The sequence below is a fragment of the Magallana gigas genome, chromosome 3 (assembly GCF_963853765.1).
Source record: "Magallana gigas chromosome 3, xbMagGiga1.1, whole genome shotgun sequence".
Classification (NCBI taxonomy): Eukaryota; Metazoa; Mollusca; class Bivalvia; order Ostreida; family Ostreidae; genus Magallana; species Magallana gigas.
Window position 1 is genome coordinate 11,480,109 of NC_088855.1, and position 124,977 is coordinate 11,605,085.

Consider the following 124,977-nt stretch of genomic DNA (forward strand, 5'->3'; position numbering starts at 1 on the left):
AATAAGCCAGCTTTTCTAAATTCATATTATTCATTACTGAATGTAATATGACACCGCAGAATCATTCTTAGGCGTGATCGGAAATCTTATGCAACCGGAAGTGTTGAAGACCTACCATAAAGGCCAAAAACGTCATGTAACGACACGTCAACATAACGGCTACGTTAGGGTAACTAACCTTTATAAAAGACACCACACAGCACGCGCAACTGTAGGGAACATATTCAAACACATTACGCAGGTATGATAAGGCAACTCTTAGTGTTAAAATTCCTAAGAACTAGTGTGCGCGGGGGTGAAAGAACGAGCTACACCTACAGTTCATCAAACAAAATTGTTTGTCTACGTCCCATATAATGCTCTCTAATGGTTTCACCCGTGGTGCTATGCCAATAATGGCCGACTTTTAGTAATTTTTTACTAATCTTAATGATACACACAGCGCAACCCCCTACCCCCGGAGAGAGAGAGAGGTCCCTGTGTGTAGGTTTGTAATTTCCCACTTTTAAATTTAATGGTCTGACTATATGCAATATCTACATAATGTTTAACTGTTTATTTTTTCATATTATTCCTTTTTATTTAGTTCAAAATGTCCTTTTGTTTATTTCCTCCCTACTCATATACTTACCTGCCTTCTGTACATTCATGCACAATTAGCTTAAAAATGGATCGATATGACCGTAAAGTATGGCTCTTGTTAGTTATAATATACAGTCGCGTGCCATAAATGAGTTCGCAAAATGGCCGCCGTAACATACTTTTTTTTGTAAGGTAGATTTAAAAAAGAATATAAAGCCTATTTTCTACGATAACCAGAATCAAAAATTCGTCCGGTGATTCTCCGACTTTTTTACTGCTTTCGCCGATGTTATTTTTTGAGTTATCCCCCTTTGGTAAACAATTATCGTCTGCAAACCGACATGGCACCCAACCGGAGAAAAAATTGGGGAAGGCAGAAACAAATCGTCATACAAATGTCAGATGTTGGATTTTTTATTGTTTTAAACTGGAAGGATGATCGGAATATACAGCAAAAACTGTGAGGTAAAGTTTTTAAATACTTAAGACCGGAGTAAGGCTAAAATTGTACCTCGAAGTAAAAGTTGTAGAAAAAGGGCACCGCTAGATGACCGAATGCCGTTTTAGAATCCCAAGAAATAACAGAAAATATGCTTTTAAGAATTGAAAAGCTTGATTTACTGCAAGATCAGAGTCTATGGTGTTGAATAAAACCGTAATCAGACTGCTTCTCACCAGTCGTTGTTCGGCACTTTACAAATCGCCGATAGTTTGTCAAAAAAAGATAACACGAATTCTATGTCCAATTAATTAGATCGTAAAGGAACACAATATCATTACAATTTTGGGCATACATAACGTTCAGACATTAATATCATTAAACCATAGGAAAAATATTGATTACACAACTACAAAGGTCAAAAAATGAAACCCGAATTTTTCGTGACCTAGGAAGAGTTGTTGTTTACATTTCGAGTAGTCTCCCGTTTTATTCAATACAAAGCCTGTACATCGCTAAACCTAGAAAATTCTATGATTATTTCACTCCCAGGGATATAATACACAGTAACATATATGTATGCTAAGTCATTTTTACTTTGTTGTTATAAACAATTGGTCCAAAAAATTCAGGTGATTACGAGACCTATGTAAACGTCGGCCATTTTGCGAACTCATTTATGGCCAACTACTGTACATGTATTTCTATAATCTCTATAAAAATTTTTTTAAAAACATACCATATGTCAATGAGGCAGGTATCGCAGTCTATACACTCATTACAGATGTTTGATCCACCTCTAAATTTATCGCGGGAAATATAGCGCGAGAGCACCGTGACGTCATCAATGACTTTGTTCGTCTTTGTTCACGTATCTCGACTCAATACGGAGGTATGGCAGCATGTAACAAATCTCTTGAGTCTCGCCAAACAATATGCGGTACACAAAACGTGTCTTCAAACCTTATGACACCCTTAATTACCAGTTAAAAGTCGGCCATTATTGGCATAGCACCACGGGTGAAAACATTAGAGAAGCATTATGGGACGTAGCCAAATCATTTTGTTTGATGAACTGTAGGTTATGTTCGTTCTTTTTCCCGCGCACACTGGTTCTTAGAGCTCGCTTCGCTCGCCGGCTGGGCTCGCTATAGTTATCATTGATGACGTCACATACATGTTTAATAGAGAAGATCATATACGTATCCCCTGTCCCGAGATTTTGCTTCCACCACTTTCCGCTTGATATTTCGATAATAATAAATTATACCTTTGTGCCCAAACTACGTTCATCCTTAAAAATGAAATGAAAAAATATGAAAAGATTATCTGTTTTGAAACGCCCCCTCTACCGCTTCAGGTTTCAATACACATTACAAAATAGAAAGTCTACTGAAATTTTGAATTGTATCGGCCTTTAATAAGCCCGGATGATAACGTTGAAAAATTGCGCGAGGTGTCCCGAGTACTTCCGAATGTAGAAAAGATGTTAGTCTGGTACCCTTCCCACAATTCCGTTCGCGCACTCTCTACATTGAGGTCAGGCACCGGTTAATTTGAACACATGTAATTGCGCAATTCAAAATGGCGGACAAAGTAAGTGTGCGACTCGCATAAAGAACGTGTCTCTTCTCTCTAGTGAAATGGTTTTAGTATTATTTATTTGCCTTATTGTTTTCCTATGTTGATTTTATTATGTTTCCTTTTATTATTTTGCCGTGTCACGCATCTAGAATCGCCGAAACACCTAGAATTCATAATGTAAACAAATTGAGTGTACCAACGGTGGTAAACTTTGGCAGTTATTATTCTTTAACCCAGAGACCGACATCTAAATTGTGGTACAGCATCAGTTACAAGAGGGATCAAACTTTTCGTTGACGCATGGGTCATTTATTGTCGCGTTGTTTTTAATCCATTAATTTGCTCTGATTGTAGGTAATCATTCCTTTACAGTATGCATCGCTTTTTTCTATATAAAAATACATTTTAATCCCTTAAAAATATGAATGTAAATGTAAAAACGTAGTGTCACTCAATTCTTTGAATCTGTTTTACTCAGGAGACTTGTGGGTTCGAATCCCACACTGCTTAAATATAATTTAAAGCAGTTATAATGGTTTAGTCTCCTTTTCTTCCCTCAGCTCTCACATCAGACAATATTTTTGTTCACTTAGCAGTATTAAATGATAATTCGTGATAGAGTGTTTAATAGGCCCCGTACTGCCATGTTCCTGACTACAGATTAATGGTTAATGGTTAATGGACCCCGGTTCGAATCCTAGTCTGGTTCTTTTAAGTGATTTATTCCACGCTGTTACATTATGTGCCATGTTTTGATAGCCAGGACCAGATAGCTCTGCCAGTAGAGCACCTAAATAGTAATTCAGGGGGTTCACGTTCAAATCCTGGTTTGGCCAATCATTAAATCTCCCATCTTGTTCCTTCATACTAAATGCTATGTTGGTTATTTAATAAGCCGTCTTTTAATTTCATGTGTCCTCTTTATTTTGATTTTGATTTACATGCGTCTTTTTTATTTATAACTGAGTTATCATGTGTCCTCTCTGGGTTTTCATGTGTCTTTTTGATTTTTAATTGGTTTTTCATTTGTCTTTTTCATTTTTCTCTCTTTATAGATATTGAGGATATACTGCATTCTGCTCTAACCAATGTATTTAGCACCACAAACTCGTACAAATTGTGTAGATTAAATTTAAATATATTTCTATAAACATGTCAAGAGTCACAACTTTCAATTAATTTTGCATTTTGTTTTGTATTTGATAATGAATTGTTTCATTTTACTGGAAGAGCTCTTGAACTTAAATGCTAAATATTGTTGCAGGAATATCCTTCCTTTATATCCTTTCACAACTATTCATTGTGCAAGTCCCCAGTGAGAACACGCCAGTCAAAAAGACCCAGAGGTACCCCTACAGGAGCAACTCCAATGCAGCCCCATAAGGTTTTTCAGAAATAAAATCTTTATCTTACAATCTAATTCATTTGAAATAATACACTTATAATGTTGATTTGAGCTGCAATTATATGAACCAATCAACTTTGCATTAACTGTTATATATGAATAATTCTAATAATTTATGACAGTTTGCCAAGGAAAATGCACGGAATCAACAGTGGACTCAGGAAGAAAGAGGCACTCTAAGGACTTATGTAACTAAGAACTGTGGAGTGCCTCTTTCTAACTCTGAGGAGTTCTGGCAGAACTGTGCCACACACCTCTCTGAAGTGCATGGTTGGTTAAGAGCCGGTATGTTGTTCAGAATTATTGACATATAAGATTACAGTGTATGTGTCAACTCCTTTTTTTCCACAGGCACTGGTGTACTTATTGAATATAACTGTAATTTAATGCAAAAATGCTATTGAAAAAGGATAAATATCTTTTGACATCTTTCTGAACATGATACACTGTTTATCAAATTGTATTTGATCTTTTTGCGTCAAGTTATGAAAAATAATGTTTTCAATATTCATAAATTTTATATTCTGCTTAATTCAAAGGAGACTCATGTAGACAACAATACAAGAGGAACAAGTCCTTGTTTTTGGAGCTATCAGATCCACCTTCTATAACATCTGTTTTCACACAGACACCACCTATTTGTAGCCACAGCAAATCAACTTTTACAGAACCTGAAGTTCCAGTTGTGATGTATTTAATTCAATATCTGATTTTCTATTATATATACTTATGCATATCATAATACATTTGTTAGTATCATATTATCACATAAATGATCATACTGAGTAGGATGTATATATTGCCTCTGATTGATGAAACTAATTATTTGACCAACCCCATATCTATTATAAAAAAGAGGGTGAAATTACATTTTGAAAAATATAATTTTTGATAAATTTGACACTTATATAGGAGTTCAACATATACCATACAACAAGCAGACCGAAGCATAAGCCTTCAAGACAGAGCAGATCTTTTAAGCACAGTTACTCATGGTAATGCCAATGACATTGCAGCGAAAGTTATGGCAATCAAACAAACGCGAAAGGAAGTAGAAAAAATCGTCAAAGATGGTATCAATTCAGACGCTGCCTTAATTACAAATAATAAGTCTGTTTTGTATAACAAGTCTTTTGAAGATTTGCAGTCGTTTCAGTGGGCTGATGTTGTTGGTGAAATGGTTGTTTGCCAGCCTACTTTAGCAAATATATTGCTTACTGTTATGTCAAGAAATAAGGTGACGACAGACAGTCTCTCAGAAAACTTGGTGCCAAAACTTGGACTGATCTACAGCATATTAATGCAGGAACGGTACCATAAGCTGAGTTTGGTTCAGAGAGTTCTGGCTATTGTGCTGAAAGATGAACAGACTCATGAAAAGGTAAAAAGCCTAGTCATAATTGCTAGTTATGAATGTCATGGTGCTATATTGTTAGCTCTGATAATTTCTTAAATGTGCTGGTACATTTTTAACTATGGGTTAACAGAAAACAATATTACTTGAAAATCATTAAATATACCCTGACATTTTTTGTATTTTCATCATTATGCATGTTCCTGTTGGTAAATCAGAATCTGTGATCTGACCTAGATATTAGAACTTCCATCTAAACTTACTCAGTACCTACCCTTCCCTTGTTGTCTGTGTTGCAATATCTCTTGTATGTAATAAATTGCATGTGCTACTTGATATAGATGTATGTCTGCTTTACTGTGAGCATCAACTAACAGTCTTATGGAAACTTGTGGGTTCAAATCCCACCACTGCTTATTTGAATGGTTAAAAGTAGTGTATATTACTTGGCAAAGTCTCCATTCTTTATTTAATCTCTTTCTTATTCCTTTTCTTTTTTATAATTTTTTTCTCTCTTAAAACTTATTCTTTTTGTATTTTTTTTCATTTTATCATTATTATTTTTGCATTTCATAGATTATCTTGACATCTAATGACTCTCATATGATTTTAATTGAGTTTGTTTTGTTTTTCAATAGCTTCTTAAGTTGGTGTCTTCCTGGAGCATACCAAGTAAATCAATGACAATACAGTGACATTTATTGAATAAACGTCAATTTTTATGAATGGTCCTTTTAAGTTTGAATGCCTGTCTTTCAAATATTGCCTTATATGATCATACGTCTATATATTTATTCATTCAAAAAAACAACTAAACATTATACATATGCTTTTCAGTAAATGATAATAATTTTTTCAAAAATTATTTAAGGTATTTGATCGATTGGAACCCATCGGCATAACAAGCTCATACTCCACATTACTGAGGGTCATAGAGGAAGTTGGTGATAGCTGTTATGAAAACATTCTTAACGAACTAAAGAATGGAAAAAAGTACCGTCTCATAGGTGACAATGTGAATTTTCGTGTTGGAAAAAAGTTTCAACGTAGCAATGAAAAGCAAAGTCAACAGTACCACTGGTTTGCATCGTGTGCTATTATTCAAAATTGTGAATTTTCTCAATACTCTGATGTCCCTCAAGGACCAGTTAGAGGTCTTGATCTGACACATATATTACCATCTGAATCTGATATTGCTGCTCTGAAGACTAATTATACCTGTCACATTGCCAAAGTAGCTAAAGAACTTATTCCAGCATTGTCCTTTCTTGCTACAACTGATATTAGGCCTGAATACCCAGACATTATTCAAAAGAAAAATGGATCCATTCTCCTTCCTGTCCAACCTTTAAATGAGCAATGCTACAGCGATGTAGTCAAAATTTTGGACTCTTATCAGGAATTTGTTACAGAAATAAATGAAAAATCAGAAACCAGTTTCGACTCTATCCAAATTGGTAGTGATCAGTTAACACGGGAAAGATTTTCAGGTGCAAAAACTCTTAGAGGTGGTGCATACACAGCCAAGGAAAGATTTGAGAATCTATATCCCATCAGTTTTGAACTATTCCATACATCAATGAACTTTCTTGAATTGATGTTTAAAGTACTTTTTAAGAAGAAAACATTTGATAAAGGGACATTAAATGGAGAAAAAGTCAAGTTAAACAGATCCTCTGTACATGAAGATGTAAAAAATCATTATGATGATGACAAGGACTTTGTTGTGAGTTTTGTAAAATCCTACATAGCTGCCGCTCTAATGGAGTTTTTTGGCATTAAAGACAGGGCTTCAACATTGACCAAAAACAAACCTCCATCCGACCCGTCAGAACTGAAAAAATGGCAGGAAGAAGTCCTTGAAACTTTCCTTGATGAATATATATTCAAGAGAGATCAGCAAATTACCTGCACACACAAAACTTTAAATTTGATGTTACCAGATGGGACACAGATTCAGATTCACATCCCATTATCAAATCCCCAAAATCCAAGTACTACAAATCAAAATACAAAAGATGATGTATATAAGTATGGAGTGTTAGTGATGGAATTGGGATTAATGTTCCTAGAATTTCAGGATGTTTGCAAATCCCCCGATAGAGCTAGACTGATGACTGTTATGAAATGTATGATGATGATGTTTAAAACAGTGAACAATAACTCAAAATATGCTTTGGAAATTTTGCGTTTCCTTTGCTTTCACCAGGCATCATATAGCCTTCAGACTTCATATCAGTCAATTCATGGTCTGTTTGTGAATACACAGGGGAAACTAGACTCATCTATCCCTGCAGATCTGCATATGGAGCATATGGTCAAAAAGACCAAAAGTATGCTTAAAAGCCTAGGATCAAACAAAACACCTGAAATTATTGTTAAAAGATCAAAAGCGTTAGCTGGAATGGATGCCATCTCTCATCATTATGACACAGACACTAATGTAATTTTGAGATCTCATCACCACAAATTGAAAAATGCAAATGACGATGAAATAAAAATGATACAAGATATAATGGAAGTCAATCCATTTGTCTATACACCAGGAAGGAGTTTTGAATTTTTCAAAGGACTAACTAGTCCTCTTGACTGTTCTCTATCAATGACAATAAATACAAGGCCTGGGTGGAACATCATAAAAGTATACTGGACTATGACTCTGGAAAGTAGGCTGCATGAAACATATGTAAGTACATGTTCTTTATATAGACAGATTTACACCTTACATATACATGCATATACTTGTAAATGGGTTAAATATAGCAGTCATCATATTATACCTCCTTTCATTTGCTGTTTAAGTACAGGCAAATGGGTTTTGAAGTTAAATATATATAGATTCTGAAGCTTCTGTCAAAATACAACAATCTGTGAATTTACAATTGATTTTACTATTATGAATATAACTTGCCAATTGAAAAAAAAATGCTAAGGATAGAATTCTTCATTAATAAGTCCTTAAATATGAATTTCAATGTGACAGTCATCATAATGTGCTCATATACTAATCATACTTATTATTCTAGTTTAGTATATCCTGGTTTCATTAATATTCATGCATATTAAGCAAGAATCACAGTTTAAAGGATACATATAAACATTTGTGGCAAATCAATGTGTTATTAGAACTTGGAATTGCAAAATGAAGAAAGAAAATAAGTTAACTGACATAAAGCAATATAAACATACACAATGTATCCATCCATTTACAGCATGTACTGTACAGTGTTCAGTCATTTTGAAATGATGATAAGATAGCAAAAAGTGAACTAGAAACTGACTCAGGAACACTTGAATTTAGAAATTTAGAAAGATATGATTCATCTTTAATGAATTCAAAACAATCAACAATAATCTGGACTTTTTCTTCAGACATAATAAATCCTAACTCTCCTGAAGGGTCGGCATTTATGTATGTCTGAAGAGAAAGTCTAACATAATGCCTTTGTTCCAGCAAAGGAACCTTAAAACCAATAACATTTGCTCCTTCCTTACAACAAACATCGCAACAGTTATCCACACTTTCAAAGGGTGCATCAAAATATGCAGATAGATGCTGTCTCCTGCATGACTTTGATCTAATGAACTCTATAATACTGTTATCAATAGGCTTCTCTGCTAAATCAGAGTTATTGAAATATAACTTGGCTTCTGCTGCCTGGCCATCTCTTCCAGCTCGTCCAACCTCTTGTACATAGACTGTTCAAAAATAGAGTGAACATGGTAAAGGTATTAATCATTGAAATACTGTTATTTAATGAATCAGAAGGTTATGCAAACTAGGACCTGATTTGATTAACTCTTCTTCTTAAGATTACCTTCTGGACTGGTTGGTGGGCCAGCATGAATCACATGCTTCACATTTCGAAGGTCGGCACCCATTCCCAGAGCAACAGTGGCCAACACAACTTTAACCTTCTTGTTGCTTTTTAAGTCCTCAATAATTTGTGAATTTACCTATTAGGTATTGATAATAATTCAACAGAAATTCTTACACAAAGCCATCAAATTGTTGTACATAATTTTGATTATGTAGAGGTAGACTATTTATTATGGTATTCATTGATATAATATCTAGTTCTGAAGAAAATTAAGACACAAATAAGGATAGATATCTAAGCATGCATTGGGTAAATTTTCATCAAAGTACTTTGTAAATTATTTCAACACTTTAAATATTTCTTGGTCCTGAATTTTTAGCTTAATGTACCAGTACACGTACAAGATGCATGAAGGTACCTAGTACATTACCGGTACACAATTGACTGATTATGCATGTATAATTTCAAGTAGCAACCAGCAATTCATGTTGCACAGCTCTCTAGCTTGTTAAGCTGAGATTTTGGAATATCAATAAGCTCGATAATCTACCTTTCTATATTCATCAAGTGTTTATTGTTGGAAACTATGAATTAAAATTACAATTTTTTCCTCATTTTGTTATACACAGAAATAAAGCACACTGGTAATTACATCATAAAGAAATTGTAAATCTTAGAGTAAAACATACATTTTCGGGTTGCGTTGAGTGATACTGTACGACACAGCTGTTTTCTGGACAAGGAGTACCATTATACATCTCCTCTTTCAGTATGCGTTTTGCTAGATCATACCCATAAGCACACCATTTAAGCTTGGAATAGATTATTGTCAGAGGGAAAGAATTCATATTCATAAGAAGATTAATAAATACAGGTTTGAAAATGTAGTCATATGCAGACTGGACTCTGTTATTTCCACCAGTTGAAGAAGGACGCTCTTGAATAGTCATCTTAATGTTGCTGTTAAGAACAGGTAATGATCTGAGAAAAACTGGCTTCTTCATGGTGAGATGTGAAGCTATAGATTTCTGAACTTTAACGGAAGCAGTGGCTGTAAGGTCTAAGATAGATGTAAGATGTGAGTTAATGGACTTCAAATTGCAGATGTTTTTAAACATTGGTCTGAATTCTTCCCCCCACTGAGGCACCAAGTGAGCTTCGTCCACAACAATGAATGTCCGTCTGTTAAGTCGAGAAACTTCTTCTAAAATAGATGGCTGTGTGATATCTTCTGGATGGCCAACAATGTACAATATTGGTGTCAAGTCTTTACTCTCATCCTTATAAAGGAGGTCTGATGCTCTTATGGACTTGGCCCCAAGTTTTGCAATTTCTTGCTCAATGATAACATTCAATGGGCATATCAACAGAACTAAACACTGTCGATCATAGAATGAAAAGTCCACAAAGGGAAGAATTTCAAATATCAGTGATTTCCCATATCCAGTTGGTAACACTGATATGCAATCATTTTTTAAGGCTTGCTTTATCGTTACAACTTGCTTTGGTTTCAGATAGTTAATGTCTGTACCACAATGTAAATTCAGTAACTGCAATCCTCTTTTAAACTTAATGTTCTCCTCGATGATGCAAATACCAGCCTAAAGAAAGATGGAGAAAAGATGACCTTTATTGAGCATCTTTGTTCATGCTGTTTAAGACAGGATAGTTCAATATTGATGAGAAGCAAGAAGAATAAGAGAAATTTATAAAGAATGAAAAAGACAAATGAAAAACCAATTAAAAATCAAAAAGACACATGAAAACCCAGAGAGGACACATGATAACTCAGTTATAAATAAAAAAGACGCATGTAAATCAAAATCAAAATAAAGAGGACACATGAAATTAAAAGACGGCTTATTAAATAACCAACATAGCATTTAGTATGAAGGAACAAGATGGGAGATTTAATGATTGGCCAAACCAGGATTTGAACGTGAACCCCCTGAATTACTATTTAGGTGCTCTACTGGCAGAGCTATCTGGTCCTGGCTATCAAAACATGGCACATAATGTAACAGCGTGGAATAAATCACTTAAAAGAACCAGACTAGGATTCGAACCGGGGTCCATTAACCATTAACCATTAATCTGTAGTCAGGAACATGGCAGTACGGGGCCTATTAAACACTCTATCACGAATTATCATTTAATACTGCTAAGTGAACAAAAATATTGTCTGATGTGAGAGCTGAGGGAAGAAAAGGAGACTAAACCATTATAACTGCTTTAAATTATATTTAAGCAGTGTGGGATTCGAACCCACAAGTCTCCTGAGTAAAAGAGATTCAAAGAATTGAGTGACACTACGTTTTTACATTTACATTCATATTTTTAAGGGATTAAAATGTATTTATACCCCCGCAAACGAAGTTTAGGGGGGTATATTGGTTTCACCCTGTCCGTCCGTCCGTCTGTCTGTCCGTCCGTCTGTCCGTCTGTCTGTAGACGCAACTTTGTCCCCCCTATAGAATTTTTTATTACTGCATGGAACAGTTTGAAAATTTGTACATATGTTGAACACCATCTGAAGATGTGCACCTGGAATTTTTTTTAAGATCAGACAAGATTTAATGATTTTATGACAGTTTTCATTTTCCTTATTCTATATATTGTACACTAATGTTGAAAAGTAAGGGAGGTAATCCTTACAGATTTTATTAATTAATTAATAGAAAACACTCTAAAATATATTTATATAAATACATCCAGATGGAGTTTTTTGTCTTTATGTCTTAATTAATAAAAAAGAAATTATTTTTTATAAGTGTTCTATCAACTGACAATGCAAAGTTTTTGTTTGTCAATGATAAATTCTTAGGAGCTAATAAGAACATCAAAGACAAGTGTGGCTGAATTCATTTGTCCCAAGGGAGCCATTATCTGAGCCATGGTTCAGATGGAGCATGTGTTTAGGGGAAATTGATAATCTGTAAAGTGGGTGATGGTTTTGGGGCTATTTTAAAACTGTTTCATGTAAACCAAAAGGTCTATCATTATAAGGAAATAAATAATATAATTATTAATAAAGAAGTTAAACTATTTTTAGAGGTTGTTTAAATTTATTTGTCAAGTAAATTGATGAAGTGACCCTATTGGGCATTAATTTTAATGAAATTCAAAATTACTGATATGATTGTAGTGTTTTGGCAATTTTAAAATTGTTTGTAATATTAAATTTTCTTTTTTTACATATTTTTACATAGTATGGTAATTATGGTAATGTTTTGGGAGTTTATTAAATTTAACAAGTTCATCAAAGAAAATCATAGTCCTATGGGATCAATTTTCTGATATGGAGTTCCATTGTGCCATAGGAGAAAGTGAGGAAAATTTGAAACAACTAATTGCATCTGTCAAGACTCTTATTAGAAAGATATTGAAAGTTTTATCAACAGAAGAGCATTGCTTGGCTACTGGTATTTCTATTCACTGCAAAGGGAGGGATTATTGTCATTTTGTTGGTTTTTCTTTAAATCAATTAAATTAAAAAAATATATCATCAAATACATACATTTGTAAAAGTATTACTGTTATAGATATGTATTTACAGTGAAATTCTGACAATTTTGATTTTAATTTTTCTTTGTTAACTATTTTTTTTTTTTTACAATTCTAGAAATTTTTTTTTGTATGTGTTCCAAACCTTTATTATTCAATTCAATTATTTGTCCCATTTGAAATTAGCCTAGCGGGGGTATTAGTCCCATTAGGACAGTTCTAGTTTTATATAGAAAAAAGCGATGCATACTGTAAAGGAATGATTACCTACAATCAGAGCAAATTAATGGATTAAAAACAACGCGACAATAAATGACCCATGCGTCAACGAAAAGTTTGATCCCTCTTGTAACTGATGCTGTACCACAATTTAGATGTCGGTCTCTGGGTTAAAGAATAATAACTGCCAAAGTTTACCACCGTTGGTACACTCAATTTGTTTACATTATGAATTCTAGGTGTTTCGGCGATTCTAGATGCGTGACACGGCAAAATAATAAAAGGAAACATAATAAAATCAACATAGGAAAACAATAAGGCAAATAAATAATACTAAAACCATTTCACTAGAGAGAAGAGACACGTTCTTTATGCGAGTCGCACACTTACTTTGTCCGCCATTTTGAATTGCGCAATTACATGTGTTCAAATTAACCGGTGCCTGACCTCAATGTAGAGAGTGCGCGAACGGAATTGTGGGAAGGGTACCAGACTAGAAAAGATGTAAACATTTCCCATTATAAATCTCCGTAAGAATTTTGTTTTCGTTCCTAAAAACTTTCATGAGTGAAAATGGATAATTTGTCAATGAAGATATCTTGGATATTTCATCAATTTCAACTGTACTTCTTTATCTTCTTTTTATTAAAAATCATCAAAAAGTGATGGAAGCAATAACTTGGGACAAACTTTAGAGACAAATCATCGGAATGCATGTAAACAAGGTCGAAATCATACTTATTTCATACTGATACAGAAGATTTAGATGAATGTCAGTTTGGATATAATCAGGATAATACGGGCATGGATATTTGTTTTATTAGCGATAGTTATAAGGTAAGCAGATAGACATGTATGTGGCTTGACCGGCCTTTCCTCTGTCAGTGTGTCGAAAAAAGGCAAAAGTGTAACACTACCCCGAATATAATGAATGTTGAATTTGGCAAATATCAAAAGCATATGAACTAAACTTCTTGAAAAGTGCTGCTAGAATCATGTGCGCCGTTGTTTTCAGTAAGAAATACAGTACTGTAGTATTTTTAATAAAATTAAAGAAGTGGAAGGGGTTTCCGATAAATAATGATAATATTTATTTTATGCAAATAACGATAGGATTCTAGCAGTAATACTAATAAACATGAACGAATTGCCGATCTAATTAATGTATAATACATACGATTGAACTTCGGGGTAGTGTTACACTTTTTGATTTTTATTAAGGTAAAAAAGTGACCTATTTTTAACTGTCACGTGATACCATGGCACGGCAGCTTTAAAGATTGACTACCTTTCGAAGTAGAAAAATAATATCATTGCGAACACATTCACTTGATATTGTAAGCTCCCCACGGATGGCCATCTAAAAATCGGGGCTACAAAATACATGTAGTTTTATTTCAGGATCGACACTGCTTTCAAGTATTTGCAATACTTTGATTAAAGAACAAGGCTTGGTAAAATGACAATGGTTTATTAAATCATTGGTAACAGCACAGTACAGTCATGGCAAAACATATTCAAGTCAAAGCACTAATTGTATTGTATTAATTTTGGTCTAGGCGTCAACCGTACTTTCAAGGGCAAAAAGGGGGCGTGGCAGGATACTATAAATTTACTACGAAATAATATATTCAGGTGTCCAGTGTGTTGGGAGATAACTGTGTGGTGCGCAAATCTCGCCTATAGCTGGTGGTGTCGGTAACACTTGATAGGGAGGCTTGGGTTATTGATTTGAATATTTGGCGCTCGTGAACTCGTCACAAATTATCTGCCATATAATAGCAAAGCACTCATATATATAACCTTTGGATCTGATCATGTGATCTCAATTAACTAATAAAATAACTGTACGGTGACGCTTGACCAATCAGAACGATGTACGGTACTGCACACACTGAGCTATGTCGAACAGTGTCGTACAAAACTACCGTACACTGCGCAAAGTAAACCTTAAAAAGAAATATGACATGAAAATAAACATCGGAATAACTTAAAACATTTGTGATGGATGTTTTTATAACCTGTAAGTAACACTATCTTGTAAATCCTTTGCTTTATTCAACAAAGAAACGAGAGATCGTCTAGCAGACGATGTCCTATATATTAACCTCGCCATTATTGAGGGAATACTTATAAAATAACGTACGACGTCTAGTTATTGACTAAGTAAAATGGATATGAATTATGAAAACATGAATTTAACGGGGGTATATAAACTATAAACACATCGCTAGTAACAAAATAATCTTAATATATCAAAATACGAAACAGTGGCTATCCCAATACACTCGAGGAAAAGCTGGCAGCGGGATGTAAACAATCAAACCAGCTTCAGGAATCCAGTGCTCTTACAGGTGTAGTAGACAATGAATAGCAAGAAATAAAGATGCATATGTACAATCAACATGCATAGTTTCCTATATATTATTAAATTCACTATGTTAAGAATAAATATGCAAACTGCATGGTAAATGTGCTTATAATAGATTTTAGCAGATACGGTAAATATTCAAGAGAATAAAACCCTGGATAAACCGTATAAGGTATATAGTGATGTAAAATTCATAAAATCCACCCACTTAACCCCTTATTAATAAGACCAATAATCAAATAGTGTAAAAATGATAAATTTATAATTAATCCTATCTCAGGTCATTACAATATTAATATTCAGCACTGTTTTCATAAAAATAAACAATTTTTAAATTGATCATTATATCGACGCTCATTAAACTCGGAGTTGCCTTAACCTACCCGCGTAATTTATTACCTTTATGGATGAGACGAGTGTAACGAACCGAGGGTACGGGTAAACGCTTAGACTTAATTATGGGTCGCTGTTTAATTATTATCTTGCGTCAAGGTTAAAAAAGAATTAACATTGGTCACAGTTTATAGAAATCGTTGATTCACTTATTATATTCAATTTGTCGAAACTAATATAAATACCCCGTATAAAGTTTTTACCATTTATTGCAACGAACGAATGGTTCCATATAAAACACGTATAATTATATTATTATACATTACGGTTGGTACAACGTTATTGCGTGGACCCTGAGGTAAACCTAAAGCTATGGGGAAAATTCAGCCTGCGCATGAGCTAGCCTGGTTCCTGTGCGTAATGGGTAGCTCAGTGAACCAGGCTAACACACGTTTATCTGAATCAGGATCGGGATTCCGTGCCATATGCACACACATAAGTTCAAAGGCGCTACGCGCTATGATTGTAAAGTTATCGGTAAACAGTACAGAAACAATTGATTCTTTTTAAGATCGGCATGTGATATGAACTGTCAGTATTATGAAAAAAGTTATGCCGAAACTGCAATCAATGCATCAGATAGCATAATTTGCAATGTTTGGTTGTTTCCGAATACATTTGTAACTTAACTTTACTTTATAGTAGGCGAAGCTAGAGTAATTCCCGATAATTTTTTTTAAAGCATTTAAGTATGACTGAATAATTATGTCACTGTATAAAAGTTTAAATCTCAAGAAAAATGCATCAAAATATGAAATTTTAAATTTACACAAAGCTATCACTGCATAGTGAACAAAGTAGGGCGAATCGTAATGTGTGCGCAAATAGTAGAATTCACCAAATGCCTGATACTATACATGCAATCTTCATTCATAGATAGATCATAATTATCTTAGAAGTATGAACTCTTTAAATTCTGAGATAAAAAGTCAGGGCTACACATACATGTATACGTAATACAACGTACAAATTTAGTGGTTAAAAGCAGGGGGGGGGGGGGGGCTAGAGTGGATGGAATCTCTAATAATCTTAAGACGTTTTCGTTGGAAACACATGCAAATGGTCCACGTATTGTAATCCTTTTTTAAAGGACAGCAACTTGTGAACTCCTATAAGTATAGCAACGAACCAATCCAGAACGCCCTAATACAAAAGTTATATTACTTTACCGTAATAACAAAAAGACTTGGTAATGTCAATACATACCACTGTCAAGCGAGTTGCGCTTCACCGTCAACTGAACTTTGCTTTCAAAACACCGTCTTTTTATGCCCTAACTTGTTATGTTGATGCTGAGACGTTGACAACGTCAACGTCATAAGCATTAACTAACTTGGCGCATTTTATCTCATAATAATTATATGATAACGTTGTACCGACATAAAATACATGACATTTAACATTTTTACATTATAATACAAAATTACCATTAATAAAGTTAAATAACATCAATTATTATCGTTCATTTCGATTGTCATTATTTTGTTATAAAGAGTTTAAATAGTTTTAAACATCGGGCTCAAAGTCCGTAATATACCGCAAGCATGGCGGTTAGTCCGAACGAAAGTAAACAAGTTTGTATTTCAATGGAATAAAAGGATTTATATAACCATGTAAATAAAACAAGTAAGTCACAACAACACACACATAATTAAAACAAATGATGATATAGTCTCAACCAAGGAATCGTAACACGAGTATATCCAAGAGTGAGACAGTTGCTCAGCATCGACATTTCGAAGAACTATACTCTATAAACAAATGTAATAACCTTCCAGAGAGGTTTTTTTTATCCAATTGTTATATCTTTATGAGATGCTGTTATAAGTGCAAATAGGGAACGTACGAGATGTTAATGTTGTGATTTTTATATTGACAGGTATCTGTACTTTCTTTATTATTCAAAAACCTTCGAATTTATTTTGATTAAACTTTAAAAAAAACAAGCTTTTTTGTTATTCTCTATTCTTTTTATTTCATTATATTCATGGCCAAAATAATTAGAAATAGCAACTGTTATACAAAAACTTGCCTGGGACGTTAGAAATTTTGACTAGTACAAAAGGAAATATGTCTTCTATAACTGGATGTGACTGATTAATCATTTACGTCTGCTTCAGAATATTTAAATGTATTTTATCTTGAGGTCTTCTGTACAAATAAAATACAACGTAGAAACATTTATTCAGAGGTGTAGATATATAGCACCCATTTTATCATTGATATTGGTTATCTCCCTCACAAGAATAAAATATGCAATTTCATTTATTTTTATTTCACGTTTAGACTAAGCGACTCTCTATACAGAAAAAAACAGCTAAATATCCATATAGTCAAGTAATTTTATCTCTTATTGTCATACACCTTGTCTAATATGTTACCTGTAGCTGTTGAATACGTTTCTACTTATTTGACGGCTACATGTGCCACACTGTTATTTCCGATTCCTGAATTTCAATCATTTCTACTTTGGTTTTCCATGAAATAGCAGACATGAGAGACTTTGCATTGGTTATGATCCCCCCATTAGCAACAAAAGCGTCTTCAGCTCGCCAATGCCATCTGCGGGGCCCTTCCCATGGCCCGCCTCTAGAAAATTCTACGAGCCAGACTTGAAATGAAGTTTTCTAATAACTGTGTTGATAATAAGTAAAAACTTTGTTTGCAGCGGTATTGCGTAGTTGGGCCGTCGCTTACAAAATGGACTGTTTCAATGCTTGGAATCTTTTGGTGCACTTGTTGTAAAATGGGTTTTAAGTGCGCCCAAATTGCAGAAGGGCCGTGCTTGTTAAAATCTGAACCTGAGCAAAACGAGAACAACACATCGTTGTCATGATAGACTAAGCCAGTATGGAGGGTAATCTGAATTTGGCTGGCCCAAAAATGAACGCTTTGTATCTCCTTGTCGTATTTACAGTTATAGTTTTCAGAAAAGCCAATATGGATTACAACTTCAGAATCTCAGAATCCTTTGAATTCTCCCTAAGTGTGCGTAGTGCCTTGTATTGGTGTTAGTGTCTGGCTATTTTTGCGATCTGTTCTTGAAAATCGTCAATCAGTGCCGATAATGAACACTGTTCTTCTTTCAGGGTCACAGAAACTGTGGTTGTTTTGTCTTCAGAACTTTTTTTATTAGGACGCTCCACTCGTCGTGTAATCCATTTTTTCCAGTTCACTTGTTGTCCAGGATCATGGTTCTGCAGAGGCACCTTCTTCTGACTACACTGCTGACATTCTCTGTAAGCACATTTCTGATCGTCATTACAGCAGATAGTTTCAACAAGCTGGTTTACATCTTGTGTAGATAAAACTTTCAGTTCTTTAAGTTTGTCTATTTGGTACTGAATATTCTCGCACTTTACCCATAAGCAAGTATCCCGATACTTTTCTGTAGGTTTTAGGATCCATAATGGCTTGAGTTTGCAAAAGAATGAATAGGAAATGCAGCTTGCAGGGTTTTCGGCTTTTTTTTTATTTTGTAGATTAACTTGAATTAATTATGTATATTAACCATGCTATCTCCAAGGAACCTTTTCTGGTTTTTTATTTTGTTTCGCGTGACTGTTTCTTTTTTCCCTGCTGTTGCTCGACTGTTATCTTCACGTTCGAGAAATACTTTCACCTTCTCCTGTAACCTTTCAACGCAACGATTTCGTTGTACCCTTCTTCTGAAATCCAGACCAGTGTCTAAATTTGAATGCGTTCTGTTTTTTTCGAAGGGCAGATGTCTGAAGGCAATTTTCTTTAAGCGGTACTTCTTAAGAAGTTTTGAAAAAACTACGTTAGAACTGAACTGAACTGAACTGGCGATGCTTTTGACTTTCAGTGTTCTTGTATTTTTCGACAATGCTCTTGGTCATGGTGTGGTGGAACACCAGTGTCTTCCTAACGTTGTCATTCACTGTTTGATTCTTCAAGAGTCTCTCAGTCTTAGAACGTGGAGAATCAGTGGTTTTAGCATCTGCCTTATAAATATTCATTTTTTGTAGTCGTTTCTTGTATTTTTTGGCTCTTTTCTCTATTGAATTTAGTTTAACTTCATTTTCTTTATCTCTCTGTAAGCTCTAGCTCTATCCTGCGTACCTTTTTTCTACCAACATTGTTTCGTTTTAATGCCTGTTCGTTTGCATTATTTTCGTTTGGAGAATTAGGGGATGTTTTTAGCCTCTGGACAGCGTCTAGTAAGATTTTACTTTTTTCTCTTTTATTTCTCTGATTCACTCTCCATGATTTTTGTTGTTTTCCTTGTTCTCGTGCGGAAAGCTCCTGGATACTTTTTATTTCACTCTTTTCCTTTCTTTTGTTATACCGTTCTCTTTCTTTTTGTAGATACGCCCTGTATTCCTCCGGGTTATTTTTCTTTCGCTCTTTCCAGAGTTTTGAGCGTTCTGCTGATGTAAGGGGCATTATTAGTCCCCTACCGGTTTTCACCGGAGGGGACTATAGCTTTCCTCTGCGTCCGTCTGTCAGTCCGTCCGTCCGTCTGTCTGTCCCACTTCAGTTTTTCACACTTTTTCTTTATGCTTTTGAGGAATAATATGAAATTTGCTGAACAGCTTCAAAATATCAAACTACAGATCAAGTTTACATTTTGTAGCGTCTGGTTGACATATTTTCGAGAAAATTAAATTTTTTTTTTATATTCAAATTTTTTAATGTTCGGGTTCGATATTCTGCATAACAGAGCATTGTTTTCACAATTTCCACAAACCGGTAGGGGACGTTAATTGCTTATGCAATACTCTCAGAATGCTTGGTATTGTAGTCTATGAAGTTTTGCAATTTTATTTATTAAAATTGCGTGTTCTTTTGCAGCTTCGTAAAAGTCTCGAGCGTCACGAACAGTTTTGCACCAGTTTGAAAAGTGTTTTCAGTTTAGGGTTCTTTAATCACCGCTAGTAATTTTTTCGATACCTAATTTTCAAATGTGTGCAAAACGGGAACAAACCATACAGAGTTAAAAGAAAAACTCGTTAAAGCAGATAATTTGATGGTAGCCACAGGAAAGGGGATGGTTCCCGTTTTGCAAACATTTGAAAATTAGGTATCAAAAAAATGTGTGCGAAACGGGAATTTGACCAGGTGAGATAATTGCTAAATTGCTATAGTCTATATCCCAATTCCTGCGAGGGTAATTGACAATAAGATAGGTAAATCATATCTAATCGCAATTTATATTTACATTTATTTTATCTTACAATATAACTTGCACATTTACATAAAAATCACCATCCATATTCATTAATTTAATTTCAAACATCAATTTGGTCATGAACAATTTAATTACTTTTTTGAAATAAGAAAGATTATTGCAAAAATGTTAAATATGTAGCGCATTTGTTTAACTTACAACTTACTGCCTATAGGAAGAACATGTCCACGCTAAAAGTTTGAAGAGAAAATATCATATGTTAATATTTAATTATTGCTTTTGCTGATATAAATGGAGGAGATATGTCTAGTGAAAGCGCTGCTTAATATCTTTCATTTATGTTGTGGCTTGAATAATCGAAGAAATAGACAAACTGTATGATGATAAATCGGCAATTATATATGCTTCAAAAACTGTAAAGATTATTTTCACAAAACCTATCAAATGTAGACCTAATTCATGCATTTTCAACCTTTTTCAGGTTGAGTTATATCGCATCAATATTAAAATATTATTTTTGTCAGATTTTTTTTATGTATTTAACCTCTGATTTGAAAAACTAGAAAGTGACCCGCCATATACTAAAGCGGTGATGTCATAAGAACTACCGTCAAGGCCGCTACTTCAAAGATTGAAATATTTTGTGATAAAGATCTGTTTTCTTTCATTATATTCTTTCTGTTGATACCAAACAATCAATTATAAACATGCATTTTACATAATTTGCAACGCAATTGTAAAAAGAGACACTGAGTACCCCATATGACTGTTCATGTAGTTTTCCCCTTCATCATATAACTATCCATTGAATCAGCTTCCAATTGGCTTGGGACCAGCAATCTTTTCTGATTCATTTTGTTTTATATTTAAGATAAATGGACAAAAATGTTAAAGTCAAATCATCTAATCATTATTTTTTTTAATCAGTGTGCGGAAATTGAAGACTTTTTAAATATATCATTATCTTTATTTAATCAAACGAAAATAAAATGGTGATAGTTATTAGACCTAAAACACAACAAAATGTCAATATTCTTCTTGTTTTATCGTTATGGCGCTGATAAAACACAGGTAAAAAATAATTGCTATCACAACACAATTCACACCTATTGTTCTATACCCAGTTATCAAATGTGTGCAAAACGGGAACACACCCTCTGTATCAGTGATATCCATGGCTGTAATTAAAAATCATTTATTAGACTAAATTCTTCTGAATCAAAATATTTTACTGTGATGTTATTTTTTAATTTCGTGCATAAAATTTATTTAAATTTTTTGGAAAAATGAAGAAAATATTTATTTATCGAGTTTAAAGGCTTTTATGTATAGAAAATGATACCATGATTTTTCGAAATGTCATTACCGAAAAACACTGTCATACCGAAACACTAATATGTGTTTCGGGAATGACTATTGCGGTAATGACAGAATTATGTTTTTTCATTTATATATTGGGGAAATTCATCATGTAATGGCGGGTATTACGGTTTATAGCAAACAGTAATGCACAATTCATGCATTAAAGGTTGATTGAAATAAATATACGTGCACAGTTTGTTTTATTTGACATTCGGTAATGACGTGGAATTTATGTACGGTCAATATTTATTAACATTTATCGAATATATTTTTTTTACCTCAGCAGCATCAGCATCATCTTCTCTTGCTACAGTGTTTCTAGTTTATTACGTCATACTAATTGATCTCCACGTCACAATGTAGTGTACTCTTCTGTACCATTTTTAAGCGGGTTTTCCAACGGAAAAATCCGGTTATTAAAATGGCGGGCGGGCGGGCGGGCGGCTGCCAAAAGGGTACCCTCATTGTACGGATAACTCCTCCTACAGTTTTCAAGATAGGAAATTGTTCTTTTGCAGATCAATTGTAAATATATCAGAGGTGTGCATAATGCTAGGATTTTGATTTCCAATGATTTATCGAAAAATTACCAGCTTTTGAACTTAGTCATTTTTTGGCAAAATATTGCATATAGGGAACCCTCATTGTACAGATAACTCCTCCTACAGTTTTCAAGATAGGAAGTTGTTCTTTTGCAGATCAATTGTACATATATCAGAGGTGTGCATATTGCTAGGATTTTGATTTCTGATAATTTATCGAAAAAATACCAGCTTTTGAACTTAGTCATTTTTTGGAAAAATATTGCATATAGGGTACCCTCATTGTACGGATAACTCCTCCTACAGTTCTCAAGATAAGTGTGCATATTGCTAGGATTTTGATTTCCGATAATTTATGAAAAAAATACTAGCTTTTGAACGTACTCATTTTTTGGCAAAATGTTGCATATACATGTAGGGTACTCCATTTCACTGGATTAGGGTTGACATGGATTATGGATACAGTTTACATAAAAGAAAACCCGGTTTGCTGTCACATTGACAGCTTTTCACTTGTTTTCAATAAGTTTCGGCAATGATAAAAACATCTGGGATAGTGTATTTTTTTAATTTTTCAAAACAAACTTATTAAATAAATTCATTCCATCAATTTTAAACAATTCTTTTACGCATTATCAAAAGACTCTCTCAAGCATTTTAGGTACATTTTGTTAGAAAATTGAAATTTCATGCATTCAAAAGAGCGTACTAGAAAAGAGGGACAGACAGAAAACATCGAGGTCGGGTACAAACGGGTCCAAAAATTAAAAGAAGTACGCTTTTGTGTTTCATATAATTTTAACATGTCATAGAAAAAAACAAATCAAAATAAGCAGGTTAAACTTTATCTCAAATAAAGTGTTCTGATGCATGTCTTGGCTTTACCAAGCATAGGGACAACATTTGTCGGTCAAGTTGAAGAATCACCCAAGAATTGCTAGAGTGTATATTACCGCTCAAGCCATCTTTCTGAAAGTTGACTTATTCGACGCTCATGTTTTATCAAGTTATTTAATTGAAAAGACATAACAAGAGAATCGGTAAAAAATGTGTAAAAAAGGAATTTATATTAAAAAGTTAATTGATTAAATTTGGCATTTATCATTAACAAAGTAACCAAATTTATGTGCAAAATGTCCACAAAATTTTATCAATCTAAATGTGCATTTTTTCTGCTTTTTTAGAAAATATTCCATTTTGGTCATCGTGCAATATTAAAAACAATATATAATGACAGTATTCCGCTTTGTTAAAAATACAGGTATCAATTTTCAATTTGATTTTAAATTAAAAAAAAAACAACAAAATATTGATAATCTCATAGGAATAACACTAGTCACCCTTTTAGGATATTTTAAAGGTTTTTTTCTAATGCTAAATTGTACATGTATCAGACGTTCTTAATAACATATGAAATTGTCAGGTAATTTAGCTAGGTGCTAAATCGACTTTGTATATATGAGGGGAAAAAATTCGTCTTAAAAAAACCTTTAAAAACAAAAAAGCTGACCTATACCAGTTTTTGTGTGAAGCATTTCTAGTAAAAGAGGAATCTATTTTTTTCATATTTTGCCTTACAACCCCTAAAGCCCCATGGGCGAAGCCTAATATTCCAAAACGAGGAGGTCATGAATGTAATATTCATAGCCATAGGATTACGTCTATGTGTCTTTATAGTGAACATGTTCTTATCTTTATAATGTTTTTCTCTGCTCCCATAAAGACGTTTATTTCAGAAAAGCTAAAAGCATTCCATAGGGTCTAAAACATTTTGCGTAAATTCTGAAAATCATGACCTATAAGTCAGGTTTTAGGTTTTTGTGAGGTCCATTTTGATTATATCATGAAATAGAAACTAGGGTAACGGTTAGAGGAGCATGGGATTGTCGTTTTGATTTTACAAAAAAACTTAAAATGCCAAAATGAGACTAACATGTTGATCAACGGACTTTGGTACTCGGGAAACTGTAATATTTTTGACGACTTTTGACTTTGTATTCATTTTTTATATAAAGTGAGATATTTGCATGTTTCATTTTTATCCTCAATTCAAAGACATTGCTCCAGGATCATGAAACAGTCAAATACTTGTTTCATGATCCTGAAATACAGTTTCATGATCCTGATGAATACAGTCAAAAAATTGTACACTTTCGAAATATCTCTTAATAAAAACCTGATAAAATTGATATGTTATTACTGAAATTTTGACTTCAGTTTGAAATTGCTTCATAATTCTGAGGCCTGATGTTGCCTATTTCTACATTTCCACCTTAGGTTCTTTTAATAGGCGTAATTATAACATTGTTCTAACCTCTTTAAATGATGCTGATATATGCTTATTTAAAATAATCGTGAAGATGATATAAACCTATTAATAAAAAATCTGGAAGGCAGCTTTAAAATCAGTATTACTGAAAGTAAAAACAACAGAGATTAACAAAATCGCCTTAATCCACCAAACGTTTTAACTATTTTTCAATATCACTTCTCCTAGTTCAAATAGTCGCTGATGCAGTTGAACCATGGTCATTATTCATGTGGTTTGTGTTAAGCATATTGAGACTACCAGTATACTTATCTTCATCTTTAATATCACTACTTTCAATTGTAATTTGAGCTATTGCAAGTAGATGGTCACACTTCATGCTGTTTGATTTAGCTTGATCGTACTTGATATCATCAATGTACATGGCATTATCTTCAATATCTCTTCTCTCAGTAAGATGGTCAGTATCCCTACTACTGGGGTTAACTTTGTCGTACTCATGTTCGATAATTTCAATGTACGTAGCATCAATTTCTTCCTGCATGGCATTTTTATTGGATTGATGCTGTAGTTTAATACAATCGTAAGCATTAGATTCTTTTAAGCTAGAGTAGATATGGGTTGTGCTCTCCTTGATTTCCCCTTGGGTTAGAATCCATAATCTAAGTACGAAATAAAGTTAAAGCTTACATGTAAATCAACATTTTTTCTCTTTCTGTCTCTCTCTGTCTATTTTTCTCTAACATACCTTTGGTTTGTCTGTCGTTTTTTAACAATGCATACCCCGATGATAGTCAAAACGACTTGTAGAATACTGATACCAGTAACCAAGTAAACTAAAATTTGAAAGATAATGATAGTCAATTAAATATTAAACAAATTAACACTGTTATCAGGCCAACTCAATAAAAAAAACTGAATTATACATATATCTCTTTAAGCTAAAATATTGGTTTTTGATTGACTGCATGGCAAAGTTCGAAAAAAAAATCAAAATATGATATTGCGCTAGATTTATCTTTTGTAAGCATGTATAATAATATACAGTCAAGATTGATTAACATGAAAACAATTGATAAATCTGTATGATTAATACCTATGGGAATTGTTATGATTTCCTTATTCTCGGATTTGGTTGGTACCAATATTGTATACATTTTCTCTGCTGGGTTAGTTGTTACTATCGAAGCTACCAGTTTATTTGTTGATGCTCGAGCTGGAATGCATTTGTTAAAACAAAAGTAATAAATATATACAAACAGTCAATCAATCTTAAGTGCATTAGCTACATTTAAATTACAACAAAATTAGCTTTTCTAGACCTGTAAGACGTATAATATATTCATTAAACTTATGTGTGTGACTTTAAAATGTTATGGATATACACTTTTTAAAATATTTTTATAAATATAAAAAAATTGGGCATTGATTTATAATCATATATACCTGTGGAAGTTATAACATGTATGTTTCCCTCATTTTTGGATTTGGTTGATAAGAAATTTGTAAGAATTTTCTTTGTTGTGTTCGTTGTCACTTGTGACGCTTCCAGTTGATATGTTGTAAATCGAGCTGTAAATTATAGTAATTAATAAAAAAAATATTAAAGAGTTTGCTGTAAGAAAAAAGTGGAATTCGATAAGTAACAGCTTACATATGCCAACTGCTTACAGCTATCTGTCATTTTTTAAATAGGCCCAGCACCCATGCAAATGCCAAAGTGGCTATTCACTGAACATCAATAAATTGGTTGACTTGAATTTTCCACCAAAATTAAAATTCATGTTTTCTCATTTAAAAAACCCCCACAAAATTAAGCACTTCAATTTATTTTATATTTTTAAGGCTATGTTTCCAAAATAAGAAGACATTATTGATAACACTACAACAACAATAAATGTGTTTGTTTTTGACGGTGTGCATGGGAAAATGGAATATTATTTCTTGTTTTAAAAGAGCCCTGTTTTATTTACAACATTTGTAAAATAAATGGATAGAACAATTAATACGTGTAATTTATGAAATATTTTATTCATTGTATTATACAACAATGAATACTATCCAGAAGAGGCGTTCATAAGCTCAAAACTACTCGCTATGAATAATTTATTTTCCGAATTCAATGAAATAAGATAAACGACATTCTGATCGAGTTATAGTGTATACAGAAATAATCCATTTTTTAACAAAGGTACCGAAAGGTAGCAGGGTCGATCAGAATTACTTGGATAGAAAAATGATGTCCAATATCGTGGTTTACTTCCCTTGTCTCATGGCGCGTGTAAGACCAAGTCTTCTAGTTAAATGTAGCCTGTAGCGTTATTAAAACAAGTAGGTCGACCCTTTGATATTAAATTCAATATAATATTATACATGTACATGTAATTAGGTTATATTCTCTTAATCTATATTTTACAGTGTATTTCACGTTGACGTACATAGTCAAGCTCTGCTTTACTTTAAATATTTTAATATATATTTTTTTTCTTGTAAATATGCAAATAAACCCAGCAATTGTTGCATTATTTGAGGAAAAATACCCTAAACCATTCCCATTTTGAATAGCATAGTTTGACTTCCTTTTTTTCAGAGTTCTGTTTATTTCGATACTTTAAAAAGATATAAAGCCTGAACTTTTTCAAAGGCAAGTTTCCTGCTGAAAATCAAATGTTTTTAGATAACTATTTAGGGCAAATACTTGTTATAATGTATTGCAATTTGGCGACCTATTGAATACTTTGCTACAAAACTATCTTTTACCAAATTATGATAATGTAACTTTGGGAATTATTTTTCAACAGTATTCAGATAGTTTTTATTTACAAAACTTGCATATATATTCGTATAAAAACAACTTGAATCACGTGTGGCAATTAGTTGATGACAATATTACATTAGGTTTTGTGTTCAGATCAATAAATTATTCAAGAATCTTTCTTACTTATTCGACACTTTTTCTAACCAGTTTTAATAAACATGTAATAATGATTAAAATCAACGACTAATTGAAGATGGCCATGCACTTGGATTTTGAACTGCTGATGATGTAGTTTATATTTATTCTATCATAACTGAATACATCTTTATTCCCTTTTGCGTTTTTGCATGTTGAAAACTGAACATGTACACGCTGAACTCTATTTAATAGAAACTTCTGTTTCTATATGATGATTTGAAAGTCTGTGCAATCTATATCTAAAATATGAATTACCGAGGAGGTTGAAGTAATACATAGGCTGCCAATTATTTGCAAAAAGCAGAATCAGTAAACTTGTTTTTTTTTTTTGGGGGGGGGGGGGGGAGGCGGGGTGGGGGTGAGGTGTTGTATTGCTTATTTGCTATAATTCATATGAATTATAAGTAGTTGTAATATGTGTACATAATTATAAACATACCCATACACTCTATCTTAGCAAAAGCAAACGTCACTACTAGTATTAACGTTATACAATATTCTTCATAAAATATTATATACAAATGCACATTCATAGAAGGAGAGACCATATAATGAATATATCAAAAAGTTATGTAAATAATGATAATAATGGTAATACATTAACTGGATGTACGAATAGTCTAACATTCCAGTTTTTACCAGCCTCACGCAGATACATTGCGAGATGACACAATTGTTTGCGAATATGAGTGGCAAGGAATTGAACTAACTTAAACATTGAAGGACGAATCCAGTGATATTTTTAAAATACAATACACGTATACATTTATATAAAGGACAGAACAGTATAAAATGAAATTCATTCTCGACATCACCTAAATTAACAATATTTGCAGATGCGCATCGATCTGACAGTTCCATTATAACGGCCTTGTTCTACCAAAAGTATCTGCGATAACAGTCTATATTTTGTTAAAATGACATATTTTTATTATTTATATTTTTAAAAGGAATATTTTTACGCAAATAAAATTGTAAGGAAAAAGTGTCAGGCAGATACTTGTACAATACACATTTAGAGGATGACTCGAAAAATGCGTCTCTTTCCTGTATAAAAAAACCAGACACCCTCTGCTTTACAATTTTTAAGAAAACATTAGTGTTAGCCACATTCTGAAAGCCATACTTCATGCATACCCAGTGATACTAATAATTCTCTGACATTAAAACACCATGTATTTGGTATCAATTGTGAAACCAATTCTTCATAAACATTGCCTAATATACACTTTCCTGTTTTCATCAATTTCAACCAATACTCAATCCGCAATTTACGCATAATAATCATAGGTAGACGACCTAACTCTCAATAAACCATGAAATTTGACGTACATTTTTTAATTTTGACAATTCTTTTACAAACGTTTGTGCGAAATAGTTCTAATTTATCACCAGAATAAAAAAAACCATATCTCGGAGCCATAGTTTAAAACGCTTGATACAGAGGAAAGCTTTATTTAGTCCCAAAATTTAAATAAGTTTCATTACACACTTTCTGAATGCCAAACATACATTTCCTACTCTGCATCGCAATTATTTTCTGTGTAACATTAAAATTCCCATTAAAATTAAGGTTGATACCTAAATAAATGAAACAATTAACAACCTAAACATGTTCTTGGTCATAAGTCCAGCCATCAATTTTACACATCATCCCCGCATGTCGAAAAAACTATTTTTGTTTTATCAGTGTTCACATCAATATTCCAATCATTACTAAATTGATACAATTGATTTAACATACTCTGTAGACTCATTCGTGAGTTAGATATAACACAGTGTCATCAGCATACATTAAAAGAAAAGGCGAAAGGCCCCTTAAATCAACAGGTTCACAGCAACTTCGTATAACTTCCATTTCAAAATCATTAATATATAGTGGAAAAAAGAAAAGGCGACAATGCATCTCCGTGAACAAGTCCAGTTGAAGATAAAAAATAATTTGTCAGTTCAGACTTATATCTGACTAAATTTTGGAAAGGTTATCATATTCATAACAAAGTTTTATTATTTTTTCTTTAATGAAGTTAAACTTTCACGAAAGAAAACTACGATAAAGATGTATGTATATTTATTGAAAAAAAGAAAGAAATATATCGTTTTGATAATAGCAAAAAAAAGAATCAAATATTATTTTCATATATCAATCTAAAACAAAACTGATAACTTAAAGTTAGCTTTAAAAGTAAAATTCTAAGCCAATATGTGTAAACAATTCCATGTTTGAACTTGTATTCTGTTTTTTGGCAGGAAAAAAATACTTTCAACAACATGTCATATTTATTCTTAAGATATATTGAACTTAATAAAACATGGCACAATTTTTCAAATTTACCCAAAGATGAATATATGTTTGGATTGTAAATTTAAAATGTATTTATAATCATGTTAATTTTATTTGCATTAATGTTTATGGAGACATATTCCAATTTTAACAACAACTACCAAATAAGTGTTTCTCATGCTAACATATAATGAAATTAGAATGTTTTTTCGAGGGTTTTTGTGCAAATGAAAGAATATTTTCATATTAAAAATTAAGATATTATAGAAAATGAACCAAAAACTTATGAATTGCAGCATCAGTTATATTTAAACTTTTAGGACTGTTGGTATTAACCTATATTTTTGTGAAATTAAACAATATAAAGTCAAATATGGATTGATAGAATAAAGGACATACGTTGAAGTATTATTATTAATTTTATTATAAATACCTGTAGGAATGGTAGTTTTCCTATCAGTCCTGGATTTTATCGTCAACATTATTCCAAGCATTTTGCTTTTGTCATTTCTCACTAGCGACTTTTGCAGTTTATTTGTTGACGACAGAGCTGGAATTTATTTAATGATAAATTTAAAAAAACCCAACTTGCTGTCAGAATATGGATTTCAAGAAGTTAGTGAAGGTATGCAACTTTCGACGAATGCCATTTTTCAAAAATTTAATTTAATTTTAAATAATTCAAACTATTCTGTTATATTAAGAGAATGTGTCCTTATGTATGCAAGTGTATTAATGTATATAAAACACTTTCAGGATTTGTTAAAAGACAATCATAACACAATTTATTTTTGATGTTATTTGTTTAAAAATCTGGATATTTTTGTTGCTAAGTATGTAAAATTTATTGTTACACTGTGACACAATGAAGGACACATTTGTATTATTATCAAATACCTGGGGTGACTATAATGTTTCTCTCTACCACGGATTTTGTCAATGGTACCATTGTTAGCATTTTTCTTGTGTTATTTTTCACTAGCGACGTTTCTTCTCTATTTGTTGACGTACGAGCTAGAAATAAATAAAATAAACCAAAAATATGAGTTTTTGTTAAAAACGATATATCTAAAAGTCACTTGATTGTCGTTATCTCATTAAGACTCTATTTCCGTGAATCAAAATGCCATAAACAATCTTATACCTGTTGGAATTGAAATGTTTCCCTCTACCACGGATTTTGTCAATGGTACCATTGTTAGCATTTTTCTTGTGTTATTTTTCACTAGTGATGTTTCTTCTCTATTTGTTGACGTACGAGCTAGAAATCAATAAAATAAACAAAAAATATGAGTATTTGTTAAAAACGATATATCTATAAGTCACTTGATTGTCGTTATCTCATTAAGACTCTATTTCCGTGAATCAAAATGTCATAAAGAATCTTATACCTGTTGGAATTGAAATGTTTCCCTCTACCACGGATTTTGTCAATGGTACCATTGTTAGCATTTTTCTTGTGTTACTTTTCACTAGAGAAGTTTCTTCTCTATCTGTTGATGTCAGAGCTAAAAATAAATGAAATAAACGAAAAATATGAGGGTTTTTTTTTAAAAACGATGTATCTAAAAGTCACTTGATTGTCGTCGTTATCTCCATAATTCCGACTCTATTCCTGTGAATCAAAATGTCATAAACAATCTTATACCTGTTGGAATTGAAATGTTTCCCTCTGTCACGGATTTTGTCGATGAAAATATTGTGAGCATTTTTCTTGTGTTACTTTTCACTATCGACGTTTCTCCTCTAATTGTTGACGTTCGAGCTAAAAAATATTGTTAAACGGAAAATGTGAGTTTTTGCCATTAACGATATTTTTAAAAGTCATTTGATTGTCGTTATCTCCATATTTCCGACTCTATTCCATTGAATCTATATTTCATAAACAATCTTATGATACTCAAAAATAAAGTGCTATCAAGCATGCTAACAACATTACGTAAATTCAGTTCTTTCAAAATTTACCTTGATCATAATTTTAACAATTCCTTTGAAATAAGTGAACAGTTAATGAAAAGCGACGAGAGCTTTTATATTAAGAAGATTTGCTTTACGATGACATTTAATAGTCTATCGTATGGAAAAAAAATTATTAACATTGATAAAACATTTGACGAAAACTTTACTGATTCAAAAAGGAATCACTCTATCGTTTTAATGAGTTCTGCAATAACGTATTTATGCCATGTTGTGAAAAAAAATTAAAATAAAATTTAGAAGTTCCAATTTTTTATGTGGGAATTTTCAACTGAAATCTTTTAAAAAAAAGGACAATTTTAATGTTTCAATTTTCGACTTTAATCTCGAAAAGCCAATTTTAATCTTAAAATATCCAAATTTAAAGCTGGCTTTTCTTTTTCAGAATTATAGTTTTAATTTCAAACTTTGATTATGTAAAGGCAAATACTGATCTGGGATATTTTAACTTTTAATTTATCGTTATGTAAAGACTTAACTTGAAAATTCCAACTTTAAAATTGAAGTTTGAAATATTTAAAACCAAAATTGAATTTTTAAGGTTTTGTTTGGACCTTTAAAGTTAAAAGTTGAATGAAATCGAAAGATCCAGATGATATATTAAAATAAACAAAAAAAAATCTTAGGGTAGAAAATGGGGCAATATGAAAATGTCATGTAATGATTCATATAGCAGATGAAGTTAAATGTGGCTAAGAAAACATTTCATATTAGAAAATAACCTTAAACGTCCAAAAATAATGGTACCCATGTGAATATCTAAAACTTAAAATAGTTTTAGATGCTTGATATATTACCATTCCTTGTTGAATTTTACTAAACATAAACTGAAATGGTAAATTTCTTCTTACCTAAATATTCAATTTGAAATATAAATAAAACATGCACGCAAAGGTGTTGAACCCCATTTTTTTTGCAGTGGGTGCTTCATCATCTGTTATTCACAATTTTATTTCTTAGGTCTTGTTGTAAACATCACTATAACTCGAGCTTAGGATTTCATTTGTGTATTTGAGGTCCATAAAGAAGTTTTACTCATCGCGGGTGTTTTAGTATATTTACTGTAAAACATTATCAAGACAATGCTCTGATGCATTCATAAATCATGTTAGATGTTTTAGATAATCATCATAGCCAAATTATGAGATAAAATATATTAATAAAACATACATACAGCTTGTTCTGATGATATTTTCTGTTTTTGATGTCGGTATCTCAGGATCTGTTGTACCCATAATCTTTGGTCCAGTCGTACCGGTGATTTTGGCTGAGGATTTCGTTTGTAGTTTTGAGGTCCATAAAGAAGTTGTACTCACCGCGGGTGTTCTTGGTATATATACTATAAAATATTATCAAGAAAATGCTCTGATTTATGCATAAATCATGTAAAGTGTCTCCAGAAGACTGAATCTCAAAATCATTCTTACATCAATTCTGTTTAACATGTACCTGTCCATGTCAAATGAAATCCCTTGCTGTTGTGCAAGTTATCAGACTCAAAGGTAATGGTTATGACGCTTCCACGAACTGTCAGACTGAGAGGTTTATATTTATCGCATCTATGCATGGCCTTAAAGCAACACGGTTCTGTTTCATATATCTGAAGATACGCAAAGCAATTATAGGGGCTTAAAAATAAGCATGTTTTTGTTAATTTTTCAAAGGTCTTTAACTTTTCAATTCCGATCGTTTGATTATTTTTAAACAAGAAATTCACTTCAACATTAGCTTTCAAACAAATTCATCTTTATAATAAAACATATATTTGGTATGTACAGGCATTTTTAAATTGAGTGCTGACCTGTAAATAATCCTGACAATGTGGAGTGTACCGGTACTTTATGATGTCGAAGTCTTGAAAGTTAAATGAGACAGTGGCATTAAGATTTCCTGTTTTTAGTGTCCATGTGTAGGCAACATTGTTTGGATAATTTCCAGGATAACCTGGAGAGGTTATGATGCCGGTAGAACCATTCCTTGAGGCGTCAATGTCTGTTTGGTTGGTATGTTGTTTTCCCGCTGCTCATAAAAGAAATTTAATCGCATAAACCAGTTTCAGAATTACGTTTAACAAAATGAATAACGACACTTACCAACCACAGCAGTCATAAAGGAAAAGTAAACAAGAACATCCATGACATGTTAGAAGTCTAGGGAGAATGAAAGAAAATTAATAAATTTGTTTTTGATAATAATTCGTATCTATATTAAGAGTGTTCATGTATTTCCGCTTTACAAAGCTGTATCATTACAATCATTACACAATATATTTGTTTTGTGAGCTGTTCTTTGTGATGCGAGTGAAAATGCACACACATATGAATCAAAATAACTGGCATCTTCCGGAGAAATCAATAGCGAGGAATGACCAAAATCTAATTTTAAATACACAAAAATAAAGTAGGAAATCTTTTATTTTAAAAAACTATTTTTAATATACATGTTTAAAATAATGAATAAAAATCAGTTTTCTTTGAAACAAGAGGCCAATTGGCCTTAACGGTCACCTGAGTAGCATATATCCCATACACAAACCTGTCATGGAGTCTCATATATGTATCTAATTAATTAGGTTTCATACTGGAGTAGAAAAATTATAAAATTTTTATGACCACATTTCAAAAAGAACTGTGAAACCTATAATTTTGGTGAAAAACTAAAAGATCTGGTCTACAAAATCATGAATTCAGTTTTCCTTTCAGGTGTGTGGGAGGAAAGAAGATAATTTTTAACGTTATATGCATTATAACCTCTATACATCCATTTTGGCCCTGCCCTAGTCAAAAAACCATCCTTGAGGGGACATGAAGTAGAGTACTTCCTGGTAAACATAATTATTAGTCAGTTTTTTATACAGATGTGTGAGAATTGAGAAGAAAAATTTTAAACGTTATATGCATTAACACTATATTGCCATATTGCGCCCCCCCCCTTTCATGTCCTGAACCCCTGACCCAGAGGCCATGAATTTCACAATTTAGGTAAAGGAGATTGTGGATATCATAGCCATGTATTCAGTTTTTTGCCCACATGTGTGGGAGTAGAGAAGAGCATTTTTTGAGATTTTAAACATTTTTACTATATGGCCATTTTGCCCCCACCCTAGAGCCTGACCACCTAACAAAGGGGTCATGAATTTCACAATTTTAGTAGAGGCCCTCATGGACATCATAACCATATATTCAGTTTTTTGCTCACCTGTGTGGGAGTAGAGAAGATTTTTTAAGATTTAAAACATTTATACTATATGGCCATATTGGCCCACCCTAGTGCCTGAACACCTAAAAAAGGGGTCATGAATTTCACAATTTAGGTTGAACGCTTCATGGACATTATTATCATGCATTTTGCGGCTATGTTAAGGCTGTCCGAAGATAAATATATATCGAAAACGATACTATTTTAATTATCGAAAATACTTAAACCTAGCGAGTTTCTTTAAACTTTTATTACATGAATATTAACAGTGACACCCAACACTATATCTCATGTATTTTTGTGACGTCATATATTTTTCTTAAGCACGTGACGGCTGTTCTCTAACACGGTAAATAATCTATAAAAATCGCATCGGCACAAGTGAATAATGACATTAAATCAAAAATATTTTTATGAAAAATCCTTCGATAAGTAATGTATTTTGCAGTTCTTGCTGGGGGTTTATATAAATATTTCGTTTATTTGAAATATTGTCAAAACATTACGCACCGCCATCGAAATTAGGCACATCTTACCTTTTAAGCTCGATTTACACAAAATCGGGTCAATTGGTAGGTTTCCCCCAGCAATATTCACATTGGTACTTATTTTCTCTCCCGATTTCACGTAAAATATACTAAGATTGTTTTTATCTTTCACTTGTGCCAAGCCGTTTTTATATGCATATACATATCGCCATTCATTAGATTACGCGTAGCAGGGGGAGTCTCAAAACTTTTAGTTTATGAATAGTTATTTACCTATTACGAAGCTTTAAAACTGTTGATTTTTTATACTCCATATTGGTGATATTGAATGTAGTATTACTACATGTAGTATTTACAACAGTGTCTAGTATGTAAAGGAATAAAGCGGTTTTATTATGCACAATGAATATCACTTATTACGTTACGATACATTCCCTAAGAACAATCGAAAGGAATGCAGATCGTAACGTCAAAGTTAACTATGACGTCATATCTTATAAAGTTCAGACAAGTGACTTTCTACGTATCGCTGTGAAATTAAGGAAGTATGGGACTCACGATTTTGAATCTACCGCGCAACTCTGAATGACATAAACCAATTCGCGGTCGTTAAATCTGTTTGTTCAATTCTAAGGTATTAAACAATAAAATTTATAGTGGAAAGGGTTTTATGGGGTTTTTTAAATAATAAAGCGTGGATATAAATGATAATAAGAGTTAATTTAACCCAAAATATTTTTTACGACATAAATATCGGTTCAGTTTTTGGCAATGCGGAGGAAACGTGGATTTGATTTTGAACGCTGAGAAGACCAATCGCCACAGAAAGGTTGCTAAAGTTCAGAAAAAGGATGGTCTAGTGCGAACGTGGACGCTCTCTTGGGCAGACCAGTCACATATTCTGATATTAAAGCTGATAAATTCTCATCAGAGATGAAGGAAGATGACTCGACGCCAGCAAAAGCGATCTGTCCAGGTTTGACTTACATTCATTGAGTTAGACTATGGAAACCCATGACGTCAGGAGATGTATTTTAAAATAGAAAGACATGATTGAACACTTTATGTAATGATATACACTATGGTATATACATTAACTCATAATTTACATATTGACAGCAAAATAAATTTCAAATAGGTGTAAAATAGATGTCAAGTACAATGTCAACATCAGATGGTGTCTTTTTTTCCCGTTAAAACACTTTTACAGTGTCTGGAGTTTTTGTGTGACTTTCAGTCTTTCACAATAATGCTCCCTCAAAAATTACTTTTCACAGCCCCATGCCCTTCTCCATGTTGAAATATTTGCATTTATCTGATTGGAGAACATCTAATTTAAAAGTAAAGATTTCATAAGTCATTGTCTTATATTAACTATTCCTCTCTTAGTAAATATTATTATGTTTGTTAAATCTGAGTTAACCTTAGAGTCTGTTTATGCCTTTATAATATCAAGTACATATGCATATATTTTTTTTACTGATCAACTTTGCAACAAACTGGTGTTCCATTTAAAATTCTCTCATGGTGCAAAAATTCCTGATTATGTAACTTAATATTACAGATGTTGACCATGAAGAAGTTGTCCAAATGTCTGATTGTGGTTGGAGACAGTGGAGGAGTTTGGTGGAATTAGGGATTTAAGCAGATACGCATTTAAGAGAGCTCGATGGTCGAGGCCATTTTTAGACTGTATTGATCTCCTAATGAAGAAGAGCTATATATAGAAATATGCTGGTTGGCAGAATAGATAGAGAGAGTGAAGTCATGGCGGTTTATCAGGTATTTGATAAATTACTAGTACATAAACTACTGGGTAATTTCGTTTGGTACAGTGTATCACTGTGATTGGTTTAATTTTCATGGATTTCAAGGATATACTCATATCAACAAATTGAAGCCCCCATACAGTAAGGTAAAAGTTAATGTATTATTCCATAAATATTTTGACTGAATCCTTAGTCCTAGAGATTATCACTGTGTAATATATTTTTTGTCATTCATTTTATTCTTTTTAATACTCTAAGCATGAGTGTGCCAATTGAAAGTCTTTCATTCATTTAAAAAGTTTGTTTATTATATCAGTAAATTCTAAATTATATAATTTTTGAATGCCATGGAAATCAAACTGCATGTAGTTGAATAAACCCTGAATTGTCCGAGGCCTAGTCTTTGTGAACCATAATTGTACATCCTAAGAAATCCTTGTGTTTGAATGTCACAACAGTTTTTAGATATTTCTCTATGCATAAGTATTTAAGTTGATGCTATTTCCCATCTTTCAGGTCATTCATCTGTGATCGGGACATTTTCTGGAAAAATAGAAAACTTTTCAACAAGATCGAAATCCTGTCGCACATGTACTTTGTAGTTCTATGAAGGCCATGGAGAGTGACATGATAGAAGAGATGGTCAAGGATGGGAACGATGGGTCTATTTGTATAAAGACAATAGTTGGTGATGAAGATAGCACAATGATTTCCAAACTTCGGACAAACATTGACACAAATATTGGTAAAACATTGGATGCTTATCATGTGAAGGAAATCTTAAGGAACCATCTATATTGTGAAAAAAAAACACACAACTTTAACTTTCCAAGTCATACAGTATCTCAAAAGATGTTTATACTACATCTTTGCCCAAATAAAAGCAGATGTTGCAAGGATAAGCCAAGGATGTGCTCTTGTCTGCTTCAATATTTATGTTAGATATATAATGAAATTGTTGATAGCGTTCGTTCTGGAGCGGTAATTGTCAGCTTCATTAGTTATGCTAGATTGGTAATACATGTAACAATGTTAAAAGGACTTTTGATTTGGGTGCATTATTTGTATAAGTTTGTTGATCTATTACATAGAACATATACGTGAGGAGTTAATTATGTCCAGTATAAACTTGATTAGTATTTAAAAAAATTCATACCATAATATATGGTTGTAACAGTAATGGATGTTGTTCTGCCAAAATAGCTTAAAATTATATTCGGCATTTGTACTGTGCATTTTGTTCATGATGTAATGCTAATTTCAATCTTTTTTTATGTTTCAGAGTTGAAAAAAATAATTATAAGATACATGTAGCAAATCATAAATTAAATATTTATTTGTATATACCTACTAGAATTATTTTTTTCCTACCTGGTATATTGTTATAAGGTGCAAATGGTTTAAAAATTTGTATTTTAGCAGAGGAATTTCAAGTTCAGCAGAGGAAATTTGGGATTTAAATGAATAAATTTTTACTTTTTTGGTGAATTTTATAAAGTACAAGCATTGTAGTAAAGATATTATTAATTGACTCAATGTTTATTGAACAAAAAGTTGGTATTGATTATTTTATCTACACTAGAATAGTAATCAAGTGAAAATGGCGTGAAATTGTAAAAACAGACCAGAGTAAATTCAGATTGCAATATCTTTTTATCTAAGTCATTGACATATGAGTTTCTCCTTTTCCAGTGAAAGCATAACATTTGCATATTTCGTTTAAGTTCAAAAATAAAACTTCCAATTATATCAAAACAGTTTTTTTTTTTACCATTTTGCATTGAAGGTCAACACAAAAAGCAACAAATTTGAACCATGCAGAGGAAATTCGGTCGCACATTGTATGATACTGAGGAGGCTTTCAGAATTTTTTTTTTTAATAAATTGTTCTTCTGTCAATGTATTATAAATAGCATATAAGAAAAATGAAATAAAATTACTATAAACGATGTAGCATTGCTTCATTTCTGTTTTAAGTGGTGTATTTTGATGAACGGAAGTATTTCCAACAAGGGTATGTTTGGATACCGTTACCATGGAAACAAACATATTAACCTATCAAAAAATTGTTATATTTTGTTAGAAAAAATGCAATGCTATTTGTTGAACCAATTTAAAAAAATTTTTAATTACTTTGGTGTCAGTCCCATACTCCCTTAATCGGGCAGCCTTAACATAGCCGCGTTAGTTTTTAACAAATACATATGATAGTAGAGAAGAGATTTTCTAAGCTTTAATACATTTTTACTAATTAGCCATATTAGCCCCACCCTAGATCATGAACCCCTGACCCAGGGGTCATGAATTTCACAATTTAGGTAGAGGGTTCATGGACATCATAATCATGCATTTAGTTTTTAAGAAATATATATTAGAGTAGAGAAGAATGGCCATATTGGCCCCACCCTAGAGCCAGAACCCCTGCCCCAGGGGCCATAAATTTCACAATTTTGGTAGAGGGCTTCATGGACATCATAACCATGCAACCAGTTTTTTCCTAACATGCGTGGGAGTAGAGAAGAAGATGTTTGCAAATTTGGCCCTTTTTTGCATATTTGGCCCGTCCGTGGCACCCCAGGGGTGGCAAAGCCATGGCTTTCACAATTTAGATTCTTCTTCTTAACCAGTTGAATATAAAGAAGAAAAGTCATATAAATTGTATGTTTGAACTAAGAAAGTGACAGTGTCTCTATCATACTAATTCAATCTAGTTCAAACAAAAATATTTACGCTGACTTTTAACAAATTCATTAGCAAAGGATTTAAATAATACGAAAAGAAAGTGGTGAAGCGCTGTTTGATTTTTCAAAAATTATCTAATTATGTTGTGGAGAAAATTAGAGTAGAAAATAGAATACAAAAGCAAGTTCTTATTACCGCAGCATAGAATTAAGAATATGAAGTGTATATGAAAATAATATTTCGTGATATGCACTGTCGATTTATGTCACAACACAATGAAGCGGTACTTTTTAGTTCAGAATAGCACTTTGTATAGTAGGCTTTTTGATATCATCGACAGTTGTTGTTTAATAAAAATGGAAGTCATAAAAATTCTTACCTTCTCATTGGAAATCTAAAACATTTTGTAAAAAACCATTCTGATTGCACACACAAGTACTCTGAAGTTGCCATTAAACAGATGTTGAGTTTCTGAAAGACAACATCTATGTAGGTTTTAGAAATCAACTCTTTCAACAATCTGTAGGAATTCCCATGGGTACCAGTTGTGCCCCATTGTAAGCAGATATTTTTTGTATTCTTATAAAGCAGAATTTATTGAAAAACTTGTACGTGAAAAAAATAATTCACTCACTGTGGCCTTCAACTCAACATTCAGGTATATTGACGATGTATTATCAATTAACAATTGTTATTTCCATACTTACGTCTACTCGATATATCCCAGTGAACTTAAAATAAAAGATACCACAGAGCCTGCGTCATCTCTTTCATATTTGGATATTTTACTGGACATGGACATTGATGGTAATCTACATGTAACAACAAAACTTTATGATAAACGCGATTACTTCAATTTTCTATAGTCAACTTTCCTTATTTATGTAACAATATACCTTCATCACCTGCATATGGTGTTTTTATCTCGCAGTTAATTCCATAAGCAAGGGCATGCTCTTCGTATGAACACTTTCTAAAACGAAGCAAGCTGCTGACAAACAAGTTGAAAACAGGATCTATCAACAGTCTAGCTTGAAGTTATCAATTACAATCTTCCACTGGGTCGCACGCTGACTGACGTTTTTCATACTAATTGTTAGGCCAAAAACAATTACCTTAATTGTCTACAGATAAAGAGCACACGGCGGATGTGACAGGTCAGCAGAGGATGCTCACTCCTCCTAGGCACCTGATCCTACCTCTATCTATTTTGAGGTCCGTGTTGCTCTGCGTTGAAATTGTATTTCGTTTTATGGATTTTTGAGATAGGTTCACGGTTTGTTATTGTCATTTTTTTCATTAATAACAAACATTGCTTCAATCATTAACAGTTATATTTTTTTATCATAAAATATTGAAGGTCTCACATCCAGTGCATGGTGAACTAATCTAGTCTCTTATTTAGATTTTCATAATACAGAAATAAATGCTAAGCGGGTCTTGAGTGAATGAGATATTGTTTTTTAAAAGAATAAATACATATAATCAGTACATGTGTATACGTTTAAACGGTAAAATTTATTAAATTAAAGACATCAATTAATCGTTTAAGATTATGTTTACATTATTTTACAGATATTGAAGTTAAAAATGTTTTTAAAAGGCAATATAGCAATATTATAAACAAATATCAATATTGATTTCCTTGTTTTGTGTATTTGATGAAAACGTGCTTTCTTCAAGGAAGATTCAAATTTAAACAGATGAAATTGGAACTGAAACCTTTTATCGTTTATTTTTAAATAAAGTTTTAGGTCACAAGCAAGAAAAATGGTCCATTGACCTTGGTATTAGAGAATGAAATGTTGTTCTTCAATAATAAGACTTATATGCAAAAGTAATAGCTTTTTTGTTCTAATACAAGAATATATGCCACAGGTGCTTGAGGACAGGATCGAACCCACCCCCCTTCCACCCCCCCACCCCCCAGTATATAGACCCCCGGGACTTTAGTTATCTATTTTATTAAATTATCCTTTTAGGACATATTTCTTGTATTATATGTACAGCGGGTCTGATTTTTTAAAATATTTGTTTTATGTAAAGTTGGGCAATAGATGAATAAATTAGATTAGAAATATGTCATATAAAAGAATAATTTAATAAAAAAGAAAAAAAAAGAAAATTAAAGTCCCGGGGTCTATATACTTTGGGGGGGGGGAAGGGATAAAAGAGGGGGTCGATCCTGTCCTCAAGCACCTGTGATATACGCGTCCCATTGGTTAATATATTCCTTAATATAAATTCATTGATACGTGTTTTTATATGTTGTGGATTATAAAACCGGTTTGAAGGAAACAAATGATGAATAACACCATTTAAATGTTAATTCGAGACTCAAAATTCTTCGCTATACAATGCAATTGAATAATTACAGTATATTTATTGGATTCGGGATGTTTTAATTTACTTTCACCATCCTCTAAATTTATTAAAAATATCTTATTAAAATAAAAGTAAAAGACATCTCTGCTTGGCATCTTTTGACAACTCCAACTACGCGGAGATTCCTTAAACACTAATCCCCCGATTTTAGAATATGACATGTCCACATATGTATTCGTTAAGACAACAAACATGTTCTGTGTGACATTGATTTGTGATTTAGCGGAGAGCCAAAGGCAAAAGTAATAAAAATATTAAAGTAAATAAAATTGAACTCATTAGTTTTACAAAATTTGACACTAAAATTCATTTAACGAGTTTTCTCACTCAACACCTTTATTCGTATTTTGTTGAATTTTTTAAAGAAGTCAGTGAAATCAATCAAGCCCTTTAATTTTTTGATTGGGAAGTATCATATAAAACAAAGATAAACGCACATAAATATTGTAGGTTTAATTTTTTAAAATCAGTGAGATTCTTACATACGTATCAATATCTTTATTCCAGCAAACATTATAGAATTTGATTAAAGAACACCTCCTTCGTCTCCAAATCTTCTTGGATTAGCGTGAAGTGTGAAACTGAAGGTAGCTGAAACTTACAAGGTTCAAACTGACGAAAAATTCTACTTCTATTATCCTATCAACATCGAGACTAATTAAAACAATTATAATATCAAACATCTTTAACAAAACCAATGACACAAACAACGTTAAATCTATGAGAGGGTAATAATCAAATTTTTAAAAATATTTTTCATATTTATAACAATATACAAAGATACTTTTGTGTAACGTATAAACTTTTACACACTATTTACAAAGTTTCCTATATCTTTGCATAATGCTTAACAGTGACTGTCTTTATTTTTTCATAACGACCAAACACTTCTGAATTCAGATCAGTACTGTTATCTTAAAACAAATTAACTACCCACTGATATCTGGTTGCAATGTATGGTTGGGAAACACACGGTTATAGTAGCTGGCGCACTTGCTAAAGGAAAACAAAAGCAAACAAAAAAATGTAATTAATGTGATGTATCCAGGTGTCTCCATTTAGTAATCATTATTTTTTACTTGAAAACCTGATAGCTTACCGACCAGTATAGTGTAATTTCTTTATCTATAAAACCAGACGTTGTGGTGATTTGTTAATGAAAACCAGGATATTTCTATGTCTTTTTGCATGCATATGCTGAACAGCTATTTGACACATGTAACTAATAGTTACAATAAACTTTTAAAAATTACGTTTTTTTATGGAAACATTTGTAGACACAAATACATTCGTTATGCACTTAACAACACATGTCAAAACATTTTTCCAATAATTCATGCTATTTGTAGCTTTGTCGTTTATCAGGTCAGATGAAAATATTAATAAAGCTTGTGTTTCCCTCGTTTTACCCCAAATAAAAAATATTAGATATATATAACAGTCCAATTTGTAGTTTTACATTAACATCTGTTACATCTTCAAATAAACTTTTAATAATGGAAAAGTTGTTTGGGGGAGATGTTTGAATCCTTGATGAATTATATTTTTTTCTACACCAAGAAATAACGATATCAATATAACATGTGAGAGATAATCTGAAAACCAACAAAATCCCTACAGAGTTTAACCTCTTCAGTAGAGATTCGGTCTTGACATTGCAAAGACATTTAAACAATTATAGCTATATGGCCTATTTTATCTTTTTAACAATAGATTATTTAAAATAAAAACTCAGTTTCAAAGCCGGTGGAAAATTCAAAGTCAATCAGTAAAAAGTATCTATGATAATAAAAGCATGTTATTTCTTAAATATGTCCTTATTATACTAAAATCAAATCTAGTGATAAATGTTGAACGATTTCAAGAATCTTCAAAGACACGGAGATTTTATGTACGCTGTTAACAGTGGTACAAAATTGACAAAAATATTCACATTGAACAAAACTTATTCACATACATGTATTGGATGTCTTGGATTTTATTCAATCATTTGATTGTTATGAGACCTATGATTTTAAAGAAAAACTAAAAACAAAACAAAACGTGATTCGGTGCATACATAAGTGTGTATAGATGCGTAAACCATGGACAAGGTTATAGAAAACATATCTATACATTAACTAAAAATCTGGTTTTTATCTGTTTTTTGTTTTCAGTTCTGATAACAGCTGGTACAAGTTGGGATTGACGTTAACATGTGGTCTGTGTTCAAAGGTTTTGTCGTACACATGTTCCGGCACTTCGGTATACACGTCCTCATCTTCTTCCGGTATGGCGTCTTTAATCGAGAAGTGTTCCAAAGGAATACTTTCGTAGACATTTCCAACACTGACCACTGATTTGCGTGAGACAGGGTGGGTTTTATCCTTGGCATTTTGCCCACCACTGTATCAATAATAAAACATGATAAACAGATGATGAAGTGTATGTTTATTAAAAAAGAATTTCTTTCTTTTCTTTCTCTCTCTATCTGGGTGATTTACCTCATGTTTGACCGTCTTTGTTTTACAATGTATATCGCCAAGGCAACCAATGTTAGTTCTACAACGCCGATCCCAGCGACTAAATATACTATGATTTAAAGGTAACTTATTAGCAAATGAAGACATGGTTAAATAAATACATTTCATACAAATTATACTTCATACAAATTATACAAAAATATCAAAGACCATACTTATCTCAACGCTCCGTATTTTGATAGCCAGGTCACCTGAGAATATTGTATGTTAGAATCTATGCTTCTAAATACAAATTTTCTTACTTTTAACGTTAAAGATAGAGTTTATGAATGACTGAGCAATGGATACAAAACTGGCAATCGTAAATAAATTTTAGTAAAGGCTTTTAAAGTTAAACTAACCCATCATCCTGAGATACTTGATCGAATCATGTAGTTCTTGGTAGATTAAAACAAATTTATCGTTCTTATGTATATCCATCTTGAATGTCATTACCATATATATAAAGAGTATTTAGTTTTGCCAAAAAATATATTCATCATTTAACTCACCAGGAGCTGTCACAATCATAAAATAAGTCATTGCTGCTTTGCAAAAATATCACAAATTGAACGTTTTGGTATTTAAAGATAATTTTACGAAATATTTATTGCATATCACAGAAAATTAAAATGCTTAACAACTAATATCAAACAAACAAAATACATACATTTGAAATGTACCTAATATTATTATTTAAATTGTGAAAAAAGGTTTACTTTTACTGTAAACCTAAAAAATATATCTTATTCAGAAATGTCCCCAAACCTGCTTAAATAACGCTTACTGTATGTACAATGAAAATGTTAACTCTGATAGAAGCATCATTAAAACCCTAAACTACAAAAATAAAATGTACTTATGCCCCCGCATTTGTAAAGAGTTTTTAAAAGTTATAAACAATCTTAACTCTATTAATACAATCATATTTTGAATGACAAGGGGCTATCTAGAATATTGTTAATGGCAAGATGGAAAAACTATGATCGAAATAACCTTGCTTCTTAAATAACTGTAGGCAGAAATGAATAAACTTGATTAAATATCGTTTGTTGTTTGTTTACCTCCTCAAAATAATCAGATATCAAACAATTAATGAATCAACTTTTTACACGAAAAAATAAAAACAACAAACACCTGTCGTGTAGTTTTGTTGTTGAGTGGTTAATTTTGTTTGTTTCAATGTGCTGGTTTTCCTAGCTGTGTCAGTCGTGTATGTATTTTGTTTATGTGAAGCCATTTTTGCTGGAAAAAACATAAACTGATCAAATCGAATACAATGAATTTTTCTTAATAGTTTGGCCAATAAGACAATGCGCTTCCAAACAATGTGGTCCAATACATTTTTTTCAAGAGTTATTCTATTTAAAAGTGGTTTCTTATCCGAAATGTTTCTTAAAACAATATTGTCACATATAATTCAATTTAAGCCTATTCGAGAAATCTTTCAAATTTCACACTTTCGGATTATTACGGATTAATAACCATTGAGTGAATTATAATGATGGACTCTTTGCTTTACACTGCAGGGGTAGGTACATGTACCTATTTTTAAAAAAAATACATGTTTTCACTCATACGTTCAAAGACTTTCAGAATTTATGAACTATAAAATTCTAAATATAGATTTTCAGGGGACACGCCTTCACCGAAAGATCAGAAACTTTTACAACATCACAGTTTCCAATATCTAGTGAACCTTGAACTTTGACTTCGATTTGACGTCTTGTGCATGCAGAAATGTCAACACCATTGCAAGCTGTTTCATGTCTCTACGTTTAGTCGTTTATATTTTTGTTTTTGATTTTTTTGCAAAGAACTTAAAATTTTTGAATGACAGTAATTCTATGAGAAGACTGCGATTTTAAAAATTCAGTGAACGTATGCGATTTCAGACAAATACCATTTCTTAAAAATCTTTTTCAAATAATTCCATTTGGAATAAGTGCAAGTTTCATAATGTATACACCGCTTACAGAATTTTTGTTTATTATAAGATTTGGGTATATAAGCTTCACATTATAAATTGTTGATGTTATTTGTCTATAACTTTTATTTCTTTTATTTTTGAAATAATCTAGAATATATGGTTAACACATTGAAAGACACATTTTTATTGTTACCAAATACCTGTCGCAGTTATCATGTTTCTCTCAGCCACGAATTTTGTAACTGAAAATACTGTAAGCATTTTTCTCGTGACAATTTTTACTTATTTGTTGAGTTTGAACTGAAAATCGATAAAATAAACAAAGTATATAAGTTTGTGTCTGAAGAAATATTTTGACAGGCACTGAGCGCATTCAATTTAGTAGCTTTTCCCCATTATTATGGGTCAATAAAAAAAACAACGAGGACTTTATTCAGAGCGCTGTTACTTTACGTCAAATTACTGCCAAATTTTAAAGACATGGCTTAATCAATTAATCCTAACCAATTCCTTATTTTTAGTTTATTCCACGTTTTCTATAAATAATTGATACTTTTATATCTCAAAAATGCACTCATCGCACCTGGCAGTTTTAGCTTTTTAAAAAATTTCGCCGAACAAAATTTCAACCTTATCTTTGTTTTATGGCGCTAAATCAAAATTTAGATTATACTTATAAATAAGGTAATACCACGTCATTTCATATTCTGAAATTGATCAATATGTTGATCCGTTAATAAAAATCAGTGATAGACGACAAATGTTCCTAATCAAAAAAGCTAAAATAGATGAAGGTGGTCGAGGTCACGGAGCAAAGATAAAATTGTGTATTACACTTGGTAAAAAACCAAGACAAACTGCGAAAATGGTGAACGGAGTAGGAAAATTACTAAAAGTGAGTTAATGATTTGTTTGAAGAAAAAGACTAATTTACAAAAAACTCGTTGAAAGAATTGGCAACGTCATAAAAAATAACGAACGCATCATTGTTGCAGAACTTGCGTCCATGTTTGATATCAGTTACAGCACCGCATTTACAATTCTTGATAAATAATTTGATATGAGAAGAGTGAGCTCGCTGGATACCAAGCACCCCTGCAAATGTTTTCGGAATGTTTTTTTTTATTGTTGCTAAATATGTAATAAATCCAGAGGTGCTCGCTTGAAAGCTGTTCAAGCGGAAAGTACTAAAGTTGATATAGATTTGTTCGGTTTTGATTATGTAAATCAGGCACTATATAGCTCGGACCTAACGTCGATGGATTTCAAGGTCGTTCCGACAGTGAAAGCTGAATGACATTGTAGAAAATGTTTGAAAACACGAGAAAAGTAGTTGACTTAGTATACTACGCGACAATTGTAAACAAACTAGTTGACAGGTACGGGTGGTACATGGATATGCTCAATTAGTGGGTCAAGCGCCACAGACTGTGTATGAAATGCAGAGAGGAATATTTTTAAAAAATGTAAAACAAAAGTCGCCATGACGTTGGGTTTTGACGTTACAGTGCTCATGAGGGTGCGCCGTGACCATAATACATACTGATTTGGAAATAAAAATAACTTTAGCACATTTTGATCAAATCTAATGAAACTTTACGCAAAGAATAAAAATATGTTTTAACAAATAATGATGTGTAGATAATAAATTTTGTCGAAAAAATAAAAATAGAGATTACATTTTCCTGGTATGTGTTTATTGACCCTCGTATAACTCCACCCAATAAATCTATGTTTTATTTAAAAATCTTGTTCCATTTAAGGTGCCTCACTAAACCTTGAAAAGGTTTCTCAAATCAGCAGAAAATTACTTGATTGTGATAGAAAGCATGATGGATAAGAAGTATATATGTCAAATAGGCGAAAAAATGTGCAATTTTAGTTTAAAAATGATATTTTCAATAAAATTCATTCAGTAAACATAAACAAAAGCCCCGGGTGGATTCGAACTCATGACCTGCGGTTCACAAGCCTGATACTTTAACAACTGAGCTATGACGATATACATCTGAATCGATTGATACAAACAGTTTAACAAAACATTTAAATCGCCATCTTGTGACGTATTGTCTTCAAACGTATAAGTCTTGGTGTAGTGAAGTACCTTAAAGAAAAATGGTTATCATACATGCTCATTCCAATACATTACTTCAGCGGTTTCGAAGTGTAGTTTATCGAAATTTTAACATTACTTGCGGAATAAGAGAAGTTGTTATAAAAACAACGATATATTTTTTTTACGTAATAAGATTTGCTTCAGTGACTTTTCATACTCTATGGTATGAAAGACAAATTAGAGGAAAAGATTTTTTTTAAACTTTACTGATACATTAAGTGGTCACTCTATCATTTTAATGAAATACAAGGAAATTTTTTGGTGACAGTTTGAGAATGTCTGTTAATAAAATTCCTAGATTAAAGTTGGAAATTCTAATGTAAAATTTGGAATTAGTTTTCTTAGATACTGAGAAATCCAATTTTAAAATTGGAAAGTGACCACTTTCAAAAAATAACTTTACGTTAAACATGTTCTCGTTCATGCAAAATTAGCTTTCTGTGTTAAATCCTAAAATATTTTTTTTTGGTAAAACATTTTCCACCCTGTGCACTATAAACTGAAAAATCATTTACCCGTGTAAAATAAACCTTCAGAAATTTTGTACGATAATATACGCTACTTCCCTTTCTTGAAACCTCCGGTTGTTATTTTGCACCGAGTTTCGTTACATGTAATCATCGACAATCATTGATATAGAAATATGTATGCGTCGTTTAAATCCGATACTAAAGTATAAAGTCAAATAAAGTATTCAAAGAAATTCGAAGGCTACGATTTCAATCATATTTTGACCAATGTTTAGTGAAATTCAACATGATACAGTAAATGCTGATAAAGAAAAGTCAGGAACGGGTAATTTTGCTTAGTTATAAACGTAATTCGTTTTATCCGTCAGCTTCACAATATGTTTAAACCCTATGTGGACTGATAAGGGCTTTAATATAGGTGTCAATTCATTATAAGCGTTTTTGCTATAAGCATGTTTTAATGTTGAATTTCACAGGTCAAATTATGACTGAAATCGTAGCCTTCTTATTTCTTTGAATATTACAATTTGAACAAAGAAAACCATACATACGTCTTGTATATTTAACTTTCCCCGATTTTGTAGTTGGTGTGCCAGAATCTGTTGTATCCAATTTCTTGTGTCTTGTTGTAAACGTGATTTTAGATGAAGTTATCGTTTGTATTTTTGATGTCAATAACGAGGTTTTCCTTATCGCGGGTGTTTTAGCCTTTTCATATTCTGACCATAATCGACCAATATCCACAAGTCAAATTTTATATCAGATATTTTCCACAAGTGTGATATATCATCTTAAAGCTTGGAGAAAGTATTAAAAGAAAATGACATTTTGGAATTCTTTGGTCATATATTGTTACTAAAAATAGACCGCAAAAAGTAGTGCTTATGTTGTTCTTTGTGACCATTTCTTTGGAATACTATTAATTTTAATAATCGGCAAATATACAAGATAAATTATTATCACAAATCAAAATAAGTTCAATTGTAATGTACACTTTCTTTAATCATACTATTCTGATTTTTATTGGATATCCAAATCCCTTTATTATTCCGCACCTCGGATTTAAACGTATTCCTACGCCAACGTCCCGTTGACAAAAACAACGCCAAAACGTCAACAGATAAGCATTTGTAATTCCGATATAAACAGTTAAAATTATTGCAATAACTTTGCTTGTGATTTGTGACATTTACATATTTTAATTATTTACTTACTTCATTTAATACATGGTAATACGTCTTGCCACTACTAAAATATGTACTACATAATTCTAGTTACAAGACACAAAACTGCATTATCTGTAAAACAATAGTAAGCGTTTTGCACAAATTAATCTTTATAAATTATTTTACAAATCAGATATGAACAAAAAACGATCAATGTAATTAATATTTTCATACATGATTTGCAGGTGGTCAATTTAAACAGATTTTGAAAACTTTCAACAGATTAGACATAAGTTCCATTTGAGTCAGTGGGTGTCGTTTTCCATTGCTGCCAGGGTTGATATATTTGGTTGTGATTTCAGGATTTGGTCCATGTAGGCAAAAAGTCGCTCAGAATAAGAGTTATGTTTGTCCACACTCTTGGTAGCTTGTGAGAGTTCCTCTGTGAATGATTCATATCTACCATTTGGCAAATGATCTTTGTAGACATAAAGTACTACTTTTCGGATTGATGGTAACAGGACTCTGAGAATAATTTCCACGTCAGTATCATATGTTGACTCTTTAGTTAAGGATTCGAAAATTTTGTCACCATGAAACGCTACTCCTGTTAGAGATGGAAAGGTTCCCTTTATGAAATCGACGATGTTTTCACAAGCATCTACCAAATACAAAGACAGATGGAGATAATGCTGTGTCATGTCTTCAATTGATGTGTCGCTGTTCTCAAGAAGATTCCACAGGGGCGTTGTAACCATCTTTGATATCAAACCCAACGCTTTCAGTCCAGCAACATAAAAGGAGACATGAAGATCCGATAGAACAGATTTTAAAAGTCTTTTGTTTTCGGTATCTGAGTTTTCCAGAAACGCAATCATGTGGGGGTGTAAAAAGTATAGACAGGCTGCATTTTGAAACAGAATATTGAATCTATGGCCTTTGAAAGGTTGAAGAGGAAGTGACATCATTCTATTTTCAGTTAGAAAAGGCTGCATGTATGTTCGGAAGGCTCCATAACACCCATATTTTTCATCCCCTCTTCTAGCAAAAGCTTTGCACGCACTTCTGATTAAACGGAAACAACCAGATTCATTACTCTTAGAGAACGTTTTGTCAAATACTGGAGGATTTCCTGCAAAATTCCCTACCTCTACTTCATATAATCCTTTCTGTGCAGCATTTGCCAGATGAACAAGACCATGAAGACCACAGAAGAAATTGTTAAGTCTACTGACTGTTTCTTTCTCTTCATCATCCATGGTGTTGTAATCTGCTCATACCTGTGGCAACACCTCCTCTCTGTAACTTTCTAAGAGCTCATTGAACTTTAACTCAGTTGCAGCACGATCACTCATAGTATTTTGAATGTTACATAAAATCTTGTTTCCAGCACTCTGAGGATGAGTTTCTTTTCTGGTGTCAGCAATATCCTGCAAAATCTCCTTGAAAGTATCCAGTGTGTTCTGTGCTGATTTTGTAGCCATTTCACGAAGTCGTAGAGCAAAGTAATTACCTTCTTCATCACGAACAGAAAATCCCCCGTACTTGATGCCAACTTTGGATGTTTCGTCAGTGTGTAGAGTAGTGTTTATCTTTTTAGGTAGTTCATCTTTTAGTTGCTTTTTAACGAGACAGAGTCTTTGAATGTTCATATTGGCCACAGTTGAAGGAGATGGAAGTCGATCAGGTTCTTTTCCAGCCAGCTTTAGACATGCTTCTATGGTTGGTCCTGAAAAAAAATATGAAAGAAATTAAATGTATATTCTGTACATGTGTGTCTTGCTTAATGATGAAGAAAATCAGGATTATGTACCCGTAGTAGTTCAATGTCCTTATCCTTATGAAAATGAAATACTTACCAATTTGCGTTGAAGGAACATTGTGTTCGAGAAGAGAGTACACACATAAATGGAGTTCTGGGGTGAATGCTTTTTCTTTCTTGTCAAATAGATGGATGACTCTCCTTTCATCCCCCTCTTGTAGCTGTTCGATGAGATAAGCGATCTGATCATACTTTTCCTTTAATGCAGTTTGAAGTTCGGTGATAGTCGTTCTTTGTTGATCATTATCAGCCTGCAGTTCATAAATAAGTTGTTGATAGTCTTCTTTTGTTGTGTCAGTTGTTGTCTCCAGTTTTGTACATTTGGTTTTCCAGTAATCCTCTCTACGTTTAGTGCGTTTGACTGTTTTGTTTGATGATACAAGTTTTTCTTGAAGCACTCGGTTTTTCCTTGATATGTTTTCAGACTTTATGTTCAGCGTTTGCATGTTAGATATAGTTTCAGATAACTCAGACTTTAATGTAAATTTTTCCTGAATTAGATTCTGGTTTTCCATAAAAAGAGAGTTTCATATGGATATGGCAGTTGACGTGGCATCGCCGCTAGAGTTAATCAGACATGTAGCTTCGGGCAAATTTGACTTTACTGTTGTTGATAATGTGGGTGGAGCAAACTCTGTTTCCAAGAATTCTGTAAACTTTCTGCTGCCGTCAGTTTTAGTTTTGTTCTTACGAAGCTTTTCATATTCTGACCATAATCGACCAATAGCCACCTTAGTTGATGTTGGATTACAATTTTCTGACTGTGTTACTATCCATTCAGCAGTTTTGGATGTTCCATGTGATATTTTAGAGCTAATAACATCAGAATTCCGAATCATTTGGGTAGAGCAAGACATCTGACGAAGAGTTTGTTGAATAAAAAAAGCGATAAGCAGTATCCAGCAAGTTCTGAAATAAAAATTAACCAATCGTAAATAAATATACTCTTGGATGTTAGTAACTGTAAAAATTTAATAACGGTATATTATCAGATTTACAAATCATGTTACATGGAACCACGGTATTAAAATATATAACTAATTAGTTTTTGCTGGCTTTGATTTCAGAGTTTAAAAAAATGAGTGTATTAAATATTTTCCCATTAAATGGAATATATAAATGTTTTTTAATCAATTACATGTAATAACGTTTACAACAATCGATCAGAAAAAAATCATCAATGTGTGCCCACCCCCCACCCCCCCCCCCCAACTTTTTCTCGCAGCAACAACATTTTTAAAATTTACATATAAAAATGGAATTATCATGGAGTTGCCCCCCCCCCCCCCCAACTTTTTCGGGAGTATGTAAAAAATTGATATGAAAATAAGGAAATGAGGAGTAAAGTTGAAGTTAAAAATCCCCCCCCCCCTCCCCACGGATTAGGATTTTGAAGATTTTGGAAAACTTAAAATGTTCCCCCTTTTTTTCCTTGTCAAGATTTTTTGGATGAGTCTGCCCCCCCCCCCTCCCCCCGCACTTTCAAAAACGATGCTACGTGCCTGCAGTGTGCATGTATGCGCGCGCGCATGTGTGCATATGTATATGTGTGGTTTAACTTTTGTGTAACTTGATTTAATCAAAGAAATTATACTAGAAAAGTAAATTTACAAATGAGTTTTGTGTCCTTTACTATTATTTCGCCTATACCCGTGCTTGTACGGAAAGTACCCTCTACAAAAAGCATAGATACAGGTGCCTGTAGTAATATGATTACCTAAACCTAGGTACATATTTTATAATGGTGTTTGTATCCATTAGTTTGTCATAAATTATAGAAACGAGCATCGAGAAATGAATATACATAACAGTGTATATATTTAAATTAAGTTAATATTCTGAATCATGATTACTTCCAGCATTATGCAATGAATGCTACTTATACAAGTGTAAACAAAATGTAGTGCTTTAAAAAAATGTTTATTCTCGATGTGCTCATACTCAGAATTTTGCATGAGAAATTGAAAAAAATTCAAGCAGTTTAGATAAATGTAATTAATATCCTTAATTCTTATACTTAAAGAAAAAATATGTGTCACTTTATGATTCTTCGGGAAATCAATTAATCGACTGCAAAAAAACTTTGCATCACCACTTGGCTATTCAAAACGCATTTTATTCAGCACATTAATTGCATGTTCTTTATATACATGTACGTAGCTATGAATAATTTTTTTTTTAAAGTCAAATGTTTTAAAGATGTAGTGACAGCTAGATTACTGAGACTCTTTTCAATTTTCAGTTGTGAAATTTTGCTTTTTTGTGAATATGATTTAATAAATATTCTATAACATTGAAAATTTCTATATTATACAGATTAGAAGTATTTGTAAATTAATTATTTTACATGGTTTTATATTATAACTCTGTAAGCTGGTGTTTTCATAAATCTTAAGTACTAGAGAGAACTTGATCAATATAGATAGATACTAGTATTAATTTAATTTTTCAAAATATATAATTGTATTTGAAAGGATAAAAACTATTTTTCAAGTAATATATTTGAATGATGTTCATTCTGCATGAGTGTTTAACCTATTTTTAATTATTATTATATTATCAGTGTACAATACAAAGTGCAATTTTCATTTAATTTTTCATTGTTAAATGTTTTATTTTTTTTCTCTAAAATATTCTTATAAAAGCATGGCCTTAAACATGTGCTGCAATAAAACTAGTTCCAATAATACAGGTTATAAAATCTATGAATGCATAGCTAATAAGGAGTTGAAAATAACAGTGAAAATGTGGATATTATTCTGCATTTCCCCGTAGGCTGCCCCATATTTGAACCTGCTAGAGTTGTCCCCCGTAATATATCCGTGGTAACAGTAAACAAACTCCATCCGTGATTTTCTCTGTTCATAGACGACGTCAAATTTCAGTTACAGCCAAAATATGTATCATGTTATTTTCAAAAGCGCTCGTTAGCGCGGATGTTTACTAAAGAAGTATATGTATTAGTTTGAAGAGGAGTTAATATCGATTTCATTAAATGCTGTAACAGATATGCAACCTGTCCGAGAAAATGGGGGATTTTTTTAATTAAAAATTATTTACTTTCTGTAGTCTTTTATCATGGCAGAATAAACGTTTTTCGTGCGTTGTTTGGTATCATTTTGTTCTGCAAGTTCTCCAGCGTCTGTTTGTTACAAAAAACGGTCTCATGCACCGTTATTGTCCTGGTAACGGCCGAATAAAACAACGCGACTTTTACTACCTGTTATATTTCAGGCGAAGCTTTCGCAAACAAGCGGGATATTCTTTTCATTTTAATTTAATTTTAGACGAGGTTTTATGAAATTAAATACATACACTAAGTATTTTAAGGTAAATCATTTCACATATATTTTTGTTCTATGATAATTGAGTGTATACAAGCTTATGAATTTGCTGTTTAAAAACACTTAATTTTGTATAGAGTCACATAGCGTTACGTTATGACGTGACTCTGTTTGTGGATTAAATTTAGGTATAATTACTATAAAATATTATCAAAACAATGGTTTGATACAAGCATGGATAATCTTTTGTATGAAAGCCAAATCATAAGAAAAATATATTGACAAAATATACATACAGCTTGTTCCGATGATATTTTCTGTTTTTGATGTCGGTATCTCAGGGTCTGTTGTACCCAATATCTTTGGTCCAGTCGTATCAGGGATTTTAGCTGAGGATTTCGTTTGTATTTTTGAGGTCCATAAAGAAATTGTACCCACCGCGGGTGTTCTAGGTATATATACTATAAAATATTATCAAGAAAATGCTCTGATTTATGCATAAATCATTTAAAGTGTCTCCAGAAGACTGAATCTCAAAATCATTCTTACATCAATTCTGTTTTACATGTACCTGTCCATGTCAAATGAAATCCCTTGCTGTTGTGCAAGTTATCAGACTCAAAGGTAATGGTTATGACGCTTCCATGAACTGTCAGTCTGACAGGTTTAAAATTACCGCATCTATGCATGGCCTTAAAGCAACACGGTTCTGTTTCATTTATCTGAAGAAACGCAAAGTAATTATAGGGGCTTAAAAATAAGCATATTTTTGTAAATTTTTCAAAGGTCTTTAACTTTTCAATTCCGGTCGTTTGATTATTTTTAAACAAGAAATTCACTTCAACATTATCATTTTAACAAATTCATCTTTATCATAAAACATATGTTTGGTATGTACAGGCATTTCTAAATTGAGTGCTGACCTGTAAATAATCCTGACAATGTGGAGTGTACCGGTACTTTATGATGTCGAAGTCTTGAAAATTAAATGAGACAGTGGCATTAAGATTTCCTGTTTTTAGTGTCCATGTGTAGGTCACATTGTTTGGATAATTTCCAGGATAACCTGGAGAGGTTATGGTGCCGGTAGAACCATTCCTTGAGGCGTCAATGTCTGTTTGGAAGGTATGTTGTTTTCCCGATGCTCATAAAAGAAATTTAATCGCATAAACCAGTTTCCAAATGACAATCGTTTAACAAAATGAATAACGACACTTACCAACCACAGCAGTCATAAAGGAAAAGTAAATAAGAACATCCATGACATGTAAGAAGTCTAGGGAGAATGAAAGAAAATTAATAAAAAAAAAAATTGATAATAATTCGTATCTATATTAAGGGTGTTCATGTATTTCCGCTTTACAAAGCTGTATCATTACAATCATTACACAATAGATTTGTTTTGTGAGCTGTTCTTTGTGATGCGAGTGAAAATGCACAAACATATGAATCAAAATAACTGGCATCATCCGGAGAAATCAATAGCGAGGAATGACCAAAATCTAATTTAAAATACACAAAAAAAGTAGGAAATCTTTTATTTTATAAAACTATTTTTAATATACATGTTTAAAATAATGAATAAAAATCAGTTTTCTATGGAAAAAAAAGATTAAGGGTTAAAAAAGGCATACATACAAGGGTTGTTAGAAAAGTTCGCGGACAAGTTCGATTGCGAGCGGACTATTTGCATGATACCACCGAAACTTTTCATATTTAATCTTGACGTATTTTCTAAGAAATATGTAAAGATTTGTTTATTTCAAACGCACCTTAAAAATATGCAGAATAATTATTTTGACAAGATATACTTCACGGAGCATGTCAGTTTTTGTAATGTTTTATATGTTGTACGCATTTTTCCTTATTAAGAAAATAAACAGTATAAGCGCATAAAAATAAACGATATTTCATATGAAATCAAAATAAGTTATGGTCATTTTGGGAAAGTTTTAATTAAATTGAAGAATCTCTGACCGTTTTATCGCTAAATATGGATGACAAACGCTAGAAAAATGAGTCAATAACGTTAACGTAAATCTTGGAGCACCGGGCAGTCATTAAATTTTGTGTGCGCGCAGAAAATATCCGATGGAGACCAAAATAATTTTAGATGCTGCTAATTTTATAGGACAAAAGTTTACAATTGGAACCACAATTGGAATTGAAGGTTTGAAAATGGAAATACTGATATCTTGAGCTCTTGCAGCACCCGATCCCCCATACATCCCGGATCTTGAAAATACATGTATGGATTTCGCTTTATTTTCTTATCTGTAGTCAAAACTGCATTGACAGAGATTTTCGGACCTAAATGATCTAAGATATGACAAAAAAGACATTTTACAAAAATATGACAAATTATGATGGGAACATGCGTTTTATAAATGGGTTAATGGCATGAAAAGTGTGTGAACTAAAATGTGTTTACTTTGAAAAAGAGTGTCAGGTTTAAATTGCCTTTCAGTAGTTTGACGTCACCTGATGTTGTGTAAATATGAAATGGTGCTCCGTAAATCCAATTCATGCGAAATAAAAATCGCTGTATCTTTTGAAAAGAACTTCAAAATGATATAATTTTTTTGCATTTTTATTATCAACTGGTAGTCATTTAATAAAACATACGTCATCCTACAAAGAACAAAGTAATTTTGCCGTAAATCACTTTGTCCGCGTACTTTTCTAACAACCCTCATAGTTATACTTGTTGTACAAAATTTATCCAAGGATACGCTACTTATTCCCCTTCAATCTATAAATATGTTATTCATGTAAGTAAGAAACAAAATTAAAACTATTTTTTTTCCAGGAAACTATGACACACGGCGAACATTACTAACAGGTTTCTTAAGCATGTATAGATAATCTCTCCAGCTATGATTTGTTACAAGTGTTCTATGTATTAACTAATGTGCGCTATTTTTTTGCAATTGTGTCAACCTGTTTAGCGAGGTATCAGGCAATATATATTCATGTTGGCAGACAGGACTAAATAGACGTTGCTTAAAACGTAAGCTACTATGTATTTAATAAGTTAATGGGTTTTTTTTTGTATCGCCAAATTACACGCATGGGATCCATACAATATTTGTATAATTTGCAGATAGCTCTAGTAATTAAAGTAACTTGCAATTGTATTAGATAGAAAATCCGAACAGCAAAACAAATACAAAGTACAAGAAACTATGTCAAACATATGTATGATAATAAAAAGGAGCACTAACAGCGTCAAAATACCGACTATCTTTACTACTATATTAAAATTATAGACTCGAATTTTTGGGCTTTAATACCGAGAAATCGGAAGAGTACTTTCTTTTGTTTTTATATATTTTTAACATCATTGGTATTTGGAGATTACCAATTTGTTTTTATTTTGTCTCAATCAGGCTTAGCTAATTAATGATCAACGAAAAGTCCTTTAAAAAATTGGAAAACGTTTGAATTTTTCGGATTTTACAATCTTGTGCATGCGCATTACATTCACGCTTAATCACGGGGTGCTTTTTAGTTTATGTTTCTACATTATTACATTTGCATGGATAAACTGAAAAACGATGATATAAACTCGTGTAAATTTTCATTAAAATTCGCTACATATTTTGTTCATGAAAGAAAATACGGGAGATAACTTAAACTCAGTGCGTTTAATATGAAAAATTCCGAGAGTTCTGAATGTCAGCACGATGTGCAAATTTGGTGAATCTATTTTGTAAATGCCCGACATAATATGCAATGTCAACCCGTGCAAGCACGGGTCAAAGTCTAGTATCAAATTGAAATTGGTTGAATAATCAAGGAGCAAAGACATTATGATCCACATCATGCATTAGTTACTGCGGCTAAAATTGCTCTTCTGAAAACAGTCTATATAATATTTCTTTATACAAGTAATAAAAAGAAGGTATTCTCTCAACTTTCGCTCTGGAGAAAAATTTAACATTTTTCCTTTCCCTTTGACATTTATAACTAGTTGAATATAAAGGGGAAGAAAAGTATTAGAAATTGTATGTTTGAACTAAGAAAGTGATTTTAAGGGCAGTGTCTCTATGCCATTAATTCAATCTAGTTTAAACAAAAATATTTACGCCGACTTTTATCAAATTCAGTTGCAATGGATTTAAATAATACAAAAAGAAAGTGATGAAGCGATTATCGGAGCATAAAATTAAGAATATGAAATGCATATGAAAATAATATTTCGAGATACGCACAGTCGATTTATGTTACAACACAATGAACCGGTGTTTTTAAGTTCAGAAAAGCACTTTGTATAATAGGCTTGTTGATACCATCGACAGTTGTCTCTTCAATAAAAATGGAAGTCGTAAAAATGCTCACCTTGTCATTGGAAATCTAAAAGAATTATTTTGTAAAAAACCATTCTGATTGCAAACACAAGTACTCTGAAATTAACATTAAAAAGATGTTGAGTTTCAGATAGACAACATATATGTAGGTTTTAGAAATCAAGTCTTTCAACAATCTGTTGAAATTCCCATTGGCACTAATTGTGCCCCATTTTAAACAGATCTATTTCTGTATTCTTATAAAGCAGAATTTATTGAAAAACTTGAAAAAAATAAATCACTCGCTGTGGCCTTTAACTCAACATACTGGTATATTGACGGCGTATTATCAATTAACAATTGTTATTTCCAAACTTACGTCGACTCCAAGTGAACTTGAAATAAAAGATACCACAGAGTCTGCATCATCTGTTTCATATTTTGATATTTTACTGGACATGGACATTGATGGTAACCTACATTTAACAACAAAACTTTATGATAAACGCGATGACTTCAGTTTTTCCTTACTTAAGTAGCAATATACCTGCATCACCTGCATATGGTGTTTTTGTCTCTCAGTTAATTCGATAAGCAAGGGCATACTCTTCGTATGAACAGTTTCTAAGACGAAGCAAGCTACTGACAAACAAGTTGATAAAACAGGACTATTAACAGTCTCGCTTGAAGTCATCTTTTCGTAAGTTCGATGGTCGGTACAACGATCTTGTCAGCAAATACAATCTTCCACTGGGTCGCATGCTGACTCACAGACGTTTTTCAGACCCAAATTAATCACCTAATTGTCTACGGACTTTTTTCCAATTTTTTTCTGATTACGACAAAGAGCACAAGCGTTGTGACCGGTCAGCAGAGGATGCTCACTCCTCCTAGGCACCTGATCTTACCTCTATCTATTTGGAGGTCCGTGTTGCTCTGCTTTGAATTTGTATTTCGTTTTATGGATTTTTGAGATGGGTTCACGGTTTGTTATTGTCATTTTTACATTAGTAACAAACATTGCTTCAATCATATACAGTTATATTTTTTTATCATAAAATATTGAAGGTTTCACATTCACTGAATGATGAACTAATCTACTTTCTAATTTAGATTTTCATAATATAGAAATAAATACTAAGCGGGTCTTGAGTTAATGAGATATTGTTATTAAATTAAAGACATCAATTAATCTGTTAAAGATTACGTTTACATTATTTTACAGATATTTAAGTTTAGAAAAATGTTTTTTAAAGGCAATATAGCAATGTTATAAACAAATATTGATTTCCGTGTTTTCTGAATTTCATAAAAACGTGCTTTGTTCAAGGAAGATTCAAAGTAAAACAGATGAAATTGGAACTAAAATCTATTTTCATTTTCCGCTTTTTTTTTATTAAATAAAGTTTTAGGTCACTAGCAAGGAAAATGGTTTATTGACCTTGCTATTAGAGAATGAAAAGTTGTTCTTCAATAATAAGACTATTATGCAAAAGTTTTTGTTCTGATAGAAAAATATACGCGTCCCATGGGTAAATATATTCCTTAATATAAATTTATTGATACGTGCTTTTATATGTTGTGGATTATAAAACCGATTTGAAGGAAACAAATGATGAATAACCCCATTAAATTTTAATTCAAGACTCAAAATTCTTCGCTATACAATGTAATTGATGTTTTAATTTACTTTCACTATCCTCTAAATTAAGAAATACCATATTAAAATAAAAGTAAAAGACATTTCTGCTTGGAATCTTTTGACAACTCCAACTAAGCTGAGATTGCTAAAACACATCCCCCGATTTTAGAATATGACATGTCCACATACATGTATGTATTCGTTATGACCTTTATTCGTATTTTGTGAATTGTTTAAAGAAGTCAGTGAAATCAATTAAGCCCTTTAATTTTTTGATTGGGAAATATCATAGGCAACAAAGATAAATGCACGTAAAAATTGTAGATTTAATAGAAAAAAAATCAGTTAGATTCGTAAATACGTAGCAATATCATTATTTCAGCAAACATTATAAACATTTTGATTAAGAATAATTATAAGTCCTTCGTCACCCAATCTTCTTCGATGTATTCATTGTGATGTGTGTGAAACTGAAAATAGCTGAAACTCACAAGGTTCACACTGACGTGAATTTCTACGTCTATTATCCTATCAACATCGAGACTAAATAAAACAATAATTTCAAACATCTTTAATAAAACCAATGACACAAACAACGTAAAATCTATGAGAGGGTGATAATCAAATTTTTACAAACAAGAAAATAATTTTCATATTTAATATAACAATATACAAAGGTATTTTTGTGTAACGTATAAACTTTTAAAAACTATTTACAAAATTTCCTATATCTTTTATGCATGTTAAAATAGTGACTGACTTCGTATTTTCATAACAATTTAACACAATTACTTTCAGATTAGTACTGTATAATCAAAAACCACTAACTGCCCTCTGATATCTGGTTACAATATAGGGTTTTAAAAGTTCCCTTAGTGCTTTATAGTTGTAAATATGAAAAATACAGGTTAATAGTAGCTGGCGCACTTGCTTCAAGAAGAAATGTCTTTAATATAAATGATCCAGGTGTCTTCATTAATATATATTTATTTGTTTATTCAAAATCCCGATATCTAAACCACCACTTCCGTATCATTGATTATAATTTCAGTCATTTCGGTGATTTGTTAATAAAAACCAAAATATTTTTATATGTTTTCTGCATGCACATGCTGAACAGTTATTTGAAACGTGTAACTAATACACATAGTTACAATAAAACATTACACATTCTCTTTTGTCGGAAATATTCGAAGACACAAATACATTGGTTCTGCACTAAGAAACACATGCCAAAAACATGTTTGCGATAATTCATGCTATATGTAGCTATGTCAATGATTAGGGAAAAATACGAAGGACGCCTGTGTATCAACTCTTTTATCTTAAACAAAAATATTATATAATAGTCAAAGTCTATGTTGTAGTTTTAAATTAACATTTGTTTTATATTCAAATAAACTTTCAATTTTCGAAAAGTTGTTCGAGGAAATATTTTAATCTATTTGTTTCTATACCAGGAAATAAAGATGCATATGCATGTATCAATATGGTATGTAAAAGAGACTCTAAAAAATCGAAAGAGCTTCATGTTATGCTGTCAACGGAATTTAACCTCATAAGCAGAGACTCGGTCTTAATATTGCAAAGTCTTTTTTTTAATAAATACAGCTATATGGACTGTTTTAATATCTTTGACTGTAAATTATTTAAAAACTAAATTTGAAAGCCGAGGGAAAATTTAAAGTCAATCAGTATGGAGTTTCAAAAGATTATAAAGCACATGCAATAAATTTATAAATGTGTCCTTAGGATACTCAAATCAAATGTAGTGATGAATGTTCTTTGACACAGAAAGTTTGTGTAAGTAAATAACAGGGACACAAAGGGAACAATAATATATATATATATATATATATATAAATATATATATATATATATATATATATATATATATATATATATATATATATATATATATATATATATATATATATATATATATATATATATGTATATCATTGTCTCAAACTTATTGACCTATTTTGCATTTTAATTTTTAACACACGGTCCAAAAGTTTTAAACTAAGAAAATATATCACAAAACAATTAAAAGGTTCTATTTGGGTTTTCCCCATATATCATATTTCATAAAATGGATATTTATACCACCGAGTGATTCACTAATTAAATTAATTAATGAGGAAGTATCATTTAATATTCCAAGTAGAGGTCGTTGGTGCTTTCTGCATTTACAGTTTTACAAGCTTAAATAAATTTCGACGCAATAAACATAGAAGACATACATGTATATACTTATATAAACTTTATAAACAAGGATGAAATAAAAGACCTTATTTGGAAACATAATTATGCTTTTAAAATAGTAATGATTTGCTTGGCCATTTGAAACATATCGAGGATAAGAAGGTGTGTAGAAAAAGTCAGTCTTGGTTTAAGATCAATCATTTGATTGTAAAAACGTTCACAAATGTATCGGTACATGCGCAAACGATTTAGAATGTTACAGCGGACGCATCTACACTATAACAAAAATACTGGTTTTATCTATTTTTCGTCTTCAGTTCTGATATTAGTTGATACAAATTTGCGTTGACGTTGACACGTGGTCTATGTTCAAAGGTTTTGTCGTACATATGTTCAGGCACTTCAGTATACACACTTTCATCTTCTTCCGGTATGGCGTCTTTAATAGAGAAGTGTTCCATAGGAATGCTCTCGTAGATGTTGCCAACACTGGTCACTGATTTGCGCGAGACTGGACGATTTTTCTCCTTGTCAGATTTCCCAGCATTCAGATGTCTAGGATTGATTAAAGAATAGAAATTGTGATGGTAATGTAATAACAATTTAATACAATATTGGTATCTCAGCCGATATATATCTAGCTTTGATTAAAGAATAGAAGGAATAGATGGTAACGTTCATGTTTATAAAATAACAATTACATAAATTATTGTCTCTCTCTCTCTCTCTCTCTCTCTCTCTCTCTCTCTCTCTCTCTCTCTCTCTCTCTCTCTCTCAGCGCTTTACCTTGTGTTTGCCCGTCTTTGTTTTACAATGTATATTCCTAATGCGACCAATGTAAGCTCTACCACGCCTATCCCAGCGACTAAGTAGACTAGAACATATAAGTAACTAAGTAGCAGTTTAATACAAATCATGATTTCAAAGTGCTTGATGACAGAATGAAACCTCAACACCCCTCCTTTAAAAAAGACTCAAATAAAGCTTGTATGTCTTTTGAATTCCTTGCTCTATTCCTACAATACTGATATAAGTCGACTTCTTTTAACAGTTTGGAATATTTCGTGTATAAGTAAATCTTTCATTGCTATCAGCTGCAATATGATTCAAACATATCAACTTGTTCAAGGTCAAAAGGAAAGTAACATCAACTATATCGGTCTACATATACATTTTAAAAACTGTTTGAGATTTCAAAAAATAGTTTCACATACATGTAGTCCAATACCTGAAGTTAAAATTTGTTTTAAAAACACAAAATAACAATGCTATTAGCAAATATCGATATTGATCTTTGTTTTGTTTATTTGAGGAAGATATGCTAAGACAAAGATATATTAATATTGAAACAGAGGAAACTCGTACTAAATTTTTCATTTTCTTATTTTATCTTACAAACTTTCTGTAATTGCAAAAGTTTTTATGTGTTTTTTTCTATATCTTTTTACATATTTTATGGTTCTATTATCTCGTGTATAATATTCTGTCACTGGCTTGCACGCGATGGGAAAATTCTTTGAAAACATAAAATCAATTCAAGATAGAATATCTCGAAAATTTGATCATTTACCCTATATAATATTAATGTTAACAGAATACGGACAATAAAAACAGTTTTGCGCAATCAATGGTTTGGAGCTCCTAGTAATCATTTTTTTTTTGGTATAATCCAAACAAAAATTGGGGGAATTTTGTAAATTGATAGAGAAAATTCGGACTAAATTAAACTTAAAATATAAGCTTAAAACAATTCATTGGAATATAAAATTAGTAAAGATTTCATTTTATCATTTTCCAACCAACACATTGATTTTTATTCTAGTAATCAAAATAAAGTAAACCTTGAAAAGGGTGGACAATTTTGACAATTTTTTCGATAAACATTCAGAGGTCACTCAAAAAGCAGATCATTTAACTAGTTATATAAAAGTGGAAAAAAAACAACACAATAGTAGGAATGCAATGTACAATAAGTAGTTTTTCGTTCCTATTGGTGGATTTTTTTCGCCCCTGAGTAACTGTGATCCTTTAAAAATACAGAATAATCCATGTAATCAGGTGAAACGAATGTAAAACGTCTTTATACTCGCATGCTGATATTTACGATAAGAAAACTGGAATGGTGAATATATGTTAATGAGGCGATCTCAACTGTGAAACAATTTGTTTACACCGATAATACAATATGCATTTAAACATAGAATAAATAACTTACTTATCTCGTTTGTCCCCAATGCTTCTGAAATTATATTTTAAGATCCTTTCATTTATAACATATGCAACGATATATTAATTATTTTCTTCAATGCATTCTGGAGAACTTTGACTAAGTTATTCTGCGGGTTAAGCAAGGCTGTAATTGCGTTTTATTAACATGGTTGACAAGAAAAGATATAATGCCTTATGAAGTGTTCATTCTGTAGACTCCAAATGAAACGAGAGAAATTAATAAATGAGCAAATATGGATCAACAAATGTCGGATCTCTATTTTTTTTTTTTAAATGTATACTTTTTATATAATACCAGTTGCAATGATTACCTTAATGCATCTGCATGTTAGAGAGACATGTGTATACATGTATATGTAACTTAAAATTTCATATCTTTAAATCATTGAACATTGTCAATGAGAGGGGAGAGGACTAATATAGGCATAGCCTGATGTCCAATCCTATTATGTCTTTATTTGCATAATGAAATATTTGTTAAATTAAAATAACATCGTCAATGATATAGTGAACAATACGAAATCCCTTTCCTTATTTCTCGTGTGCTCATTTTACCATGCATGTTTTTTATCGAACAATACACCTAATTATTATAGTATTTTTACACTGGATATTTGACGACATATCCTTGGCAATTTAACGAATGAAATGGTTTTTAGAGTATGATTACAATATTATACTGAAACTAGATTCACATGTATCGGTGACAATAGGCCATGGATTCGTTGAGATCCCTTAATTCAAATAATTACCCACGCTAGGAAAACACAATAAATACACTTTAATAACGGAAACGAAAAATTACAAAGGGTAATTTTAGCATTTTAAAGTCACTCAGTACATGAGGTCAATAGCTTGAAAGGTTTTTAACGTTAATGCGGTTTAAAATTAAGATTTAAAACTTAACCACACGTTTTCATCAGTATCAAACATCCAAAAACAAGCCAAGGTAGTTAAAGAAGCCTTCAACGGAACCTCAGCGTAAATACGTTGTCGCATTAAAATAAAGTAAATATTTTTGCACCAACCAAGAGATGATCTTGATAGGGTTGCAATATAATGATAGCAAGTGTCACTTGTTTGTTAGGCTGATCGTTTAAAGAATTGAAAAATGCGATCCGCAATACATGTAGCTCAAAATCATGCATAACGTTCAAGACATAGATAATTTTTCATGTTATAAATACCTATAGCATTGTTCTGTTTAGTGGTTTGTTGCGTTGTCATCAAGATAGTGGTCTTCTTCATTGAGTCAGTTTTGGTGAGCATTGTTCCTCGCGTCTCTGTCGTTGAGTGTGCTGGAAAAAGTTCTTTTCGATTGTTTCAAGTGTGATGAAAATTAAATGTAATATGATACAATACTAAATAGGCGTGTGATTAATGAGATGAATAAGAACAGCTGTCACAAATCCAAGGCAAATTCTCCGTATTCTAGAGTGAAAATAAAATTAGTTTAACAAAGAAATGGTAAGTGTAAAGAAGTGCAAAATCTGGTAGCTCGCTTAGCACGATTTTGGTTTTCTTTTCTTAAATATAATTTTAATTTCTAAAACATATATTTGAACTATGAAAAAAATCTTTAAAAATAGATTTGTCGTGAACTCCAAATAACAATTTCGACATGTCTTTTTCTTACTTGACTGCCTCGCGAATCTCAAAGTTGGGAGAGTTAAGATTATATAGGACACATGTTTATATAATGTGGATAAGAGTACATTATAATTTTATATGGTCAATCGTTCAGAATTTCTAGTTTTACAATATTTAACCAAAATATTTTTTTAAAATCGGTTGGATGAGTAAAAATGATAAAAGCTCTAGCAGGATTTGAACTTATGACTTGCAGATTCGTAGTTAACACTCAAACCAATTGCGCTTCGTTGTTAAATTGAAATTTATGGAAAGAAAAAGAATATAAAATTATACTTGATTTCATTGTTTATTTTTAAATAAATAGAAAGTACGTCGCAATATGGAGGTCACCCAGACAACCTTTTAGAAGACATATGAGAGCATACGTGACAAATCATTCAATTTTCCCGAGAAGCGCTTGGTAATTATAATTAAACGTTTAAAATTTAAAAATTGATAATATTTCTCGAGTAATTTAATTTAATTCATAACACAGGGTGCAAGAATATAATTGAAATTATTTTCCTTGCAAAAAAGTCGTTATTAAGTTTTCCACCATGATACTAAGCTAGGATATATAGTACTTTACAAGAAATAAAATCAAAGAATCTCAGGTAATAGTAGTTTTGGCATATCAAAATATCAAAATGGTAATGATTAAATCTAAAAGTTCAAAATGAGCACAATAAATATTTTAGAATTGATATCAGAAAACAAAAGCTATTTTTTCAGTTTACCTTTGTTGTTTGTTACATTCACCTCTGCATCCCTTGTAAAATAACCATTTGTATGTGTCACCGGTTGTTTCTGGTTCAAAGTCATCAAAGCTGATGACAATGCATGGATCTCCCTTGTTGATTTTATTATTTGATTTGGTGAATTTGTTGTTCTTGGTGTTGTTGTTTTGGTTGTTTCTGTTGTTGTCTTCGTTTGTTCTTCTGTTGTTTTGAATGTTGTTATCTTTGTTGTTGTTGTCGTTGGTTTTGTTGTAGTTGTATCACGGATGTATACTTAGAAGTTGATCAATACTTAGCATGATATATTGTATAAAATATGTGTTCAAATTCAAAACTATTCTATTTTCTTAATACAAAAAAGAAATGTGTACCTTTCCAGGACAAATTAAACCCTCTAGCGTTGTGAATGTTATCCGACACAAATGTAACGAAGAATATGTTCCCAGTGTACACAATATTAAATGGAGTGATTTCACCACATCTCTTCATAATTAGCGCGTAATTGGGTTCTATCCTCTCTATCTGGCAAATAAATTTATATAATTTTTCGTTCATTTAATAATGATTTCATAATCGACATATTATTACGTTTCACTTTACAACATCAATATAGTATTCCTACCTGTAAATAATCCTCACACTTTGAAGTAAAGAGGTACTGTACCACACTAAAGTCAGTAATGTTTAGGACGACCGCTGCGTTGGAATCTCCAGTTGTCAAGGTCCATGTGTAATGTACATCGTTTGGATACTTTCCAGGATAGCCAGGTGACGTAAAAGCACCACTACTTCTATTTTTCGAAGCTTTGATATCTTGATGAAAGGAAATCGTCTCTCCTATTTAGTGTGTATAAAAAGAATGCGGTTGCAATTAATGATAACAAAATACAAGTAGTATAAAAATTATATATCATGATACTTACCAATCATAGAATGTATCAGACAAAATAGCGGGAGAAGGTTCATCTTATATGAGAAGAGTAGATTTCGAACCAGCTCGATATGCTTCGAAAGAGGAATGACAGTGTGAATTGATTTTGATATCAATATTAACATAAGTTCTAATGATCTTATATTTTAAATGTATATTCATTTCCGTAACAATACATATGTACAATGCTAATATATCCGTGATGCCTTATTCCCTCTCGCGACAAATGATGTGAAGGCTTTAACAACTGCACCAACATTATTTACACAAGAATGGCAGGCATAAAAACAAACATTCTTACTTTCAAAATGTTTGAAGATTGAATAGTTGCCCATGAGTGTTTTTAAGCTGATTAAGATTGCTATTGACTATCACATGGACGTTTTCATTTAGTCATTTAATAATTGTGACGCCAGCAGACACTAATTTCTTAAACGTTCTATTAACAAGTTTATTGTCCAAATCGCTAATCAGTATCTAACTTAACTTCGTATCAAGTTGATTACAGTACAATACAATTTTACAATTTTTTTTTTCATACTTCTTCATGCTGATTAACTTTACAAAAATAAGTAATTAGATTCGAGAAAAAATTTCCATTCTAAACTTTTGACACCAGCTTATCTCTTTTATCGCCTCTCTCTCGTTGCGCCTGAAAATTATACTTCATCACTTGAAACTTCATTGAGGCAAGGATTTTTAGTTTTTGAATTATCCATGTTATTTTGCGTATATAACTACTGAAGAAACAAAAGAAACATATCCGGAAAGGTAAAAAAAATAAATTTCTATGGTCGATATCATGACCTTGTCAGAAAGTACAATGTATGCATGCTGACTTACTTTTTTATACTTGTTAGACCATTATTTATACATCGGACTGACTACGGTTTTTTTTTCGTTTTTCATGATTATGACAATGAGCACACGGTGGGTGCGATCGATCGGCAGTGGATGCTTACACCTTTTAGGCACCCGATTCCACCTCTATCTTTTTAGAGGTCCGTGTCTCCTCTGTTTTGAATTTGTATTACGCTATATAAATGTTTGAGACGGTTTACCGTTTGTAATTGTCATTTTTCATTGAATAAAAAATAGAAATAAAAATAAAAATAAATAAGTAGAGGCACGTGGCCAAAAATATGCATGTCTAACATAATATCTGTACACTTTGCTTATAGAACCTCCAGGTAATCCATTAAGACACCGAAGTTACAAGTAACAATGTACATTAAACTAAAACCAATACATTTCTGTAACTTCCTTGAAGCAAAATTGAAATGAAAAATGCAAAAAGCAAAGAAACTGGGCGCACAAGATAGTGAGTTTGCAGGAACCATCGACACGAACCAATTGGGGTTTAAATGTCTATATCCTCGAAATGCTATGTACAAGTTTGAACAAAAATTGATTGTGTTTAGAGTTTAAGTACAAGTCTATTCTGGCTATTGAATAAAACTCACAAGCTTTCTGAAAAGGGAAATGAGGGGTAAACCGATAACACTTTATATTGGAAATTTTAATACACATGCATATATATTTTAATTCAATTATACTGTATATCATAATACACTAGTAATAAGAACAGGAAATAGTGTTCATACGGCAGAAATCAATAACGACTAATTAAAATATACCGGTATTCTAGTATAATTCAACATAATGTAATATCAACATACATTTAAAAAAAAAAGTAAAAAAAAATGTTATTTGAACCCAAAACACTTCGTTAATGACTTCAAAATCCAGACCGAAACCAGTGAGCCATGCGAGACTTTGAAATTGCGGTATAAAGTAGTGTTGGGGACAATATTGTCATATCTCTGGACTTTTGCGCCCAGATTCCTGCCGAATCTACATCTTAAGCGCCCACTTTCTTTGTAGAAAAATAAATCATTAACTGTATGTATGTTTATAAATCTATAAGGAAATTCGCAACACCGCTTGCTTGACGTTTGTAACTTGTAATTTCAGGGAAATACTGCAGTGACACAAACGATTGTGATGTTCAGAAAGGAAATTGATTTGTCGTTAATAAAATCTCAAAATAAGTTTTGTTCCTCTGTTATATGTATTTTTGTATTGTTTATGTCATAAAATAAAATACAAGTTTAAATCAATAAATAATAACTTATGTTAGAATGTTGTCATCGGTATTGCCGTTATTTGGTTCTGCGTTTGGTTTGTAACTTATTTTAGTTCTTTTGACGTTGACAATGCATGGACAAGTTTGTTTATTTGAGGAAACTTCATTCTAACTACAACGTACATTGACCTGCATGGAGTGACCAAAATCATCCAAAATTCTGTTTAAGGGCTTTTCGGAAAAAATCAAAACATTTACACTTTTATTTCCTCTAAAACTAAATAAACAGTTGAAAATTCACCAGAAAGTACGCTGAGATAAATGTTAATTCTGTGAAAATGTTCTTGTCCGTGACACCATTAGACCATTCCTGGTAAGCTGACAAAAATGTTTGCCAGTTGGTTTGAATAAGTACTTGAATTTGCTCCCTTTGTTGTCATTCTAGTCTTTTGGCCGTTTTCTATTGTACACTTTCTGAATTAGTTTAGGCTGATGCTTGATGGTAAAAGGTCTTCTGATGAGATTCATGTATTGGATGGGCCTCTTTGACGTCAAAATTGCTAAATAAGCAGGAGTATTCATTTCAATGTAAGTAATATATTGTTGGATTTTAAATAATGTCTACGGTTGCAGAGAAATTAACTTTTCTCATCGTGAATAGTAATCTGGTTCAAAAATGATAGTTTTTGGAAGTCGTGGTGTAATTTTGACCATTACATACTGTACCGTGCATGCATGGCGAAGCGCCAACAATTTAAAGTGTTTCAATCTTGGAATATAATATAATAATAAATCATAGAAATTAGATCCATTGAATCTTTAAATGTGTGGAAAAGCACAGACCGAATTTTGCTATAAACGCACTTAGAACTTTGATATACCTGTATCACTTGTATGTGGCAGAGATATATGAAATACATGTATATTCTAGATTTCTCTATCTCTCTCTATTTGTCTCTCGCTCTGTCTCTTTCTCTCTCTCTTTCTCTCACTCATTTAATTGGAAAGTTGAGTGCGGCGCCATAAACATTTTTTTTTATCCGCCACTAATTGACATCATGCTGGATATCATTATCGTTCGTACTAACATAAATCCCTCTAGTATAGAGATGAGTATGAACCTGTTGTCTTATGTTGTATTGTTGCTGTCCGTGATTTTGTTGTTATTAATGTTCGTTGTTGATTGATAGCTATGTTGTTATTGTTGTTGTTTGTGTAGATTATGTTGCTGTTGTCATTGGTTGTTGTTGGTTTCTCTGATACTGTTATCTTTGATTTTTTTTTGGTAAATTTTGTTTCTGTAAATATTTTGGCCAGTCACCAATTGTCACGATAGAAAGCACAATACGTTCTTAATTTTGATTACTTTATTTTGTTTTCAGCAATTATTTGTATGTGTATGTGACACCCTTTCTCGATTTTCTTCTGATTCCAGCAAAAATAAACTTTCATAACCAAAATCATCCATTCTTCGAAAATCAAAATTATCGGTATTATGCTATGAAATTAATTATTTCTATTATGACCTTTTTACCCCCCCCCCCCCCCAAAAAAAATAAATCTAAGAATAGTGAATAAAGTATCTAAAGTGTATGATAATGTTCAAAATCCGAGAATTTAATTTCTTTTAAAAAACTTCTAATAAAAGAGGACTCTCATTATCATTGTCCGAAATTACTAGAGTATACTCGAGCATTTTCTTAAGAGACTTATCTTTATTAACTTGTACAATTTATAGTCAGTTTTTTTCAGAAACATACAGATTGTAAGGGTTATTTCTTGTGCATTTCATAACGAACTTTGAACGTCTAATGGTGCACATTGCTAACTCAAACTCTAAGTTTCTTGGTTTGATTAACTTAAAGGTATGAGAAGAATTGGTATCTTATGTTGGCTGTTTGGTTAAATCGAAGATTTTTTTAAGGCCCACCACTTATCTATTGATTCTTGAAAATGTCTTAATTCGTGAAATAAAAATCCAGGATAAATTTTTCTGTTGTAACTGAGATGAAACAGTAATTTTCATGGTGCATAATTAAATCGCCTGATTCCCTAACTGAGGGGTCAGGTATGTTTGCGTCCCACAGAAATATAAAGCATGCAATACCATGTAAACCACTTGCACAAATGAAAAAAATACTCTCTCTCTCTCTCTCTCTCTCTCTCTCTCTCTCTTTCTCTCTCTCTCTCTCTCTCTCTCTCTCTCTCGTCTCATTTAGCTTCATATCTAAGATAAAAATATACATAAACAGAGTAGCAAATATTTAATTTAAGGACAAATCATTAATGTTGATATAAAGTACCATTCTTTTTTAAATTGTTGTTGGTTGTGTCGCGATCATTTTTGGGAGTTGATTTTAATCGAATCTCCCATGCAGTTACTCTGTTAACCCGGAAGTCACACAGTGTTTGGACGTAAGTACAAATTATTACCGCTGAATAAAAAGGTGTACTTGAAATAATCTGTCAATTCGATGTAATGTATCAATTTAGAAGCATTGTTTTTCAAGGAAATGTACTTATAAATACCTAAAATGAATACGATTATAAATGTTACAAACAATTCAGATAGTTTTTGTAGTTTAATGTATTCCTACACCAAAGTTCGATAACAGTGGTAAATGACAGACTATCCGATCTAAAAATAAAACCGGTTTTGGCGTAGACTGGATTAAATTATCAATTGCTTTGATACACTTTCCCAGAAATATTTAGATTTTTGATACAGTCATAATACAGCGTAGAATTTGATGAATTTAGTTCTATCTTTGAATATTAAACAACGTGACGTAGATGGGATTTTCCGTAAATAGCTTAGAATTTTTGCTGGAAAAGTCCGAAAATTCATAAAAGATACAAATGTTTGTAATCATTCAAATAGAGCTAAAATACTATTTTTCATGCAAAAAAACTAAACAAAACATATCGCTGATATCAAAATAAATAAAAATCAATTAAATAAGCTCCTGTCAGTACATCAGTACTTTGATTTTTTAGTGTTGAAAACTATTTATAAGAAATCAACAGTCTTATTTTTAACAATCAGAAAATGGTCTTTAGACTTTTTGATGTTGCTATCTAGGTATAATTTTTTACATGTAAGATATTTCTAATTTATTTTCAATATTTTATTTGTATGGCATCACATAGAATTATTAGTAAAATCATATGAATATATTGTGCAAGCATACTTCCTAAATTGCATAATAACCACAACTACAAAATAGATAAAAAAAAAATTCAGGAATTTTTTTTAGGCACTTTGTAATAATATTTTTTCAGCCGAGGCCATTGCCTTATTCTGACTTCCTCATTAGCTTCATGAAATTAGAATTATATTTCGATATATGTGAGAAAACAAGGCATTCACATAATTTCTCATCTCATAATTTGACCAAGCTCATGTCACTGAGAGAACCCACTTTATCTGTACGGAAATTCGGGGAAATTGCTCAACATTCGTACTTGTGGGAAAATACTGCATAGTGTAGCGGATAGTGGATGAAATATTTCACTTGTAGAGACAAGCACCAAATTTTGCATGAAGGTTCCTTGAACATTACTTGATCAAAAAATATCGTTGGCCATTCAAGTTTTGGTCATTTTCAAGAAGGCCGCCTCTTATTTCAAAATGGCGTCTTTTTTCATAATGTTTTCATGATATTTTAAATATTTTTGGGTAATGTTTTTATTTTCTGTGAAATTATGAAGGAGAATTTGTTGTATGATATAATTTGATGCGTTTAAAAACATGCTGCAGCTCATTTTTGAATGTACCTGATCTATTCGTCTAAGCATTTGCACTGCAAAGAGTAGTGCAACATAATTCGGACTTGAAACATTTGCATTCCTCAGAACAACTAATATTACATCAACATTTCAGTAGTTCTTAACATGAAGCCGCCATTCGTTGTAAGGATGTCCAGAGTGAAATCCAAAAACTGTAATCTTTATTCCAACCCCATCTGGAAGGGGATTGTGAGTTTTGTCACTTGTATAGTGACTGAACCAATGTATGTTTAGCTTGCTATACAGATATCTTAATATGCTCTACAAGAGCAGCTTCTGAGGGATCGAGGGATGCCACTGTACGGACACTGCTTACGAGCAAAGAGGTCAAGGCGCGTCCTTTACTCTTTTGGCAGTGCTGGACCGAACGTACATGATGTGTACAAATTGATAATATGTTCTGTCACACTGTTACAATGAGAACGTAAGAATCCGAATACCTCTGCAACGCTCTCAAACACATTTCAGCCTGCCATGTTGTCATTTTACATGTCCCATCAAATACGGACTCTGTATCACAATCCGTGAATGCATGAAAGAATTAAAGTGCTTTTGATCCTGGACCCACTTATCAAACATTATCATGATTTGGTATCGATCGCAAATCCCTGCCCTTTCACCCATAACTCAGCAACTTTCAAATCATCAAAAACACCCACACCAATTACAACAACAATCTGTATTCAAACTTGAATTGATACTACCCAAAGCTGCATGTTTTGTATGTAGGAACATACAAGTGTCAGCTTCCTCATGGTTTCAAGATGATACAAAGTCTGTACCTATAGCTCTGTTACTGACAACATGTTTTCCTTTGTTACAACTATAGTAGTTTCTGTCGTTATAGTTGCAGATACGATTTTGTTTGCTAAAAACCCTATAGTTCAGTTTTTTCTCGATACACCGAAAAAAAGAGTTCAAAGTCTAGTATTTCCAGACTTTCCAGTAACCTACCCTCTAGATTCTTTGACAGCTAGCAATATCGCACCATCATCACCTTTTACAATTGCACTGTTCTGCTCATGGGCTTGTGCAATGGCGATGCTTGCAAAATTCAGAGAATCAGTTTTTCTAATGGGAAAGTTTCCAAACAAAAAGCTGATTCTTCAAAGACATAGTTAGCAAATTCAAAAGATGACTGTAGCCTGTTATCTAGACTAAGATATATATATATATATATATATATATATATATATATATATATATATATATATATATATATATATATATATATATATAAGATAAAATATATAATATACACATTGTTATGGGTTTTTTTAATATACATAACTCTATGCATTTTGAAAAGATGTTATTTATGTAAGGACTTTTGCAGAAGGGATTTTTTTACATAAATTTTAAAGTTGTTCTTACAATTGAACTTTAATAGTCTATGGTAATCCCAAATATCCGTGTCTTAAATGTCTAACTAATTTTCTAACAGTGATCTTTTTCTACCATTTTCGACACACAGTGTATATCAAAATATGTTTTGGAATCAGTCTAACGAATGCGTATAGAGTGCAAACCGTGATGATTATTCTTTCTGAACCCAGAGGTAAAAATATTGTGTCGGTAATCAGAAAGATCCAAATTTAAGTTTTACTTCCAAATCTTCTTACTTTTCAAGTGGGTACGAGTGTGGATTTATCATATCTAATTTTATTGAAATCATGGAAGCAGAGATATGTTTCCAAAATAAAATATCCAATGTTTTCAGTGTTATTTTATAATGTTTTGGTCATCGAGGCAAACAAAATTAACAGAACAGTAGCAAGACTTTCTTCGACTTACTAAACAAGTCATACATTATGTATACTACAACAATAACGAATCAAGCTAACATTGTCTGAAAGATAAAAAGAATCTAATGACAAATTCATGTTTTTAAAATCGTCTTTAATTTTTTTTTAATATGACAAACTATTATATAAAACAAAGCTTTAGTAAATGTTTCCATATATTATTGAGGATAATGTATCGGCCTGATTTGTCAGAAATAACTACAAGCACTACCGAAAAAGTCACTATATATTTATTTAATGCTGAAATAAAATCATCTCAAAATCAAAAGCAAAATTAAATAGTGTAAATAAGAGCATATGCATATGCACTACCATGAAGTTAAAAACAATTCAAACGCTTAAGCGTTTCTTGTTATGGTCATTCTTACGTTACACTACACATGTACAATAGAATGCATAACAATGGCAAACTCCTTTATTTTTTTCAAGAATCTGATATGCAACAAAATCATCGACAATGAAATGTATAACATTTAAGGTAACATCCACAATATAAACTACTTGAGGTTATCATGTTGCTGAGTCTTATACATGTGAAAGATACAAGTCGTGATATTGTTTCTCCATATTTTTAGACAACAATCGGTTAATGTGTTTTAATGCAGCACAGTTTATATTCAACAACCCAACCAATTTATTTTAAAACTGTGATCTCTTTTATAAAAAAACACAAATTATTTTCTTCTGGATATAATACATCTCATATCAATCTGATATAAAAAAGGAAATGCATGTCCCTAAGTTATCATTTGTGTTTCTTAGTCGGTCTAAGATTTAATATATGAGATTTTTTACCACGTATCAACAATATCATCTCCACTAAAACTATGTATTGTATATATCAATGCAGTTCTTTATATATACGCCATATCGATTCAAATCTAGGATTGACTTTAAGTTGCTAATCGTTTAGCTTGGCCAAAAGTCTTTGGTTTACCAGTGTACTTTTTTACTTTAATGCGATCAATGTTCAAAGAATGTTTAAACTGGCTGGTGCTATATCTCCATATGTGTAGTCATACTCATGTTCAATAATTTCAATATACGTACACTCATTGTGTTCAGTTTGCTGTAAATTATGATCACTGGATACATCATTTAGTTGCATAACTTCATAGTTTCCATTACCACTGTTTCTTGATAAGCTAGAGTAAGGATTTGTTGTGTTCTTGTTGACTTCTTCGTGACCATTATTCCTATCATAAAAAATATAACAAGAACATAACATCTCATTATTTCAAACATCTCTATCTCTCTCTCTCTCTCTCTCGCATATACACACACACTCTCTCTGCCTCTCTCTATCTCAAAATCTAGTTCTTGATATACCTGAAGTTCATCCGACGTTGTTTCACAAAATATATACCAATGGCAGTCAAAATAACTTCTATCACCACAATAGCCGAGATCAAATATGCTGAAAGAAAAAGATTGTTGATTAAGAATTGAAAAAACAACGACAACCCTTTTTGTACTGTGCAATTTCACTTATACATGCTTAAATACATACTTATCTCTCGTAGATTAAACGAAGCTGTTTGGTTATTTGCTGAAAAGGTCAAAACAGTTTTAAGAATAAAACATTGCTTCGATTATTCTTATTTCACTAAAATTAACTGTTTTTGTTCACCAAAATAAGGAATATGTTTCTAATAAGGAATTTGTAGACTTTATATACTCACTCAAAACGTAAGAAGTCCCCTGAGTTTATATTAAAAGAGGCATTTATTCATTTTCAAAATCAAAAATGTGTTAAAAGGTAATCTAAACGACAAGAAATAACACCTGACACAGTCCAGAGGTTACTAATAAAAAAAAAGTTTTAAGCAATGTTAAAGCCCTTATTAAAAATCAGCGAAAGATAGTTTTTTTCCGTATTAATTATTTATAAAATGATTAAATATAAAAAAAAAGGAACATAATATTTGATTTAAATAGATTAAATGCTCATAGAGAGTCTTTTAATGGAGAGGTGAATTCATTTACCCCTATTCATCAAGCATAAAGCTGTTCCAAATCATATGATTTCCTTTTATTTAACAAAATTCACAATTTTCCATGTTGCAAAAAAGTACGTATGTATTGTAGCATCTTTTCTAACTTATAGTTTTTAAAATACAAGTTGCTACATTTTCTCTGTCTCTATCATTCACTCTTTGTCTCTCATTTTTTTTCTAATGAATATCTATTACCATGGGTTACATTTATAAGTTCAAGGGAAAACAACTGATATTGGTTCTATCCTTCTGGAATAATCGAAATGACTACCTAACAATTATAAACAACTGCTGATTCGTGCTAAATATACACTCTATATGTAGTTAACCTATTGACATTTATATAGATAAACCTCGGAATATTTCCCGCCTAGGTCGCGGACACGCCGTATGTATTGTTGTACTAACATAATTTATAATTTTAGGTGGTATCGTGACTCATGACTACAGATTGTTGATGAACACAATTACCTACGCTGGTAGGTAACAATTTCGGGAAAGAGAACATGCATTATGTTATACTTAATTGTCGTTAGGAAATACGTAGATGTAACAATATGGAGTGTTCCATACCACTTTAATAACGCATTATAATTAAATATTTGCTAGAGTTGTTGAGGAGTTTAACATAATTGAATCAATTTCAGCCCTTTCTTCCCGATTCTGACTTTTAAACTAGCAACGATATTGTCAAAAAAGTAAATAAGTAAGTTAAAAATAATATAATATTGTTCATAACAATTTCACACTAACTGATTTCATAGCTTTCTGGTTACAAATGACATTTTTCTTAGCTCGCCTGAATACCAAACACAAGATAAAAATTGAAATATTAAGTTAGCCGCCAATCAACTGCTTGTAAGATGTGGTACAAGCATCTTCCATATGTTCTTTTTACAAATTTGATGGTTAGTGGTATGATTATAAATACTAAGATATTTTAGTACTTTAAAAGAATTTATATCAAATAATCTAAGGTGCTGGAACTATTCTGTAAAATTCTTTCTAATCATCAAATTATGAACGTTATAATTGTTAAAGCTTACTTTAGTTTAGCAGGTCTTAAAATAAGGCTAAGTTTCAAAGTGAGCACAATTTTTATTTCATATTTGATATATCGATCAAACCTAAAGGTTTTCTTTTTTACCTCTTTCGTTTACTATATACGACTCAGTAGTCTTTGTAAATGGACCATTTTTGTGTGTCCTTGGTTGTTTTTGGTTCGAAGTCAACAAAGCTGACGACAACGTATGGATCTCTCTTGTTGATTTGTTTGCTATTGGATTTGGTGTTGTTGTTCTTGATGTTGTTGTTGCTTTTGTTGTCGTCGCTCGTTCTACTGTTTTCTTGATTGTTATCTCTGATGTTGTTGTTGTTGTCGTTGGTTTTCTTGTTGTTATCTCTGTTGTTGTCGTCGTTGGTTTTGTTGTTGTATTTGTTGTGGTTCGTTTTGTTGTTGTATCAGGGATGTATACTTAAAGGTGATTTAATGCTTATATGATATATTGCCTTAAAATATGTGTTCAAATTGAAAACTATTCTCTTAAAGTAAAATGTACCTTTCCAGGACAAATAAAACCCTCTAGCGTTGTGAATGCTGTCCGACACAAATGTTACGACAAAAATGTTCCCAGTCCCTTGAAGATTAAAAGGAGTCAATTTTCCACATCTCTTTATAATTTGCATGTAATACGGTTCTCTTCTCTCTATCTGACAAATAAATTTATAAATGGTTTGCTCATTTGATAATCGTTTCATATACGACATTTTATTTCATTTTACTTAACAACCTCAATATAGTATTCCTACCTGTAAATAATCCTCACACTTTCTAGTGAAGCGGTACCTTACCACATTAAAATCAGTAATGTTTAGTACGACTGTTGCGTTGGAATCTCCAGTTTTCAAAGTCCATGTGTAATGTGCATTGTTTGGATAATTTCCAGGATATCCAGGTGACGTGAAAGCACCACAACTACCATTTTTCGAAGCGTTGATACTTTGGTTGTTGGAAAACATCTGTCCTATGTGGTGCGTATAAAATATTGTGGTAGCTGTTATAACAGAATAGTAGCAGTATAACAAATTAGTCAATAATATATTATTGTAACACTTACCAATCACAAAAGGTATCAGATAAAGTAGCGGGAGAAGGCTCATCTTATTTGAGAAGAACAGATTTCGAAACAGCTCGATATGCTTTGAAAGGAGGAATGACAGTTTAAAATAATTTTGACATCAATAGATTAACATTTGCAACTGTCTTTGTCTTTGATAACATTACTAATCAATTTTGAACCATAAAACCTAATAACTTCATAAAACTTGCGTGACACAAAATGGTTATGTCTTATAGCATAACCAAAAAACTATTGACTGCACCGCGTATTATACATAGCATGTGCTACGTAACAAACAACAGTGGTTTTAAAATAATGTTGTTTTAAAGTGTACAAATTTAAATTTAAAAATACTGCGTTTGCTTAAACACCCTTTTCGAGAAGCATTATTAAAAATATACATGTATATGACTTTTATAAGACCAGTTTTAGAATATGGGGATATGATATGGGATTATTTCAGTGATAGGGAATCAACTTTATTAGAGGGTGTTCAATTTACAGCAGCTAGGATAATTAGAGGTCTGAGAACTAACTCCTCCAGATCAAATTTGTATTATGAACTAGGGTAGGATAATTTGTCAGAAAGAAGGAAAGTCTGCAAATTAATCTTGTTTTATAAGATGGTATAGGTATGGTGCATGATTATTTACTAAAACTTTAAGAACCCTGCATCCCACCTGAAACCACTTATTACTTGAGAAATCATGATGGTCTTACTTTTGCCACTCCTCAAGCCAGAACTACATCTTACTTAAAAAGTGTTATACCATATACAATTAAGCTGTGGAATGAACTACCTTTCGACATCAGAAATCTCCAAATATTGTCTTCTTTTTTAAGTTTCGTTAAAAACAATTTTTCAAAACTCTAAATAAACTTTTTAATATGGGGAATCGCAGAGAAAATATTCTACATTGTTAATTAAGAAACAATGCTAGAAGTTTAAATGGTGACCTTTTTGATGATTTTATTCGTGAAAATTCAATATGTGAAAATTGTGAATATCATACTGAATATGCATATCATTTTTTCTTTCTCTGTTCTAAAAAAATGAGGAAATAAACAGTCTATTTCATCAAATATCAATTTAAGAATTGCTAAAACCAGTAACTTCAAATGTGTCGTTTTTTGGAGATGATGATGATGAAATTACTGTACTATTTAAATTAATTCATAACTGCATCGTAAAATAAGGATTTAATTAAAATTATCATGACTATAGTTATGTATATATTTAAAGCATGTACATAAAAGTAGTATAGTTATGCTGTAATTGTACTATTTAGGTTTTTGATTTGTTTCTCTTTCTCTTTCCACAAACCTGTTTTTGCCAACCCCCCTTTTTTGGTCTATCTGAATATATTTTTATGCATATATTTTTATGCTTCATCATACAATTTTTTATATGTATTACCTTGCACCTTATTGAGAAGGCTTACATAGGTACTTCTTGCTGCCTAATCCATCTATGTAAATGTATTTTTTTTTTGCATAATAAAATATGTTCAAATCAAATTAAGATGTACAAATTAGATATAATATAAATGTAAGTAATCATTCAATATTATGAGGTGATAATTTCGATCGGAGCGTTGTCAAATCTACCATAGAGCCCCTCGGGCTTTATTGGAGTTGACCACGCCCCGACCGAAATTATCACGTCATAATACTCAAACAATGATTCCTTATTCCTTAAATAACCACCAATATTATTATATTGTAACTAGATATTTATTTCCGTAACAAAAAAGATGTACAATACATATCCTTTCTGTCCTACTCTTTTTTTGCGAAAAGTTATATATGTAAAGGCTTAATAAAAAACTCTGCCAACATCATTTACAAAAGCAAGCTGGGCATAAAAAAGGACATTCTTACTACATTATTAGAGATTGAAGATTTGCCAATGCGTGCGTTTTAGCTTATAAATATGACTATTGATTATCCCGTTATCGTTTGCAATTTATTCATTAATTGGTACACCAGAAGACACCAACATCTCAAACTTATCTATTCCTAATAATACATGCATGTAAGCGCATTGTCTACATCGCTAAACTATGCAACAATGCCAGTATCTCACATACATTTGTATCAAGTACATTACGTTATATGAATTACGTTACAATATTATAAGGTTGCATTCTTTTTATACTATTTCGTACTGTTAACTTTACCAAATTCAAGTCATCATGTTTGAGAAAATACAATTTTCTTTGAATTACTCTGCATACCACTTGACACTAGCTTACCTTTTACTCATTCACCCACTTTTCTTTGCGCCTGAAATTCAGCTTAATCGCATTATATTTCTTTGAGACATAAACTTTTAGTTTAAGAAACATCCATGGTATATTGCGTATCTAATCAGAATAAAAAAATATAGAAAACATATCAGGAAAAGTAAAACATGAAATTATCTGAATGCATTTTTCTTCACTAATTTCAAATGCCTTATTGAAGCTTAAATAGAACATACTAAATTTATTATTTACTTACAAATCGGTGTATCACGGTTTAAAAAAAATCACAGATATTTAGATAAAAATGTGTATCCCTCAAAATGGCTCTTTGACGTCTTAAGTAATGGTAAACATATTGAAAAAGTGTCTTCGACATTATTTTAAAACTACGAATCAGATTTTGTTGTCAAATTGACACGTGGCCAAAAATGTGCTCATTAACATAATTCCTGTACAATTTGCTAACAGAACCACCAAGTTATCTAGGACGACACTAAAGGTACCAGTTATACTGTACTTTATACTAGAGCCATTGCATTTATCTAACTTCCTGGCAGCGAAATATACATGAAAACTGCGAAAAGCACTTACATGTGGAAGAATAAACCATACACTATATGTATGTTTTTCATCAAATTTATATGGCTAACCTCATGTCGCCGTCAACACAACATCGATAAGGAAATTCGGAAAACTGCTTGCTTGGTACCTCGTGTACATTGTATTCTCAGGGGGGAATTGAAGAGCACAAAAACAAAAAATTGTTATGTTTAGAAGAGAAATGGAAATGTCACTAATTAAATCTTAAAATAGAATTATTTAACTTCCTGAATGGTTGATGTATATTTGCATTGTTTTCCTCATAACATCTCAAAGTTGAAATTACATGATAACTATAATTAGAAATGTTTCAATAAATCATTCGGGTTTTTTTTTTGGTTGTTTGTTTTTATACTTTTGACGTTGACAATGCGTGAAACTTTTCACGATTTGTCGAAACTTTATTTTAACAACAACGTTCACTGACCTAGGGTAACCAAGGCGTCTAAAATTTTTAGCAAATTTAAGTGTATAAAAAAACGAGAATCAATAGCTACTGTTCCTTAAATAATATAATATTATGAGTATAAATTAAATTGCAGAAATGGCTCAGATAATTGTCAAACTGTTAAGAATGGAAAATACAGAGGTCCTGTGAAATAACTCACTTTCATTGATTTTTGTTTTTGCTTTTAGAAAATGCATTTAATTGCAACTAAGCTTGATTTGAAACTTTTTAAGCTTTCAACGGGTATTTTGCAGAGGAAAAAAATGTGACTTCTAGATGATGACCGCAAGAAAACTAATTGTAGAGACACAACAATTATTATTTTAAGCAAATTCAAGTAATATATATTGATTGATATCTATTTTGAATAAAATCAGAAAATTTTACATTCGTTTTCATTTGCCAAAAAAGCTAGTATCGACATAAGATTTTCAGTCTCGCAATTGATTTTATGTTAATATTTACCTTAGCAATTTGAAATAAAATGAAATTTGACAGTTTTTCAAATTATAGGTAAATTTCCGTCAAGGTAGGCATTTCCGAAACGTTATTGTATGTTTGACAAACTATCGTGCTATCTACGTCCTACTTGGCAATCATGCTGACTATAACCATTCCTTTATCTGCAACAGAAATTAAAATGACTATTCAACTCAGGGTAAAGGTACGATCAATATTTCAGTAATTAATAAAACCTGCACCAAAAAAAGTACATTAATATTTTCATGATTGCATGTCTGCATATATGACTTTCTTTAGGTGCACTCCTGTATTTTCATCATTTTGTCTTGACATTTTCTAAATATATATATAAAATGCTATATCAAAAGGAGAAAAAAATTTCAAAAAATGTTGTTCCATAACATTAATTTTCTACACTCTTTAAGCATGGATATGCTATAAGATAAAATATATAATATACACATTATATATATATATATATATATATATATATATATATATATATATATATATATATATATATATATATATATATATATATATATATATATATATATATATATATATATAATTTAAAAATGATAAATATCCAGAATAAAATCACAAATTGATCCTATTAACCGCAAACGTTTTCGCCATTCCTGGCTCAGCAGGCAGTTATGTACAAATGACTAATATGTAACGTAATAACGTCAATAAGCAAAAGTTCATTGTGACGTCATAATAACGTTAAAGTAGCGGAAAGTTAGAGTCACAGAGCAAAAAGGCGCTAAAAAAATAATAATCGCAAATATTACAAATGATTCAATTATATAACATGCATATAATAAATTTTTCACTGAGTGTGATTAAGTTTTGTTTTAAATAATTTAATAAAGTGGTCTTCCTTGGCTAAGCGCAGTATTTCATTTTCATTTGGAAGTTTATAAAATGGGAATAGGGTAAATTTTCCCTCGTCGCATTCAGCAAAATGTTCACAGCATGGAGTATTACGAACACTCGGGTCTTTAATCTGTTGCTTGTGGACACGAACACGTGCGTTTAGTTTCCCCGTCTGTCCAATATAAAATTCTTTGCATGTTGGGCAAATAGCACGAGGAATTCTTTTTACAAACAAAAGGAACCGCTATGGGGACTAAAGTTGCGCCCACATATGCTACGTTAGTAATGGGGTATTTAGAGAATACACTTTTTGAAAAAACATCAGAAGTGTTTGATGCCGAACTTAGTACCTTTATAGGATCCAATTGGAAACGCTAACTTGACGACTGTTTTATTTTCTGGTCTAAAGGGGAAGACGACTTAGAGAAATTTCATTCTTTACTAAATACTTTAAATGAATCAATACAATTTACGATGAAGAAGAGTGACAAGGAACTTCCATTTTTAGATCTACGTATTATAAAAAATGGGTCATGTATAACAACGGATTTATACTGTAAGCCCACGGACAGACACCAATATCTGGATTTTAGATCATGCCACCCTTCCCACACAAAACGCAATATTCCGTTTAACTTAGCACGGAGAATTTGTACAATTATTACAGACAAAACCTTACGATCTAAACGTCTGCAACGACAGAGATACCCGAAAAATTTAATCAACGCTGGAGTAAAAAGAGCGACACAAATTCCATTACATGTTCTATGTAATCCTCGCCGGTCTTCTAATAATCGCAACAACGACGGGAAACTTGCTTTTGTTGTGACCCACAATCCAAGGAACAGAAATATTTTAACAGATGCAAAACGACTTTACCCTATATTAGAACAGTCAGAAAATATAAAGAAATTATTACAATCCGAGGACATAATCAGTAGCCGACGACAAGCACCCAATCTTAAACACATATTGACCAAGGCCCGCTTTACAATGCAGGAGGATATTCCATCCGTGAAAAAATGCGGCGACCCGAGATGTGGTACATGTGCCTACATAGAAGAAGGAAATACAATTCTACTAAAACCTGGGATGGAAATTCGCGCCAATTCGTCGATGAACTGTAAATCGGAAAATGTTATTTATTGTGCTATTTGCCCAACATGCAAAGAATTTTATATTGGACAGACGGGGAAACTAAACGCACGTGTTCGTGTCCACAAGCAACAGATTAAAGACCCGAGTGTTCGTAATACTCCATGCTGTGAACATTTTGCTGAATGCGACGAGGGAAAATTTACCCTATTCCCATTTTATAAACTTCCAAATGAAAATGAAATACTGCGCTTAGCCAAGGAAGACCACCTTATTAAATTATTTAAACCAAAACTTAATCGCACTCAGTGAAAAATTTATTATATGCATGTTATATAATTGAATCATTTGTAATATTTGCGATTATTATTTTTTAGCGCCTTTTTGCTCTGTGACTCTAACTTTCCGCTACTTTAACGTTATTATGACGTCACAATGAACTTTTGCTTATTGACGTTACTACGTTACATATTAGTCATTTGTACATAACTGCCTGAAGAGCCAGGAATGGCGAAAACGTTTGCGGTTAGTAGGATCAATTTGTGATTTTATTCTGGATATTTATTATTTTTAAATTATCTAAAACTGTGGCGATTTATTTTTTGTTGTATTGGGAAATATATATATATATAACTCTTTGTATTTTGAAAATATGTTATTTATTTATGTAAGGACTTTTGTAGACGGGATTTTTTACATTTGAAGGTATTTTAACAAACTGAACTTTAATTGTCTATGGTAATCCCAAATTTCCGTGTCTTAAATGTCCAAGTGATTTCTAACAGTGATCTGTTTCTACCATTTTCGACACACAGTGTATATATCAAAGAATGTTTTGGAATGAGTCTAACGAATGTGTATAGAGCGCAAAGCGTGATGATTAATCTTTCTGAACCCAGAGGTAAAAATATTGTGTCGGTAATCAGAAAGAGGCAAACCTAAGTTTTACTTCCAAATTTTCTTACTTTTTAATTGGGTACGAGTGTGGATTTATCATATCTAATTTTAATGAAATCATGGAAGCAGAGATATGTTTCCAAAATAAAATATTCAATGTTTTCAGTGTTATTTTATAATGTTTTGGTCATCGGGGCAAACAAAATCAACAGAACAGTAGCAATTTTTTCTTCGACCTACTAAACAAGTTTTACATTATGTATAATACAACAATAAAGAATATATATCAAGCTAACATTGTCTGAAAGATACAAAATAATCTAATGACAAATTCATGTTTTAAACATCGGCTTAAATTATTATTTGAATATGACAAAATATTAATAAAATATAAGACAGAGCTTTAGTAAATGTTTCCATATATTATTGAGGATAACGTTTTGGCCTGATTTGTCAGAAATAACTTCAAACACTGCCCAAAAAGTCACTATAAATCTATTTAATCCTGAAAAAAAATCATCTCAAAATAAAAAGTAAAATAAAACAGTGTAAATAAAAGCATAAACATATGCACTACTATAAAGTTAAAAACAATTGAAAAGCTTAAGTGTTTCTTGTTTTTTTCATTCTTCCGTTACACTACACATGTACATAACATAACAATGGCAAATTCCTCTAGTCTTTTCAAGAATCTGGCATGCAGCAAAAAAATCGACAATGAAATGTTTAACATTTAAGAATGGTTCACGTTTACCATATCGAATAATGTATAAATGCCATTTTAACGCTTATTTTAAATCATATTGCAATATCTCCGTAAGACTGAGGTGTGCTCCCTCTCTTTTCAAGTGATTGTAATAGTCGAAAACGTCAGTCATAATCAATGGATAAAGGACACCTAAACATCCACAATACAAACTACTTGAGGTTATCGTGTTGCTGAGCATTATACACGTGAACGATACAAGTTGTGATTTTGTTTCTCCATATTTTTGACAACAATCGGTTAATGTGTTTTAATTATGCAGCACAGTTTATATTCAAGAACCTAAACAATTTATTTCAAAACAGTGATCTCTTTTATAAATCAAAGTACTGAAGTACTGACGGGAGTTGATTTTATCGATTATCATTTTTTTTTTAAAATCAACTTATCTTGCATGACAATTAGTTTCTAGTCTGTATTTGAAACATTTTGTGAATTTTTAGACTTTTCTGACAAGAATTTCGAGAAACTCCATATGATTAATGTTGTGTAATTTTTAAAGATCGATTTCAAACTATTTATAAGTAATCGAAACAATTCTAAAAATCGTATGGATCCAAGCACTATTGATATCGAACTCTAGTCTCATTCAGCCATACACTCGACTGTCTCCGTTAATCTCCGACAAGCAAGAGAGCCTCTCTTCTTGTCGGAGAAGTACGGAGACGCCCGAGCTTCTGGTTGAACGAGGTTTTATTAAACTCTGGCGTAGGAACACATGAGACTATAAAAATATCTAAATTGTTCGTATTATATAAAATGTCACTTTTTTCAAAGTGTTTATAGATAAGTTTCTTTGAAAAACAATGCTTCAACACACATTACATCGAATTTTTCTATTATTTTCAAGAACTAAGTCCTGTCAGCTCTGATGATTTGTGTTTAGGTCCAAACACTGTTTCATTTTGGTTTGCCAGAGTAACTGCATTAGAGAGTTGATTAAAATCAGCTCCCCAAAACACAAATTATTTTCTTCTGAATATAATACATCTCATATCAATCTGATATTAAAAAGCAAATGCATGTCACTTAAATATTGTTTGTTACTTGTTTCTTAGTCAATCTAGTATTTTAAATCGTGAATCGTTGGAAAAATTTCAAAGATTTAATATATGAGATTTGTTTTACCACGTATCAATCATATCATCTTCACTAAAACTAAATATTGTATATATCAATGCAGTTCTTTATGTATACGCCAAATCGATTTAAATCTAGGATTGACTTTAAGTTGCTTATCGTTTGGCTTTGCCAAAACTCCTCTTTTGTTGACCAGTGCACTTTTTAGGTTGATGCAATCAATCTTCACAGAATATTGGCACTCACTGGTGCTATGTCTCCAATTGTGTAGTCATACTCGTGTTCAATAACTTCAATGTACGTACACTCATTGTGTTCAGTTTGCTGTAAATTATGATCACTGGATACATCATTTAGTAACTTCATAGTTTCTATTACCACTGTCTCTTGATAAGATAGAGTAAGGATTTGTTGTGCTCTTGTTGACTTCCTCGTGACCATGATTCCTATCATAAAAAATATAATATTAACATAGCATCTCCACGTTTAAAACACCTCTCTCTCTCTCTCTCTCTCTCTCTCTCTCTCAAAATCTAGTTCTTGATATACCTGAAGTTCATCCAACGTTGTTTCACAAATTGTATACCAATGGCTGTCAAAATAACTTCTATCACTACTATAGCCGAGATCAAATATGCTGAAAAAAATAGATTTTTGAAAAAGAATTAAAAGTACAACCACAACGCTTCTTTGTGTAATGTACAATTTCAATTTCTATTCCATACTTAAATCCATACTTATCTCTCGTAGATTAAATGTAGCTGTTTGATTATTTGCTGAAAAGGTCAAAACAGTTTTTAGAAAAAAAAACATTGCTTCGATTATTCTTATTTCATTAAAACTGTTTTTGTTCATCAAAATAAGGAATATGTTTTTCAGACTTTATATTCACTCGAAAAGGAAGAAGTCCCCGTAGTTAATATTGAAAGAGGCATTTATCATTTTCAATATCAAAAATATGTTAAAGGATAATCTAAACAACGAGAAATAACATTTGACACAGTTCAAAGGTTACCACATTAAACTTTAACCTAACAAAAAAGGTTTAAAGGATGTTAACGTCCTAATTAGAAATCAGTGAAATATATTGATTTTCCATATTTATTTCATTAATTTACGCATTATTTTTCAATGTTTGCTAGAATTGTTGAGAAGCTGATCATAACTGAATCAATTTCAGCCGTCTCTTTCCTATTCTGTTTTTGAAATAGCGACAATTTTGTCAGAAAAGTAAATGAGTAAGTTAAAAATAACATAATATTGTTCGTGACAATTTCACACTAACTGGATTCACAACTCTCTGGTTACAATTGACATTTTTCTTAGCTCACCTGAATACCAAACCCCAGACTAAATTTGAAATATAAAGGTAACTGACAATCACCTGCTTGTAAGACGTGGTAAAAGCATTTTCCATATTTTCTTTTTACAGATGTGATGGTAAGTGTAGTTCAATGATTTAAAATACTAGGATATTCTAGTACTTAAAAAATAATTTATATCTACATGTAATAATTTAAGGTGCTGGAACTATTTGGTAAAATTCTTTCTAATCATCAAATTATGAATGTAATAATGGTTAAAGCTTTCAATAGTTTCGCCGGTCTTAAAATAAGGCCAAGTTTCAAAGTGAGCACAATTTTTATTTTATATTTGATATATGGATCAAACTTAAAAGGTTTCTCTTTTTTACCTTTTTCCTTTGCTATATACGACTCTGTATTCTTTGTGAATGGACCAAATTTGTGTGATTTTGGTTGTTTTTGGTTCGAAGTCAACAAAGCTAACGGCAAGGTATGGATCTCCCTTGTTGATTTTTTTGCTGTTGGATTTGGTTTTGTTGTTCTTGATGTTGTTTTCTTGGTTGTCTCTGTTGTTGTCGTCGTCGTTGGTTCCTCTGTTGTCTTGAATGTTGTTATCTCTGTTGTTGTTGGTGGTGGTTTTGTTCTTGTTGTTGTTATCTTTGTTGTTGTTGTCGTTGGTTTTGTTATAGTTGTATCAGGGATGTATACTTACGAAGTTCAATAATTGCATGATATATTGTAAAAAATATGTGTTTAAATTCAAAATTATTAAATTTTCTTACATGTAATACAAAAGGTAATATGTACCTTTCCAGGACAAATTAGATCCTCTAGCGTTTTGAATGTTATCCGACACAAATGTTACGACGAAAATGTTTCCATCGAGTTCAATATAAAATGGTTTGAATTTACCACATCTCTTCATAATTGGCATGTAATGCGGTTTTATCCTCTCTATCTGGCAAAAACATTTATACAAATTTTTGTTCATTTGATAATAATTTCATAATTGACATATTATAACGCTTTACTTCGCAACCTCAATTTAGTATTTCTACCTGCAAATAATCCTCACACGTTGGAGTTCCGTGGTACTTTACCACATTAAAGTCAGTAATGTCTATTATGACCGTTGCGTTGGAATATCCAGTTGTCAAAGTCCATGTGTAATGTGCATTGTTTGGATAATTTCCAGGATAACCAGGTGACGTAAAAGCACCACTACTACCATTTTTCGAAGCGTTGATATCTTGGTTGACGGGAAACATCTGCCCTATTTGGTGCGTATAAAATATTGTTGTAGCTGTTATAACAGAAAAGAAGTAGTATAACAAATTAGTCAATAAAATATTATTGTAATACTTACCAATCACGAAAGGTATCAGATAAAGCAGCGGGAGAAGGTTCATCTTAAATTCATGAAAAGAACAGACTTCGAACCAGCTCGATATGTTTTGAAAAGAGGAATGACAGTCAAAATTGATTTTGATATTAATATAAACATAGTACTAATGATTTAATATTGTAAGGGGATATTCATTTCCGTAACAATACAGATATACAATGCAAATATATATATCTGATGCCTTATTCTTTTTAGCGACAAATTATGTAAAGGCTCTAACAACTACGCCAACATCATTTACAAAAGAAAGACAAACATAAAATCCTTCTTATTTGCCAAATGTTAGGAAATTGAATAGTTGCCAACATTTGCTTTTTAGCTTATAAAGATGACTGTTGATTATCACCTGAGCGTTTGAATGCAGTCATTTAATTATTGTGACGCCTGCAGAAACCGACATCTTAAACTTATTTATTCCTAATAAAAAGCCTATTGTCCACATCACGGTGCTAAACTGTGCAACAATGTTAGCATCTAACCTCACTTTGTATCAAGTCGATTATGATGTATGATATCCAAAACAATACAATATTATAAAGTTATATTCTTTTCATACTTTTTAATACTGATTAACTTTACCAAAATAAGTCATCATATTCGAAAGAAAAACATTTTTCTTTGAATTTCTATGGAAAATTCTTGATACCAGTTTATCTCTTTACTTACTCACCTTCCGTTGCGCCTGAAAATTAACTTAATCGCATTAAACTCTATTGAGATATGGATGAATTTTTAGTTTTTGAACCATTTTATGATATTTTGCGTATATAACCAGAAAAGGAAATACAGAAACATATCGAGAACGGTGAAATGTAAAATTTTCTTAAAGCAAATAATTTGACTATTTTCAAGCTTGAACAGAAAATGCTTAATATGTTATTTACTTACATATTGGTATAATACAGTTCAAAAGAAATGTTTTGTCAAATATATTAAGATGTAAATGTATTTCTCTCAGAATGGTTCTATGACGTCTTTGGTAATGGTATAGATATTGATACAGTGCCTTTCTCTGGGTTAAAACTACCAACAAATTTCGTTGACTGATTGGAACAAGAATATCAAGAACTTCGATAAAATAATCTTTACGCAAGCTCTATGGTCGATACAATGACCTTTTCATTCAATAATTTCAATAATGTTCAATAATTCATTAAAACGCATGCTGATTGACTTTTCATATTTGCTAGACCATTATTTATACATTGGACTGACTACGGTTTTTTCCGTTTTCATGATCTTGAAAATGAGAACACGGCGGATGCGACCGGTCGGATGGGGATGCTTACTCCTCCTAGGCACAGTTTGTTATTGTCATTTTTCATTTAAATAATCAAATGTGGCTTATAATGCATATTTAACATAATACCTGTACAATTTGCTTGCAGAACCTCCAGGTAATCAAAATAGACACCGAACTAAGCAGTAATATTGTACATTAAACTAAAACTTATACATTTCTCTAACTTCTTCGAGGCAAACTTCAAATGAAAAATGCAAAAAGCATATTTGTGGAAAAATAAACCTTTACTTGTATGTATGTTTATAAATCTATAAGGAAATTTGCAACACTGCTTGCTTGACGTTTGTAACTTGTATTTTTAGGGAAATACTGCAGTGACACGAACAATTTTGATGTTTAGAACGGAAATTGATTTGTCGCTAATAAAATCTCAAAATAAGTTTTGTTCCTCTGTTTTATTTATTTTTGCATTGTTTATCTCATAAAATATCAAATTTTAGATTAATAAATAATAACTAATGCTAGAATGTTGCCATCGGCATAGTTGTTTCTTTGTGACTTATTTTAGTTCCTTTGACGTTGACAATGCATGGAAAAGATTGTTGATTTGAGGAAACTTCATTCTAACTACAACGTACACTGACCTGCATGGAGTGACCAAAAGCATCCAAAATTTTGTTTGAGGGCTGTTTGGAAATAATCGAAACATTTTTACTTTTATTTCCTCTGAAACTAAATAAACATTTGAAAATTTACCAGAAAGTACGCCGAGTACGAAAGTACGTTAATAATGTGAAAATGTTCTTGTCCGTGACACAATTAGACCATTCCTGGTAAGCTGACAAAAATGTGTGACAGTTGGTATAAGTACTTGAATTTGCTCCCTTTGTTGTCAATTTAGTTTAAAAAAATGAAACATTTGCCGTTTTCTATTGTACACATTTTATTGAGGCACATGAATAATGGTAAAAGGTCTTCTGAGATTAGTGTATTGAATGGGTCTCTTTGGCGTCCAAATGGCTTTGTAAATATGCTTAGACTTTCACAACGAAAATGGGAATTCGTAGTGTAATTTTGACCATTACATACTGTGCCATGTATGCATGTTTAAGCGCCAAAAATTTAATGTGTTTAAATCTTGAAATGTAATTTAATGATAAATCTTAAAAACTAAATACACTGAGACTTTGAGAAAAATCACAGACCGAGTTTTGCATTTCGTTTTAAACGCACTTAAAACTTTGATATACCAGTATCATTTGTATGTGACCGAGTTCTATGAAATACATGCATATTCTCTCTCTCTCTTTCTCTCTCTCTCTCTCTCTCTTTCTTTTGTTCTCTCTCATGTAATTGAAAAGTTGAGTGCAACGCCATAAACATCTTTGTTTATCCGCTACTGATTGACATTATGCTAGATATCATTTGCGCTCGTACTTTCATAAATCCCGAGTAGTGAAAACCTGTTGACTTTGGTTGTATTGTTGCTGTTTTTGATTTTGTTGTTCGTTTTTGTCGCATTTGTCGGTTGTGTTGATAGTTCTGTTGTGTTGTTGTTTCCATAGATTCCGATGCTGTTGTTTCATGTATTGGTTGTTGTTGCTGTTGTTGTTGGCTCTGATACTTTTATTATTAGTTTTTATTTGTTAAATTCTGTTTTGTGTGAATATTTCGGCCTGCCACAATTGTCACGATAGAAAAACACTACACGTCCTTAATTTGGATTACTTTATTTTTTTTAGCAATTTTTTGTATGTGAAAAAATTGACATTCCCTCCCAATATTCCTCTTATTCCAGCAAAAACAAAATGAACTTTCAATGCCAAAATCATTCATTGTATAATGCTATGGAATTTATGAATTCTATTTTAACCTTTTTGAACCAAAAAAAAATCTAATAATACTGAACAAAGTATGTTACCTGTATGATAATGTTCGAAATCCAAATTAATTTGTTTTCTGTTGTAACTTAAATGAAACAGTAATTTGCACGTGGCATAATTAAATCGCATGATTCACTGAGGGTCAGGTTCGTTTGCGTCGCACAGAAACATAAAGCATGTAATACCGTGTTAACAACTTGCACAAATGAAAAAATTACTTTTCAAAGTCTCTCTCTCTCTCTCTCTCTCTCTCTCTCCCTCTCTCTCTCTCGTCTTATTTAGCTTCATACTTTAGATAAAAATATACATAAACAGAGTAGCAGATATTTAGTTTAAGGACAAATCATTAATGTTGATGTAAAGTATCATTCTTTTTTAAATTGTTGTTGGTCATGTCGCGATCATTTTTGGGATCGAGTTGATTTTAATCGAATCTCCAATGCAGTTACTCTCACTGGTAAACCGAAAGTCACACAGTGTTTGGACCTAAGTACAAATTATTACCGCTGAAAAAAAAACGTAGTACTTGAAATAATCGATCAATTCGATGTAATGCATCAATTTAGAAGCATTGTTTTTCAAGGAAATTTACTTATAAAAACCTAAAATGAATAAGATTATAAATGGTACATACAATTCAGATAGTTTTTGTAGTTTAATGTATTCCTACGCCAGAGTTCGATTACAGTGGTAAAGGACAGACTATCCGTTCTAAAAATAGAACCGGTCCTGGCTTAGACTGGATTTAATTATTAATTGTTTTGATACACTTTCCCAGAAATATTTCGATTTTTGATACAGTCATAATACATCGTAGAATTTGATGACGTTAGTTCTATCTTTGAATATTAAACAACGTGATGAATATGGGGTTTTCCGTCTATAGCTTAGAATTTTTGCTCAAAAACTCAAAACTCGAAAATTCATAAAAGATACAAATGTTTGTAATCATTCAAATAGAGCTAAACAATACTATTTTTCATGCCAAAAAACATATCGCTGATATCAAAATAAATAAAAATCAAAACAATAAGCTCCCGTCAGTCATTTGATTTTTTAGTGTTGAAAAGAAGAAAAACTATTTATAAGAAATCAACAGTCTTATTTTTAACAATCAGAAAATGTTCTTTAGACTTTTTGATGTTGCTAGCTGGGTATAATTTTTTACATGTAAGATGTTTTTAATTTATTTTCAATGTTTTATTTGTATGGCATCACATAGAATTAATAGTAAAATCATATCTATATATTGTGAGAGCCAACTTCCTAAATTGCATAATAACAACAACTAAACATAAATAAAAAATTCAGGAATATTTTTTTAGGTACTTTGTAATAATGTCTTTTAAGCCGAGACCATTGCCTTATTCTGACTTCCTCATTAGCTTCCTGGAATTAGAATTATATTTCGATATATGTGAGAAAACAATGCATTAACATAATTTCTCATCTCATAATTTGACCAAGGTCATGTTACTGAGAGAACCCACTTTATCTCTACAGAAATTCGGGGAAATTGTTCAACATTTGTACTTGTGGGAAAATACTGCAGTGACACTACACGTAGAAACCAAATGTGATGTAAAGAAGAGAGGACCATGTTAGTCGCTTTTGATAAGAAAAGTCGATTAAACAAACGAATGCAATGCATATATGATTGTGATTATGTAAATATGCATATATCAACATCAAACTAAATCATAAAAAACTGCTTCATTTTACTGACTTTGATTGAACTGTTTTTAAAGTAATTCTAGCAATTAAACTTTCATTGTATGTGGTTTCCTAAATGTCATTGTCTAGAATTTGTAACTGATTTTATTTCAGTAACTTTTTCTACTATTCCAACATATATTACAAAAAACATTGAAAGCAATCTAGCGAATGTATATAGAAGGATACAGTGATTGAAAAACCTTCTGATCACAGTGCATTCCTGCTATACCTCTTGATCTGATGCTTTATATGGAGACAATTTTACAATTATCTCCAACTAATGGTTCTTAGTATTTTGCTTATATGCTTACTTCGCCAATTGACAAGTAATAAAGTTGAGTCGTGTCAACATATTTTTGTTGGTAATCGAATCGAGCAAGACAAATTAGATGTTAATTATATCTCGTGTTTTTGTGTACTATATGCAGCAATATGTTTTGCTACAAAATTTCGTTTCATTGATTGTCCATCTGAACATAATGTCAGTATATAAGAATTCATCAGTGTACATAATAGTTCGTTCTGTGTTTAAGGTTTATTCAACAGCAACAGAGAAATCTATTGTAGATAACGTAAAAACGTAAAAAATAAAATGATCTTCATAAAATATTATAAAAAAGATTAAATTACATTTGAATATAAAAGAATTATAAGGAGTGATAGATTTATACGTTTAATCTGCATACTTTGTTGAAAGTTAAGTGTTTCAGACTTTTTGAAAAACAGCAGAACAATATCATGAAAATTGGTAGATCTTTTAAGAAATTTTCAAACTCATATGATAATCCTTGCATAAATTAAAATGGTGTGTATTTCATTCAGAGAAATGATGATTTTAAAGATTTTTTCACAGCAACTCCTATTATTACTTAAAGAAAACAGAAAAAACACACAAAAAAGTAATGATTTAATAAAACACTCAATAATGAAATCAAAAGATGTTTGAGGTGTTAGTAAAAAGATTAAGGTAGACCCCTGCTTAATTGAACCTCAATACATTTACAAATACTACATATTTACTTACATATATTTTTGATTATACCTTTTATAACCGTAGGTATATTCGTAAAGTACAATAACTAAATGATGAGAGTTTAGCCTTCGAGATCAACATTTTATGATAGTTCTGGTTGAGAAAATGATAAGTCGTTATACATAATTACTATGTGTTTTAAGACAAAATCTTTTTTATGGTAATAATGATTCCTTCTTTTGATGGGTTTTTGTTTTTGAAATCCAAAATCTAACACATTTATTTTTTCAGAAAAATGCACACAAATCAATTGAAACTAAATTTAACAGTTCACCATTTTTACTTCCCTTCATAATTGCTACAAGAAAGCAGTTCATGTTTTTGTTTAGGTTTTCCTGCCTTTCAATATCAATTAGCAAAATTTATTTCTTTAGGATCTGAATAGTTAATGTCTTTGTATTTTGATAACGATTAAGCACGGATGCACCCATATTAAGACTTCAAAAAAGTAATGCAGGGGTATTATCTTAGAATTGATATTTAGCTACAATGTTTAGGTTAAAATGAAAGATACATTCTATGTATGTTAACAAGCTATATAGTTGTAAATTGGAAAATGCATGGTGATAGTAGCTTGTACACTTGGTAGAAGAAAAAAAGAATAAGAAATCCTTTTATGAAAATGTGCACCCAGGTATCTTTATTGATATATCATTGTTTCTGCAAAAAATCCTGATAACTGAACTATTAGTACTAGACAATTCAACTATATATGAGGTTGGATGTTTTGATAATTTGTTTTTGAAAATAATGATATTTTTATTTGTTAAAATTAGACAAGTTTGAAGTTTTTAGTAGGTGTTCTATGTTTAATTCAATAATAGTTACTCAGTTTTTTCTTGTAGATATACTAGAATCGCATATGCGGAACGTGTCAGATTTGATACATGTGTTCAAAGACACTGAAATAGCTGGGTATTTTGACTGTGAGTAACTACTTATTTTGTATTGTACAAGTAGTTGCTGAGAAAAATGCAGCACCGACAGCTACTTATAATTTACGTATACGTTTTTTGATTATGCGTGATTTTCATGACACTTCAGTTTTTGTTAACAATTTCGGCAGCTTGGTATTTAAAACAAAAATATTCAGGAAGCTACTAAATGCTACTGACAATACCAACAGTTCACTATTATACCTGTAACTACTAGTTACAAGTTACTAATTCTTCTCGTTGTTCATAGTTAGTCTTTCAGCTGAATGGTAATTCTAAACAACCTCAAAAGTATAAACTAATTGCATTTAGTTATTCGCCTAAATAGGTGCTTAACACATTATAATGTAGCATGGAAAGGTATACGATGCAAGTTGTTTCATGGTTTTTCATGTTTTGAATATATTCTTTGCATGAACATGCTGAGCAGCTATTTGACACATGGAACTAATTGCAACAATAACAATTGTTACAACAACAATAACAATACAAAAACAATAACATCAGCTCTCGTTTGACTTAATGTTTGACGACATAATTACATCATTAATGTCATTCATTAAAAGAAAAACTTGAATGTGTTTTTACTTAAACAAAATATTTTAGAACAATCCAATTGGTAATGTTAAATTAACATCTGATTCAACTAAGCAATTAAAATAAACTTTTGATAATCAAAAAAAAGTTTTGAGAGAAGATGTTTTAATTCTTGATACAAAATAATGTTTTTATACCAAGAAATAACAATATCAAAATGGCAAGTAAAAGAGAATCTGAATACGAAAAAAATGTCTTTATGCTATGCTGTCAACAGAAATTAACGTCAAAGAGAGGGTGTCTTGACATGGCAAAGATGGTTAGAGTGGTATAGGATACTTGCGTATCGTGACGTATTTCTGATCAAAATAAACAATAATATCAAGTATAATTCGATAAATATTTTCGTTCCCTGAATTGCTACCTAGAGCGTAGAGCAATGTTTAAGAACGTAACCTACGACTCTGTAAATCACGAGTTCGAATCCCGCTGGGGAATTTATAATTTTTACCCATCCAAATTTTAAAGAATATATTGCTTGGTCTAATGTTGTGAAATTTGAAAATTCTAAAAAGGAGAAAATATTTTGATTTCTATGTTCATTTTATAATATATAGGCAGGCGTTCAATATAATTTTACTCAACTAAATTGTTACATGACCAGTTTTAATATCCATGTATATAAACTATTTTAAATTCAATTTGAAAAACAGTGGGAAATAAAAAGTCAATCAGTGTTAAAGGGGCATGGTCACGATTTTTGTCAAATTTTATTTTAAAGTTTTTATTATTTACAATGCTTTAGAAATGCATTTCTAATGATCAAATTAAATTTGAGAGTCATTCGTAGAGTTATAAGCAAGATACAGAGCTCACAATTCTTTGTCATGTAAACAAGGTTCGTGCCCTGTTTTTTTTTGTTTACATAGGTTCAATATACCAGTAAAAAAAATCTTGTTCAAGCTTATTTGTCTATCTATTTACTGATTTTAAGCATAGACAAACAGTCCCTAACGTTTAACACATTCGTTTTAGGTTTAAAACCAAAATTTATACTTCAACGTTCAAAATGTAAATAAACGCTTTGTTTACATAGCGAAGAATTTCAAACTCTGTAACTCGCTTTTAACTCAACAAATGACACTCAAATTTCGGTTGCCTATTAAAAATACCTTAAAGAAGCATTGTAAATATTAAAATCGGAAAAATAATTTTTGACCAAAATCGTGACCATGCCCCTTTAAGTTTCTATAGTAAAATGGAACACCTGTGATAAATTCTTGTCCTTATAAATTCTACGCCCTTATGATACTTAAACTAAATCTAGTGATGAAAGTAAAATCTTTCTTATAAATCTTTCATAATACTGAAAGTTTATAGGTGGATAGGTCGTACAGAAACAATATGATATAAAAACATTTTTAAATAATTAGGAAAAATCCCAAGTAGAGAGCGATAGTTTTTTACTGCAATTACAGTTTTGCAAGCTTAAATAGATTTCGACGTAATAAATTTCGCACAGTCACATAAGGTATGCTATTAATTAGCTCTGTAAACAAGGATACACTAAACAACTTTATTTTGAAACATAAATAAACTTTTAAAATAGCATTGATGTGCTTGACCATTTCAAACATATCGATAATTAGAAGGTTTATGGTAGAATTCAGTTTGGTTTTTGTTTTATTCAATTATTTGCACAAGTAAAGAAACTCATCATCTTAACTAAACAAAAATAAATATAAACAAAACGTAATTCAGTGCATACATGCAAGATTAAATGGGTAAATTCGCACACTTATGACAAAGTTACAGTAGACTTATCTACACGAGAACTTAACAGTTTACTCTGATATGTTTTTCGTTTTAAGCTATGATATCAGATGGTACAAGTTGGGGTTGACGTTAACACGTGGCCTATGTTCGAATGTTTTGTCGTACATATGTTCCGGCACCTCGATATACACCCAATTTTCTTCCGGTGTGGTGTCTTCAATCGAAAAGTGTTCCAAAGGAATACTTTCGTAGAGGTTTCCATCACTGGCCACTGATTTGCGCGGGACTGGATGATTTTTATCTTTGGCATTTTGCCCAATACTGTATCAATAATAAAACATGATATACAAATGATGAAATGTATCTTGATAAAATAAGCTAACTCTCTCTCTTTTTTCTCTCTCTATCTAAACGATTTACCTCATTTTTGACCGTCTTTGTCTTACAATGTATATCACCAAGGCAATCACTGTGAGTTCTACAACACCGATCCCAGCGACTAAATATACTTTAATTTAAAGGTAACTTATAATTAATAGCAAATGAGTACATGATTTATTAAATGCATTTCATACAAATAATACTTCATACAAATTATACAAAAAATTAAAGACCATACTTATCATCTCATCTCTCTGTATTTTGATGGCAAGGTCACCTGAGAATAATGTTAGAATCAATGCATCAAAATATCAAATTATTTCTTTAGACGTTAGTTGCGATTATGAATGACTGATCAAAGATAACAAAAATAGCAACCCTAATTGGTGTTTGGTGGAGAAATTTCTACTAGGGGTGTCTGGGGGGAAACCTGAAGACAACTTGGTAAATTTTTAGATAAACTGACCCATTATTCTAAGATGTTTGATAAAATTTTGTAGTACTTGATAAATTTATACCAGTTTATTGTTCTTACTTATTACCATTTTTAATGTCCTAACCATTCCAATTTTTTTTGTTGCCAAAAAATATTTTCCATTCCATTTCATCCGGAGTTAACATAAAATTCTTCAAAATGAATTAGTTACAAAAAAAAGGTAAATATGTTGATTAAAAGACTCTTGAAATTTCCGGTCCTTAAAAGGTTAAAATCTGGGCAACTTTGTTTTAATGCAATACTACTACTACTTATACTAACGCTCAGAACTCGCTTGGATAAGAGATCCGTTTTCAACACATTTTAGTTTACTTGATAAAAACACCTTAATGGTAAATTCTGATGATTTTATATTGTTCATTTTCTATAAATAGGACATTTATGCAACCATATATGTAAGTATATACAGATACCCTATATATATAGCTGAATACCAAATCAAAGCGACCGAGAATGTCAACAAGCTGCATTCAGTCACAATTACACAGGGGTTTTTTTTCGAAAAACAAATCGGGATTTTTTTCTAACTCTTTAACCACAAAATTTCCACATCCCATTTACACTATATGTAAACAAAAATGTATTCACAAAAATGTCCTTAAACGTTGGCCTATCTAAAATGTTGCCATTTCACATTCATAAAATAAGGCATTGCTGTTTTGCAAAAATATCGCAAATTGAACTTACCAGTGTTTGAAGATAATCTTACGAAATACTTATCACATTGACCATATCGCATTAAAAAATCAAAATACTTAACAACTACCATTGTACAATATTAATATATACATATTAAAAAACCTAACATCGTTGTTAAAATAATGAAATAGATTTTACTGTAACTGTTGAATTATAAGAATATAACTGATTTAGTGATGCCCCCAAACCTGCTAATCACAATAATCACCTGTTGTGGAGTTCTGTTGTGGAGTGGTTAATTCTGTTGGTTTCAATGTGCTGGCCTTCCGAGAATTGTCAGTCGTGGAGAGTAATGTATTCAGTTTATGTGTTGTCATTTGTGCTGAGAATATATCGAATGATAAAATCGAATACAATTGTTTTTTTAGAGTTTTGCCAATTCAAAGACAATGCGCTTTAAAACAATGAGGTCTAAGACATTTTTGGATATATTATTGTCACAGGGTCGTAAAGAAATAACGATCAAAGTCTGGATTCGTGCTTATATTTGATTTTATATGATATAAGAAAAGAAACCTATAAAACACAGAAAACACATTCACAACACAACACACACACGTTGAAGAAAGACAATTACATGTACTACATATTTAACTAAATTACAAACACAATGGTTTTCCCAATTATAATACCGGTGATTAACCGACAGTATCACTGAATATGATGTTACAATAATATGTTTAACAGTGATCTTACTAGGTATCCAGGACTTTAGATAATAAATGAAATACTGATTCTTTGAAGATCAGAAGTACATTGGTACGTGAATCTAGCGCCGTAAAGGGTAGAATCTGTGGGCGGGACTTGCGCTTATATAGTGAACGAAGTTAGTAACGCATGCATATTAATGACTAAAAAGTCGTCTGTCATTGGTCGATGAGACATATATACCTGGTCACTAATAAAAACCATGTGACATATCACACCATTCACACGTGTACTCATTTATAGCAATGCATTTTATCAGCAATGCGCGATGATGAACCATACATAAATAAATATATATGAATTGTGACATTATTTTGAAGAAGGTTTGACTCTTTGATCTGCCAAATCTAATGCATGATAATTAAATAGATTCCATTTTAAGTAATAGCGATTGTCATATATACATAAATACTGTTCGTCATATATGAGCCAGCCCTGTGATATATGGCTTCCTAGTCGAATGTCATGCATGTTCTTTAGGAAATTCTGAATTTTCATAAAGATAATGAATGCATCAGTCCAACGATCAATATTTTGAAATTTGTGCTGATGTTTAGGTTGATCAATTAATTGGCGGATTTATATATTGCAAGAATGGAGGAAACATGAAATTTGTTTGGGTTCCTAACGAGCAATGTCCCAAAGTGAATGTATTTACCAAAAATCATCTTATCCTCAGTGCTAAAGCTGACATAGTATTTGAGCGGAAACTGTGTAGACCCCACAGTTAAGGTCAGGATGGTGTGGTTTTAGTTAAGAGAAACAAGAGTAAGATTACCTTTCGGCACAGTTGGCTCGGTGACCTGCATTGCACTAACACTGGTAGTGGGCGACTGTGGCGCCGACAGTTCAACTGGGCTTGTAGATGCCTGTGGGGGTGTCGGCTGTACTACTGTCTGGGGCTCATCCCTAGCCGCGGTGTGAAGTTGAGGTTGCCTGGACGACCGCTCCGTAAGGGCTGGACTTGCTGGCCATGACTTAGTCTTTGGCATAGTTTGCGTTAATTGTATTACAATAAAAATTTAGAAAAAATTGTTAAAGTGTTTTAAATGAAAAAGTAGCCCATATATAAGTAACCAATATAGGTCAAAATATGAATAAAATTGTAGCCTTCTTATTACTTTAAATGTTTCAATTTAAAAAAGAATAAAACCAAACATACGTCTTGTATTCATAACTTTCCCCGTTTTTGCAGAGTCTGTTGTATCCAATTTCTTGGGTCTTTTTGTAAACATAATTTCTGATGAGATTTTTAATTTTACTTTTGAGGTCCATAAAGAAGTGTGGTTCATCTCAGCTGTTTTAGGTATATTTACTATAAAGCATTATCAAGACATTGCTCTGATACATGAACAGTTCATATAAATTGTTTTTGGATAATCGGGCATATGAAAGCCAAATTGTAAGATATAATTTATTGACAAAACAGACATACAGCTTGTTCTCATAATATTTTCTGTTTTTGATGTCGGTATTTCACGATCTGTTGTTCCACACTTCTTTGGTCCAGTCGTAGACATGGTTTTGGCTGAGGATTTCGTTTGTATTTTTGAGGTCCATTTAGAAGTTTTACTCACCGCGGATGTTCTTGGTATATTTACTATGAAACATTATCAAGACAATTCTCTGATATATGCAAAAATCATGTAACATGTCTCCAAAAGACTGAATCTCAAAATTATCCTAATATCAATTCTGTTTAGCATGTACCTTTCCATGTCAAGTTAAATCCCTTGGTGTTGTGCAAGTGATCAGACACAAAGTGAATGTTCATGACGCTTCCATTTACTGTCAGACTGAAAGGTTCAAATTTACCGCATCTATGGATGGCCTTAAAGCAACACGGTTCTGTCTTATAGACCTGAAGAAACATAAAGTACTTATACAGGCTTAAACTATGTATGTTCTTGTTCTCTTTTCAAAGTTCTTTAACGTTTTGAATTCGTAATATGATAATTTTGAAAGATGAAATTCTCTGCAACATTATCATTCAATAAAGTTGATCATGAATTAAGTACGAATTTGTATATTCAGGCGTTTTTCTACAGACCTCTAAATAATCCTCACAATATGAAGTGTCCTTATACTTTTTGATGTCGAAGTCTTGAAAATTGAAGATGACACTGGCTTTCAGATTTTCTGTTTTTAGTGTCCATACATAGGCAGCATTGTTTGGATAGTTTCCAGGATAACCTGGAGAGGTTATGATACCAGTAGAACCATTCAGTGTGGCATCAATGTTTCCACTGTAGGTATATTGCTGCTTTTCTGATGCTTATAAAGGAATTGTAATAACATAAACCAGTTTCAAAATGACAACCGTACAACAAAATGAATAACGACACTTACCAACCACAGCAGTCATTAAGTAAAAGTAACTTAGAACACCCATGATATTTAAGAAGTCTAAAAGGCATGAAAGAAAAAAATATTAAATAAAGCCTTTATAATAGCTAATATTTATAGTGAGTTTTCATAAATTTCCCCTTTTTTGTTACATCATTACACTCATTACGTTAATAATTTATATTTTTGTTCTATTGGATGTTATTTGTGAAATACGCACTTATATTCAAATTAAAATAACGAGTTTTCATAAATTTCCCCCTTTTTGTTACATCATTACACTCATTACGTTAATATTTATATTTTTGTTCTATTGGATGTTATTTGTGAAATACGCACTTATATTCAAATTAAAATAACCGACAATTTCCGGAGTACAGTCTGTAAATAAATCACAAATAATGACTTAAATGAAAAATTTACTAGCATGCATCTATAAAATCTTATCATTTGTATTTAAAGGGAAAGGGTCATAATTTTCGTCAAAAATTATTTATCCAATTTTAATGAGTACAGTGCTTCAATAAGGCATTTTTAATAGACAACCAAACTTTGAGTTATAAGCAAATTACAGAGCCTACAATACTTTGCTATGTAAACAAAGCTTTTGTTTATATTTTGAATGTTGAAGTGAAAATTCCAGTTTTAGACCTAGAGTGTGTTAAATGCTTGGAACTGTTTATTTACATGTATGCATAAAATGAATAAGAAGATAGACAAATATGTCTAGAATATTTGTTACTGGTACATGTATATTGAACCTATGTAAACAAAAACAGAGACGAGCCTTGTATACATGACACAGAATTGTTAGCACTGTGTCTTGCCTATAACTGTACGACTGACTCTCAAATTGTTTTAATGATTATTAATGCATTCCTTAAGCATTGCAAATAATAAAAACAGAAAAATAGAATTACCAAAACTGTGACCATGCCTCTTTTAGGGGACATGGTCCAAATTTTTTAAAAATTTATTTCTCCCTTTTTAAAAGTTACAAAACTTCAGTAAGGCATCTCTAAAAGTCAATCGAAATGTAATATACAAAACAAAGCTCCGGTCATGTTTTTGTTTACATTTTAAATGTTCATAGAAAAGTATAAGATAAGACCGACATGTAAATTGAATGTGACGTTAGGAGCAGTTTTTTTTATGCTCAAAACGAATTAGCCGATAGAAAAATCAGTTTGAAAAAGATGTGTATACCGATGTAAATAATAATATGGCACAAACATTGTGTACGTAACAAAAAATTGTAAGTAGAAACTGTTCTGTATCTTGCTTATAACTCATATTTTGGTTGATCGATAGAAATGCATCACTAATTAAAAGTATTATAAACAAAATACAAAAATGTAAAAAACCAATTGACCAAATTATTGACCATTACCCTCGATTAAAGAATAAAATCAGTTTTTTAAGAAGAACAACTAAGGCTAAATGAACACTGACAATAACCAACTCCCAACCATCCCAAAAGCCATAAAGTGAAATACGAATTCAAAACAGAGCAACACTGATCTCAAAGATAGAGGCGGGATCAGGTGACTAGGAGGAGTAGGCTTCCTCTGCCGACCGGTCGCATCCGCCGTGTACTCATTGTCAAATGATGAAAAACGGAAGAAACCGTAGTCAGTCTGGTGTATAATTAATGATCTAACAAATATGAAAAAACGTCAGTCGGAATGTGTTCTAATTAAACGCATATAACTAGTACATGTTGCTACAGATACTGCACTAGCTTTATCCCGGTTTAGGTTTATGATTGCGTTAAGTCCCCCAATTCTGTCGATTTATCAAAACATAATAGCAAACTACAAACGATTTTTTATTCAGGAAATGTTCGCTACCGCTGTACATTACTCTCAGGTTGAATAAATAATCATATATTATCTTTAATTTATGATTTGTTTCATTGTTTTAAGTATATGCAAAATGCTAAACACAACAGTTATGCGTTTTGCATTTGCATCACATTGTTCCTTGAAAGTACTGAATAGCCAAAAATTGTTTTTGTACATGTCAACCGAAATAATAAACATCCGTTAACTGTACATTTTACATGTATGAACAGTGCCATTTCATGTCATTTTAATAAATAATGACAGCTGTGTAAAAGGTAAGTATTGATTTATTGATAGGCGTTTTTATAAGCTCTAGGTTTCAGAACAGGTTTTCAGAAAACAATTTCACAATGCTGCAAACTTTTACAAGTAAAAACTCTAAAGATCTTAATTTGATACATTTGTTTTCAGTATTCAATGTTATAAAATAACACCAAAGTTTAATTTCAACTCGGGTCTAAATTCCTCGCTATAACTAAATAAGCTCAATTTGTAATTGGAATTTGGGTGTTTTGAAATCCTTTAACAATTCTCTTAACTCGAAAAGACCATGTTGAAAACACGACAGAAGACATGATCTCTGTTTAGCATCTTTAGACTATCCCAACTACGACGTAGAGATTCTTCTAACACTAACACTCCATCCAATGTTAGAATATTACGTTTTAATATTAATTGTACAATTATTTGTTAAGTCAATGACAATGCTCTGTTTGACATTGTTTTGTGTTTTAGCGTAAAGGCAAAAGAACGTTCTCAAATCAATTTTGCTCCATACATTTTTCACAGCTTGTCAGTGGGTATAATAATATTAATTGATACCGATGCTACGTCGATAAAACAAAACGTAAAAGATCGAAAGTGTGACGTCGTGGATTAGAGTTCAATGGCGGCTATCAAGGCTGCGTGAAATTTAAATCAAGCCAGGTATTTTTGTTTTATGCATTTTCTGGGGGTTTTAAAAGAAAATACAATTTATGATCACATTAGATTTAAATTAACTGTTGTATTATGATTTATAATGCTTAAAAAATGGGTTTTAACAAAAAAAAGACTAAGGGAATTCAGACTAAAGTTATTTTATTAGTACTTGATTATTAATTTGCAAAGGACTATATCTGGTATTGTCAAATATTTGCCCCCAATTCTAATAAATTTTTAAATAGTATGGTATAAAAATCAAATCTTCATAAATCATTGAACAGAGGATGCATCACTTTTATCTTGGTTTTAGTTATTATTGCTCAGTCGCTGTTTTTCTATGATGTCACCTAACTGACCCAATTCCCGCAATTTTTCAAATAAAAAAAAAGGAAAATATTTTCTTATTTTTCTTAATATTTTGCATTCGGAAGTATACAGCGCTGCTCTGTTCAAGCTCAAGGTTCACGTTTAGCATATCGTATAATGTACAAATGCCATTTACACGCTTAATTTCAATTACATTGCAATATGTCAAAAGACCCGGGTGTGCCCCTCTATTTTCAATGATTGTAATTGGTGAAAAAGTCAGACATTATCAACATATTACCTGGAAATCCCAAGCCAAAAAAACAATTCCTAAGCCAAATTTTCTTGTTTGAGGTTTTTTTCTCAAAACACTAAAACACAACCAAAAATAATATTTACTCTCTACTCCGATACAAGAAAAAATAATTTTCTCATTAATCTATACTACTATATTAAAATAATAGACTCTAATTTTCGGGGTTTAATGCCAAGAAATCGTAAGAGTACTGTCTTTTGTTTTATATAATTTAAACATCATTGGTACGTGAAGATTACCAAATGAATTTGTTTTTATTTTTTCTCAATCAGGCTTCGCTAATCAATAATCAACGAAAATTCCTTTAAAAAACCCGGAAATCATCTGAATTGTTTTGGATTTTACAATCTTGCGCATGTGCATTTACATTCATGCTAATCACGGGAGGCTCTTTAGTTTATGTTTCCACAATATCACATTTTCATGGATAAATTCAAACGTTATTACAAATGCATTTTATTTTTAATAGAAAATGTGTCATATATTCTGTTCATCAAAGGAAATACGGAAGACAACTCTAAATCAGCGCATTTAATGTTTTCATAAGAATATGACCTACAGCAAAAACGATTTACAAAAAATGTTGAACATTTCATGATGGTTTGCATTAAACACATTGAATACTGTTTAAATGCTATCTACATACTTATATTTAATTACATTGCATTAGCTTTAAGATGTTGCTAATAAACATACGTATGCTATGTTTCGACACCCCCCCCCCCCTTTCCAACGTGATAGTAAAAGTCGAGAAATTCAAGTCATAATCAATAGATTAAGGTCATTTATAAATTTACAGTGTAAACTTATTGAGTGCATCGTGTTGCTAAACCTTAAACACGTAAACGATTCAAGTCGCAATATTGATTGTTCGTATATGTGGACAACAGTCTGTAAATGTGTTATTACGCTGCAGAGTTCATATTAATCAACCCAAGTAGGCTCTCACAAACAGTAATATCAATTAAAATTTAGTGCAAAGGTTTATTTTAATAGGATTTCACACTATTTATCTAACATATAAAGTCCACTAAACCTATGTTTTATATATATATAGCAAAGCAGTTTTCTGTGTTTAGATATTCATATAAATGTCACAATATGTATGTCACAGTATGATGGGAGCAATGGTCACACAGTATTGTCACTGACTGGTGTTATGTCTCCATATGTGTAGTCATACTCATGTTCAATAACTTCAATGTACGTACTCTCATTATATCCAGTTTGATGTAGGGTGTGATTATTGGATACATCATTCAGTTGAATAATTTCGTAATTTCCATGACCACAGTCTCTTGAGAGAGTAGAGGTAGAGTAGGGATTTGTTGTGTTCTTGTTGACTTCCTCGTGTCCTAGATTCCTATCATAAAGAATTTAAAAAGAACATAGCATCATAATGTTTAAAACGACCTCTCTCTCTCTCTCTCTCTCTCTCTCTCTCTCTTAAAATCTAGTTCCTGATATACCTGAAGTTTATCCGACGTTGTTTCACAAAATATATACCAATGACTGTCAAAATAACTTCTATCACTACAATAGCTGAGATCAAATATGCTGAAAGAAAAAGATTGTTGATTAAGAATTGGAAGTACAACGACTTTTTGTGTACTGTGCAATTTCAATTTCTCACCCACGCTTAAATCCATACTTATCTCTCGTAGATTAAACGTAGCTGTTTGATTATTTGCTGAAAAAGTCAAAACAGTTTTTAGAATAAAACATTGATTATTCTTATTTCACTAAAATTAACTGTTTTTGTTCACAAAAATAAGGAGTATGTTTTTGTAGACTTCATACTCACTCGAAAAGTAAGAAGTCCCCTGAGTTTATATTGAAAGAGGCATTTATCACTTTCAAAATCAACAATGTGTTAAAAGATAGCTAGGAGAGGTGAATTTATTTACCCCAATTCATCAAGCATAAAGCTGTACCACCAAATCATATGATTTCCTTTTTATTCTATAATATTCAGAATTTTCCATTTTGCAAAACGCCTTTTCTAACGTATAGTTTTTATAAAATAAGTCACTACCTCATCTATTGCCATGAATTTATATAAAGAATAAGGAATCATTCTTTGAGTATTATGAAGTGATAATTTTGGTCGGGGCGTGATCAAATCCAATAAAGCCCGAAGGGCTTTATGATAGCTTTCATCCCTTATTACTTATATTTATATAATTTTAAGCCATCGTACGATTAAATATTTAAAGGACAGGTGACACAATCACAAAAACATTGACCAACAAGTTGATTTGTGAGTGGGATACAATTTCTGCAAAATTTTCCTTACTACTCCCATCTGTTTCACAGCTATTGCTGAATTACTGAGCTGATAAGACCCCTGACCTCAATATGCATATCTGAAGCCTCTGAGATCGGAAACCTTCGGTGCGACGTAATAGCCGACACACTGCCCATTCGCTTTATCTTTCAACCATAGGGATTTCTAAATTGTTCTTATCTAAAATCTGAAGTCATTAACTTTTGCTCATTACTATTAAAAGTTTGAGAACCCAATACATAAACAGAGTTATTCTAAGCTTAGAAACCCCATTTCTGTTTCCTCAGCAATTATGAATAAGAGTAAAAATTGTGACCTGTACTGTTAACTTTTCATTGATCTATATACTTCATGCTGGAAAAAATATGTCAGATGTTGGATTTGTAAAAGATAAAAATCATCAAATGGAATCATTGTTTCTGAAGAAAGGATTTTGTTTTGTCAACATCTGAGTGAATGATGATGTATAGAGACTTTTCGTAACCAGGAATTTCACTGGATTTTAAACCGTAAATAAACCCTAATTAAGTTAATTGGACTCAATAACGGATATTTTGATTTAAGCAGTATTGCCAGAATACCTGGTACCTGTAAGCAAATATATTTGTAAATTTCTTTAGTTCCACAAAATCAGGGGTCTACCTCAATCTCAATACTAATAACTGAAACATCTTTTAATTTCATTTTTTAGTGTGGTATTTGATCATGTTTGTTTATTGAAATTTAATTAAAAGAACTATATATATATACCAATTTTCATAATCAGTAAATACTGAAACAGTAGTTTCTTAACATAGTATTCAGGTTTTAAAATCGTATTAATCTCAGACTCCTTGAATTTTATCCAAATGTAATTTGATCTTTCTTTTAATAGTTTATGAAGATCATTTTTTGGTAGTACTTCTGAGTGTGTATAATTTATTCTCTATTGATCAAACATAAGAAAAAAAAGCCCAAAAACGAGCTGTTATGCACACTGATTACTTCTTATATACTGACATTAGATTCAGATGGACAATGGATTATTTTTTATTACAGCAACACCAATTGTTACAAATAGTACACAAAAAAGGGTTTATATGTGATATAATAAAAATCTAACTCATCGTGCTCCCAGTTGAGTTTTTTTTTTAAGAAAAAAAAATATTTAGATTAATATCAACTTATTCAAATCAATGTTTTGGATCTGCAAGATTGGATTAATATGCATATTATTCAAACAATATATTTCAAACTTTACTGAATACTGACAATCTGAGCAAGTGGTTGCCTGTCTGGCTGACAGGAAGATAATCTGCAATAAATGATTATCAATCACAGAATCTTCAGATTCATTCTAATATAATTACTTTTTTTTTCAATTCCTATAACCACTATCTTATGTACATGTAATCTTGTACATTCTATAATCTTATTGCTTTGTTTTTAGGAGAGGGTTCATACACTTAACTTTTCAATAAAATATGCTTTTAATAAATTCACTTTAATCTGATAGTGCTTTATTTCAAAATCATCATTTGCAACACAAATACACTATCCTGTACGTGTAAATAAATCCTCGTCCATTGCTCTGTTTACTATGTAGCCGATAGCTGACTATGTCATCTTTGACGAATAACGCACAGGGGTTTCTTATCTCATTAAAGATCGGCAAAACTCGGAGATCTGCTGCAGCTGGGATTTTCAGCACACTTAATTGAGCTGTGTGTTCTTATCTGATGCTAATCAAATGGAAAAATTGTTATAAACTGATTTATATTTATCAAAGAAAATGTTTTTAGAAGAAAATGATTTTGTGTCACCTGTCCTTTAAATATAAATAAGCAAACCCCGCTAGCGCCTCAATTTGGCGTCATTTGTATAATGGGTTATATAGTACAAAATCGATACGTAGTGTTATCCCAGGCAAAGACACTGGAAAATGTAAATATATACATTTATAATCGGGATTTTCATAACCTGGAGTTAGCGTTCGTAACACGAGTTGTCTTTCCATTAGAGCAGGTATAGCACTATGTAACCAGTATAAGCGAATGGTTTAATCGGTTATTGATGTAAATTGTCAATGTAGAAAGATGATTGTGCAATTAAAGGATGCTGTTATATTAAATAAAAAAAAAACCAGTAGAGAGATTTGACGAGCGCGCTTAATTGTACAATATCCAGACACATACCATGGTTTTTGAAAGTGGATTGACGGGGGGGGGGGGGGGGGGGTTGGTTCATATAAAAAAAGAAAATAACATTACAATCTCAAATCGTGAAAATTCTATTCCGTGTTTGTGTGTGGGTGGGTAGGGGGGGTCTACTGTACTGTACTGCATGCCTTAAATCATAAAATCATTTCCTTTTTTTCACAGATTCTTAATTTATTTACTTGCTCCGAAGAAGGTGGGAGACCTTCATGTTTATTCACTTTTTATTTGTAAATTTATGAAAAAGATCTGCTGCAAGAAGAAGTTGGGAGGTTAGCTCCCCCCCCCCCCCAACCTCATTGATGCCACGCGCCTGCCATCTACCAATAGATAGTGCAGTTGCTGGCGGTGAAATACTTAGTTTCAGGAGAGCGCTGCTGATACATGTACATTGTATTATACAGAGAAGTGGACATGCAAAGCAATCCTAAAAACATGGACGGTTTTGTCTGTCCACCTCTAAAAAGAGAAAATTTCATTCTATCAGTAGGTCAAAGTACAAAGATAGACATTATACCTACGTACATATGTAGCTGTACTGATCATTGGCAGACCTTACAGTACTTCATCTACATCTTACTATACTTCATCTTGATGGATTTCATTTAGATTAAGGAATGACTAATTTCCATTTCATCGTCATGGGAATTTAAGAGATAATGGATAAAAAACATCTGCAACCTAGCTTTTGCGCAATTTTTCGCATACACGCCAGTAATTATGTTTTCATTTAAAGTTTATTCCCTAAAATGGCGTTGGCTATAGATTGTACGTGAATAAAGTACAATTCAATTATATAATGGGCACTGAGATAAATGATAAGAGTAATGAAGGTAGGCTACTGGAAGTAAAACAAAATCAAAGTATAGAGAGTACTGATAGACGGGGTATTGAAACTTTGAATTTGTAATTGTCCACGTTTTCCTCGAATATGTTCCAAAAATTATGAGATTGAATTAGTTGTTTCAATCTAGTATGTTAAAATTTGGCTTTTTGCAATTGCTTGACACTTTCTAAATTTTACTAAATCCCGGCCGGGACATCATAATTGTAGAAAATTGACACAACGGTATTTTATGTAAAACAAGACCCCAAGGAAAAAGAAGATTGGTGAATAAGGCGTGTAAACTTCCCATATGGGGATAGATAAGAAACTATAAAATTAGAATATGAACAAATCTCATAATTTCTTTCTAAATCATTGAAAACAATGTATATTTACCATAACATCGATTTATAACCTTTAATTATGTTAAATATCTAGAATAGGTTGATTCAAACTGGCGTATGCGTGTCAAAACCTTCAAATTGTGTCATTATTAGAACTTCAATGCCTTTTCTTTTATAGAGTGGGTCTGGGATCCATATTTTTGTCATAGTCTACATAAGGTTTAAAGGAAATCAAACCGATTTCAATCAACAAAAACGTGGAGAGATGACCCACTATACTTTAAAAATGTCAATTTGTATCCCAACAATTTAACGTTTTAGAGAAATACTACAAGTCCGTAAATTCGTGGTTGAAGTTGCATGTGGCATTTCACAATGATGTTTGTTGTGACTGAAATGGCTCAGTGGTTAGAGCACCAGACATTAGGTAACATTATAGAGCTAGGGTTTTTAGGTTGTGTGTTCGATACCACCAACACTTTAAAATTTATTTTTTTCCTAATCGTTTGTTAAAATATTCAAAACTGAAAATAGTTAGAAATTGTACTTTTGTAAACTTGTAATATAACATCACTTTGTATATTTGGTTGGGAAAAAAATTAATTTAAATTTTTTTTTTAACGATAAAACCAAATGGGCATTTGCTCTATCTTGGTCCCCCATCTTCTTTTAAAAAATACAACTTACCGGGAAACTCAAAACAACTCTATTTAGGTACATAATTCAAATCGTTAGATTTATTTAAGTTTGTGATCCAAGGAAAAATCCACAAGTCAGACGGTATCTGTTATACAATATTTATGAAAACTCCGAAAACTCTCAAACTGCTGAATTACCGAACAAAGTAAACATTTGTATACCGATAACAAACACAGGCACCTGACGTTAGAAACATTTCTTTTTACAATAAGATTATTCCAAGTACTATAACAATACAAAAAAGGTCGTCGCGGTAGCCTTTTTGATTTTTTAGACCGATTTATCTGTCACGATTTTCTTGCAGCGATTCATATAAAATTAATAGGTAAAAATAAATTCGTTCGCCACTTACAACTTTTTGTGTAAACTCGTGCATCATCTACACGAATTACGATAGAACCGTTCCTGAAATTTCATTAAAAATAATACTCCAAATCCAGTCAACTGCTTTACAAATCGATAGAAAATGGAGACCAAAAGTGAATGAATCACGTCATATTTAGGGGTAGACCTTTCCTGATTGGCTGTTATATATGTCGTTAAAAATAAAGCAACAGAATAATATAAAGACATTAACTGATAAATGTACAGAGATAAGTCAGTTAAATGACTGGTAAGAAAAAATAAGAAAAATGTCTAGATCATTTACTTAGTGCCAATGATTAAGGAGAGTTGGTTTCATGTCTAGGAAAAAATATTCACATGGCGGTAATATGTTTTACTGACAATTGATAAAGCAATAATTATCGTGTGATAATTGTAATTTGTTAATTTTAGCTATTAATGCAGAATTATTTGATTTTAAAATTTCTAATATTTGCAAAGTTAACGCTTTTAACAGCAAAGTTAACAAATGTTTTAGGACATTGTAATTTCATGAGTCTGTGTCCTTACAATACACTATCGTCTATTAAGCGCACATTTTCATGCATGTGTTGGAAAAAATAAACTTAATTTCGAAAGCGATTTAATTTCATTTTTTCGAAAAGCTACAATAAAGGATTTGAAAATCAGATTTTAAAACTACGATCATAAAAACATGTACTTTTTATCTTCTTAATGTTGAGATAAATACTTGTCTATTTATTCACATGTACTACCACACGGTAAATTAAAAATTTAAAACATAACAACCATGCATTATCTCTGTAATCATAGGTCTAATATTGGTGCGAGATTTTTACCGATAGGAGAAAGATCAGCTGAGTTTCTGATGAGAGACATTTTAATTAGATATTGATGAAGAATCCTTTAAATCATGAATTTGACTGGTTTTGTCCGTTATAAAGTATAGAAAAAGTGTAAACTTATGTCTCATAACATTAAAAAAAATACAAGATTATATATTCTAACTAAGCCGGACAACATGAACATTTAACTTGGTTCTTCAATCGATAAGATTGCATATATTATTTGATCTATTGGTCACCCAAAATGTATAATCTATATAGACTTTGCTTACAATGCATTGTTCAAAATTTAAATTCAGTTTAATTAACTAAAGAGTCAATGAACGAGAAGGCAAATTCAGACTTGTTTTTATTTTCTATGTACAAAATTCCTTTAGAGATGAACAGTAGTCAGCAAGTAGACTGAAAGCCAATGAAACACCTATTTAATATCTAAGACATCTGTGTTTAACCCGTCCAGATTTTAACCTCAGTCGGCTCGCGCATGAAGTTTGGTATTTTTCAGGTGAGTGATAGATTGTTAAAGTATAATTCACAACTTTTCAAAAATGGCACATTGCGTTTAGGAACTTTACTTTCGATTCAACCTTCAACATTTTCTATTGATTAATGAGCTCGTCCACCAACTGAATCGTCGACGGCGCTGTTCATCCAGTTATGTACATAACTCATTCCACAAAACACTACAACTGTTGAACCCGAGCAAGAATATTTGATCAATAAAGCTATTTGTTTATTTTCTTTATAGAATTTGGTTTAAACATAGAGGACTTAAAACGATTTCATGCGTGTTTTTATAATTAATATTTACAGAATTGCGTGAAAAATTTCTGCACTATTTCCTTACGCGTAGACTCAATTCATGTGTTCTACGCGTGCTTTCCGGTTTGAGACTTCGGCTGACAGTAAACTGATAGACGGGGTCACGTGATGCCTGGTACCAATACCAATACCCAATGCGTGTATACAAGCATCATTTTATAAAACAGTTTGCGGGGGGGGGGGGTCAGTTCGACCGAAAATCAAGACGAAAAACAATTAATAAATTAAATTAATCACTTTACAAATTATCAAAATTCCAGTCTGTGAAGTTAGCAGGAGTGTGTGTGTGTGTGGGGGGGGGGGGGGGGGTGTCTCGTATATATGTATCGTTGAATTTAACAGAATTATATACATGTATATGCATAATTATATTGTTTGTGCGTTGTCCTCAAAAGAAAAAAAATAGGGACAGTTCGTTAAGAATTTATTTTTCTATATTTGTTTTCTATGAAAAAAAATTGATTTTCAACTCCAGCCCTCTATAATATTTATAACATCTTTCGTTTCTGCTAACAGGTGGGTTCGTTTAATCAGAGAAACCACTATACCACCATCCATCCGTTAGCTCACAAATCTCTTTCAGAAACGATAATTTAGGTCTAGTTTATGGGAAGACCGAATATTTCACGGGAAAACAACTTATATTGGTTCTATTCTACTGGAATAATCGAAATTAATACATTACAATTATAAACAATTGCTTATTTATCCTAAATATACATTCTACATGTAGTTAATCTATCGACATTTTATATAAACCCCGGAATATTTCCCGCCTTGGTCGCGGACACGCCTTATGTATTGTTTTACTAACATATCCCCGAGGACCCAAACTCCGTCACCTTAAGCAGAAAACATTCAGCGTTTCACTGTAAATTGTTTTTTGCGGTTTTTATCATTTGCAAACACTTTATATAACCTGAAACGTTATAATTTATATGATTATTAACAAAAATAGTTTTATTATTAATCAAATAAGTCCTCTGAATACGACGTTTATCACACATGCTATCATAATTTATGAACCTAACTCCGTCACCCACATAATCTATGATACGCCAGGGAATGGAGACACATTAACAATTCAGTTTAAACTAATCTTGTATCTATGCCAAGTTATAATATTAAGTAAAATTGGTGTATACAGTTTAAATTGCATTTAATTTCAATTAAGTGAAATGATCGCTAGAATAAAAAATGGGCCCTTGTAAAAACAATCACAATGACCTTTTCCATGTCGAGACCACTATATTTTGTGACGTTGGCATAAATTTGCATACTAAATTAGCCATCTGTTTACTTTTATCGACAAACCAATCAGGTGAATGAGTTGCAAGGTATTGTGGGCTACTACAAGTTTCAGTGTATACAAAGCGTATTGAAAATATATACCATTTGGAATTGTCCTTTGGAAACTCATTTTGAATGATTTTTCAGAATTTATGAAATTGATATGGACAATTATGTCTGAACTTCAATTTCTATGCTCACATTTAAAAAATATTGCATATGAGGACTTATATCAACCTATTTAAATACCCCATTGTCAATGTTCAAAAAAGAGATACGTCCTATAGAATTAGAAGCAGTGAGTACCGTTTTTTCACGTGATATCCCATATTTAAGACAACAATACTAGAATCCGCGTTGATATTTTCTTCAGGGACATGCATCAGAATGCTTAACGGACAAAATACTATATGCTGCATAGCTTGCGCTTCTGCGTTTGTATATGTGTGCATTTCTAGTACCGTGGCTATTCACGTATGTTAAAAGTGTACAGTTTCTTGTATTTATTTCTAGTGCACAATGATAAAGTCACCAAAACACAATTGTGCGCTTTTTCTTATTAAGATCTGTTTGTACTTGTATGCGTATGTTTGTCAGTCGTTTGATACTGATCATTTTTGAAGCAACAATTGATCAACTAAAACAACGGTATTTTTCGATGTTTGCATGGAACAAAGTTAATGGTACGTAATCTTTCCTTTTTTACCTTCTAAAGTAAAAATCAAGATGTACAAACATTCCGGCAAGCAATTAAATATTGTGAATAAAACACACAAAAACCACGTGCTTCTGTTGAATCGTAAACACGTTGTAGACCGTCATGCATTGCAACTCATTCAATGGATTGGAGAATCTGCTTGACGTAAATACTGTCACGTGTTAAATATTGCTATCTATATAAGGTAGTGTACCCGACCTGTTTTCAGAATGTATGGATGCCGTTTGATTTCCGTCCTTACATATTTCAAATATGTCATTTCAATTATGAATATATTAAGGATAATATTACTTATTTATAACATTTATAATAATGTAGCATACTCAAGTACCGACATACCGTATATATCTGTAACCCTGTATAAGGCAAAAATTACGGCATGTTGATTTGACGTTATCATTAAGTGCAGTGCATAAACGCTATTGCGGACCGAAAAAATGTATTAATAACCTTAATAAAAAATAAATTGGATTTGAAATTTTTCATCTTCACCTCTCTTAAAATGACTGTACTCCTAAAATCATCGAAAGGGCCCGCATGTCAGAAATATCGTTATTTTGGTGCATCCGTGAAAAAGTGTAAGCTGATTACACGCAATTATTGTTGCATAAAATGAACAAGGTGTAATTTTGATATGTTTGAACACATTTTTTAAATTTACCGTTGTAAATTGTTGACATTTGATTGAAGATATTTGACATGCAAAAAATGACGTCATAATTGCAATTGATTTGAAACGGTGAGGAGTTTCCCGAAAGTGACGGAGTTAGGGTAGTGACGGTGTTAAGGGGCTATGCGATAATTTATTATTTTAGGTCAGTGGTATCGTGACTCATAACTTCAGATTGTTGGTGAACACCATTACCTACGCTGGTAGGAGAAAAACATCAATTATTTCATATTTAATTATCGTTAAGAAATACGTAGATGTAACAATATGGAGGTGTTACATACCACTTGAATTACGCATTATAATTTGTTTGCTAGAGTTGTCGAGGAGTTGAACATAATTGAATCAATTTCAGCCCTCCCTTCCCGATTCTGACTTTAAAACTAGCAATAATAATGTCAGAAAAGTAAATAGGTACGTTAAAAATAACAAATGATAATATTGTTCATGACAAATTCACACTAACGGAATTCACAGCTTTCTGGTAACAAGTGGCATTTTGCTTAGCTCGCCTGAATACTAAACACAAGATAAAATTTGAAATATTTAGCATCTTTCAAATTTTCTTTTTACAAATTTGATGGTAAGTGGAATTCAATGAATAGAAATACTAGGATATTATATTACTTTAAATGATTTTATATCCAATAATTTAAGGTGCTGGAGCTATTTGTTAAAATTATTTTTAATCATCAAATTATGAACGTAATAATGGTTAAAGCTTACAATGGTTTAGCCGTCTTAAAATAAGGATAAGTTTTAAAGTGAGCAAAATTTTTATTTTATATTTGATATATCGATCAAACTTAAAAGGCTTTTTTTACCTCTTTCGTTTACTACATACGACTCTGTATTCTTTGTAAATGGACCATTTGTGTGTGTCCTTGGTTGTTTTTGGTTCGAAGTCAACAAAGCTGACGGCAACGTATGGATGTCCCTTGTTGACTTTTTTGCTATAAGATTTGGTGTTGTTGTTGTTCTTGATGTTGTCTTGGTTGATTCTGTTGATGTCGTTGTTAGTTCTTCTGTTATCTTTATTGTTGTCTCTGATGTTGTTGTTGTCGTTGGTGTTGTTGTTATCTCTGTTGTTGTTATCTCTGTTGTTGTTGTCGTTCGTTTTGTTGTTGTATCAGGGAAGTATACTAAAAGGTGGTTTAATGCTTATGTTATATATTGTGTAAAATATGTGTTCAAATTGAAAACTATTTTCTTAAAAGTAAAATGTACCTTTCCAGGACAAATAAAACCCTCTAGCGTTGTGAATGTTATCCGACACAAATGTTACAACGAAAATGTTCCCAGTGTAATGAAAATAAAATGGAGGGAGTTCACCACATCTCTTTACAATTAGTGCGTAATTCGGTTCTGTTCTCTCTATCTGACAAATAAATTTATACACTTTTTGCTTTTGCTCATTTGATAATGATTTTATATACGAAATTGTATTCAATTGCACCTAACAATCTTAATATGGTATTCCTACCTGTAAATAATCCTCACACATTGAAGTATAGCGGTACCTTACCACACTAAAGTCAGTAATGTTTAATACGACCATTGCGTTGGAATCTCCAGTTGTCAAAGTCCATTTGTAATGTACATCGTTTGGATAATTTCCAGGATAACCAGGTGACATAAAAGCACCACTACTACCATTTTTCCAAGCGTTGATATCTTGGTTGACGGAAAACATCTGCCCTATTTGGTGCGGGTAAAATATTGTGGTTTTTGTTATAACATAATAGTAGTAATATAACAAATTAGTCAATAGTATATTATTGTAATACTTACCAATCACAGAAGGTATCAGACAAAGAAGCGGGAGAAGGCTCATCTTATATGAGAAGAACAGACTTCGAAACAGCTCGATGCGCTTTGAAAGGAAGAGTGACAGTTTAAATTAGTTTTGAGATAAATAGAAAACATTACTAATCAATTTTGAACCCTAAAACCCAATAACTTCATAAAACTTGAGTAATACAAAATGGGCGTGTCTTATAGCATAAGCGAAAAACGGTATTGGCTTCGCCGCGTAGTAATACATAGCATGTGCTACGTAAAAAAAATAGTGGTTTTAATTAATGTTGTTTTAAAGTGTACAAATTGGAAATAATATAAATATAAGTAATAAAAAATCATTCAATATTATGAGGTGATAATTTCGGTCGGAGCGTTGTCAAATCTATCATAGAGCCCTTCGGGCTTTATTGGATTTGACCGAGCCCCCGACCGAAATTATCACCTCATAATACTCAAAAAATGATTCCTTATTCCTTAAATGAATATAAGCACCAATATTATTATATTGATATTTATTTCCGTAACAATATAGGTGTACAATACAAATCCCTGCTGTCCTTCTCTTTTTTCGCGAAAAGTTATATATGTACTTAAAGCTTAATTTAAAAAAACCTCTCCCAACATCATGTACAAAAGCAAGCTGGGCATTAAAAAAAAGACATTCTTACTACATTATTGGAGATGGAAGAGTTGCCAACTCGTGCCTTTTAACTTATAATTATGACTATTGATTATCCTGTGAGCGTTTCCATTTATTCATTCATTATTGTTATACCAGAAGACATCTCAAACTTATCTATTCCTAATAATAAGCGCATTGCCCACATCGCTAAACTATGCAACGATGGCAATATCTATCCTAAATTTGTATCAAGTACATTACGTTATATGAATTACATTACAATATTATAAGGTTGCATTCTTTTTTTAACTTCTTCATACTATTAACTTTACTAAATTTAAGTCATCATGTTTGAGAAAAAAAAACATTTTTCTTTGAATTACTCAGCATATCATTTGACACTAGCTTATCTTTTACTCCTTCACCTACTTCCCTTTGCGCCTGAAAATTCAGCTTAATCGCATAATATTTCATTGAGACATAAAGTTTTAGTTTAAGAAATATCCATGGTATATATTGCGTATCTAATAAGAATAAATAATATAGAAAAATATCAGGAAAAGTAAAACATGAAATTATCTTAATGCATTTTTTTCACTATTTAAAATGCCTTATTGAAGCTTAAATAGAAAATACTGAATTTATTATTTACTTACAAATTGGTGCATCACAGTTTAAAAAAAATGTCACAGATATATAGATAAAAATGTTTATCACTCAAAATGGCTCTTTGACGTCTTAAGTATTGGTATACATATTGAAAAAGTGTCTTCGCGTAAAACTACGAATCAGATTTTGTTGTCAAATTAGGCACGTGGTCAAAAATGTGCTGGTTAACATAATTCCTGTACAATTTGCTTACAGAACCACCAAGTAATCTAGGACGACACTAAAGGTATCCAGTTATAATGTATTTTATACTAAATCCATTGCACTTATCTAACTTCTTGGCAGCGAAATTTACATGAAAACTACAAAAAGCACTTACATGTGGGGAAAAAACCCATACACTATATGTACATGTATGTTTTTCATCAAATTTATATGGCTAACCTCATGTCGCCGTTAACACAACATCTATAAGGAAATTCGGAAAACTATTTGCTTGGTACTTCGTGTCCATTGAATTTTCAGGGGAAAATTGCAGAGCACAAAATCAAACAATTGTGATGTTTAGAAAGGAAATGAAAATGTCACTAATTAAATCTCAAAATAGGATTTTTTTTTCATTTCCTATATGGTTGATGTATATTTTCATTGCTTTCCTCATAAAATCTCAAAGTTGAAATTACATGATAACTATAATTAAGAATGTTTCAATAAAGTATTTCTGGGTTTTTTTGGTTGTTTGTTTTTATACTGTTGACATTGACAATGCGTGAATACTTTTCACGATTTGTGGAAACTTTATTTTAATAACAAAATAAGTTCACTGACTTTGGGTAACCAAGGGGTCCAAAATGTTGAGCAAATTTAAGAATATAAAAAAGCGAGAATCAATAGCTTCGAATTCTGCTTCTTAAATAATATAATATTATGAGTATAAATTATATTGCAGAAAGTAGCTCAGATAATTGTCAAACTGTAAAAAAATGGAAAATACAGAGGTCTTTTGAAATAACTCAGTCTCATTGATTTTTGTTTTTGCTTTTATAAAATGCACTTTAAAAAAGCAACTGGGCTTGATTTGAAACTT

At 31.7% G+C, this 124,977-nt stretch overlaps 7 protein-coding genes and 2 long non-coding RNA genes across 13 annotated transcripts; 2 read left to right on the forward strand and 7 right to left on the reverse strand.

Annotated features, from left to right (window-relative positions):
* The first annotated feature begins 4,917 nt into the window (after window positions 1-4,917).
* LOC136273299 (uncharacterized) lies at window positions 4,918-8,786 on the forward strand. Its single transcript, XM_066077705.1, has 3 exons — window positions 4,918-5,391; window positions 6,236-8,030; window positions 8,737-8,786. Exons 1-3 carry the CDS (start codon window positions 5,035-5,037, stop codon window positions 8,784-8,786), a joined length of 2,202 nt encoding a protein of 733 aa, XP_065933777.1. The 5' UTR covers window positions 4,918-5,034.
* A 9-nt stretch (window positions 8,787-8,795) lies between these two features.
* Window positions 8,796-13,310, reverse strand: LOC117693110 (uncharacterized). Its single transcript, XM_066077706.1, has 5 exons — window positions 13,299-13,310; window positions 9,875-10,786; window positions 9,183-9,321; window positions 8,962-9,063; window positions 8,796-8,827 (listed from the first exon to the last, which is right to left on the reverse strand). Exons 1-5 carry the CDS (start codon window positions 13,308-13,310, stop codon window positions 8,796-8,798), a joined length of 1,197 nt encoding a protein of 398 aa, XP_065933778.1.
* A 9,974-nt stretch (window positions 13,311-23,284) lies between these two features.
* On the reverse strand, window positions 23,285-57,299 carry LOC105325461 (uncharacterized). 3 transcript variants are annotated; one of them, XM_034443503.2, is made up of 13 exons: window positions 57,245-57,299; window positions 34,016-34,233; window positions 33,664-33,814; window positions 33,389-33,553; window positions 31,886-32,002; window positions 31,629-31,745; window positions 31,382-31,498; window positions 31,135-31,251; window positions 30,671-30,787; window positions 26,444-26,569; window positions 26,094-26,213; window positions 25,746-25,833; window positions 23,285-25,659 (listed from the first exon to the last, which is right to left on the reverse strand). In XM_034443503.2, the coding sequence occupies exons 1-13, from the start codon at window positions 57,285-57,287 to the stop codon at window positions 25,227-25,229; spliced, it is 1,929 nt and encodes a 642-aa protein (XP_034299394.2). In that variant the 5' UTR covers window positions 57,288-57,299; the 3' UTR covers window positions 23,285-25,226. The 3 variants fall into 3 exon arrangements, with proteins under 3 accessions (XP_034299394.2, XP_034299393.2, XP_065934566.1); XM_034443502.2 differs by lacking the exon at window positions 57,245-57,299 and adding an exon at window positions 34,308-34,499; XM_066078494.1 differs by lacking the exons at window positions 31,886-32,002; window positions 57,245-57,299 and adding an exon at window positions 34,308-34,500.
* Window positions 36,643-39,620, forward strand: LOC109618392 (uncharacterized). Its single transcript, XR_002199298.3, has 3 exons — window positions 36,643-36,876; window positions 37,465-37,682; window positions 38,186-39,620. It is a non-coding gene; the product is annotated as an uncharacterized lncRNA (long non-coding RNA).
* On the reverse strand, window positions 43,174-57,237 carry LOC105325460 (uncharacterized). 2 transcript variants are annotated; one of them, XR_010711803.1, is made up of 6 exons: window positions 56,949-57,237; window positions 56,597-56,747; window positions 56,322-56,486; window positions 45,414-46,482; window positions 45,220-45,307; window positions 43,174-45,121 (listed from the first exon to the last, which is right to left on the reverse strand). It is a non-coding gene; the product is annotated as an uncharacterized lncRNA (long non-coding RNA). The 2 variants fall into 2 exon arrangements; XR_004595722.2 differs by lacking the exons at window positions 56,322-56,486; window positions 56,597-56,747; window positions 56,949-57,237 and adding an exon at window positions 50,305-50,454.
* On the reverse strand, window positions 51,225-52,324 carry LOC136273264 (uncharacterized). The gene has a single exon (XM_066077657.1). The coding sequence runs from the start codon at window positions 52,176-52,178 to the stop codon at window positions 51,225-51,227; it is 954 nt and encodes a 317-aa protein (XP_065933729.1). The 5' UTR covers window positions 52,179-52,324.
* A 6,627-nt stretch (window positions 57,300-63,926) lies between the features above and the next one.
* On the reverse strand, window positions 63,927-69,934 carry LOC109618436 (uncharacterized). Its single transcript, XM_034443508.2, has 8 exons — window positions 69,686-69,934; window positions 69,385-69,599; window positions 69,134-69,284; window positions 68,763-69,035; window positions 67,581-67,691; window positions 66,380-66,403; window positions 64,951-65,038; window positions 63,927-64,719 (listed from the first exon to the last, which is right to left on the reverse strand). Exons 1-8 carry the CDS (start codon window positions 69,816-69,818, stop codon window positions 64,461-64,463), a joined length of 1,254 nt encoding a protein of 417 aa, XP_034299399.1. The 5' UTR covers window positions 69,819-69,934; the 3' UTR covers window positions 63,927-64,460.
* Window positions 69,935-101,789: 31,855 nt separating this feature from the next.
* Window positions 101,790-106,495, reverse strand: LOC117680801 (uncharacterized). 2 transcript variants are annotated; one of them, XR_010711493.1, is made up of 8 exons: window positions 106,432-106,489; window positions 106,133-106,356; window positions 105,793-105,943; window positions 104,861-105,682; window positions 103,583-103,696; window positions 102,418-102,456; window positions 102,219-102,306; window positions 101,790-102,119 (listed from the first exon to the last, which is right to left on the reverse strand). XR_010711493.1 is itself a non-coding variant. In XM_066077743.1 (8 exons), the coding sequence occupies exons 4-8, from the start codon at window positions 105,072-105,074 to the stop codon at window positions 101,894-101,896; spliced, it is 681 nt and encodes a 226-aa protein (XP_065933815.1). In that variant the 5' UTR covers window positions 105,075-105,682; window positions 105,793-105,943; window positions 106,133-106,356; window positions 106,432-106,495; the 3' UTR covers window positions 101,790-101,893. The 2 variants fall into 2 exon arrangements, 1 of the variants encoding a protein (XP_065933815.1); XM_066077743.1 differs by having other exon boundaries at window positions 106,432-106,495.
* Window positions 106,496-110,544: 4,049 nt separating this feature from the next.
* On the reverse strand, window positions 110,545-122,887 carry LOC117680802 (uncharacterized). The gene is made up of 7 exons (XM_034443513.2): window positions 122,651-122,887; window positions 122,343-122,557; window positions 122,087-122,237; window positions 121,684-122,001; window positions 111,470-111,508; window positions 111,288-111,375; window positions 110,545-111,181 (listed from the first exon to the last, which is right to left on the reverse strand). Exons 1-7 carry the CDS (start codon window positions 122,691-122,693, stop codon window positions 110,950-110,952), a joined length of 1,086 nt encoding a protein of 361 aa, XP_034299404.1. The 5' UTR covers window positions 122,694-122,887; the 3' UTR covers window positions 110,545-110,949.
* Between the last annotated feature and the right edge of the window lie 2,090 nt (window positions 122,888-124,977).

Excerpts from the sequence above, each read along its gene's own strand:
- LOC117680801 (XM_066077743.1), bottom strand. The coding sequence starts at position 105,074 with ATGCCAAAGACTAAGTCATGGCCAGCAAGTCCAGCCCTTACGGAGCGG. Across the intron at positions 102,457-103,582 it reads ACAACAGAACTCCACAACAG|GTGACCTTGCCATCAAAATA; the intron begins GTGATTATTGTG and ends CATTATTCTCAG. Across the intron at positions 102,120-102,218 it reads CAAAGACGGTCAAAAATGAG|TATTGGGCAAAATGCCAAAG; the intron begins GTAAATCGTTTA and ends TTATTGATACAG.
- LOC109618436 (XM_034443508.2), bottom strand. The coding sequence starts at position 69,818 with ATGTTAATATTGATATCAAAATCAATTCACACTGTCATTCCTCTTTCG. Across the intron at positions 67,692-68,762 it reads GAATGTAACAAACAACAAAG|CACACTCAACGACAGAGACG; the intron begins GTAAACTGAAAA and ends AACTTTTTCCAG. Across the intron at positions 66,404-67,580 it reads TAAACAGAACAATGCTATAG|AAGCATTGGGGACAAACGAG; the intron begins GTATTTATAACA and ends ATATAATTTCAG.
- LOC136273264 (XM_066077657.1), bottom strand. The coding sequence starts at position 52,178 with ATGGATGATGAAGAGAAAGAAACAGTCAGTAGACTTAACAATTTCTTC.
- LOC117680802 (XM_034443513.2), bottom strand. The coding sequence starts at position 122,693 with ATGAGCCTTCTCCCGCTTCTTTGTCTGATACCTTCTGTGATTG. Across the intron at positions 111,509-121,683 it reads GTATGTAGTAAACGAAAGAG|CAAATAATCAAACAGCTACG; the intron begins GTAAAAAAAGCC and ends TGACTTTTTCAG. Across the intron at positions 111,182-111,287 it reads CAACGTCGGATAAACTTCAG|GAATCTAGGACACGAGGAAG; the intron begins GTATATCAGGAA and ends TCTTTATGATAG.
- LOC105325461 (XM_034443503.2), bottom strand. The coding sequence starts at position 57,287 with ATGGATGTTCTTATTTACTTTTCCTTTATGACTGCTGTGGTTG. Across the intron at positions 34,234-57,244 it reads CTTTATGACTGCTGTGGTTG|CGGGAAAACAACATACCAAC; the intron begins GTAAGTGTCGTT and ends TTTTATGAGCAG. Across the intron at positions 31,499-31,628 it reads AAACATTTCAATTCCAACAG|CTCGTACGTCAACAAATAGA; the intron begins GTATAAGATTCT and ends ATTGATTTCTAG.
- LOC117693110 (XM_066077706.1), bottom strand. Across the intron at positions 9,322-9,874 it reads ACTCAACGCAACCCGAAAAT|GTAAATTCACAAATTATTGA; the intron begins GTATGTTTTACT and ends AATACCTAATAG. Across the intron at positions 8,828-8,961 it reads AGAGAAGCCTATTGATAACA|GTTCCTTTGCTGGAACAAAG; the intron begins GTATTATAGAGT and ends ATTGGTTTTAAG.
- LOC136273299 (XM_066077705.1), top strand. The coding sequence starts at position 5,035 with ATGGCAATCAAACAAACGCGAAAGGAAGTAGAAAAAATCGTCAAAGAT. Across the intron at positions 5,392-6,235 it reads ATGAACAGACTCATGAAAAG|GTATTTGATCGATTGGAACC; the intron begins GTAAAAAGCCTA and ends AAATTATTTAAG. Across the intron at positions 8,031-8,736 it reads CTGGACTATGACTCTGGAAA|ACATAATAAATCCTAACTCT; the intron begins GTAGGCTGCATG and ends CTTTTTCTTCAG.